This window comes from Canis aureus, chromosome 1 (assembly GCF_053574225.1).
Source record: "Canis aureus isolate CA01 chromosome 1, VMU_Caureus_v.1.0, whole genome shotgun sequence".
NCBI classification, from domain to species: Eukaryota; Metazoa; Chordata; class Mammalia; order Carnivora; family Canidae; genus Canis; species Canis aureus.
Genome location: NC_135611.1, coordinates 65,595,373 through 65,732,368, shown reverse-complemented (window position 1 = coordinate 65,732,368; position 136,996 = coordinate 65,595,373). Strand labels below are relative to the sequence as shown.

The following is a 136,996-nucleotide window of genomic DNA, read 5'->3' as shown; positions in this document are numbered from 1 at the left end:
GAAGATGACGGTCATAAGTGTGTGTGTGTGTGTGTGTGTGTGTGTGTGTAATAATTATATATATAATTTTCATTGCCCTGACAATGTAAACTAGTTTGAGTATGTTGGATGAGGCTGAGTTTCAGAGAGGAAAAAGAAATGTACTCTCCTTTCTGGGGACTTAACTGGAGAGAGTAGCGGCAGACAAGAGAATTCCTAAAAGTGGTTTGGGGAAATCTGTGCCTGTTTCCTAAATGAAGCCTAAGATAAGTAAAAACCTCATGGTAAAGTCCCTCAATTTAAAAAGAGGGAAAAAAAGAATAAGAAAGAAACTACGGCTTCAGTAACATTTTAAAACTTAACCAGCCCCACCTGCATGGATAGATAGCAATTGTCTCCCATACAGTCCCATATCACTGTATCATGGCAGCAGTAGAGATGCCTGGAAATTACCCTGTGTTGGAAGGGAGATGGAGTCAGTATTGGCATCCATCAGTTAAGGAGTGATAGGTAAAATGTGGCCAATGCACACATGAAGAAACAGATCATTTTGAACAAAGAACAACAACTATGGATCTTAAAACAACAGAGCTTAGAGAAAAATTAGGAAACAGAATGAGATCTACAAACTGTTTGTGTTTTAGTTATCCTCTCCTCCCATAATTATCAAATCTACAGAAACTCTTTGAATGTTTGTTCTTCCATCTATTCATTCAACAAATATTTAAGTCTCTAATGTGTACCAGCCCCTGGGCTACATGCAGGCTATTAAGTGTTGAACAAGACATATTTTATACCTTCAAGAAGCTTAAAATCTAGTAGGAAAGACAGGAAAACATATAGGCAATCATAATTAAATTGAATAATTATTAGCATTATTTATTCTTACCCTTTTCATCTTTCTTCTAGGTGATATGTCAGCTTGGTAATTGATACAAAGACACACTTGGGAGGAACATTAGAGCCTAAGAACCCAAATGACTATAATGGCCTCAAGTATGTCAACCAAGTGAGCAATGTCTTATATACATTATCTCTTGGACAGCTGAAACTCATTAAATTTCTTGGGCAGTCCCATGAAATACGTCCTCCACCCAAACATGAACAACAGTAGGTCCTGACCCTAGTCAGAAAACAGACAACCAAATGTCCTGTGTGCTATCCATCTGTGGTATTCACTAGGACAACAAGAACCACTTCAAAAAAACAATATGCAGCATTTGATAAAATAGAAGGTGCTGGAGGGAAGAGGCCATCAGTGCGGTGAAATTAGATCCAGCTGTGAGCCACTCAGGCCAGGACTATCTGTAAATCGTTTTGTTTTTTTTTTTTTTTTTTTTTTTTCCTGCCCTGTACATTATATAGCAATCTACTACAGATCACAAGAGCACAGCCAAAAGCCATATGTCTGGCATCATGTGAACAGCATCTGGTATTTTTTAAGATACAACTAAAAATGTTGAAAATACAATAAAACAACTGTCATTCACTTAATGCTTATGCTTATATCTTAGCTCATGGATGGTTTTATGACAAATAAACAGTTGTATGGAGTCTCAGTTTAGTCACCTTCCTTTATACATTTCTTTCCTTGGTGAATTACATCTTCGTCTCTCCTTTTGGCTTGGTCTGAGTGTAATTTGTATATGTGCGTGTGTGCTACTGTAGATGGTGAAACATTGCTGTATAAGCCGAATGAAACTGTCTTTTAAGGTGGATTCAGCCAAGTAGTCTATAGTCATAAATATTATTTACACTCAATTCTGTTTACTAAAAGTCAGTAGGGGGTCTGGCTAACATGTTTCATAACGTCTAGAATTCAGGCTTATATTAAAGTAGTGAGGGGAAAATACATGTGGTTGGCACGTAGGAAAATGGACTCGGGAAGTTTTGCTGGCCCTTCTGAATTATATATGAACCATCATTCCAGATCAAATCTACTCATCTAGGCCTTTCGACAAGTCTATCTATTAATAACTGATAGCCCCAAAGCAGTTTATGTAAACCTTAGAGTAGTTGTAAATCTCTTAATTATTGGTTTAGGAAGATTCTTAACCCCTTGCTAAAACAAATTAATGATACTGACTTATTCACATCTTCGTTGCAGCTGTCCATACAATAGTGCGGTTAGCCTTAAAATTCTCAGGTAGGGAGATGTTTGCTTTTTCGATACTTATTTAAAGAAGGATAAGTACATTAATTGTCTTTAAAAACACTTATTATTTTATCTGGAGATAAAAAAATTATGATAGGTTTTTTAGGTAGAAAACCAAGGTAAAAAAATATAGTAACACTCTTTTGTAGAACTTACATATAATTTCCAAAACCCAAGTACACTGGATATAAAATGCCAAATTTATATTTATATGATTCCTGCAATAACTTTTTCATACTTCAGAGTTCACTTTTTTTTTTCACTGTGATTTATTTGGAGTGGCTAGGATATGGTCTGGTCTGGGGATACAGAGATTTCATGTCTAAAAAAGACTGTAGTACAGTTCACTGGGAGCTAGTACAAAAAGAATAGATAGGTTCTCAATGGAAAGTAGAAAGAATTTATTTGTAAAGGAGAAAACCTAGAAAATCATTTTCTTAGTTATCTAACTCATAACTAAGATTAAGAATTCATAGTCTGGACTTACTCTTTCACCAGATACTAAATTCCTTAACTTAGTTCATTTCTAAATAAATCACTTAGTCATTTAAAAGGTTATAATTTATCTGTAAATTGTAATTATTTTAAAATAATGATTACATTTAATACTATTACTAAATAGACTAAATCCCAAAAACTCTGCTCCATTCAATTGGAGAATGTAATTTTTAATCTTACTGCTTCCCACTTTTGTGCTCCCACAATTTATTTATATACAACCATAATACTTATCAATATAAAAGACAATTATTTCTGGACTATGAGTTCTTCTAGTATCAAGGCCATCTTCTAGTATCAAGGCCATGTTTTATTCATCTTTGTACCCCTAGTGTCTACTTAGAAGTAGCTAAGTGGGAAAAAGAAATGTGTTGAATAAAAAGAAAAAAAATATTTTAAAACAAAAGGAAAAGCCAATTTGGAGACTTTTCTCTAATGTACACTAACTATTCAAGCAATTTAAAAACATAAACACTAATCTTTTTAAAGATCTTGCCTATCTGTGACTCACAGGCCCAGGAGTGTGCATACACTGATACAGCATTTTTACAATGTGCAGGAATGGATCCAAAAAACAGTGGAAATTGACTAATGGAATTGATGACATTATGTTCTGAAGACAGAGTCAAAATGGTCAAATAGTAAGGGCCTATGCTGCGTTAGCTCAAACAGCCACTGATAGTTTGAGGAGAGGATGGGGCACTGCAGTAGATTGACAACACTGACATCATTCACTTCATGGGGATTTTCTCCCTCCGATGGTATGCATGGGATGTTTATTTTATGCCTGGGAGACAGTGAAACAGTGATTGAAGAAGATACCACAAGTAGGAAAGAAGAAAACCTTTGTTTCCTTTCTGACCACACAGACTGGATTTGAGCTCTTATTAGTAAAGGGTGTAATTAAGACCAAACAAAAATTAATTGAACTTAATGTAATCATGTATGTAGGAAAAAAAATCAAATTGTACAGAATGGTTTAAAATGATAAATTCTAACACTGAATCACACTCCCCAGGTACAATCACTTTTATATCTAATAAAACCCGATATTTCAAAAAACATGCACTTACAATGCAATTCCTTGACTTATGGATTTTAGGCATTACCAACTGAATTTTGGTTATAGGAAAGGTTAGCTTATCTACAAAACTATCTATTCTCCTCAATATGGAAAATAGGTGGAAGGGTCATTGGGGAGCTAGGAAGAATGGACTGGGAAGGTGTATGAGTGGAGGATATGAGGGAGATGGTAGCAAATGCAACGTTTTGAGGTGATGCCAAATTAAAAACTTGGCCAACGGCCTAAAGACAGCATCGATACAAAGGGTAAATCAGAGGAAAACCTCTTGGAGCAAAATCAACAGAATAGAGGCAGTCAAGAGAAAAGTTTAGACGCAGTGGTGGAGGAGGGGCAGAGAAGGACACAGTTTCTGCACTAGTGGTAACCCCGGGGCAACTCTTACAGAGCTCCTGCCACACAAATAGCCTGCAGAGACAGTCCCCTAAGTGGTGGCCATCGGAATTGGCAATTATGAAGCCAGCTAAAAAACTAAAGTAAGCCCTTAAAAGAGATTTGTTTAAATCATTTCAGTTTTGCAATAATTTGTAAAAAATAAAGTGTGGGAACATTGAAGTTCTATGATGAAGTCTATACCCATTAACAAGCCATCCTGGTAACCCCTAACATTTGAGAATCTGGAGACAAGAATACAAATAGAGGCCAACATACTATATTCTATATACTCAAAAGCTATAAATCAAGGCAACTTTTAAATAAAATATATTTTATCCTCCTACTCTGACAAATAATAGCTTCATTACAGAAAGATAAATGTATAAATCTATGCTTTTTTCATATAACAGAATCAAATTCAATAAGTATTATTGTTGTATAAGTGGTTTGTGAGTGGACTGAGTAATAAAATGATGTAACGCATAAACTTTTCTAGAAATTGTTTTTCTTACCTTCATTTCAGCAAAATACATTACTCTAAGATTTTTACAATCTGTGCTATTTTAAAAGTAATAACTTCATTAAGAACAAAATACAATCATAGGGACTCCTGGGTGGCTCAGAGGTTGAGCATCTGCCGTTGGCTCAGGGCCTGACCCCAGGGTCCTGGGATCCAGTCCCACGTCAGGCTCCCTGCAGGGAGGCTGCTTCTCCCTCTGCCTATGTCTCTGCCTCTCTCTCTCTCTGTGTCTCTCATGAATAAATAAATAAAATCTTTAAAAAAATACAGTCATAAAAGTACACAAAATATGGATTTTATAAAGATGTTAAGGTAATTGTAAACATCAAAACATTATCTTGCATGTATATTTTCAAAAAATATTCCTCTAGAGTATTCAACATCTACTGAAAATGAAGGACAAAGTACAAATTATAATTCATATCAAATTTTTAAATATATTTAAAGAGTGCCAAAAATTCATTGTTTGGAATAATTAAATGTACTCAATATTTTTATTAAATATTTTAACAAAAATGAAATGATTAGCAATTCTAACACTCAGCATCAATCTAATTCTATCTGATATCATGCTTTAGGCATATTACACATATACATATATGGAAATTTAAGTGTAATATAAATCATAAAATATTGCATAACATTCTTCAGCTGCCTCATGCACATGTTGTAAATACCATGCTAATAAGTGAGTATGCCCGGATTCAAAGTGGAACCCAAAAGCAGCCAAAACAATGGGTATGTTTTATACTCCTGGTAAATCTATGTATGTTATGTACTACTTACTGGTTAACAATAGCTGATTTCATCCATGCTAAGAAAGATTTAACAAGGGATCCCTGGGTGGCTCAGTGGTTGAGTGCCTGCCTTTGACCTAGGGCATGATCCTAGAGTCCCAGGATCAAGTTCCACATCGGACTCCCTGTATGGAGCCTGCTTTTTCCTCTGCCTGTGTCTCTGCCTCTCTCTGTCTCTCATGAATAAATAAATAAAATGTTTTAAAAAAGAAAGATTTAACAAGTTCACTTATCTAATTGCCTAAGTGCTTCTTCCACTTGAATGTGTGACAGAGGTATTATTACCTGACACTACAGTGATAACCCTAAGGGATAATCCTAATGCAATACTTAAGTTCGCCAAATCAATATGGTGTATACCTTGTACAATGTTATGTGTCAACTATATCTCAATAAAGCTGGGGAGAAAAAAAAATCTTTCCCACACACTGAAGCTTTATCCATCTCCAAAGGACAGCAATTCAATCCCCAAACCCACCACAAGTAGGTACAGTCACCTTTTGTTTCAAGAAGGGGGGGCGGGTGCGGGGAATAAGTAGGAAGGCATTTCCCTGGGCCCTGAAAGATGTTACTCTTGATTGTGGATGTTCAGGACGTTTAAGTGTCCTAAGGTTTCAGGTTCAGGGAAGTTTAAGCTCTATCGGGGCTGGACACTGGATCATGAGCGACGGAGAGGCTCACATGTGCTTTAGTAAACTGCACCGTGTGTTTGGGATGTCGTCAACTAGATCTCTACAGTGTGAGACCCCTCTGAAGGGTGGTTCTGCTAGCAATAGAAGTGACTTGGATGCCACTGAAACATTCTAAGATAATAGAGAGTTAATATCTCTACAAACAGTGACTCTTCAAGGTTTCCATGCTATTGATATCGTTATGTCAAAACAAACTAAAAAAAAAAAAATAGGTTTAGGAAATTAATAAATACAGCAAGCCCACACTTGAAATTCATGATACAGGTAGCACATCTGTGGAGGCTGCTATGATACACACCCGGTATTCCAGGTACACCAGTCTTGGTGTCTAACAGGAGCTTAATACTTATTAATGACATATTTGGTGCCTACTATGCATTATGTGAACAGGTAGGTTGAGGACCCGCCAAGGTCCTCAAGGAGACACCTGAGAAAAGAGTCACATGTCACAGGAGAATTTACCACCTTTTGCATCAGTTCTCTCCATGACTTTTGTGACAGTTGAGCCTAAAACAGAGGGAGTCCCTTCTGCCACCATTAGAGACAAACACAGTGGGGCCATTGCTCATCACCACGCTCACAGGTATGTTTCAGAATTAAATCAGCACCAGACCTGAGGTCTCATTACCTTCAATCCAATACACAACGTGAAAACAGCCTAGTGAATTGGGGAGGATGTGTTTCAATCCTATGACAGCCTTATTCCAGCTTCAGCTTGGACGTGGGCGCCTTCTCTGCCTCTGTTCCCAACTGCCAGTCTCTTTTTCCAGATTGGACTAGTGCCACAAGCATTTCCCCTGGCAAATGAGTCACTACACCCATGACTTTAGGGGTTGGTGGCATAACCCATGAACTCAGCCTAAAGGGTGGGTCACTTGGAACTGGTAATAAAACGAGGTTCAGTTCATCAGCTGCCAAGCTTTGATTGAAATATTTAAATACATCCATCCAAACTTTGGACAATTTATAGAGACTTTATAAAAAGAAACTGAAAAAAATTTAAAAGCTACAATAAAATGAAACATTTTTGAAAAAGTCTGCTTTTATAACTGTCAAAGATTATAGTTTCACGGAATTATACTTTAATTCTTTTGATTTTTCTTTCTCCAGAATAATCACACTTAACCATATTTCCAGCCTAGGTAATTACATGAATATGTCGACCCATTTAATGACAGCATAGAGTTTTTACCAGTTATGAGTAAATAATGTATTTGTACAACTGGAAGTGATTTGCAACAAATTTGACTTATCAAGCAATACTGAGTTTAGCACTGATAAATATTAACAAAATGTTGGATGGAATTCAGACCACATTGGTTGGAATAAACCAGTGTAGGTTTCAGGGGAAGCAGAGCAGCATAATAAAAATCAAGAGCACTAAATTCACCTAACAGGCTAACCTGACAGCACTGGAGGCCAGTATCTTTATTTCCAAGACATGTATTATGTAGACCTCAGGTTCAAGTATTAGTAAAATCTCCTCAAGCATTATTCCAATAAACTTACCCATTTCTATGAAGGACCACCTTTATAAGAGAAAGGTAAAGTCTCCATCTTACAGTTTAAGATTTAATCTTAAAATTTTCCAACAAAAAACGGTCTCCTGGAATTATGGGAACCTGCACTGTTTCATGTACTTGGGGCTCCTTGGAGATGGGACAGACTGTCTCTTACTTGGATAATCCATGTTCTGCACAGAGGGGACTGGGTACAAAGCTGGTGCTCCATCTATGTTTGTTGAGGGAATTAATTACTGTAACTGATTCATTTTTCAGCATTAACTTTTATTTTTCAATCTCAATAAGAGGTTTTGTAAAAAATATTTCATATATTTATTCATGAGAGACCCAGAGAGAGGCAGAGATACAGGCAGAGGGAGAAGCAGGCTCCCTCCAGGAAGCCTGATGCGGGACTTGATCCCAGGACCCCGGGGTCACGCTCTGAACTGAAGGCAGACACTCAACTGCTGAGCCCCCCAGGCGTCCCTCAATAAGAATTAACACAGGATGTATAACCAGCATAAAAGAGTCAAGCACTAAAATGTCCATTATTTACCAAAAAAAAAAAAAAAAAATCACTGATATAACAAAGTAATGCAAAATATTTATTTCTTCTATATTTAATACAAAGTCAATTCTTTAAGTTTCTATATACAATGTATTTCCATTTACAGTGCTAGTAGCTAACCTTGCCTGCTTCTTTATTCAGACATATACCTGACCTTTTTCCATCAAGAATATGAAATGGCTTTCCTTGTCCTCTGAGTAACTGAGAATCAGGAATAACACTTCCAAATTGTCACATACATACATCTCACATTCCACGTTTTATGGATCTTGTGTACACACGGCTCTGATCTTCTCCTGGATTTTAGGTTCATATTTTCAATAATTGAGATTAATTACTATTCCCTGTTTTATGCATCCAATGTGCACTGGGCAATATATCGCAGCAAGAAGGAGTCCATAAACATTAAGATAAAATAGTTCATCATTATAGTTTTACTTTTTCCAGGCATAGTGTTGAAGACCAGTATGTCTTTTTGTTTTGTTTCCATCTGTAGTGACTGAAATAAACTTAATGTTAGAAAGAAACTCAAGGGACATTTCAACTTTAATGACCCTTGTATGTGGGATAATAGCTAAGTGTAAAACTACTAAAACGAAGTCAGTGTACCATGATTTTATGGCACTATAATGATGACTGTGAATCGCATCCATGCTAGAACGCTCCACAAGTGACTGATCATTGTGTGCTCTTCGGCAGGAAAGTACTAAAGGAATATATAAATAGTTGTATGTAGGCATGGAGTCACCAGCAGCCAGAGGACAAATGCTTACAAACCAAGCACAAAAGAAGCAGAAACACCACCACCTATCATCATTGCATACCTGTTCCAACCTTCATTCCAGTAGGTTAACGGTTAGATGCATTTTGGTGGAAAAGTTAAGTTTCTGTTTTCTTTGAACCAGAAGATGATATAATTCACAGTGCTCAGACCCTAAGGGTGCTGGGTACAGCCAACACTGTCGTTAATTTGGGGTTTCAAAGATGGGAGAGCGTCCCCTGGTTTCCATACCACTTCCCCTTTGAAAGGTTCTTAAGCAAATGTTTACCTTGTCATCATGTATAACTTGGGCAATATGTTCTGAGTATTATGGGGTTGTGTGCTCCCCGCTGTGGGCTATTCACAAAATTTCCTGAAGTGATTGTACAAAGCATGTTACTGTGAAGGTTCTCCAAGGTTCTGGTTGACTTATGTTTGGAATAAGTCTTTTGTTGTTATTTGCTTTCTGACAGAGGGACTGGAAATTGTCTAGACTTTGGAACTGACTTTGTGATGTTTGGATAGTGCTCTTAAAGTGAGTGGTGTGTTAGCATGTGGTTTGCTTATGCAAAAACAATTCAAAACTTAAAATACATCTCTTAAAAGTATAAGTGTTTTTGAGCAAAGTTCCTAGCAGTCCCAATTTTGTGGTACAACAGACTCACACAGGCTAAAGTATCTGGCAAGGTCCTTACCTGTCATCTTCAACCTGAATTTGGCAATGCTGCAGAAGCTATTACCAGGTCTGTTTCCTCTACCTTCCCCATCTCCACATGTTACGAAAGAATAGTTTATTAAGAGCCACATCTTAAAAATTAAGTAGACAGTGATAACACGTGCCCACCACTATGTTTTACCAAGGTTTAAAACAAGTTTTTTTTTTTTTTTTTTTTTTTTTTTTTTTTTTTAAGCAGCAATTCATAACTAGCTCAATACTGTAGGAACTAATGCTGGACTTTCTCCTTTACGATAGGAGGATAGGGATAAGATTAACTGATGAATATGTAAAGTAGTAAACAATTCATTGGGAATACATGGTCCCATAAAAGAACACCTGCTTTTCCTTAAATTGTATCTCTGTAACCATCTATAAAATTTTAGTTGAAAAGTAGCAGTATAGGGATCCCTGGGTGGCTCAGTGGTTTAGCACCTGCCTTTGGCCCAGGGCGCAATCCTGGAGACCCGGGATTGAGTCCCACATGGGGCTCCCTGCATGGAGCCTGCTTCTCCCTCTGCCTGTGTCTCTGCCTCTCTCTCTCTCTCTCTCTCTCTCTGTGTGTGTGTCTCTCATGAATAAATAAATAAAATCTTAAAAAAAAAAGAAACGTAGCAGTATAAATGTATAAATGTTCTCTTTATGAACAGAAGTCTGGGTCAAAGGCTCTCCTACTCTCCCCAATTCACATAACCCCCTTTCTGCACATCCCTGGGGAAAAGACCCTGCGGCTTTTTTTCTTTTTTCGGCTTTTATCTTAGTTCTCTCTTCAAATCCTAGAATCTAATGAGAAAATAAAATTTAAATAATTTAAATTTAAATGCAGAGTTCCTTCACCAACAAACATAGATCAGCCTCACCTTACCTATGTGTACACATAGGCTGAACTGTAAATATAGAATAATCAATTTAATGTGGGCTTTGTCAAGAGGAGAATGAGTGCACCAACCTGCAGCCCCATCCTAGACACAGAGGCACCAGGGTGCTCCCCTCAGGACAAGGCACTCTGTACTCCTCTCTTTTTCTCTGGCAGTGGCACTTCACTCACCATGTAAACACTCCCTGCTGCCAACTCCTATGATTAAGCAAAAGTATTACATGTCTTTCAGTTTGCCTTGAAAAATATTTAAGTATTTTAATAAAGCTAAAAAACATGATGTGTGTGATAGAATCAGCCACAGAAATTCTAACAGTAGACATTCCTAAGAAATGCCCAGTTCCAGGACTTGAGCTGCAGTATCTGCTGGTCTGCTTTCTTAGCTCTCACCAACCCCTGTGGTCAGCTCTATTATTATTAGTGGGAGATCTGACTGGCTCCTGAGTCGCTACCTCTGAACATCGATGACAGGAACAAGAGGGGCCTACGATTACCAACATAGAAATAATACAAACATATAGATAATTGGAATCCCAAGTCCAGAATATGCTGACACTGAAAGAGGCTCATTTTGTCTCAGGAGCAAGGTGGGCTGCCTAGCACACTTGTCCGCCTAGGATGTAAAAGCCACTAAAAAGGTATAAATTTTTGTAGCTGTTATGTAGGGATAGATGGTTATCAGCTTGTATGAACCAGTAAAACTTTTCCTCTTCTGCACCAAGTTTTTATTTCCATTCATTCATTCATTCATTCACTAATTTACTCACTCATTCCCTCTGCTGAGCCAGACAATTAAGCACAGACAAATCAAAACTAAGATCTCATCCAGTTCCAGGACATACATGTGTTTGTAGCTTCCTTTGATGAGTTACTACAGTGAGACCTTTCCAGTGCCAGTCAAGGATACAATGAGACCGGGTTCTACAGGCTCCTGTATAAGAAAGATAGACCAGATCAGAATATTTTAAATTTCCTACGCTGAGTAAATCAGGAAAAACAGGCCCCTACATATGTCTCCTCAAAGGAGTAGAGGATTAATTTATCAATGAATGGGACTAAGATGGCCTTTAAAAAGCCCATATATAGCAAAATGAAGAGTGAGAGAGAAAAGGGAAAAATCAGAAAGGAATGGTATGGGGGAAAAAAACAACTAGAGGAAAATAGCAAGAAACAAAAGAGGAAGTAAAGTAGGAAAGAAAAGAGAGCTTGAGGCAGAAGTGAAGAGCTGTGAGGCCCCAGAGAGGCACTCACCACCTGTTACACTGAAATGAGAAGAGAGGAGCAATATGTGGAGAACAAAGACAGGATGGACAAAACAGGTTTTGAGGTACAGAGAGGCACTCGACTTCTCGGCAATTTCACCCCTTTACCTAGTCCAGATCACCATCATCATCATGGGCTATTTCAATAGCTCTCTGGCCTCTTCCTGACACTTGTTCCTGTTTCTTCTCTACCCAGAATCAGAAATGATCCTCATAAAAGGTAAATTGTGGTCACATCACTTTCCTACTCAGAATGTTCCAATGTCCTCCCTTCTCACTCAGAATAAGTTTCAAAATCCTTACTATAGCTTCCAAGACTGCACATTATGTGACCTAACTCACATCTTCTTCAGCAATGCTCTAAGGCTGACTTACTTTTCTTTTCCTTGAATGCATTAGGTTTATTTCCTCTACAAGGCCTTTGTGCTTTATGCTGAAACTCTTACCAGATCTCCTCTAGGTTGACTCCTTTTCATATTATAGTTCAAAAGTCATTTTGGCTATGTCTAACTCATAGATAAAACTCAATAAATATCTGCTAAATGAATTAATGAAAGAATGAATTAAGATAATGAAAACTTCAGTGAAACATTAATAATCAAAGAATCTGGGGAGCAAAAAGACGTGGTCAGTGGGAATGCTTGTAGGATGCATGTAGGGGATGCTTGTGGGGATGATGTAGGAATATATTTAAAAAAATTTTTTTTTATTTATTTATGAGAGACACAGAGAGAGAGGGGGAGAGAGAATGAGAGAGAGGCAGAAACACAGGCAGAGGGAGAAGCAGGCTCCATGCTGGAAGCCCGACGTGGGACTCGATCGCAGGACTCCGAGATCACGCCCTGAGCCAAAGGCAGATGCTCAACCACTGAGCCACCAAGACGTCCCTGGATGATGTAGGAATATCTTACAGAAGACATTAGTATATATATTCATTTAGAACACAGAAATAGTGCCAATGCATGGGAGTAACAGGGATATAGGTTCCAGACTAATAAAAAACTTTCTAGAAATTAGGACACCGTTGAATTAAGCTAGTCACACAGCAGTGAATCCACAAAAGTGTTAAAGAAATGAATGATTATATACGTGGAGTTGATTTTTGTTATTTAAATTTCCAAGTGGGGTCAGCTGCAATGATTTGCTTTATTAAGAATTTATGCTCTCTTATTTCACAACATAACTATCTTAAGGTCAAGACTTATTTGTTCTCAGGAGATTCATACTATTTGCTCCCTGAGCTATCAGCTTTCACCTCAATGCTGATGGATATGATGAGCTCAGTTGCTATGAACCTGCATTCTATCAATCCGGATCATCCAGAAGCAAAACTCCCAAGCCATGTCCATATCTGCCTTTTCTTAGTTATCCTGTATTCAGGTAGCAATGCTTTATTAGTCTGGCATTGTCCAGCTACCTGAATAAAATCTCACATATGATGGAAACCAATGAAAAATTCTTCTTTTTTTTTTTTAATTTTTATTTATTTATGATAGTCACAGAGAGAGAGAGAGAGAGAGGCAGAGACTCAGGCAGAGGGAGAAGCAGGCTCCATGCACCGGGAGCCCGATGTGGGATTCGATCCCGGGTCTCCAGGATCGCGCCCTGGGCCAAAGGCAGGCGCCAAACCGCTGTGCCACCCAGGGATCCCTGAAAAATTCTTCTAAATCAAATTTTACCAACTTATTTTTAAGCCCATTACTGGCTCAATTTTAAAGTCACTGGCCTTGCTGTTGTTCAGTGATATGCTCCCTATTTAGAATTGCATCAGCCTTTTAAAAACATCTACTTTCCATGCATTTTTACCAGTCCTTTCTACATTAATTGAAAGAGGCAAAGCTAGCTCTGATGACTATTACTTTGGGTCATATTCTTTTTGATTTACCTCTTATTAACCTAATCTCTTTGTTTTCCCACCAGTGTACTTTTGCATATGCTATTCTTCCTAGAGGATCCCATAATCTACTCCACTGCTTGCCATCCTACCCCAACCATCTCCTCTGTGCTCAGCCTTTTTGACTCAGGGAAAAGCTTTAGTAAATCTTTGAAAATGCTTCAGTCACCCAAACCCAGAGAGTCCTCTATTTCTTATAACTCCCACAGCAGTTATGGCCTAGACCACTAATCAGCCAATAAGGTAGCTTACCTCCAAAGATGACCTCCAAAAATGCCTCCACTACCTATCTGCTCTTCCTCACATCAAGCTTATTCTTCTGACTCTATCCTACCAGCACAAGCCGGTCTTGTGGCTGCCTTGACCAATAGAAAGGGTGAAAATGTATATTATGGTACTTCTGATCACAGGACATAAAAGTACTAGACATGTCTACTTCCTGACTCTTGGAGACCTAATGCATGATATAAGGAGACAACACTGGAAAAAGATACCACATGAAGATGTTCTGGAGGATGAGACATTATGGGAACATCCCGGCCCAGCTATCATCTGACTGTAAGAGTTTGAGAGACTTCAAATGAAACCAAAAGAACTGCCCAGCTGAGCCCCAGCCAATCCATAGAATCATGAAAAATAATCAAATTAATGGCTGCTGTCTTAAGCCATTACGTTTTAGAATGATTTGTTATGCAGCAGTAACCAAAATAGGCAGTCGTGTTAGCAGCATAGATTTTTATGACTAGACTGGCTTTAAATATTAATAAACTATCCTGTGTCATGAGTATTTCTGTTATTTGCTCAAATGATAATCTTCTTAAGGGCAAGAAATGTGTGTTTAATGGTTTTTATGTCCCTCACTCTCTAGCACAGTGTCCCAAAAATTATAGGTACTGATTATTATCTTGTCCACAGTCTAAGTACTTTAGAGGCCCATCTAATTTCTTTTGGCTCTTGGAAGTTTTAGAATAAAGTTAATTGTATTTCAAAATCATTTCCTAATATGTAAAAAACCTTTGAGAACTGTCTTAACAAGTTTTCAGAATCTAAAACATTATTTTGATATTATTTGTATCTTATACTTCTATCATTTTTCATATGTGAAGAAGCATTTTTACATAATTGTTCAACTATAAGAAGGAGGAAATATATATTGAGGCCTCCCTTAGAAACCGAAAAAAAATTACTCAGCTGCATCTAGAAATAGAGTAATGTTTAAAATTCTAAATAACTAAGAGTAACATTTTACTTTATTACCCAAGGGCATAGAATCTATATTACCCATGATGTCCCAAAGCACTTTAGAAGACTTTTGTGAGTAACAATGAAATGATTGCATTTCCAGAAAAGACACGTAACAAGCTTGTTGCTGGTTCTTTCTGTACTTCACTGATTCAATCTTTTGGCTATATGTTTGAACTTCTTTTGCATCTCTGGAGTCTTGTCCAAAATATATTTTAAACAACCATGTAGCTTCAGAACCGCATTCTTAAAACGTTCAAGAATATTTGGCCAAATCAGTGATCTCATTGGCTAAATATCTTTAGTTATACAATTTGCACATAAGTCATATATTATTTGGGGAACAAGTACTATGTATACCTAATAATCTGGCTACATTTATTTCATATTATAAAACTGTTATAAGTATACTGGTCACTTAACTTAAAGGCTTACCTTGACCTGGGACCACAGGTATTAGAAAGAGCATAAAATACACAATTTTGAAAATATAATTTAAGATGTTAAGCTTTAAAACTATAAACATAGAATATAAATGAAAATGAAAGATGTTTAAAACCACATATTAATGTAATATTCTTCATATTTATTTGTCCTTAGAATACCTGAATTTTCTACATTTTTCTCCCAGGTATAATCTGAGTTTCTTCTGGCCACACAGTCTGAGAAAGCGATAGGATCAAAAACAGTACCAAATGTCCTGAGTCAGTCAGTATTCAGATAACTGAAAGAACTACAGAACAATATGTTAAGGTTTTTAACTTTATGGCTTAATATAATTTTTTGTAGAATCAGTGGGCTATACAAAACGACTCTTCTGACACCTACATAGTATGTGCTTCTCCTTCTTTTAATGACAACCTTGACTGTGCTCAGAGAGATTAAGTGCCAAGAACAATAAAATACTTAGGAATAAAATTAATCAAGGAAGTGAAAAACCTGAACATTGAAAACTATAAAACACTGAAAGCCACTGAAGATACAAATAAAAAGGTATCCCATGTTCTTGGATTAGCAGAATATTATCAAATTGTCCATACCATCCAATGTGATCTATAGATTCAATGCAATCCCTATCAAGATCCCAATGGCATTTTTCACAGAAATACAATAAACTATCCTAAAATTTGCATGGAACCACAAGAGAGCCCAAATACCCAAAGCAACCTTAAGAAAGAAGAACAAAGCCGGAGGCATCATACTTCCTGATTTCAAGCTATATTAAACAAAACAGTACAGTACTGGCATAAAAACAGGCACACAAACCAGTGAAACAGAGAGAGAGCCCAGATATATGGTCAACTAATTTTTGACATGAGTGCCAAGAACACACAATAGGGAAAGAACAGTCTCTTCAATAAATGGTGCTAGGAAAACTGGATACCCACATGCAAAAGAATGAAACTGAATCTCTATCTTACATCATATAAAAATTAACTCAAAATGGATAAAAGACATAAATTTAAGACCTAAAGCCATAAAACTCCTGGAAGAAAACATAGGAAAAAAGATCATTGGCGTTGGTGGTCTTGGCAATGATTTCTTAGATAAGACACCAAAAAGCTAAAATAAACAGGTAGCACTACACCAAACTAAAGGGCTGCTGCACAGCAATAAAAACCATAATAAACTGAAGAAACAACCTATAGAATGGGAAAAAATATTTGCAAATCGTGTCTGATATCCAAAATATACTTAAAGAACTCATACAAAAAAAAAAAAAAGTCATACAACTCAATAGCAAAAAAAAGCAAACAAACCAGTTTAAAAATGGGCAAAGGTCTTGAATAGACACTTTTTCCAAAGACGACATGCAAATGACCAATAGGTATATGAAAAGGTGCTTAATATCATTAGTCATCAGGAAAACACAAAACAAAACCACAATGAGATAGCACCTCACACCTGTTAGGATGGCTATTATCAACAAGACAAGAGATAACAAATGTCAGAGGAACATGTGGAAAAAAGGGAACCTTTATACACTGTAGGTGGAAACATAATTTGGTGCAGCCATTAAAGAAACAGTATGGTGGACCTTCCAAAAATTGAACTACCATATGACCCAGAATTTCTACTCCTAGGTATATATCTAAGGGAATTAAAATCAGTATCTCAAACAGATTATCTACACACACATGCTCCTTGCAGCATTATTTACAATACCCAAAATATGGAATCAGCCTAAATGTCCTTCAATGAATGAATGGATAAAATGTGTATGTGTACACCACAAATATTGTATGGTAACACTTATATATGGAATCTTAAAAAAAAAAAAAAAAAAAAACCTAAGCCGATTTATAGAAACAGAGAATATAATGGTGGTTACCAGGGAAGGGAGGGGGACAGGAGGAAATAGGGTGATACAGATCAAAGGGTACAGCTCTGATGATCCAGTGTACAGCACAGTGACTATGGTTAATAATACAGTATTATATCCTTGAAAGTTGCCTAAAGTAAATATTAAGCATTCTCACCCAAAGGGAAAAAAGAAGTTAACCTTGTGAGGTGATGGATGTTTTATCTTGATATTGGTAATCATCCCACAATATATATGTATCAAATGATATTCAAGTATATACAATTATTTTTGTCAATTATTTTTCAATAAAGTTAAAAAATCATTTCCTCCAGACTCCCCTGCAACAAGTAGTAGTTGTATGACATGTTTAAGTCAATAGAATGAAAAGCTTCTTCTCTTCAGATACAGGTACCAGACTTTCTGTCTCTTCCTTGTTCTCTGGTACAGAACACGAAAGTGATACACGGAGATGCAGTATCTATTTTGAAACAATGGCAATATAAAGGCCTTCACCCCGAAGACTGAGAGGAGGGAGATAGAGAGTCCAAGACCCTGATGAAATATTTAAGCCTTTGCAGTAGTCCTAAATTGCCACTCCCCCTTTTTGCCTAGGCTGCTATATTTGGGATTTCTGTAACCAATCTTAACTTCCCCAAAAGTCCTTTAGGTCATGGTTTAAATCACAATTATACTTTATCAGTATCTTGAGAACTAGTTAAAATTAAAGATTGAAATGACTTAGACACTAACTAGAGGATTTTATATAATATTTTTTTCTTTTTGTGAGTTCTCCCAAATCTAGTATCTCCAATATATTTCAAAACTTTGAACCTTTTATGTAATTACTTCATATTTGAACATTGCAACAGCTTTCAAAGTAGTTTCACTGTTTCTATTATCTCTTAACCCACTCGTGGTTACTGGAATAATCCTTAAAAAAAAAAAACAGAAACTTTACCTATAACCCCACTCAAAGAATCTCACCACTACCTCCTGTCCTCTGCACTAACTCTAAATTCCTGGTGGCTCACTTCTCCAACGATTTGGAAGTCTTCCATACAATCTCTTTAATCTCAACATATATGCCCCTGCACTCTAATCTTGAATTCTTATGGTTTCTTCCTTCCTCGTCTGTACCATTTCCTATGTGTTTTCTGCCAAATTTCAACCCTCCATTATCCTTTTCTACCAAGTATGAATTTGGTGTCCCCTCTCAAAAAAAAACAAAGCAAAAACTTTTCTGATTCAGATCTTTACATTAATTTCTGTGATTACTATGATCTTGACTTACAAACATATATATACACATATACATACATACAAATATTTAAGCAAACTCTATAGTAAAAACCCTCACATAGTTACATGGTTGTTTTTTTTTTTTAATTTATTTGAGAGAGAAATACAAGCGAGGGGGAGAAGCAGGCTCCCCACTGAGTGGGGAGCCCCCCTCCCCCATCAATGGCAGGATTCCAGGACCCCGGGGTCATGACCTGAGCGGAAGGCAGATGCTCAACCCAGTGAGTCACTCAGGTACCCCTAATTAAATGGTATTTTTAAATGCAGGGATATTGTTCTTTCACTCTACATGAGTACTTAGCACATAGCAAGTACTAAATTAAATGAATATGCCCAACATGATTATTTGAGTGTATGGTATACATTTACAAATGATGTTTATAGGTATAGGATACTGAAATACTATATGGCAATTTTAAAAATAGAAACTTTAATTGTTTAAGTTATAGCTAAAACTTCAATAAGTTTTCTAAAATAATTGAAAATGTTGCATAGTCTTGACAACTGCATTTTATTAGCGAAACTGTTTATGCAAGGAAATTACTGGAAGATATGTATTCTTTTTATATCATGGGCTTCATAACATAAAGAATAAATAATTTTTTGAAAATAACTGTGGAATAAAACTTTTATAAAAGAAAAAATTATTTTCAAGGCTCTAACTTCATCTTATAATACAAATCAAATGTAACTATACATTAGACTGCCTTTTTTCCCCTTCATAGTAAATAATAGCACATAAAATAATAGCACACTCAATCCCAACTTTATTTTCAAATTTGAATTTTTAGTATTTGTTTTATAACTGCAAAGTCTTAAAATTTAATGTCAGTTGGGATCAAAATGAATGTTTTCCTTATTTAAATCTTGGCAGGCTTAACTCTCAAAGTCCAGAGATAAAATTTGATTTACAAAGCCTACTAAGAACAATTGCTTAATCAGAAATCTGGACTTCACAATTAAGGAATTTCATCACCCACAAAATATGATGGTGGGGGGGGACTCTTACGGCCACAAAACATAAAAATGCTCATTTTCACTTAACGCTTTGTGGATCAGAGTGAGGGAGAAATAAAAATAGGGATTTTTTTTTCTTGCTTTACTAATTATTGAAATCCCTAAATGGTAGTTTTAGATCTTCATCATAAACATCTATTTTTATACACAGAGAATATTATTTTTCTTTACACTGTGATATCCTACTTGTAGTTTAATTCCAACTCACAAATTTCTGAAAATACTTAATTAGGTCACAATTCCATGTCTTTATGGACATTATGGAGATAAGCATAATCATCATTGACCCCTACATTTACTTTATAGGAGTAGGCCAGTTGATCTGAATTCATCATAATACTATTTTCCCCAGCAGTCTGTGGTTCTACTTGAAAATTAAGAAATATAAAAATTCTAGTCATTTCACAACCAGGTCTCAAGACTCATCAGGATCTTTTCCTTCAGCCTTTTTGTCTACATGAAAATTGCCTGCCACAGGCAATTTTGAGTATTGTGAGCATCAAGTTACTTCTCTCTGAATCTTAGTTTCCTGATTTGTAATTAAAGTGAATAATTGTAAATAACATCTATTTTACAGGCTTCTAGTAAAAACTAAATACCTTCGCTGTCATGCAGATGGGGTGTCTTCTGACTTGGTTTTATTCAGTCCTGGGTATTAAATTTACCTTATATATTCCATACTATTTCAGCAGTTCTCCTCCTTCATGTCTCTCAATCCTGAGTCAGTGGGTGAAAAAGACTTGGAGGGGAACAAGAAACAAAGTTCCTTCATTCAAGCTTTCTTTGACATACAATAAGGTGAACAATTTTATTCACCCATTCACAAGAGCGGATTTTGAAGAAAAAAGAAACCTTGATTGGAAAATTACATTTAGAATGGATGGGGTGGGGACAGCACCACACACAGAGGGTCAAATGGTCACAAGAATTAGGATGTCTGCAAGTTCCGTGCAGGAAAAGAAGAGCTAGTAAACACTAAGGGGAAAAATGGTGGTGACACTACTCTGGAGGGTGAAAGCAGTAGAAATTTTTAGCAGATTTCAAAAATAGGAGAAGGAAAATGCATCTCAAGAAAAATTTTAGAAGCTTTCTGGGTGAAATGCTATAGAAAAACCTGCACTATGCCTTTAAGAAAGACTAAAGTTACCATCTGCATTATCCTTTAAAACCTTTGAAAACAAAAAAATAAAAATAAAAATAAAAAAAATAAAACCTTTGAAAACAGATTTCTGTTTTTTAATGTGACACAACAAAGACCAGGCTAAGTGGTCAATTTTAAGTAACTTCCGTTACTCATCCATTCAACAAATGTAAAACTGAGTGCCCAACTGATGCAGCGACAGTAGTACATTTTTCAGGACTATCTCTAGAATTCAAATTTACTCTATCAGATGACTCTAAGAGGCACCTCAGAATTAAGTCTACAAAGTGCATTTTCACCATGCCTATCAAATTCTTAGGAGTCAGGATACAGTGGCTTAAATACAGGACAAATAACTGTGTGCCATTAGGGTTCCTGGTACAGCATTACAAAGGAAAGAGACATTATAGAGATGAGCACAATTTGAGAAATTTCCTTTTGGTGCTGAATATACAAAGAGGCAAATACTGTATAGCACTATTACCTGTGCAACATATATAGGAAGTCTAAGAAACTCCCTTAGGAAATTGTAAATTGGACATGAATTTCAATCCAACTTACACAGATACAAGAAATCTGAAACTTGAGTTACTTTTAGATGGGTGAGATATGGTTGATGGGGGAGATATGCTTGGATGAGTTTAAACACTTTGCCCTAATCTATTGCCAGAGACCAGATTCTTTAAGGACCTGGCTGCTACTCTTGGACTCAGAACAAGCTTTGGAGCCAATGATACAAGCTAATTGCTACCAGAAGCTTGAGAAAATTTTGGAAAATACCATGCTGAGAAAGAGAACATAACTGAGTCATGGCTAGGGCATGCCACTAAAATTGGCCAGCAATGTCAAGAAAAATACCAGTTTTTAAGTTTTCAAATAGGTTGTGAACTCAAATGCTTACAGAGGTTCAGAGTTAACATAAATAAGTAAAGCAGGTCTGATTCAGCGGGGTGACAAAAGAATGTTGTCATCTAAAGAAGTCACTATTTAGACCCAATTGATTATGGATGTATTATGGCCATATTGTCCAATTTAAAAAAAAAAAAAAACAGAGTTAAATCTGCAGGTGAGATTTAATTTTAAAATGTAATTAATTAAATTAAAAACACCAAAACTACGTATGTCAAACAAAACTCTGCAGTCCAAATATAGCACTTGAACCACCTAGTTCATGGTCTCTGGTTATTACACCCCATTATAGATGGACAGCTGATGAAATCCCTCCAATATGAACATTAACACCTCCCTCAGCTGGTCTAGTTGTTATGAAGTCAACATACAAATCCCAAATACTCTTTACTTGGCAGTATACAGTTTGCAAGTAGTACTGCATTAAAGAAAGAGATCTCAGTGCCTGTGAGTCCACAAAGAATGCTAAGTTGAGACTTAACAGACATAAGCCATTTTTCTTTTAAAATATATTTCTATGTTAACTACAAAGGTTTTTATAATGAAATTTAAGTATACAGGCCAAAACCGGCCCAATCTCACTTTTAAGATATAACCTTGAAACAACATCTATCTTCTAACGATTTTCCTCTCCTCATTATATGTAGCTTTAGATAAATCAAGAAGAATGTGAATCTTAACTCTGAAAAGCTTGTTTTCAGTACAATTACTAAAGAAAATCACACGGGAAAAATTAGTAATGAGAACATAGGAAAAACAACTAAACGCAACAGATTTAAGAAAAGTTATCAATAAAAAAGTTTCCCTCTTTTGAGCTTTTATGCAAATGAAATTAAAGAGATTAGGGAGCTCAGAAATGTTATAATTGTGGTGGTTCACGGATTTCAGACAACACGAGTTAAGGCTCTGATATATCCAAATAGAATATTCTCCACATTGGCTTTCTCAGAAGAAACCAGTCTGTCTGTCTATCTATCTATCTATCTATCTATCTATCTATCTATCTATATTTTTTAAAGAGTTAGAAGGAATGTTAGAAACTATTGAAGTCCTTAATTTTATAGAGGAAGAAACTTTCCTTAAGTGTAGTTAATGGCGGAATTGAGATAGTTATTTAGATTTCTTAAAACAAGGCAACCTGGGTGGCTCAGTGGTTTAGTGCCTGCCTTTGGCCCAGGGTGCGATCCTGGAGTCCCAGGATCGAGTCCCATGTTGGGCTCCCTGCATGGAGCCTGCTTCTCCCTCTGCCTCTCTCTGTGTGTCTCTCATGAATAAATTAAAAAAAAAAAATCTTTAGATTTCTTAAAACAAGCAGCAAAGTTCTATCCTTTGGATTAGTTTTGGGGTTCGGTAAGGTCACGGTATATATAAAGATGTGTATCTGGCCATATGTAATTGAAGCTACATCTCTATCAAGTCCTGCCCATTGAAAATTCAGTCCTTTTAGAAATTAAATAAAAATCTGTATATGGGCTTTGAGGAACTAAATAATTAGAAGCTCTTGCTCTAGAAGAACTTATATTCTATTTGGCAAAATCATAAATGAATATAAAATGACAATTAAAAATATAAACTGAAGTACACCTTTGGACAGCATGAGAACTATCAAAGGTAGGTATTTAATTGCCCAAAATTGTATCACATATGGGATATTCAATCAACCCTTTTAAAAAATTATACCTCCATTAATAAAAAACATCTGCCTCTGCAGCATTATTTAGTGGACAAATTTTAATTTTTAAAACTGTAAATATCAGTAAAACAAGATAGTGTCTACATGAAACAAGTTATTTCTTGAGGTTAGTAATAGAACTTTTTTGTCTCCAAGAGCACAGTGTTCTCACTTTTCTATGGTGCTTACTAGCTATGAAGCCCTCAGAGCACTGAGTTCAGTGCCTTAACACAGGATATACCATCCATATACCATGATTAGATGGTCTTTTATAGATTTCTAATAATTTCTAAACAATAATTATTTGCATTTTTCTAGAATACTCTTATGCATGAAAATACTGGCTATAACAATTTTTTTAAAGATTTTATTTATTTATTCATGAGAGACAGAGAGAGAGAGAGGCAGAGACACAGGCAGAGGGAGAAGCAGGCTCCATGCCAGGAGCCTGATGTGGGACTTGATCCCGGGTCTCCAGGATCATGCCCTGGGCTGAAGGTGGCGCTAAACCGCTGAGCTACTGGGGCTGCCCCACAATTTTGAGGTAAATAACATACAACCTCAGTGTGAAAAGTAGTCTTTCTTGCTTGAGTTTTATTAAAAGTACCTTCCTATATATTAGTTTCATGCTAAATTAATTTTATTAACTTCTGTTTCTAGATGGCTTGGAATTAGGATGACCAACTGTCTCAGTTTGCCTTCAAATGAAGAGTTTCCTGGGATGGATGATCTACAGTGCTAAACTGGAACAGCTGGTCACCCTCACCGAAGTAACTTATGGCCAACCAGTGTTCCTTCTGAGAACAAAATAAACTACATAACATATAGAAACCATTTATATGAAGACAAATGAGATCTGATAAGGCAACAAGAAATATAAGGACTAAGACTCCAGAGGGCAGAACATGAAAAAAGGAAGCTAATATCTTTAGCAAATTTTACCTGGGAGGCATCTGACAGTTCTAACAAAGGAAGAAGTTTGAGACCCCAGGCAGCTATAGTGGAGCTCTTAATGGAGACCTAGAATGTTGGATTACTAGGTCAGTTTTTTCTTTAGGGCATTTACAGACTTCTTAGGCCTATGTGGGAAAGACTGAAAAGTAAAGTAGAGTTTTTGGAATTCTCATGTGTCAAAGACTAGCCTTCAGGATATGCCAGAAGCAGAGCTACTAAAAAACATAATCAAGCTCTCAGTTAAAACACCTGAAAGGCCAAGCACACACAAGAGGTGAACTGAATCTCTTATAAACTACAACTTAGCCATGAGTTAGCAGTCACTGATTAAGGTGACCAGCCATCACTGTCTGCATAGTGTAGGAGAGAATGACCCTCGGTGGAGAATAACTTTTTTTAAAGAAAATATCCAGCATCTGAGCAAAATTTATTAGGCATGCCATGAGGCAAAACTACATGAAGAAACACCAAGAGAAAAAACAAAAAGGATATAAAAAAAAAGACTCAGAAAAAAAAACCCTCAGACCTCAGATAACCCAAATATTGGAATTCACTGACAATTACCTTAAAATACAACTAATATGTCCAAAGACGTATTTAAAAAAAAAAAAAGATCTGTAACTTAGAACTTACCAAATGTGTTTGTGAGCAGATGAAACAGAGCAGAAGTCAAAATTAGGAAACTCAAAGACAAGTGAACAGAAATATCCAAACTAAAGGACAAAGAAAGAAATTAATGTAAAAAACCTAAGAGTGTAAGAGATACCTTCAGAAGTCTTATATTAAGAGTGTAAAGGGGGGCGTATGGATATCTCAGTCGGTTAAGCCTCTGACCAGCTCAGGTCATATCAGGGTCCTGGGATCAAGCCCCATGGAACTCTGCACTCAGCAGGGAGTCTGCTTGTCCCTCTGCCCCTCCCTCTGCTTGTGTTCTCTTTCTCTCTCAAATAAATAAAATCTTTAGGAAAAAAAAAAAAGAATGTGAGAGATATCTACAGAGTTTAATAATACATAATTGGAATACCAGAAGAGGAAAAAGAAAATGGGCAGAATCGATATTTGAAACAGTAATGACTAAGAACCTTCCAAAACTGATGAAAGGTACCACCCTATTTTCAGAAAATTCAGGAACTTCAAGCAAAATAAAAAGGAAAACAAACAAAACAATCCTAGGGCAATTAATCACAGTAACACTGCTGAAAACCAGAAAGGAAAACCTTTGCTAACAAGAGGGGTTGGGGTGGGGACACATATTGCTGTAAGCCTTATGAACTTCTCAGAAAATGATGGACGCTTGAAAATAGGGAATAACATTTTTAAAGTGTTTTAACGGCCAATCTAGAATTCTACACCTAATGAAAATATCTTTCAAATTTAAAGGTGAAATTTTTTTCACAGACAAAAACAGGGAACTTATTACCAAGATCTAGTCACTAATATTGAAGGGAGTTCTTCAGGTAATTTCAAAAAAACTCCAAAGAAAAAAAATGGAATTGTAGAAATGATCAAAGGGTAGATAGGAAGATAGATATAAATAAACACTGAAAACTGGCAGTATCAAATAATAATAATTCTAGTGTGGTTTAACATATATAAAATAATAATCCTTATGTGGTTTAACATTTAAAATTAGTAATTCTTATGTGCTTTAACAATGTAAAATCAAAATAATCAAAGACAAGGTAAATGGAATTACAATGTTCTAAAGTTCTACAACTAGTCACAGATACATGTTACAATCTCTAATAAAAGAGTGCATAAATAGATTAACAAATAGCGTAATAAATCAATGAATACACACTATAATCTTTAGTGTAACAATGTAAAACTAGAGTAATAAAAAGTAAAATGAACCATGAAATTCAAAAAAAACAAAAAACAAAAAAGAAAAAGTAATTTTAAAGTGCTGGATCACATAGAACACAATTAGTAAAATAGTAAATATGAACCCAAAAGTAGCAGGGTTGTATTAAATGTAAATAGATTACAAACTCCAATTACTAATATTATCATACTGGATAAAAGAATAAAAAGAATAAAAGCCAAGTATATGCTAATTGCCAGAGACACATTTTAAAGAATACAGAATGTTTGCAAAGTATGATGGAAAATACCTATCATACAAAAACTTACCAAAGAAAACTCATAGATGATCAGACATAGGGAACTCCAAGACTCAAAAAGGAAAATTGCACACAGATGACAGTATCTTAAGAAAACAAGGCAAATGGTTTTACATGGGATAATAAGAGTATCTCAAAACTCTATCCCTAATTGGTGAAGTAAATTCAATGTAGCTGATATAAATAAGGAGGAAACTAACTGCAGCATGTCAATGGGCCCATCAAGTTTTATTGATAATATTTAGAAAAATTAGTTGGATGCAAGATTTTGACTACATGCCTCAAGTAAGAGGAACGATTTAATTGACAAAGTAAGAAATATCTATCTCTAGAGCCGGGCAATTCATTTATCTACTTAATGGAAGTTCTAACAACCATTTCTTATGGTCTGGATTTTGCTTAAATATCCAGTCTAGCATATTGCCATGTGTTTGTTAAATGAACAAGGTGGGTAGATTTGAACTTTATGTATTTGGGCGACCGTAGAAGCACAGCTAGCAAGAAAAATAGCCTCTGGAGTAATCTGCCATTTGGCAACTTGTGTTTAAGCAATATAGCCAGATGAGGAAAAGAGTGATCTACAACAGGGGTCAAACTTTCTGTAAGGAGCCAGATAGTAAATATTTTAGGCTTGTAGAACATATAATATTTGTGGCAACTAATCTACTATACCATAATTTGTAGCATAAAAGCAGTCACAGATAATAGACACATGTGCATCTATATTCCAATAGAGCTTTATTTACAGAACTTGTGATCTAGAGCAATTTTTTCTCAAAAGTATAGTCCCTAGATGAGCAAAATTAACATCTCCTGGGGAATAGAAAAATTCTCAGCTCTATCCCAGATCTACTGAATTAGAAATTGGATGGGATTAGACCCAGCAATCTATACTTCAAGCCCTCAGGTGATTCTGAAGCTTAGTAAAGCTTGAAAATCTAGAGATTTTCTAGGAAATAGAGATAGCATCATGAAACTCATCTCCAGCCACCTCGATATTGAATGTCAAGATTCAATTACCAAGGAGAAGGTGAACTAAGCACCCATCCTTAGGTACTATATCCACTTCATGTTCAGCAATCAAGGCCTAAAAGTGTTCAAGAGAGAGAGTGAGAAGGAGAGTACAGGGCCAAAAACAAGTTACTATATTAGAGATGAGGAAATTGAGCCTCCATTTAAAGTACTTGTTCAAGGTCTCACAGGCCCTCCTCAACATACAGAACACTTGGTTTTTTCCCCCACCTCTGCTGGAACTCATATTCTAGATTCTCTTCATCTTTTCTAATTCAGGTGTAATGGGTGGCATACAACTACTCCAACATACAGAAGACAAGCCAGTGTCTCCTACTATTCTAACTTCATTGTGTCTTGCTTCTGGCTTTCTTCATCTCTAACTCTTGTGAACATGTTGGAGTTATAACTCCTTACCAACATAGTAAAATTTCTACCTATAACAAAAAACTTCCCAGAAGAGATACCAAGCCTACATTGACACTATGATTGCCTCTACTCTTAACTCTACCAATGCCCCCATCCCACCCCACCTCCCAGGCTGCACACATACTCCTCTTTTGGTCTGGTATTTTCCTGTTGGTTAGCGAAAGTATGTTCTGCAATGATGGGGGCAAAAACCTCCAAGCTTTTCCAAACATCCAAGTAGAATCCTATTTTGCCCTTCGATTGGAGAAGCTTAATCTTAGCCCCACTCTCCGAGTTTTCATACTTCAAGGTTAGGGTGAGGTAGGATAATTGCATATAGAAGCTGAATATGGAGAGAAGAATAAGTCCAGATTATCTGAAAGTCTTTTCAGGAAATGGTAGTGGGTCCAACTGCATTATGATGGTCATTAGTCACTACATAGGAAATAGAAAAGGTGGGAAAATCTCATTTTTTTAAATATGGAATGATTCATGAATTTGCATGTCACCCTTGAGTAGGGCATGGTAACCTCTGTATTGTGCCAATCTTAGTATATGTACTCCCAAAGCAAGCACAAGGGAAAACCTCATTTTAAAAATAACAAAAAAAATAATTCTGAATATATTATAGTTGTCCTGCATCCAAAATGCCCTAATCTAGCTCTTAAGGTGAAGTGAAAAGTTAAGATTTTGCTATTATGTGTATTTACAGAACCCTTCAGCATGAATTACATATTCTAGTATGTCTTTTCAAACTTACACATTCTAATGAAAAATCTTAATATTTGTCTAATTATCTTTATATTAAACATGATCTTATGTTAAAAATGTGTATTTATATTGCAAATAAGATGCTGAAATATTGGCACATTAATGCTTTGGAAGTATTAACTTACTTTTATTTATGTTGAACTAAGAATTCATGAGGCTTTCTGCTCAAGACTGACCCCCCACCCCCCTACCCCCACCCCCCCCACACACACACATACTCTCTCTCTCTTTCCCTCCTTGGACTCCACTAAAATAATAAAGTATAAAAAAGTATAAACCAAAATTGAAGAGATAAGATATAGCCATTCAAGAGAGTTCAGGAAACTTCTTAGATGCAGAGTGACAAAGTAGAGCCAAAGAAATCATAGGTAACAATAGAAGATGCTGCAGCAGAAGCAGCTACCTGCCCAGGCAGCACTCTGGGGCCTCTCCTGAGTCCAGCCATGTACAATGGAAGAAGAGAGTAATAGGGCAATAACAAAATGATTAACTGATGATCTGTGTGTGGGACAGATCACACACAGTCCGTTCCCTAAAACCTTATCCCAGGAAAAAAAAAAAAATTGTGGGGGTAGAGATTTGTCTCTAAAGAAATTAATTACACAGAGAATTAGGCCACTAAGATGGATGTGCATAGCTCATGATAAAGTCCACCCACGTGGAAAAATATATATATATATACACACACATATATATGACTCTGAAAAGTAGAGAGAAAATAGCAGACTAGCTAGAAACTTGGGACCAAAAAAACAACCCCAAAAACCGGTGATGAGTACCCTGGGTTTTCTTTTTTCCCTTTCTATCCTAGATTGGATATTAGAGAAGGTGGCAACACAGAAACTCCAATAAGCACAGACAGGAGGCAGGAAACTGAACCCCCCCCCCCAAAAAAAAACCTACTTTCTCTAATCAAAAGACAAGAAAAGGGATATCCTAGCAAAACAGAATTTTAGACAAGAACAATCTATTTCAGCCAAATACCACAGATAAAAACTGCAGTTTCCATTCCTCCTCCCCTATCCCTTCAGTAGACAGCCTCGACTTTTATTTTTACTCTTGCCAGTATATTATGTAGCATTCTAAATATTGCCACCAGTGTGGTGTCGGAGATCAAGTGAGAAGCTAATAATTTCGTCCTGTGCCCAGAAATTCATCCATAACTAGCAGTAACAAGGAATCCCATCCTTTCCTTGTAGGTATCAGAAACCTCCGGGAGAGGCAGGTAAAGACTCAGCACTCAGCAGTAAAGACAGCACACCTTCACAATAGGTGAAGACCCCATAAATCTGATATTTTACCCTCATGCTATGGTAACCCAAAACTCTATCCCCTCCCCATTAGATGGTATCAGAGACTAGTCCAGTTGGGACTTCTCACCACTGGGTAACATGACTACCTTCCCAAAACATCAGTGGAATACAGACGGATAGTAGTAATAAGGAGTTTCTTCTTCTCCCAACCAAGATGTATCAGTAAAGGCCTAGTTGGGAACCTAAACTCCCACCTCAACCCAGGAGTAACGAGAGACAGCTCCTTCTTCACCACCACTGGCCATCTATAGAGGCTGAGAGGAGAACTTTGACTTCTATCCTCACCAGCAGTAACAAGGCAGTACCATGTTTTATCCACTAGAATAGTGCCAGCAAAGTCCTGTGATAGCATAAGATTTACATAAGATCCAGTCTTGTAACATAATACCCACAATGTCCAAGTTTCAATATAAAAAAAAATCACAAATACTAAAAATTAAGATTGCAAACTGAATAAAAAAACAAATGTCAACACCAAGATGGCACAAATGTTACAATTATCAAACAAGGATTTTGAAGCAGCCATCATAAAAGCTCTTGAATAATTACAAACATACTTAATAAAAAAAAAGTAGGAAGTCTCAGCAAAAATATATAAGATATAAAGAAAAAAAAACAAATGGAACTTTAACAACTAAAAAAATTAATAACTGGGGAAAAAAAAAACCACAACAGTAGAATGGAGAAACAGAAGAAATAATCACTGAATTAGAAGACAGAACACAGAAATTACCCAATCTATGAGAAAACAGATACCTCCCCCAAAAGAAAGGCCTCAGAAATTTATGGAACTTAAAATAAAATCTTGCTTTTGTGTCATTAGAGATCCAGAAGAGAAGATAGATGGGGCTAAAAAGTATTCCAAAAAACAATGGTTGAAAATTTCCCAAGTTTGGCAAACAAACAAAAAAACCCCCACAGATTGACAAAGTACCTCCAAATAGGATATATGCGAAGACATCCATGCCAAAGTACATCTTATCAATCTTCTAAACTAAGACAAGAGAAAAAACTTGAAAGTAGCCAGAGAAACAATGCACTAATTACAGTTTTTTTTTTTTTTTTTTAATCAAAGACCATGGAAGCCAAAAGGAAAAGATACAATATTTTCCAAGTACAAAAGAACAGTCAAATCAGATTTCACATCCAGTGAAAAATGCATCGGGAATAATGGTGAAATCAAGACATTCTCAGATGAAGGAAATAAAATTTGTCGCCAGAAGCCCTACCCTAAAAGAATCAAAAAAGGAAGTTCTCTAAACAGAAAGGAAATAGATAAAAAGTACTCTACAAGACAATGATGAAGAAATCAAAGATGTAAATAAACAGACATTCCATATCCAGAGATTGGAAAACTCAATAGGATAAAGATGTCAATTCTCCCCAAATTGATACAGGTTTAATGAAATTCCTATCAAAATCCTGGCAAGATTATTAATTTTTTTAATAAATACAAACAAAATCATTCTAAAATTTATATGGAAAGGCAAAGGAACTATTAGAGCCAAAACAATTTTTTGTTGTTGTTTTTACCAGTTTTCAACAAGTATTCAAGTCTATCTCCAATAGCCATTTAAAAATACGGAATGCTTCATGAATCTGCTTGTCATCCTTGCAGAGGGGTCATGCTAATCTCTGTATCACTCCAATTTTTAAATTTAAATTAGCCAACATATAGTACATCATTAGTTTCATATGTAGTGTTCATCAGTTGCATATAACATCCGGTGCCCAACACCCAATTACCCCATCCTCCTACTCCCCTCCAGCAACCTTCAGTTTGTTTTCTATAGTTTCTCATGGTTTTCCGCTGATACTTCCCAGTTTTCCCTCCCTTCCCCTATGATCTTCTGCACTGTTTCTTATATTCTACATGAGCGAAACCATGTAACTGTCTTTCTCTAATGGACTTAATTTGCTCAGCAGAACACCCTCCAGTTCCATCCACATCAATGTAAATGGCATTTATCCTTTTGGATGGCTGTATACACACACACACACACACACACACACACTTAACTTTCTCTCTATATATATATCCTTATCCATTCATCTGTTGGACATCGGGGACAGTCTGGCTATCGTGGACATTGCTGCTATAAAATTGGGGTGCAGGTGCTCCCTCAGATCATCACATTTGTATCTTTGGGGTAAATACCTAGTAGTGCAATTGCTGGGTTGTACGGTAGCTATATTTTTAACTTCTTGAGGACTCTCCATATTGTTTTCCATATATTGTTCCAATTTTAGGATATATGCTGCCGAAGCGAGCACAAGCCAAAACGATTCTGAACAAGAATCACGTGAGAGGAATCACTCTACCTGATTTCAAAACTGATTATGTAGGCACAGAACTAAAGACTATGTTTTATTGGTGGAGGGACTGAGACAATTAATGGGGCAAAGAACTCAGAAGACCCCATACAAGTATGACTAACAGATTTGTTACAAAAGTGCAAAAGATATTCAATGGAGGAAATGCAGTCTTTACAAACTAATGGTGCTAAAATAATATCGACAGTCAAAAAAATAAATCTTGACCTAAACCTCACACCTCATACAAAAATTAACTCAAAATAGACCAGAGACTTAAACGTAAAACAAATTATAAAACTTGTAAAAAATAGTAATTATAATATAGGAGAAAATCTTCAGGATCAAGGGCTTGGTTAAGAGTCCATGAACATTACACCAATACCATGAAAAGGATGGGAGGAAACCCAATTAAGATGGACTTCATCAAAATGAAACACTGTTGATTTCCACAAGATTCTGTTAAGAGCATAAAAGGCAACAGAAAAGAAAATATTGCAAACCACGTATCTGACAAATAACCCATACCTAAAATAAACTACTCTTAGAATTCAACATTGTAAAAACAATCCAAATAGAAAATAACCAAAAGAAATGAAGAAATATTTTACCAAAGAGGAAATATGGATGAGAAATAAACATGAAAATATGTGCAACATCATTAGCCATTAGGGAAACGGAAAGAACCATGAGACACACTCCCATCAGAGCAGCTTAAAATAAAAATTAACACTACCATATGTTTATGAGGATGAAGAAACTGGATTTCTCATAAATTGCTGATGAGAATATAAAATGGTACAGCCATTCTGGAAAACAGTTTGGCCATTTCTTTTTTAAAAACTAAAGATAAACTTACCACTCAACACTCCCAGTCGTTTATCCCAGAGAAATGAAAACTCATCCGTGTAAAAACTTATACACATTGGTTCATAGCAGCTTTATTTATAATAGCCAAAAACTGGAAATAATCAAAATGCACTACAATGGGTAAATAGCTACACAAACCGTGGTACATAAATACCATGGAATATGACACAGTAATAAAAAGGAATTCCTACATGCAAAAACTTGAATGCATCTCAAGGAAGTTATGCAGGGATGGTGGGGGAGGGGGATAAATCCCCCAAAGTAATAACCTGTATGATTCCATTTAAAAAATGATAAAATTATAGAGATGGAGAAAAGATTAGTGATTGCCACGGTATAGGGATGGGGGGAGGTGAGGGTCAGTGTCCATAGAAGGCTAAGCGTTAATTTTAAAAGAACAGCACGATGGAGAACTTACTGGTGATGAAATAATTCTGTTATCTTGACTATAGTTGTGTTTACACAAATCTATACATAATAAAATTACACCCACACTATGCTAATATCAAATTCCTGGTTTGGGTATTATACTATAACTACTCAAAATGTAACCATCGGGGAATAAAAATAACTATCAGATACGAAATAAACTTCTTAAGGATTCCTTAGGGGGAAATGAAACACCCATCTATTAAACTTACTTAGAGATCAAGGTTTTGAAAGCACCTTGCGGATGTTTCTAGTTGAGAAATTTCATTTATTGCGTAAAGTAAAAATTGCATTGCTAATGTGAAGGCAATAATTAAAATCAGTATTAAAATGTACCTAGATTGCACATAGTCTTTCTTCAGAAATTAAATTGTCTGTAGTTAATTGTAACTAAATCTAAATCCTTTATAAACAATTCTAACACATCTCTTCAAACTACTTCCTATACCAAATGTCATTTGTTATGTAAAACATTTGTAATACCAACAAAATGGAAGTAAAAGGAGACCGCTGAAAGTGAATGAAACAATTCCTCAAAAAAAAAAAAAAAAAAAGTTATATAGTCCTATGTATGTGCTTGAGACATTCCAGTATCAGTAAAAAAATATACAAATACACACATCCCTCAAATAGTCAATATTTTAATACAAAATATTAAGTGATAAGTAAAAAGTGCCTTCACAGTCTGTTACCACCTAATATATAATTTTCAAAAATGTGTTCTTTGACTTCTAACCTCTGCTCTTCTTTAGAATTACCTGTGAGGGGGAAAAAAATGAAGATTCATATTATATCCAAGGCAAATAAAACAAAACTCAACAAAAAGTTAAATCATCTTATGTACATAATATGCAAGCCTGAGTTTATAAAACTCAATTTGGAAGGTGATTATGAATCATTTGCCTTATAAAAGATCCTAGACTTCCCTAAAATAATCCGCTTCTCTGAAAACATGGGATACATACAATTCTGAAAATCTGGCTTTATAGTCACTTCTGAATGTCAATTTCTTCAAATGTAAGCCCAAAGTACCCAGACTAATGGTTCCCAACTTGAGGTTCATAGACAATTCAGTAATCTAGGGAGTTAAAGAATGTTCCAAGCATCAAAAATCCTATTATAAATCAAACATTAACAACTATAAAGCAATACAAATCCAATGCAACACACCAAATTTCTTATATTTGAGCTGTAATTATATGAATTTAGAGACCAAGACCTGTCAGCTTATGCTAAAAAAACTCATTAGGTTGACAATTTTCAAAACATTTGGCCCATGAGAAAATAAAATCAGATTTTTGGCTATAAAAGACTGGAAGCATTAGATCAGAATATATCCAGAAAATTTTTTAAAGAACTTACCTATTTCTAGGTTAAGTACATCTATGATGAAAACAAACCCTAAATTTAAAATATACACATACACTCTTCAAGCTCTTAAGCTTTACTTTTACCTGCAGGAAAATAAATGCCTATATTGCTTTTAGTCTAGAAACCTATTAGAATATAAGCAAATTTAAAGCCCCTAAAAAAACTACCAGGGCATGCACACTTCTAGGCTTCCACAGAGATCATCGAATCAGTCTATATCCCAGTCCAATACTTGTAGTTCTCTGGTTTTACAAGGTACACGGGAGGGATGCCTGCATGGCTCAGCAGTTGAGCATCTGCCTTCGGCTCAGGGCGTGATCCCAGGGTCCTGGGATGGAGTCCCACATCAGGCTCCCTGCAGGAGAGGAAGGGACATTCTCCCTCCACCTGTGTCTCCACCTCTCTCTCTGCATTTCTCATGAATAAATAAAATCTTTAAATAAAAGGTACACGGGAACTCTATTATTTTTGCATCTTCTGTGAGCCTACAATTATTTCAAAATAAAAAAAAAATATTAAAAGTCTACAGTGACTGTCAAAAATAAGTCTCTTCCCCACATCATTCCCCCAGTCAACCACAGTTGCCAATTTCTTGAGTAACTAGAAATAACCTCTCTATATAACATTGTGACTATTCAAAGAAATACAGTATATCATCTAAATTTAACTGACTCCCAAAGCTTTTTATAGTACAGCATCTATTAAAATCAAACGAAAATAATGATCTTGGACACATATTTGCAAAGAACTATCCTATCATACTCTTAACACTATACAGAGACACCAGTAAGAAGCAATTTTCTCTGCTTATGTAAGTGAGCAAATCGCAAAGTTAGAAAAACAAATAAGTAATCAGAAAAACTCAAAATGATCAAGAAGTTTTCATAAATTTCAAGGTGATAAACTTTCTCAAATATATACAGCCTACTATAAATCATACGGATTAGGAGCCATTCATTTCCCTTAAGTAATGATAAAGCATGGCCATGAATACTTCATAGAAATATTCAGAAATCCGTAATATGGACATATTAAAAAAAAATCTCCCCAATTAAATTCATTAACATAGAAAGCCAAGCATCCCCCAACTGTCGACAGCTACCTCGGTTGCTGTGTAACTAGGCAAGTGTTACACTGCTAGAACAGCAGCCGATAACTGGTTGGCATTCTGGGCCTAATTCATCCCGAATCTGTTAACTATACACCAGGATGCCTGCATAATTGGGGGAGGGGGGGCAAACATCAGTCAATAACCTGAATAAGGAATCCAAAACAGAAGTGATAAACTAGATATTTTTTAAGTTAATTCCTGCTCAAGAGAAGAAAGTCAGATTTTACCTTTGCTGCAGCCAGTACATGCTCTTTTTTAATGACTCCATCCTTATTCTCAAAAGCATTCATTCTGGACTCTTCTGCTAACCGATGAACAAACAGTAAACAATTCAGATGCACCTTTAAAAAGAAAATCAAAAGAATTTTTAAATTCAAACACTTATACTCTGAAATATTGATTTTTAAAAATAAGATTCCAAGATTTATTATAATATTTACTGGTGTGCTTAAGTGAATTTACTTTCTAAAGAATTCGATTTAATTTTTTTTATAAATTTATTTTTTATTGGTGTTCAATTTGCCAACATACAGAATAACACCCAGTGCTCATCCCGTCAAGTGCCCACCTCAGTGTCCGTCACCCAGTCACTCCCACCCCCCACCCACCTCCCCTTCCACCACCCCTAGTTCGTTTCCCAGAGTTAGATAAATTCAACTTAAATTCCATACAAGAGACTTAGTTACTGCAATACATGAACCAAGGATATAATAAGGCTGACCAAAGGCCCTAGATGATAACATCATCTTAAAGAATAATTATAAAGCTTACGTAAGATTCTATTAAGTAGCAAATATTCTTGCTCCCAAGTCCAAATAAATTTAAATTTATAATGTAATTTCCCCAAAACTTAAAATCAACTTAACAACTATGTTTAAGGTTAATCATCTCTCATTCTACAATCCATGGATTTAACATTTTTTAACCCGATATTTAATTCAAAGTATCTATTCAAAAACATGTTAACTGAAATGTTAAGTTTACTGATGTAAAAAATACATGTATAAAGGTCAAGTTTACTTATCATCCAACATATCAAAATAATATCTACTATTTATAATCTTTATTCAACTTTTTGAGAAATTAAACATTATTTAGGTACAATTAGACAATATCTTTAATATATTAGTCTTTTACATATTACTCTTTGCAGTCAAAACAATACTTGTCTAATATTCACTATGTGTGCTACATACAACCACTCCCTCACAGTTCACTAAATATTAAATAACTAGGTAATGTGGTGTTTTAAATTCAAATATTATGCAAAAATCTTTAGTCGATGGTTACAGATGTTTAAGAAAGTTTTAGTGATATGTGGAAAAAAATAGTTTGGAAATTTAAATTTAATAAGATAACCTATGGACGGAGACCTTCCTTTGGTACTTTTTTCATGCATGGTCTTCTTTAATTGTCACAAGAACTCTAGGGGAAAGCACTTAATTCTGATTATGTAATACCATGTTATTCAATTCTTTGTTAAACTTCTAATGACATCCCATTTCTATTGCAGCAAAAAACAATCTATAATATGGTACAATTTCCTGTTAATCTAGATTTCCTACTTCTAAGAGACATAGCTTCCAGATATGCCCAAAATAAATTCCTTAATACTAAATGACTAGGCTTTCCCAGTTTCCTCGTTCAACTTACAGCTCTACAGTAAGTCTTTTGAACTTCTTTCCGTATTCAAATAAAACCTTGCCTACAGGCATCCTAGTAGTTCCTAAACTTCTCTGAAAAGTCCAAATAAGGTTATGCACCCTGAACTTCCTACCACTGTACACACTATATACACCATGCAGCAATTTCTATCTTCCTCAATGAAATATAAAGATAAGAACTATGTCTATCTTCCCCAACATTGTATCCTCAGTGATTTTAGTCCATAGCACAATATACAGTGGGTGGTCAATAATTATCACTGCAAGAAAAAAAATCCCTCCATATCTCCCCAAATTACACACACAAAAGTTTTAGTCACTCCCCAATAAACCACACTGTTTTAGAGAACTGACATGTGTCACAGAAGAGAGGGGGGAATGGGCAAAATGGGTTTAGAAGTGTAGAAGATATAGGCTTCTAGTCATGGAATGAATAAGTCATGGGTATAAAAGGTACAGCTTAGGGAACACAGTCAATGTATTGCAATAGCACTGCACGGTAGTGGCAGCTACACTTGTGGTGAGCATAGAACACAAACTTGTTGAATCACTAAGTTGTACATAAACTATACTTCAAATTTGAAAAAATGAAAAGCAAAAATGCAAAGGGGGAAAAAAACCCACACTGTTTTGAGAGTTGGTTCACCCTATTAACCTACAAGGAAACTCTTTTCCTCTTCATAAACATGAGCCATAGGTCCTGAGACAATATTGCTTTCTCGATTGTCACAGAATTTTTTTAAGCAAACTAATCCTAATCCTCTCTCATAAAATAGTTAATTGAGTGGTGCCACTCAAATGCACGAAGATTTTTTTTAAGACATTTGTTTTAGAGAGAAAGCTCATGCAAGGGAGAAGTAAAAGCAAAGGGAGAATCTCAAGCAGACTCCCTCCTGACCACGGAGCCCCATGCAGAGCTCGATTTCAGGACCCTGAAATTGATTTCAGAACCTGAGCGGAAGTCAAGAGATGGATGCTCAACCAACTGAGCCACCAGGTACCTCTGTACTACAGTTTAAATTAAAATAGTCAAAACAAGGGACGCCTGGGTGGCTCAGTAGTTGAGCATCTCCTCTGCCTGCAGCCCAGGGCGTGATCCTGGAGACCCTGGATTGAGTCCCACGTCAGGATCTCTGCATGGAGCCTGCTTCTCCCTCTGCCTGTGTCTCTGCCTCTGTGTCTCTCATGAATAAATAAATATTTTTTTAAAAAGTTCTGGGATCCCTGGGTGGCGCAGCGGTTTGGCGCCTGCCTTTGGCCCAGGGCGCGATCCTGGAGACCCGGGATCGAATCCCACATCGGGCTCCCGGTGCATGGAGCCTGCTTCTCCCTCTGCCTATGTCTCTGCCTCTCTCTCTCCCTCTCTGTGACTATCATAAATAAATAAAAATTAAAAAAAAAAAATTAAAAAAAGTTCTTGTGACAAATGCGAGGAGGTACCGCTCACGGTTTAAACCCTAGGGAAGGAGGGGACCCCTGGGTGGCTCAGCAGTTTAGCGCCTCCCTTTGGCCCAGGGTGTGATCCTGGGGTCTCAGGATGGAGTCCCAGTCAGGCTCCCTGCATGGAGCCTGCTTCTCCTTCCTCCTGTGTCTCTGCCTCTCTATGTCTATAATACATAAATAAAATAAATCTTTAAAAAAAAATAAAAATAAAAAATAAACCCTAGGGAAGGAGCGTTTGTCCTGCTGGAGAAACATATGCTCCGGGCGTTCGACATAGAAACTGCACATTTATCTCAAGACAGAAAATACAACGCGGTGGTTTGGTTCATCCGGCACTGCTGGCGGTGGGAGCCAGGAGTCGGTGGTTTGCCTTCAGTCGCCAACTAGCAGGTGCTCCGCTTTGTCCGGGGGAAGGAATTCACAGCTGAAAGCACACGACGTACAGGTGAGCCGGAGCCGGGGTTCCGCGGGGAGGAAGCTCGGGGACGGGACCGGGTGGCGGGGGCGGGGGTAAGATACAGGCTTGGTGGACAACGGAGGAAGCAGGAAAGGCAGGCAAGGAGGGACGCGCCTAAAAGGGCAGGTCAGCAATGCCCTTTACAGCAGTTGACGGAACCCGGGCAGAATTCCCAAATTAATTCTTTTCTTTTTAAAAGATTTTATTTATTCATCAGAAACAGAGCGAGAGAGAGAGAGAGAGAGAGAGAGAGAGAGAGGGGCAGACACACAGGCAGAGGGAGAAGCAGGCTCCCTGCGGGGACTCGATCCGGGGTCACGCCCCGGGCCCAAAGCAGGTGCTAAACCGCTGAACCACCTAGGGATCCCCCCCAAAGTTAATTTTCTTTAAGATTTTATTTATTCATTTATTCATAAGACACACAGGCAGAGAGAGAAGCAGGCTCCATGCAGGGAGGCCCACGCGGGACTCGATCCCGGGACCCCGGGGTCACGCCCGGGCAGAAGGCAGGCGCTGAACCGCCGAGCCCCCAGGGGTACCCCCCCCGAATCAACTTCTTACCCCGTAGCCTTCCCGCCCTTCGCGGCGGCGGCCGGCCACGCCCCGGGGAAAGCGACCGCTCGGAGGCCGAGAGCAGGGGCCGAACGCCGGCTCCCCCCGGACGCGGCCCCGACACCCACCCGTCGGCGGCACTAACGGCCGGAAGCGCCCTGCGCGGCGGCGGGGTAGGGTAGGGGTGAGGGGGGTAAGGTAGGGGGGTGATGGGGTAGGGGGCGGGGTGCGGGGGAGATGCGGGGGAGGTGAGGGGGGAGGGGGGTGATGGGGGAGGGCGGGGTGCGGGGCGCCCGCCGGCGTTTACTCCCCACCCCCCCGCCCCGGGGCCATCGGCTCACCAGGAGGTCGCCACCCGTCTCCAGACGTAGCCGCGGCTTCTGTCGCCGGAAGAGGCGCCTGAGGAAGGTCCGGGGCGCCTTCCGCCTTACGTGCGTCCTCTGGGACAGCACGCCCGAGACCGCCATGGCTCCCCGCCGCCACGACACCCCGCCCGCAGCGTTTGAATCCCGCGCCGCAGGAGCGCGCCCGGCGCTCGGCAGTGACGTCAGCCCGGCGCCAGCCCCGCCCCCGGAGCCCGCGGCAGGTCGGGGGCGCGCTGAAGGACTCGGGCGGGATGCTCTGCCGGAAGCGGGAGCCCGCAAGTCCCGCCTTTACATGCTCGCGCTTGGTCTTGCTTGAGACCTTTTCGTGACCCTGACTTGCGGTTTTTTTTGTTTTTTTTTTTTTTTTAATACTACTGCGCATTTTCATGGTAGGGCCCCTGCCCTTTACCTTTGCAATCACTTTACATGGCAGTTTTTTTTTTTAAGATTTTATTTATTTATTCATGAGAGACCCAGGCAGAGGGAGGAGCAGGCCCCCTGCAGGGAGCCCGACGCGGGACTCGATCCCGTGACCCGGGGTCACGTCCTGGTGACCTCCCCCCCCCCCCCCCGCCCCCGGCTGCCCCCTAGATGCAATTTAAATGCCACGCCGTTCAAACCCTCGCTGCGTCTCCCAACAATTTTTGCATCCCATGTTCTGTCTCCCTGATATTTCCCACTCATTTTTTCTCTTTCCCCTTTAGTCCCTTTCACTATGTTTTATATTCCCCAAATGAATGAGACCATATAATGTTTGTCCTTCTCCGATTGACTTATTTCACTCAGCATAATACCCTCCAGTTTGATCTATGCTGAAGCAAATGGTGGGTATTTGTCATTTCTAATGGCTGAGGAATATTCCATTGTATACATAGACCACATAACTCCGGGAAACGAACTAGGGGTGGTGGAAGGGGAGGGGGTGGGGGTGACTGGGTGACAGGCACTGAGGGGGGCACTTGACGGGATGAGCACTGGGTGTTATTCTATATGTTGGCAAATTGAACACCCATAAAAAATAAATTTATAAATAAATAAATAAATAAATAAATAAATAAATAAATAAATAAATTTTTGCATCCTCTGTGCTGCCAGTGCAAGTAGTTCCTAGACTTCATCGTGCTCCACATGGAGCATGTGGGTGGGGGGGAGGTTCTGATTCCACGGACAGGGAGGGGCGTGAGCAAGTGGTCAGGTCACGTTGACCCTGTTAGTGTGCGCACACACGCAGGGTGTAATACCCATGATCATTATCCCTAACAACTGGCAATTGGCGTGATAGCCACGTCCCCGCGTGGTCCCTCCCGCCTCCGCCCCCCACCCCCGTGTCGGCGACCCCCTCTCTGCCCGTGATAGCACCTTTCACCCTGTGGGCCGCTCTCCCTCGCAGTCACACCAGGGCTTGTCACCACCAAGTCCCACACCCTCCCATACCCTCAGTCTTCTCACTCTGCACCCTCCTCGGTGGGTTCAGCTCACTCCTCCTCCCAGTGTTCCCAATCCAGCGATGCTCACGTGCCACCTGGATGGGCTAGCAGGCTCTTCCTTTCTTTGCCCACCAGGCCACCAACCCTTCTCTTCTGCTTATCCTCCCTCCTGCGGCCTGTTGGGCATTATTATAATATTTCCTTGTAGTTCTCAGCTCTCTAGCCATTCTCTTTCCTTCCCCTTATAGTCGCCTGACCAACCGCCGACCCGGCTTAAATTAACATCTCGGTCTGTTGGGTGCTTTCAACTGAGCCTTGATATTTTGTCTTAAGAAAATCACACAGACCGGCCTGGGTCTGGTCTCAGCTTAAATTTACGAGCATTCGAGTGGGCTTTACAGATTACCTGCAATCTTTTGCTATCTGCTAAGTTCTTCCATCCACCCATCCTTTTCCACAAACCTCCCTCCTTCACTCCTATCCCTTCCTCACTGACCTCAGTTGATGTCATTGCCTCCCTAACAAACTAGAAGCACCTCATAAAGACTTTCCGGATACTCCCACCACCACCTCTACCCATCAGGCTCCACTTGCTCCCATGAATGAACCATCTAAGATGTCCACTCCGCGTGTGCCCTAGATCCCAGTCCCCTCCCTTTCTTAAGGACCTTTAATTCTCTCTTCTTCTACTTTATGAATTTTCCTTTCTTGCTGTTTTTTTTTTTCCCCTCTGTACACATGTTGTAATGTCTACCCTTTTAAAGACTTTTTGGGAGACACCTGGGTGGCTCAGTCAGTTAAGCGTCTGCCTTCAGCTCAGGTCGTGATCCCAGGGTGCTGGGATCGAGCCCCACATCGGGTTCCCTGCCCCATGAGGGGGCCTGCTTCTCCCTCTCCCTGCTGCTCCCCCTGTTTGTGCTCTCTCCCTCCCCCACCCCGGTAAAATAAATAAATTTAAAATTTTTTTAAAAAATAACCTCTTTCTTGATCCCATCTTTGGTTACTGCCCTTTGACAAAAAAACTAGAAAGCATTGGCTAAGTTTGATGTCTCCAGTTCCTTTACTTCCATTTTCCCCTGAAGCTACTGCAATCAGACTTTTGTTCTTATCTCTCAAAATTGTTGTATGTCAACATAAGTAAGAATACTTTTAACTCCAGTGGCCAATTCTCAGACTTCAGTTTATTTGACTAACAAGGAGTATCTGTTGGGTTTTATAATTCTTCCTTCCAGGAAACATTTTCTTTAATTTGATGCTATTCTCTTTTGGTTTTCTCCTACTTGACAACCATTCATTCTCCATTTCTGGTTTCTCCTTGTGTCCTTTATCTCTAGATACTGAAGTACCCCGGAGCTCAGTCATCAGATTTCTTCTCTATCTACACACTTCCTATGTGATCTCATCCATGACTTTAAGTACCAATTTTACATCTCCTGCTAATTCTCTTCCCTAATCAGACCTTTATATCCAATTCTCCACTAGGCTGGAATTTTAAGTCACCTAAATTTAACACATCCAAAATTAGGTCTTGATAATACCCTATATCCCAAACCTGCTCCTAACATCAACTTCTCTACCACAGCTGACGGCACTTCCATTTTTCCAATTACTCAAGCCAAAATCTTGGAATCATCCTTGGCTCCTCTCTTTCTCTCACCCCACACTCAATCTTTCAACACATTTTGTGAGCTCTGTTTGTAGTATCTGATCCCTTTTGGCCAAGTCACCTTCATCTCTCACTTGGATTATTGCAACACCCTCCTGACTGTGTCTCAGACTGTTTCTATTTATCCTGGACAGAAGAGCCAGGTTTAACTCAGATTATGTAACTCTTCTCCTCAAACCCCTTCCATTTCCATCAAAATAAAAGTTCCTACAATGACTTTTCAGGTTTACCTGCCTGCCAAGTACAAACACACATACAAATGCAGAATGAACTCTTTGACCTTATCTCCCACAATTAAGCAACTCACTCTCCTCCAGCCGTATTAGCATCCCCGATAGCCTTCAGACACACCTGAAATCCATTATATACACCAACTACTCCCCCATCAGGTGTTTGCACTTATTATTCCCTCTGCCAAGAATGCTTTTTCCTCATTTACTCGCAGAAGTGTCTCCATCACTTCCTTCAAGTCTCTGCTCTGACAAGGATCAGAGAGACCTATTTAAATTAGAAACTCCACACATGGATACACATATACACCTAGACGCACACATGTGCACATGCACAGACACAGGTCTGACAGTGTGCAAAAGCTGACTTATCTTCTTAGCACTGTGTTCAGTGACGTTATGTTGGTAGCCAAAAGTATTTACACCACTGGAATTGGAAAATGCACAAATCAGGGATTTTTTATTGTGTCTTTTGGAAAAGAAATTCTTAAACGTTTACCAACATAACACTGCACATATCCCCGCTGATATAAATATCCTGTCTCTGTGGTTTACTTTTCTCTATAGCACTTTTCACCATCTAATATGGCTTCTGCATATAGAAAACTGTTATTGTAGTTTTATTTATGATATAAATAATTGGAGACAGTTATTATTCATTAAGAGGGGAGTGGAAATACCTATTGTTGTACATCTTAGTTTCCTAGGATTACTGTAACAAATTACCACCCATGTAATGGATTCAAACAGTGCAAACTTACCATCTTTCAGTATTGCAGGTCAGAAATCCTAAAATCAGTGTCAGCAGTCTGCCTTCCTTCTGGAGGCTCTGGGAGAGTGTCTGTTTGCTTGCCTTTTCTAACTTCTAGAGGCCATTTCCATTCTTTGGCTCAAAGCCCTTCCTCCACTTTCAAAACACATCACTTTACTTTCTGTTTTGATCACATCTTTTTCAGACTTTGATCTGCTCGACATCTTCTAAGAGCCCTTGCTATCGCTTTGGGCCTATCCAGATAATCCAGGATTATCTGGTCATCTCCAGATCCTTAACTTCATCACATCTGCAAAGTCTCTTTTGCCAAGCAAGGTAACATTTTCAGATTCTGGAGATTAGGACATAGATATCTTTAGGGGGAAGGGGAGCTTTGTTCTGCCTACTACATGCTCTCTTCCGGGGCTTCAGTGGTGGATATGGTTTATATCTGCTCTGTCCCATACAGTAGCAATATGTGGCCATTGAGTATTTGAAATATGGCTAGCATGATTAACGATATTAACTTTATTTAAATGTCATTTCCATTTACCAGCCACATGTCATTAGTAGCTACCATATTGGACGGTGCAGTTAGAGAAAACCAACAAGTAATTCCAACAAGTAATTCCCTCTTACACTTTTGTAGGTAGGTGGAACCCAAGGAATAGGATTCAAAGAGAACTTTCAATTTATCTGCATTTTTCATACTTTCTATAATGTGAGTACTTTTTTCTAATTTTTACACATTTAAAACAATATTTATGTAGGGTATAACAGTAATAATTGTATTTATCCCTCTAGTGAAGCATGTCCCTACATATTATAGTATTCAATCTAAACAAAAGTATGGTATTGGTATGGCTGTTATGGGTGTTACTATTTCTATTGTATGTGAAATTAAATGATCACAGAGCTTGAATGGCCCAGGTAAAAAAGTTTATGTGGAAAATTTAAGGCATTAACTCTGATGTTTTCATTTTCCAATATGTTACACTATCTTAAAATATAAGAGAAGTGTTCAAATTCTGCTCAATTGCTTTCCTTTAAAAAAAAAAAACTTCTTATTATTATTTTTTTTTTACAGACTTTCACCTTCAACAGAGTAAAACATTGGAAAATTTCATCACAACCTGGATTTCCAAACATTCTTCTTTTCTTTTATGCTTTTTAGTAATTAAATTCCGTTGATTCAAAGGATGAAAAATAATAGAACAGCTATTGGAACCCTAGCCCACAAAACTAGAATTTTCCCCCAAAACTGAAAGTGTCTAGGGTGATGACAACCCTAAGTCCAAATCCAGGTAAAGTAAAAGGGAATCCAGGTAGAAAAAACGAGGTATGGACAGGAGTAGCATTGACACCAGAAGGATAAATACATCTCCCTTTTTTATCCCAACCAGGAGTCTTCTAATGTAAATTTGCCCTGATTTGAAAAGCACAAGGCCCCTTTGATGCTGTTGTTTACTCTGCTGTTTACAAAAATAAAATTTGTTCAAAGAAAATTACTGAGAGATTTTTCACCCCTTTAATGCTATTCTAAGGCATTGGTATATATGAAAAACAATATAAATTTTGAGAATTTTTGCCATTTTTGTTAGTGATATCTATTGATGTCTGCTAAGATTCTTTTAAAATAGGGATGAATTTTTTTTTCAGAATCTATCCTAAGAAAATAATCCTAATATAAAATCAGTCTTACGCACAGAGATTTTTTAAATATTTTAAAAACATATCTAATATGGAAATTGGGATACATACATTCAATTAACTATTATTGTGGTCATATTAAAAATGACATTTATGAAAGACTTAAGCCTAGAAGACAGTGATGTTAATCCCAAGTGGGAGAAAAATGCGTGTGTACCAAGTTAAATAGAATATGACCCCAAAAATATTGAAAAACATGATATGCATGCACATACACACAACACTGAGAAGAAATATACCATAATATGGACTTAATTTTTAGATAATGGGTATGTGGATGACATTTTTATTATTTTAAATGTCCAGTTTTCTACAATAAACATCCTTTAAAGAAGAAACGATGAGATATTTCATATTTTGCCTGATATTGTATATAGTTTAAAATGTTTACTAAATAAATTTCATTAATGTACTTCTAAGAAAGCTACATTAGAAAAACCTTAAAAAAATAATGGATAATGTTTTTTGGTATTTGACACAATCTTGGAAAATAATTTGATCTTGCTTTTTGTATAGTGTACTAATGCATACATATGGAATATGTTACTAGATAATGAATTCATGAGAATTAACATTTTTGGATCACTTTTTTTTTTTTTTTTTTTTTTTTTTTTAATGTATTTATTTATTTATTTTTTTTAATTTATTTTTTATTGGTGTTCAATTTACTAACATACAGAATAACACCCAGTGCCCGTCACCCATTCACTCCCACCCCCCGCCCTCCTCCCCTTCTACCACCCCTAGTTTGTTTCCCAGAGTTAGCAGTCTTTACGTTCTGTCTCCCTTTCTGATATTTCCCACACATTTCTTCTCCCTTCCCTTATTTTCCCTTTCACTATTATTTATATTCCCCAAATGAATGAGAACATATAATGTTTGTCCTTCTCCGACTGACTTACTTCACTCAGCATAATACCCTCCAGTTCCATCCACGTTGAAGCAAATGGTGGGTATTTGTCATTTCTAATAGCTGAGTAATATTCCATTGTATACATAAACCACATCTTCTTTATCCATTCATCTTTCGTTGGACACCGAGGCTCCTTCCACAGTTTGGCTATCGTGGCCATTGCTGCTAGAAACATCGGGGTGCAGGTGTCCCGGCGTTTCATTGCATTTGTATCTTTGGGGTAAATCCCCAACAGTGCAATTGCTGGGTCGTAGGGCAGGTATATTTTTAACTGTTTGAGGAACCTCCACACAGTTTTCCAGAGTGGCTGCACCAGTTCACATTCCCACCAACAGTGTAGGAGGGTTCCCTTTTCTCCGCATCCTCTCCAACATTTGTGGTTTCCTGCCTTGTTAATTTTCCCCATTCTCACTGGTGTGAGGTGGTATCTCATTGTAGTTTTGATTTGTATTTCCCTGATGGCAAGTGATGCAGAGCATTTTCTCATATGCATGTTGGCCATGTCTATGTCTTCCTCTGTGAGGTTTCTGTTCATGTCTTTTGCCCATTTCATGATTGGATTGTTTGTTTCTTTGGTGTTGAGTTTAATAAGTTCTTTATAGATCTTGGAAACTAGCCCTTTATCTGATATGTCATTTGCAAATATCTTCTCCCATTCTGTAGGTTGTCTTTGAGTTTTGTTGACTGTATCCTTTGCTGTGCAAAAGCTTCTTATCTTGATGAAGTCCCAATAGTTCATTTTTGCTTTTGTTTCTTTTGCCTTCGTGGATGTATCTTGCAAGAAGTTACTATGGCCGAGTTCAAAAAGGGTGTTGCCTGTGTTCTTCTCTAGGATTTTGATGGAATCTTGTCTCACATTTAGATCTTTCATCCATTTTGAGTTTATCTTTGTGTATGGTGAAAGAGAGTGGTCTAGTTTCATTCTTCTGCATGTGGATGTCCAATTTTCCCAGCACCATTTATTGAAGAGACTGTCTTTCTTCCAATGGATAGTCTTTCCTCCTTTATCGAATATTAGTTGCCCATAAAGTTCAGGGTCCACTTCTGGATTCTCTATTCTGTTCCACTGATCTATGTGTCTGTTTTTGTGCCAGTACCACACTGTCTTGATGACCACAGCTTTGTAGTACAACCTGAAATCTGGCATTGTGATGCCCCCAGATATGGTTTTCTTTTTTAAAATTCCCCTGGCTATTCGGGGTCTTTTCTGATTCCACACAAATCTTAAAATAATTTGTTCTAACTCTCTGAAGAAAGTCCATGGTATTTTGATAGGGATTGCATTAAACGTGTATATTGCCCTGGGTAACATTGACATTTTCACAATATTAATTCTGCCAATCCATGAGCATGGAATATTTTTCCATCTCTTTGTGTCTTCCTCAATTTCTTTCAGAAGTGTTCTATAGTTTTGAGGGTATAGATCCTTTACATCTTTGGTGAGGTTTATTCCTAGGTATCTTATGCTTTTGGGTGCAATTGTAAATGGGATTGACTCCTTAATTTCTCTTTCTTCAGTCTCATTGTTAGTGTATAGAAATGCCACTGACTTCTGGGCATTGATTTTGTATCCTGCCACGCTACCGAATTGCTGTATGAGTTCTAGCAATCTTGGGGTGGAGACTTTTGGGTTTTCTATGTAGAGTATCATGTCATCGGCGAAGAGGGAGAGTTTGACTTCTTCTTTGCCAATTTGAATGCCTTTAATGTCTTTTTGTTGTCTGATTGCTGAGGCTAGGACTTCCAGTACTATGTTGAACAGCAGTGGTGAGAGTGGACATCCCTGTCTTGTTCCTGATCTTAGGGGAAAGGCTCCCAGTGCTTCCCCATTGAGAATGATATTTGCTGTGGGCTTTTCATAGATGGCTTTTAAGATGTCGAGGAATGTTCCCTCTATCCCTACACTCTGAAGAGTTTTGATCAGGAATGGATGCTGTATTTTGTCAAATGCTTTCTCTGCATCCAATGAGAGGATCATATGGTTCTTGGTTTTTCTCTTGCTGATATGATGAATCACATTGATTGTTTTACGGGTGTTGAACCAGCCTTGTGTCCCAGGGATAAATCCTACTTGGTCATGGTGAATAATTTTCTTAATGTACTGTTGGATCCTATTGGCCAGTATCTTGTTGAGAATTTTTGCATCCATGTTCATCAGGGATATTGGTCTGTAATTCTCCTTTTTGGCGGGGTCTTTGTCTGGCTTTGGAATTAAGGTGATGCTGGCCTCATAGAACGAATTTGGAAGTACTCCATCTCTTTCTATCTTTCCAAACAGCTTTAGGAGAATAGGTATGATTTCTTCTTTAAACGTTTGATAAAATTCTCCTGGGAAGCCATCTGGCCCTGGACTCTTGTGTCTTGGGAGGTTTTTGATGACTGCTTCAATTTCCTCCCTGGTTATTGGCCTGTTCAGGTTTTCTATTTCTTCCTGTTCCAGTTTTGGTAGTTTGTGGCTTTCCAGGAATGCGTCCATTTCTTCTAGATTGCCTAATTTATTGGCGTATAGCTGTTCATAATATGTTTTTAAAATCGTTTGTATTTCCTTGGTGTTGGTAGTGATCTCTCCTTTCTCATTCATGATTTTATTAATTTGAGTCTTCTCTCTCTTCTTTTTAATAAGGCTGGCTAATGGTTTATCTATCTTATTAATTCTTTCAAAGAACCAACTCCTGGTTTTGTTGATCTGTTCCACAGTTCTTCTGGTCTCGATTTCGTTGAGTTCTGCTCGAATCTTTATTAGCTCCCTTCTTCTCTTGGGTGTAGGATCTATTTGCTGTTTTTTCTCTAGCTCCTTTATGTGTAAGGTTAGCTTTTGTATTTGAGTTCTTTCCAGTTTTTGAATGGATGCTTGTATTGCGATGTATTTCCCCCTTAGGACTGCTTTCGCTGCATCCCAAAGATTTTGAACGGTTGTATCTTCATTCTCATTAGTTTCCATGAATCTTTTTAATTCTTCCTTAATTTCCTGGTTGACCCTTTTATCTTTTAGCAGGATGGTCCTTAACCTCCATGTGTTTGAGGTCCTTCCAAACTTCTTGTTGTGATTTAGTTCTAATTTCAAGGCATTATGGTCCGAGAATATGCAGGGGACAATCCCAATCTTTTGGTATCGGTTCAGACCCGATTTGTGACCCAATATGTGGTCTATTCTGGAGAAAGTTCCATGTGCGCTTGAGAAGAATGTGTATTCAGTTGAGTTTGGATGTAAAGTTCTGTAGATATCTGTGAAATCCATCTGGTCCAGTGTATCATTTAAAGCTCTCGTTTCTTTGGAGATGTTTTGCTTAGAAGACCTATCGAGTATAGAAAGAGCTAGATTGAAGTCACCAAGTATAAGTGTATTATTATCTAAGTATTTCTTCATTTTGGTTAATAATTGATTTATATATTTGGCAGCTCCCACATTCGGAGCATATATATTGAGGATTGTTAAGTCCTCTTGTTGAATAGATCCTTTAAGTATGATATAGTGTCCCTCTTCATCTCTCACTACAGTCTTTGGGGTAAATTTTAGTTTATCTGATATAAGGATGGCTACCCCTGCTTTCTTTTGAGGACCATTCGAATGGTAAATGGTTCTCCAACCTTTTATTTTCAGGCTGTAGGTGTCCTTCTGTCTAAAATGAGTCTCTTGTAGACAGCAAATAGATGGGTCCTGCTTTTTTATCCAGTCTGAAACCCTGCGCCTTTTGATGGGGTCATTAAGCCCGTTCACATTCAGAGTTACTATTGAGAGATATGAGTTTAGTGTCATCATGATATCTATTCAGTCTTTGTTTTTGTGGACTGTTCCACTGAACTTCTTCTTAAAGGGGAATTTTAAGAGGCCCCCTTAAAATTTCTTGCAGAGCTGGTTTGGAGGTCACATATTCTTTTAGTTGCTGCCTGTCTTGGAAGCTCTTTATCTCTCCTTCCATTTTGAATGAGAGCCTTGCTGGATAAAGTATTCTTGGTTGCATGTTCTTCTCATTTAGGACCCTGAATATATCCTGCCAGCCCTTTCTGGCCTGCCAGGTCTCTGTGGAGAGGTCTGCTGTTACCCTAATACTCCTCCCCATAAAAGTCAGGGATTTCTTGTCTCTTGCTGCTTTAAGGATCTTCTCTTTATCTTTGGAATTTGCAAGCTTCACAATTAAATGTCGAGGTGTTGAACGGTTTTTATTGATTTTAGGGGGGGATCTCTCTATTTCCTGGATCTGAATGCCTGTTTCCCTTCCCAGATTAGGAAAGTTTTCAGCTAGAATTTGTTCAAATACATATTCTGGCCCTCTGTCCCTTTCGGCGCCCTCGGGAACCCCAATTAAACGTAGGTTTTTCTTCCTCAGGCTGTCGTTTATTTCCCTTAATCTATCTTCATGGTCTTTTAATTGTTTGTCTCTTTTTTCCTCAGTTTCCCTCTTTGCTATCAACTTGTCTTCTAGGTCACTCACTCGTTCTTCCACCTCGTTAACCCTCGTCGTTAGGACTTCTAGTTTGGATTGCATCTCATTCAATTGATTTTTAATTTCTGCCTGATTAGCTCTAAATTCTGCAGTCATGAAGTCTCTTGAGTCCTTTATACTTTTTTCTAGAGCCACCAGTAGCTGTATAATAGTGCTTCTGAATTGGCTTTCTGACATTGAATTGTAATCCAGATTTTGTAACTCTGTGGGAGAGAGGACTGTTTCTGATTCTTTCTTTTGAGGTGAGGTTTTCCTTCTAGTCATTTTGCTCAGTGCAGAGTGGCCAAAAGCAAGTTGTATTGGGAAAAAGAGAAAAAGAGAGGAGAGAAAGAAGGAAAGAAAAGAGAAAGAGAAAAAAAAAAGGGAAGAAAAAGAAAAAAAAAGAAAAAAAAAGAAGAAAAAGAGAAAGAAAAAGAAAGGAGAAAAAAAAGGGGGTGGGGGAAGGAAACAAATCAAAAAGCAAAACAAAACAAAAACAAAAACAAACAAACAAAAAAAGAACCACCGGGGAGTATCTTCTGATTCTGTGTTCTTTAAGTCCCTTGGCTTCTCCTGGAAGTTGTCAGTCTAGCTGGTGTTCTGGGGGAGGGGCCTGCTGTGCTGATTTTCAGGTGTTAGCAGTTGGGGGAGCTGCTGTGCCCCTGCCTGGTGCAGGGCTCAGTGGGGGTTGTTTACCCCGTGAGGCCGCAGGAGGAACAGCCCCAGTGGCGGGGCAGCTCTGGAAACCTGGATTCAGCACCGGCAGGAACTCAGTCTGCAGGGCCTGGATGCTCCGGGATGGGGCCGCTGATGTGCTCAGCTGGGGCAGGAGCGTCCTCGCTGTCCTGGGCCCTCCCGGCCTCTGCCTGTCCCGGGGGAGGCGGGATCCTGGGCTGTGTCCCGGCGCCTGCGCTGGTGGATTTGCGCTCCCGGGCCGCGCAGCCCCCTCCGCGGAGCCGCCGCCCAAGTCCCTCCGAGCTGCTCCTGGAACCGCGCAGCCCCCTCCGCACGGAGCCTCTTCTTCTGCCCGAGCCCCTCCGAGCTGCTCCCGGGGCCGCGCAGCCCCCTCCGCGGAGCCGCCGCCCGAGCCCCTTCAGCTGCTCCGGGTCCCGCCGCGTCCCGCCGTGCGCGCTGCAGCCCTTAGGGAGCTCGGCGCACTCTCCTGGGCGCGCAGTTGCGGTTACTGTCCCCCGGAGCCCGAGGGCATCCCCGCCCTCCTGGGTCCTGCTCCAACTCCCCACGAGCCCCTTTCCCCCGGGGAGGTCGGTGCAGCTCCTGCGTCTCCGGGACGGGGCTCTCCTGTCCTGGGGACACTCGCCCCGGCCTCAGCCCGGCTCCTCGCGGGGCCCCTCCCCCTTGGAGGCCTTTTGTTCCTTTATTTCTTTTTCCCCGTCTTCCTACCTTGATAGATGCGCGAACTCTTCTCACTGTAGCATTCCAGCTGGTCTCTCTTTAAATCTCAGGCCGAATTCATAGATTTTTAGGATAATTTGAAGGTTTTCTAGGTAGTTTGGTGGAGACAGGTGATTTGGAGACCCTGCTCTTCCGCCATCTTGCTCCTCCCCCTCCATTTTTGGATCACTTTAAATGAAATGAATGACTTAGAAGATTGTTTCTGACTTGTGCTTTTGTGCTTGTTAGCAAAGCATTACAAAAAGTGTTAATAATAAACACTGTCTGATAGAATCTTATAGTTTGCAAAAAGTTTTGACATATTATTTTATTAGAACATTAAGAAAATTAGGTTAATTATAATAAGGACTAATCTTCAACAAAGCAGGAAAAAATATCCAATGGAAAAAAAGACAATGTCTTCAACAAATGGTGTTGGAAAAACTGGACCATTTTCATATACCATACACAAAAATAATTCAAAATGGATGGAAGACCTAAATATAAGACAGAAAACCATCAAAATTCTAGAGGAGAACACAGGCAGCAACCTCTTTGACCTCAGCTGTAGCAACTTCTTACTAGACACAATGCCAGAGGCAAGGGAAACAAAAGCAAAAATGAACTATTGGGACCTCATCAAGATAAAATGCTTCTGCACAGCAAAGGAAAGAGTTGACAAAACCAAAAGACAACAAAATGGGAGAAGATATTTGCAAATGACATATCAGATAAAGAATCTATAAAGAATTCATCAAACTCAACACCCACAAAATAAATAATCCAGTTAAGAAATTGGCAGAAGACATGAGCAGATATTTTTCCAAAGAAGACATACAGATGGCCAACAGACACATGAAAAGATGCTCAACATCACTCATCATCAGGTAAATGCAAATTAAAACCACAATAATATACCACCTCACACCAGTCAGAATGGCTAAAATTAACAACACAGGATACAACACATCTTGGCGAGGATGTGGAGAAAGAAGAACCCTCTTATACTGTTGGTGGGAATGCAAGCTGGTGTGGTCACTCTGGAAAACAGTGTGGAGCTTCCTAGGAATGTTAAAAATAGAACTGCCCTATGACCTAGCAATTGCACTACTAGGTATTTACCCAAGAGAAACAAAAATGCAGATTCAAAGGAGCACATGCACCCCAATGTTTATCACAGCATTATCAACAATAGCTTAAATGTCCATCAACAGATGAATGAATAAAGAAGATATGGTGTGTGTGTGTGTATGTATATGTATATATATAATGAAATATTACTCAGCCAACAAAAAGAATGAAATCTATTTGCAATGACATGGATAGAGCTAAACTGTATTATGCTAAGCAAAATAAGTCTGTCAAAGAAAGACAAATACTATATGATTTCACTCATATGTGGAATTTAACAAAACAGATGAACATATGGGAAGGAAAAAAAGGGCAGTGGGAAGCAAACCAGAAGAGACTCTTAACAATGGGAAACAGAGGGTTGATGGAGGAAGTTGAGTGGGGAATGTGCTAGATGGGTGATGGACATTAAGGAGGGCATTTGTGACAAGCACTGGGTGTTATATGTAAATGATGAATCACTAAATTATACGCCTGAAACCAATTTTACTGTGTATGTTAACTAACTAGAATTTAAATAACTTGAATAAAAAAAATAAAATTTTAATCTGCCAGATATACCACTGTTGCCAAAAATTTTTATAACTTTAAAATACCTCTGTCGTAGCTCTTTCATCATTTGTGAAATACAAACATTTATAAAATTTTGGAACCTGCCATATTTCAGTTTTTCATCAACACAGTGGTTTGTAAGAAATTATTCCAGAAACTGGAAAATTTCACCTACTTGTGCATCTCTTAATATTCATATTTCAAAAGTTTAGCTCAGCTAAGAGCATCTTTTCTAATCCTCTTCCCCTCACTGATTATCCCATGTTTCAGGTTGAATATGGAGTGGTTATAGGGACACAAATCTGTGTTTCAGTGTTGATGATAGATATGGGCTTTGAAATAAGTCCTTGTTAGGAGTCCCAAAAACTTTGGGCTTTTTGATGTGTTTTCCATGATTAAAAGATTGCTTTGAAATAGGACATAGTATTCCAAAACAAATGGACTTTGCTAAGAAATATTAAGTGGGACTAAAAATCGTAAGTTGGAGCAAAAGCTACATTGTTAACAATAATTCTTTCGTAACTTTTTTATGCTATAAAGAACAATTGCTACTAGAACATTATTTGGAACAGAACAGGGCAAAAGAGAAATACTGTAATTTTAAAATTTTACTCAGCTGGTAATAGGCCCACATAAAATCATCAGTATTTTTTTCTCTTAATTTAGGGACTCCAGGGAGTTTTCAAATTGGCATCGCTTTCCATAGATAAATTATTAAGGATTCTGTGAGAAATAAAATGACATCAATTGGCCAGTTGTCAAGAAAAAAGAATAAACTATTTCTTTCCAGGTAAAACTTCTTCTCTTCTGTCTCTAAAATAGCCACATTTTTCTGGGGGAGGGGAGATTTTTTTAAGCAAATGGAGAAAATTCCAAAATAATTTATTATTTAGCAACTTTTATTAGACAACAAGGAGAAGGGAGAGCTAGGATAAAGTGGAAAAAAAAATACACCTCCCTTCCTTCCTCTTCAGGCACAAGGACTGGGAGAGAAAAGCTTTAAACTGGGTAAATGTTTAAAGTTTTTATTTATTTCCCTGGACTGAATTGTAATGATGGATAATTATGAGACTTGATTAAACTTTTTTTCTCATCAGAATAGAGGGTTTTTGAGTTTATTACCAAGAGACAGTAAAATCCTGATATTTGCACCTAAAAAAAAGAAGGAGGGAGGAAGGGAGGGAGAAAGAATAAAGTTAATTTCCACCTATATTTCATCGTCTGGCTTCAATAATCTTAAGCCATTACAAAAAATATGATAAAAGTAACTATACTTTTGTGTTCAATAATCTTAAGCCATTACAAAAAATATGATAAAAGTAACTATACTTTTGTGAGTGTTTACCATGTGTGCCCAGACTACTCTAGATATCAAGTACATGGGCACATCTAATCTTCTCTAGAACTCTAGAGGTACATACTATTACTATCCTCATTTACAGAGAAGGTAAGGGAGATCCAGAAGTAACTTCTCAAAATTTACATCTTTAGTGGAGATGAGATGAGTTTTATCACAGCAAAACCTGGGAATAACATAAAATGTCTAGTTAAATAAACATAGTCTGTCCTTGCACTACCAGGCACTCACTTAAAGCAATGATTTTAACCACCAAGTGGAACTATGTAAAAATATAGCTTACTAATGGTAAATGAAAAAAAATCAAAATATTCTATCATTGGTGTTTTGGCTTATATGTCTTTTGTTAAAAATAAAGTTTATAAAAAACAGCTTGAAGAAAAATCACAAAATGTGAGTGAAAGGGTATAAATTTAATGGGTGTTTTCTTTTCTCTGTAATTTTCTGTTTATTTAATGTGGTAACATTGGACCTCTATTGGAAGAATAAATTAATACAGTGTAAAAAGTAATTCACTTGAACTTTTTTTATCAAAACCAGTCAAAGGGTTTACATTTTAAAAATTGACTTCAGCTAGGTTTTTAGTATTATGAGACTAGCAATGATGAAAACAAAACTGTCTTACTCCTTATTGAAAATTAATTTTCTAACATGGCCATATCCTTAAAATCAATCTTTTTTGAGCACATCTGGGTCCCAGGTAAACAAAGGAGGAATCAGAAGTTAAGTACATGCCCTTTTCTTTAAGGTCAGTTTCTGAAAACTACACATAGCACATCACTTCTATTTCTTTGAAAAGAACTCTCCTATATCATGAACCAAAATGTAAATCAGGGTAGAAAATGCTATTTGTATTTGGGCTACCATGTGCCCAGCTAAAAATCAAGGAATGTATAGTAAATGGGAGACTTTCATGCATGAGGTTTTACTGAGAGTCAATATAAATAGAGATTAGAAAGGATTTTGAAGTCAAATAAACTAGAATCTGAGAACAGGTCTATCACTTAGCTTTAAGACCTTACACAAGTGGCTAATCTCTCTAACCATGAATTACATGATCTGAAAAGGGGGAAATCCTAATATTATGACTAGAGTATACATTTGCCTATCTAGTATGTAACTATACAGTATAGTTTGACTGCCTTACTATTTTGGCAGGAAATAATTATTGTGTGACTCCTGTAAAGCTGTCATCACACTACATGACATATAACAATTTTCTATTTTCATCAAGCACCCCTATTATAATTTGTTATTATGTTCTGTAAGATAGAATTTTTCAACCAAAAATTAATCATCAAATTCTACGATTAGTTCGATTATCATAATCACACACCAAACATAAAGATATGGGGTTTTTCATTTGCTCCACACCCAATTAAATGCTTGAACTCATGACACTGAATTCAAGAGTTGCATGCTCTACTGATCGAGCCAGCCAGGCACACCTATAAAGATGTATTTCAAAAGACAAATTTTGCATTTGACTACAGAGCAGGTGACAAAAACAATATTGTTGTAATATCCTCAAAAATCCAAGCTACTATTCTCTCTACCCATTTACCTCTGTACATACATTTCAAATGCAAAATTAGGGAGCATGTGAAAAAACCAACCAGCAGCAGCAAGCACAAGAGAAGTAATAGTCATCTAAAGTAGACCCTCAGAAACATCTGATAAAAAAAGATAGATTATAGTATATAAAAAAGTTTTAAAATTTTTTAAATTAGAAAGTAACTCATTATAAAAAATGAAGCCAGACATATTTTTAAAAAATAAAATGAATATTAATAAATTTTAACAGAATATTATTTAAAATTAAATAAGGCATGGAAGCAGCAAAATAGGAAAGTAGTGACTTGTAAACTGAGGAAACTACAAAGTGATGGAAAATATGAAATATAATTTTTTTAAATATGGAGGAAACAGGAATTCAGGAGGAGAGAATAGAGAGAATGGGAAAAAAAAAGAGAGAGAAATATTCCAAACATAATGGCTAGGATTTTCCAGAACAGAATTTTTACTTTTGAGCAACATTATACATCTCAAGCAGGATAAATAAAACAAAATCTGCACCTAGAAACATGTTAGGAAAACTACCAGATACCATAGACAAAGGAAATATGGTAAATACCTCTCAAGATTAACCACAGCCTTAAAAAGAAGAAAAATAAACTGAGAGTATAATTTGCTATAGTATCAATAGAAGCCAAAAGATTGTGGAATAACAACTCTAAACTACTGCAGCTAATAAGATTCAACATAGAATTTTATAATCAATCTATCATTCCAAATTGAGGGCAATATAAAAGACATTTTTGGAAAAACAAAAAATGATCATTATGATCAATAGCTTCTATAGAGATATTGTCCAAAGAATGGAATAAAGAAATTAAATGAATAAACAATTAAATAATTAATAAAGAAATTAGGAATGAAGAAATTTAAACCAGAAAGAAGAATTTGGATGAATATACAAATGAGTAAATCTAAACAAACCGCGATCCTAAAGAGTAATAATAATATTCAATTTGGGAGAATTTAGTGGAAATTAAACCCTAGACAACAATGACATATGAGGTAGGAGGAAGAATAATCAGAGTGAAAATAGTGTGATATTTTCTTTGGGAGAAGAAAAGTAGAAATATTGTATAACTTTGCATTTTATTGGGATCCCTGGGTGGCACAGCGGCTTGGCGCCTGCCTTTGGCCCAGGGTGCGATCCTGGAGACCCAGGATCGAATCCCACGTCGGGCTCCCAGTGCATGGAGCCTGCTTCTCCCTCTGCCTATGTCTCTGCCTCTCTCTCTCTCTCTGTGTGTGACTATCATAAATAAATTAAAAAAAAAAAAACTTTGCATTTTATTAAGTATGTATATTAAAATACTAAATGATTAAAAAATAGAAGATGTAGCTTCCACCCATACAAAAAAAAAAAGACAATTAGTCAAAGCCAAAAAGTATAAACAGCAGCATTATTATCCACAAGTATATGACATTAAAGAACAAAACTTTAAAGAAGAACCAGTATTCTTAAAGTGATTGAACACATAAAAACTAAAGAGAGGATTGGGCCTCCTGGGTGGTTCAGCGGTTGAGCCTCTGCTTTCAGCTCAGGATGTGATCCTGGGGTCCCGGGATCGAGCTCCACGTCAGGTTCCCTGCATGGAGCCTGCTTCTCCCTCTGCCTGTGTCTCTGCCTCTCTCTCTCTCTGTCTCTCATGAATAAGTAAATTAAATCTTTATAAAAAAAACTAAATAGAATATTACTAAACTCAAAAATAAGTCTAAGAAATTATCTACAAACTGGAACCAAGATATCAGAGAAATTACTAAAGAGAAGTTAAGAGATGTTGACGATAGAATGTGGATATCCAACATAAAAATGAATCCAGACAGAGGGAACAGAGGATAAAAGAGAGGCAATAGTTTTTGGAATGGCTTGGAATTTTCCAAAGTTGACAGAAGATACAAAATCTCAGATCCCTCAAGTACAAGCAGGAAAAAAAGAATTAATAGACAACAAATGCACTGTAGGGAAATTGCTGAAAACTTGAGAAATAGGTAAGATCCTAAGAGGAGCAAGATGAAAGGGAAGGTTCTTCCAATTTTTTGTGAAGAGAGTATAATTTTAACATAAAGACTATATAAAGACAATGAAAGAAAGAAAAATGAGGGGCTTATGAACTGGATGGAAAATTCTAAATAAAAAATCTTAGCCAAAAAAAAAAAAAAATTAGCAACCTATTAAGAAATAGATTGAACCCAGGAATGTAAGGTGATTAACTCTGTAACAGCTCCTGTCATGAGTGCACTATGATGGCCACACAGGAGTTGTGTCTTTCCACGGTGTCAGCTTTACTCGGTGATAGAGCAAGGCTAACATAATTAAAAGCAAGTTCAGGAATCCAAACCCAGTGACATTTCACCACGTGATTAGTTTGACTTCTTACAAGGCACACAAAGCAGAGCACAAGACAAGTCACAACCCAAACAAGATAACACAGGGAGTAGTAAGCGAAAGAACCCATGCAAAGTCAGTCTGGTGGGCGCACGGCTGAGATAAGGCCTGGGTCCAGTCCAGGTCAGCTCTGGGCACTTATGCTTGTTATGATCAAGCAACGAAGGACCTCAGTTCTGTTCAGAGATCAATCAGGCAAAGCCTCTGGCGGCAGCTGCCCTTTTGAAGTGGTCAGACATAGAGGGGTCAGTGTCTGAGGAGCCATAGTTTGCTGCGAAAATCCTCTTTTTAAAGGGATTTAATCAGTCTTGGGCTCCTGCAGACCTCCTCTGCTTCTACTTGTTATCAGCTCTGGGGTATGGTCAGCTGGTGCTGGTCTCCACAATATCTGGTAGCTGTGGTGCCCTTAACTGCTGGCGTCATTGCTTGACACAGGTCCCTGCTTGACATGAGTGACTCCATCTTGTTCTCTACAGCGACTAATGTAAATTCACCACAGTGACTTTAAAGGAAAAAAAAACATATAGATATTTCAACAAAAGTAAACAATTTTGATAAAATTCATCACATATGTGGAACTTAATAAAACTACTAGCAAACTAGGAACAGAAGGAAACTTCTCTCCCTAATGAGCGCTATCTACCAAAACCCACTGCAGATAACAAACTCAATTTCAAAACATGATAAGCAATCTAAACATGATAGACAATCCCTTATAATTCAGAAACATTTTAGTCAGCATTGCATTGGAAGATCTTGCCAGTTAAATAAGGTAAAGGAGTTATTAAAAAAAATAGGAAATAGAAGAAGCATTTGGAAATGAAAGAATACTGTCACTATTTCTTAAAAAAAAAGAAAAAGAAAAAGAAAACATTATTGTGAAAACCTACAGATAATTTCAGTGAATAAAAGACATTAGCAAGTTTTTTTTACATAAGCTCAGTATATAAAATCAGTAGTGGTCAATATACTTGAGTGACAAACAAAAAATGTATTTTAAAAAAGATATCATCTACAATAGTAACAAAACCCATAAATTTCCTGAGGATAAATCTGATAAATGAGGTATAATATTTACAGAAAATACAGTAAAGTATTATTCAGAGGCACGTAAAAGTCTTAATTAAGGGCTATAACATGTTTATGAATAGCAATCATGAATAATAAAAATATGACAGTTTCTCCCAAAATTAATCTATAAAATTAATGCAGTTTCAATCCACAGGACTTTTATGGAACCTAACAAGTAAATCCAAAAATGTATATGAAAAAGCAAAGGAACACGATAGAAACTGGAATTGAGAATATGCTTAAAATCATGGGAATATAAATGTAAGTAACGATAAAATACAATTTTAGAATCATCAGATTGACATAAACTACTAGATTAGATAAGATCAAAGTTTTATGAGACGTGAGGAAATGCAAATCATTTATACATTCCTGGCGAGATTGTAAAAAAGCAAGACAATATGCATATACTCTAAACAGTAATTTTTTTTAATGATTTTTATTTATTTACTTGAGAGAGAGCGAGAGAGCACAGACGGAGAGGGAGAAGCAGACTCCTTGCTTAGCAGGGAGCCTGGCTTGGGGTTGGAGCTCAGTCCCAGGACCCCAAGATCATGACCTGAGTCGGAGGCAAACACTTAACCCACTGAGCCACCCAGGCGCCACTACAAAACAAATTATTTCTGGGTTTCTACCCTTGACAACTTCCACATACACATGCAAAGAAATGTGTACAGGATGGTCACTGAGCACTGTGCAACAACAAAACTTTGGAAAAATACAACCACCTCCAATAACTGGTTTACTTATGCAGTGGAATGATGTAGATAGTCGTTAAAAAGTTATTGAAGTAAATCTACAGGCATCAATATGGCTAAATCTCAAAAACATAATGTTGGGTAAAAATAGAAGCTGCAGAAACTTCCGTGAGTATAACACTGATCTAAAAATGTTCAAATGTAAAGCAAGCAGTATAGGTTTATGCATATAGTAGCTATGTATAGCACATACTGGAATTGCAATTGCACAGAGCAATTTCAGGGTAGTGGTTGCCTCTGGAAATGGAGGCACGGATAAAAGATGGGGCTGCAGCTGTTGCTGTTTCTTCAAACAAACAAACAAAATACTGATGAAGATTGAAACAAGTACGATAAGATATGAAAAGCTATCTTAGCTCAGTGGTGAGGACATATTTTTGTATGTTCAGAATTTTAAAAATACCCATACCTGTGGATAGAGCTGTGTGTACCTAGATTTTTATTGCAACATGGATTGTAATTACAAAAAAAAAAAAAAAAGGATCAATTGAATATCCTTAGATAGAAAAATAAGTAAATTACAATATATCATACCCAGGAATGCTGTTAATTGTAAACCTATAGGAATGTGTGTTTGATTGATTGATTGATGGCTCCAGTTCTTTATGCTTCCCATTCGAAGTCAGGGCATTCTTCCCCCACTCCTTGATGCCAGGCTCACCTACAGCACTTGCGCTGGCCAAAGGAACGTTATCAAACATGGCATAACCAGAGGTGAGAAAAAATTCTTATGCACTGTGACTTGCTCTCTTGCTCCTTACCAGAACCATGAGAACATGCCAGAGCCAGCTTGCTGAGGAAATGTGAGGAATACCAGGAGGACAGCTGAGTCAGCACTACGTTGACCATCCTGCACCAACCAGCCCCCTCAGAGCCTACAAATGACTAGAGAGAGATGTCTGAGAGAGTCCTGCTGAGATCAGGTAAGCTAACCCCAGATCAATAAAAATACCCAGGCAATCATAGAGCTGTGGGACAAAAATTACTTTTCACTCCCTTCACCAAAGAGGTAAGTGACAAGGAAAATTATGATTGGAAAGCGACGAAGATAGAATGTTTACAACATCATTTTTGTAATCAGAGTTTTCCCTGATAATTTATCGTTCGGGTAAAAGGATAGAAACAGCATTCTTCACCATTACTTCCCCTTAAATGTCTTCTTCCTTAACTGACTCTAAAGAGAAGTGATTGTGCATTCAGCACTCCAACTACAGCTGGTATCTACGAGTTTACATTTGTCGGTAGTTTACAGTTAGACAGCCTCAGTTTGCATCAGAAACAAATTTATGCAAGGACCAGTTGTTTCCAAAATATAATATTTTAACAAGCAGTTAAAGAGAATTACTAACAGGGTTTTAAAGCAAGTCTAAATGCAGTCTCTTCACATTAAAAATGTAAATGGATTTTACAATTGTAGAATTATAAAATTGGAAGGATCCATAAGAGATTGCTTGGTTCTGACACCTGGCAAATAAGTTAAAGTTTTAAATTAGCATTCATTTTAGGATATACATGAATATGTGCACCTTTATCTCTGCCCTTTATTTTATTAAAATACTATGCTATCCAGAGCAGAGTCGTGATTTGCTTGCCAAACTTTTGCAAAGCAGGTACTTTTTTTAGCAAACAAATAGCAGACATGTTTTTCTGTTTAGGTAAATGTTAATAATAACAGCTGGTTTGGTAATTCAGTTATTCGGCAAAGACACTGTAAACTACTTGAAAAGAAACCATCTGGTTTGCAGTTGTAAAACTGAAACCAATTAAAACATTTAAATGGCATTTTGTTTTTCATTTTAATCTGTAAAAATATATTTTCCAAGCTCTAATTAGTGGGTGATTTTTCTCTATTGCTTTTGTAATATGAATCTGACTCTCAAATAATTTCTAAGTTCAACAAAGGTGTTCCTATAATTGATATTGTACTGGGACATCAGACGAATTAAATGATAAAGAACACAAAAGGTACATGCACACAGACACAAATAATGCAGAAAACAGAATTTCTATATATCAAAGATGATAAAACAAAACGTCCACCACTTCACAAGAATTATTCGGCTAGGTATAGCCTAAGAACCTGATAATTCAGCTAAAGCACTTATATCTGCTTAAAAATGAAAAAGAAAAATTTAGCAAGCAAGCAAGAAAAAAAATAACTCAAAGATTATAATCAGAAATGCACTTTTCTTCCCCCATTTGTTCTCCTTTCAAAATTTATTCGGCGATAGGAACTCTTCACTTTGACTCTGGAATAAAACCCAAGTAGCCCCGTCACTGTTCTTCTCACTTACTTACGGATAATAAAAAGTACTATGATGACTCCAGGTTTCAAAGCTCAGAGTTGGTCTCAGAATGTCCAGGCCCATGTAATAGTCAAAGTATCCAACTTCACTGAAAATTAGAGCTACACCCCATCCTGACGTGGAGCATACAGGCCTGTTCTAAGAAGCCAATAAAGTGGTGAGAGGTACTCATTTGGTATCTCTTTCCCTCTTAACTCTTCTCCTTGGGCCGTCATTCCTACACCACTCTCTCACCAACTGTGGTTATTAAAGCTTCCCTCTAGAGAAGACATGAGAGGAAGGACAAGGGATGAGCTGGAGCAAGAACATTCTTATTTGACCACCATTGTCTTAGGTTGCCATCTATCTCTCAGGCACCGGCGGATGTTTAAAGCTAATACTTTCTCTTCTGGGGAACTTTTATATTTGTTTGGGATGCCCTACCCTCCAAACCTCCCTTTTGAGGCTTCTTTGCCTTCTTGCGGACCTTCCTGTATGCTATCTAATAAACATCTATGAAAAGTCTCTTTCTCAACCATATATGATGAGCACAAAGTGCTGAGGCATCCTTTTCCCCCTACTTGGAGTATAGCAGGACAATCTCAACAGAGGAGCTACATTTCCACTCCCATTGTAGCTAGCCGCTCCCTTGCCCTCCACATTTCTGTGACTCCCTAAGGGCAGGGCCATTGCCCAGTCTCTGAATCATCCTGTTAGAAATCCTCTCTTCACTGTAGATGAAGTGGGAATCCTAATTCTGTTCGAAAAATCCTTTTCACTAATCTCCACACCCTCTGCTTTTTGTTATTTATATTCCCAATGAGAGTAAGAGATTTTGAGCATCAAGAAGCCCTTGTACAGACATTTCCTTTGAAAATGTTCATCTTGGTTTGGCATCTCACTCTAGAATTTCATAGCCCATTACATTCTAATATTTCAATTAAAATTTCACTTTAACATCTGGCCTCAATAGTGGGTTTTTTTTGTTTTGTTTTAATAACCCTTAGCTAGAATAAAAAAGTAATAATCCCTACTTAGACAAATATTTAAATGCTATACAGATGAAATATTTCCACCTTCAAATTAATAGAACCATTACAGATATTTGACACCTACTGTAAATCTATTTTTCCATAATCTTGATGATGTTACAGAATAAGTCATAAAAAGTTAATGAAATAAAAATAATTGGGTTCTTTTTGTAGTTGCTATTGCCATTGTTGGCCTGGCATCCCCATCACCCTCCTTTAAAAACAAACAAACAAACAAACAAACAAACAAACAAAACAATCCTATATCTTGACCAGAGAGCCCATCATGAGACCTAGACTGGATAACTCATAATTTGCTTTAATTTTGGCTACATGGATAGGTCCAGGGATGGCTATATGTGTTCAAGTAAGGCAGTCAGAGGTCTCCTCTAGGATTTTTCTGCTAGAGATGATGAGAATCTGTTTCCTTTCTGATCTTGATACTCCAATATAAAGACAACATCAGAATTTCCGGCAGCCATGTCCCTAACACCTAGAAAGCACTGATTAGAGGCAGAGAGTTTCTGACATTTGGGGCTGTCTTAGTTCCTGTTACCTTCCTTTAGTGGTCCACCCTGGCATCTTTCCTATAAATCTCCTTTTTAATTTAAGCTGATTTGAGAGCTGCTTCTACCACTTTTAGCCAAACATGGGTAAGATTTTGATGGTTCATTTCTTAAAGTGAATATCATGTGTGGGACCTTAAAATTTTTAAACCCAAATTAAGAGAAGTAAGTGCATTGTAGGGGCAACTATAATACCATTGATATTAAAGTAACTCCAATGGCTGTAAAGCCATAAACAAAGACTAAAAGAAGATAATTTAACATTCAAGGGAATGAGTTGACAGTAGCAATAGAAAATGACAAGCATATCTTTTCAATTTCGGGATCTTGTGATGCCTAAGTGGTTTATACTCCTCTTTTTTTTAGGTCCTTTGTGGAGACTAAAGCTAGGTATAGCAAGTTCGAACAGACTAATTAATGGTTAATAAGAGCATTGCTTTCAATTACAAAATATATATAATAGGAAGATAAATATATAAATTTCCCTATCCAACAAAAACAAAAGAGAACATATAGAACATTAATTGCCTAAATCCAAACATTTCTAAATGCATGTATTCGCTTTCCCCTGTTTATTACTCTCCTTATTAAAAAAAAAAAAAAAAAAAGACTTGAAGTAACAAGAGACCACTTGGATTCCAAAATTCTAATGACTTGAACACCCCATTCCAAGTGTTTCCAAAATATTTAAGATACCTTGTGTTTATAGAATCTTCTTATGAATGATTTTTATTATTATTTGCTTCTGGCTTCACATACTTTTCATAGAAATTCATTTAATTCCCTCAGAATTTGGAAACACAATATAAGTAATATTGTTTCATTCTACTATTCAACACATTTTAGGTTATGGGCCTGGAAACAGGTTCATGTAGACTGAAGAAAGAGTGTATCAAATCAGTAACTTATCTGCAATCCAGGATTTCAAATTAAATTTTCTAAGTACTTTGAATTAATTAGTTACTCATCACATATTACTTGGGTATCTTAACTATCCCAGGTGATTGTCAAACCCAAGTGTACAATAAAAAGACATTTTCCATATCTTACAAAAGAGGTGCTCAGCCAAACTCATGGCATACATTAAAGTGTGATTGTGTCTCTAATGGAAGTGTGCATGTGTATCTACATAAGTAATAGGATTATAGAAGGAGGAAGACTTAAATTTAGAGTTGAGAAATTGAAGAGAATTTCATAGGGCAGGTACCATTTGACTTGAGAATTGAATTCAATTTTCAGTTTAGGCCTGAAAAATATATACTGGTGTAGAAGTGGCTTTGGTCACCATCCCCCTTTTCAGGGGTCAATATATGAATATTTACACAGTGGGACATAGATACTGGATCCACATTGGACAGGGAGAGTTGAATGCAGAAGGTATGAAACACAGACTGGGCATAAGGCAATTGCCTTTGGAACCAGCTAAAGTCTATCTGGACTTTACAAAACACATGGGGCTTCTTAGTGGGAACCTGAAGGCATTGCTTATTTTTTTAATTATATTTTTATGTTAATTGTAAATGGGTATTCTTAAAGTGCCAATCTTTCTAAATCTCCTTCTTAAAAAGAAGACAATAGTTTACCAGAATCTTATCATCATAGTTTTGTTGTTAAATGGAAACAAGTCCACAAATCAATATAATAATTTATCTTTTTGGTTTATATTTTCTCTTTGTAGAGTAGAACATTCAGAACAGAAGAAACTTCGAACTCTATTGTCAAAAAAAAAAATATCTATTACCTTTCACGTGTTTCTCATAATCCTTTTAACTATCCAGATGATTGTCAAAGCTATTTATACTTAATCAGGGTTTTTCCTTCCTCCCAGCTTGAGTTCTCCTGCTATTGGACCCTAAAGTGAAATGTAAATTTATGGCATCAAAATCCAATCTAGGGCAACCGACTTTTACTGTGGTGGGTCGTGACTTTATGGTGTCACTGTAGCAAATGAGAAAAATTGCAGCAAAAGGGAATATTTGTCCAAATTATTCAAACAGTAGTAAAAATGATCCTCACAGCAATAGAAAAATAAAAGCTAACATAGCTCCTCCTTTATTACACTCCTCGGCTTCTACATTTATAGAAGTATAAAGAAACCTCTTTTAAAAATTAGTACCATGACTTTTTTAAAGACCATGTTCTTAAATGCACACAAATATACACAGCTAGTATGAAAATCACCATGCAATGTCCCCGTTTGATCAGATTAAATATTAAAGTTTGTGAGGAACAGTGAGAGGCCAGAGAGGAGGTGAGTTGATCACATCTTCCAGGGCTTTGAAGCACATTTTTGGCATCTAAAACAAAGACAAACATATTATCCATTGCTGCAGTACTTTGGCACAAATGTGCTTTATGCACAAGGGTCATGTATTTGTATTTTTCTCTATTGTAATGGATTAAGGTTGAATCCCGTAGCGCTATAATATTTGTATTTACAAATAGAAACCATATTTATGCTGAATGCATTTGTAACTAAGTGTACAATTCACAGCTTTATCGCTTGTTTTATGAGTCCATTTGGCTTGGCACAGAAAAAAAATAATCAAGTCTGTAGATTTCAGGGCCTGGTCTTTATTTATGCAGAAACTGCTTATTTATTAACATTAACCATCTCCCATTTGGTCTCAAAGAGACGTATGGTTACATGGAAACAGAATAGCTTTCAGTAGATGATTGCACAACTACAGATGCTTTTTTCCGACACTGTCACAGCTGAGGAGGTCCAACCAAATGAAAAACAGCTCTGATGAAGTGAGAAACAGAGAAGCGGTACCATGCAAACGTTATGACATAATAAAATGCAGGCCAGCACACGTTTTTTTTTTTTTTACTCTCTTTATTAAATTTATGTGAATCAAGAGGAATGGGTGAAAAGCATATTTACTGATGATAAAAATGATTCTCTGGATAATTTCAGTCATCTCATTTAAAACTTCTTCTTAAAAAAAAAAAAAAAAAACTTCTTCTTTATAAGTTTCTAGTTTTCCCCATTTCCTTTTAGCTCTCTGTCATCTACTCTAAAGTTAGACTTTTTGGATTTAATAAAGAAATAGAATTTGCAGGTGGTATGTGCCTGAACAGACAGCCTAATATCAAGTGATATTACAAAACACTTAAATGAAAATTAGTAGGCTGTCCTCACTAATCCTATTCTGTAAAATATTTTCAGATGATTCATCTTAACTTGTTTCGACAGCCATGTTGGTGTGTGTCTTTCTTGCCCCACTGGGAACAATGCCAGGCAGATAATGCATGAAGTCACGGGACGTGTTATGACGCTATCCCTGAAAGATTTCCAGCCTAAGTTATACTCAACAGCATTATCCTACAGGGAGCCTAGAACCCCAGTGGATTCTTAAAGTACATGCAGATGTATTTTCTGAATAAGCAGTGCTAGAAATATTGCTTACTCTTCTGGAATGTGCTAATATAGAAACAGATACAAATATTAGAATAAGGAATTGTAAAACATACATAGATGGATTAATCATATTCATTTCTTGCTACCTAAAGTGCTTTTCCCCCATTACTTTGTACATATGCATATATGTATCTGGGTTTGTGTGTCTATGTGTGCGCACGTGTACATATACACAATATATGTATGTCTATATAAAGTTTTGCTGCATGTTGAGTTGTTTTACTTAAAGTAATAATCTCGAAGCATATTTCCTCATATTTAATTAGTGTACCTATCCTGGAATGGAAAATGATTTTTGTTCTTTTCATTTTTGCTATCATTTATTGAACAATTATTTGCCAGGAATCTACGTTAAATGTCTAACACATATCATCTCATTTAATCCTTACAATGACCTTAAAAAATAAGTATTTTTCTGTCTGTTTTACCAAGGAGGAAATTATGCCTCTGAGGAATCAGGGCTTATGTGAGACAATTAGTTAATAAATGGGGAAACCAAAATTCAAATTTGGGCTCAACTCCAGAGCCACTGCTCTTAACCAGTATTTCTTTCAAGTCAGCAAACCAATAACTAACTCAATATATTAGTACAAAAGGGATATAAAAGTGATTCCAATTAAATATGCTTAATTGAAAGATCATAATAAATGAATAAAATATATTCATTCTAACTAAAAGCAGTAGGAGGGAATTTATTGCTCTGCTGTCTCTAGCCTTAAATGTCTCCTTGCTCCCTCACACCAACATCCAAAACTATTTGAGAAAAAAAAAACAAAAAACAAAACAAAACAAAACTATTTGAGAGGAATATAAATCTAACATTGGGTCTGAAATATTTTGACACTTTACATTTCTACACCATTTCTTAAAATACTGTTAATTATTTAAATTCTATCACATTGTCATTTGCTCAAGGTAAAGTCACACAAGAACGTTTTGCATACTGTTCTGTTCCTTCAAGAGATTTCATCACCCTTTTAGTTTCTGTACAGTGAGTTCTATTCTCCTGGCATATATCTCCCCTTCTGCCTTTTTTACTCTCTTCAGAGGTGCTTCCAAAGATAGAAATAATAGGAATAATAGAAATAATAGGAAAGAGCCTATCATCATAAATTTCAGAGACAGCAGGATAATATATTAACAAAGTGTGTTATTTTATTTGGATTTACTGGCCATCTAAATTGTTATTTCCAGCATACATAACCATTTCTAGTTCTTTTACACAAGGAGTACAAGCTGGCATTTATTTTAATGTAATGAATAAATCCAGAGTCAGCCCTACATATAGGCAAGTAATATTTGAGGCCCCATCTACTGGATTTGTGAAAGTTCCTATCATACCGTTTCATGAGATAACAAAAGTAGGGATGGTATCCACCCAGGGTACATAAACAGTTCAGTAAAACATGCTTAGATGCCAACGCAATTGTTTTTGATAGAAGATAGAGCCAATCTCTTTTTCAAAATGTGGGAAATCAGTACTGAATTTTTCAGTCTTTTTCCTCCTTCTACTCCAAGTGAACTGTATAACCCTCTTCTCAGGGACAGAGAGAAATAGTGCAAAGAAGGAGTGTGGTGCAAAGAAAGATAGGAAGCTTAATTTTATAGCAGGTATTTTCTAGCCTAACTGGAGAGTAAAAATCTTTTTATGCTGTAATTCTGCATGTATGTTTTCTATAGTAATCTAGCAACACCAGCAGCATTAGTCACAAAAATACAACTGAATGTAACTGATATTGAGCTGAAGCAAGAGCAAAACAAAGGATTATGAATTCTTTACAGTCACTATAAAATCATGATAAATAGTGTAATCATTCTGACACAGCCTATTCTGAGATACATTGTTGACAACTAAAAGAGAAAAAGCACATGACTTGGAGTCAGAACAATAAATGAAGAACAGGATCTAGACAAGAGCAGGACAGAGTATTCCCATAACACATCTCAGCAAGAGTCTCATCCTTTCATAGTAGTGACAAATAACAAGTTAATACAAATTTGTACTAACAAAATTACAAATGCATGTACCCTTTGAACTGGTTACTAATTATGGGATTTGACATCCATACATGAGTTATCCACTGCAGTGTTACTACAACAGCAAAAAATTGGAAACAACCCAGATTTTAATCAAAGGGCACTAGTTTTCTAAATGATGCTATATCCTTGCAATAGAATACTATGTAGCTGTAACAGATAATAAGGTATCTCTCCACACATTGTCTTAGTCCACCCGGGCTGCTGTACCAAATTGCCATAGACTAAGCAGCTTAAATAACATAATTTATTTCTCACAGTTCTGGAGGCTGGGAAGGCCAAGACCAAGGTACCAGCAGGGATCCAGTTCTTGGCAAAGGTCCTCTTTGCCAATTCTGGCTTGTAGATAGTCACTTTTTAGCCAAATTCTTACATGATGGAAAGACAGAGAGCTCTGGTCTCATCCTCTTCTTGTAAGGACACAACCCATTATGGAGGCTCCACCCTCATGACCTCATCTAAACATAATTACAACCCAAAAGTCCCACCTTCAAATATCATCACATGGGATTTTAGGGGAAGTGGAGGGGAGACATAACATTCAGTCCATAACAGCACTAGACAAGAAAAGCTTTCTAATGTCCATTAAGTAAAAAAAAGCACTTTGCAAAACCATTTCATAGAATGCTATGTGTTTAAAAGATGGAGCAAATTAGAATATATATTGATATTTTCTGTAAGTTATATTTTAAAAATTCAGAAATCTTATTATATTGGAAATTGATAAAAGTGTTCATCTGTGGGCAAAGAATGGAAACTCGGAAGATGAATGGAAGTAACTAGCACTTTTTAATATCTGAATAATATGACTGTATTAAGTAAATGCTTTAATTAAAGATCAAAGGGAAAGCCAGTATTGAAATTGGGCCTATGCTTTTGTCAAAAAAATTCAACACTCACTAATGACAAAACTCTAATAAACTGGAACTAAAATTAAAATTCCTTCACCAGATAAAGAACATCTAAAAAACCTTATAGTTATTATACACTTCATGGTGAAAAACAGAATTCTCCTCCCCCACTCCAAGATCAAGAGCAAACCAAGGATATCTTCTCTCATCCCTTCTATTAAACATTATACTGAAAGTCCTATCAAGGAAATCAGGCCAGAGAAAGAAATAAAAGATATACAGATGTAAATGGAAGAGGCAAACTATCTTCATTCACAAATAAGATTATTGAGTACATATAAATTTATAATGAATCAGCAAAGAAAACTAGGAGAACTAATAAATGAATTTTGGAAGGCTGTAGGATACAATTCATGAAAATATATAAGAATATACAAAATCAACTATATGAAGATATGCTATCAAAAAACAATTGGAAATTTAAAATCATAAAATACCATTTACAATAGTAGCATAACCATAAAATACCCAGGGATAAGGTTATCAAAAGATAGAAACTACCTGTACTTGAAAATGACAAAATACTGTTAAGAGAAATTAAAGAAGTGTGAAATAAATGGACCAGTATATCCCATTTATTGATAGGAAAGCTTACTATTGTTAAAACGTCAGTTCTGCCCAATTGGTCCATAGATTCCATGTTATTTCAACCAAAATATGGCAAGCTTTTTGTGAAAATTGACATACTGATTTTAAAATTCTCATGTAAGTATAAAGGAACAAGTAGAGCCAAAATAATTTTTAAAAGATGAACAAAGTTAGAAGATTTATACTACCTGATTTCTGTACTTCCTATAAAACTGCAATAATACAGTTAGTGTGGTATTAATGTAAGAGCAGACATGTAGATCAAAGAAACAAAAGAATCTAGAAATAAACCCACATATATATGGTCAACTGATTTTTTACAAAAATGCCAAGGCAACACAATGCAGAAAGGGTAATCTTTTCAACAAACAGTAGTGAACAATAGAAGAGCCATATTTTTTTTAAAAAAAAACAACTTAGTTCTTGACTCATTTAATATATGAAATTAATCTGCAATGTGTCACAAGCCTAACATAAGAGCTGAAAGTATAAAACATTTAGCAGAAAATAGAAGAAAATCTGCTGTAACAGGATAGGCAAAGATTTCTTAGATTGCACACAAAAAGCAGAACTGTATGACTAAAAAATTGAAAATCAGACTTCATCAAAATTCTAAGTGACATTGCTAAAGGTAAATAAAAATGCAAACCACAGAATAGGAAAAATTCATAATACGTACATCTGATGAAGGGCGTATAACCGCAACACATAAAGACGTCTTCTAACTCAATAACAAGAAAACATATGGAAGTAAAACTGGACAATATGCTTGAACAAAAATTTCACAAAATAAGAAAAATAGCCAAAGTGCATATAAAACAATGCTAAGCATCTTTATTGATCACTGATTGCCTGAAGGCATGGTTGGGGGTATTGAATACAAAGAGGTAAGAGAGAACTGGGGGGAGAACTGGATACGATTTGTGACTTCCACTGGTCACAATTGAGGTGGTGGTTAAACAGGTGTATAAGTATTTGTCAGAACCACCCAACTGTACACTTAAAATCAGTACATTTATGTGAATTGTATCACAAAATTTGATTTTAAGAAACAGCATTACGAAGCAAGGAGGCCCGATGTGAGCAGAGGGAGAAAAAGCAGCCAAGGAGATAAGAAAAACTCCAAGAGAATGTATTAGATACCTCTTGAACACTACTTAAAATACTCTTGGCCACACGTCCAACCATAGCCACACAGCAGTGACCAGACCTGTGTGGTCTATGACCAGCTTTGCACACTTGCAGCCTGACAGCTTGTCCTGTCACCTCAGCCTGTGCTCTGGTTCCATCAGCTCTTGGCTCCTCTGGCATGCTGAACCAGCTCAATACTACGTTTCTCAACCTGAAAATACAGGGAAGTTAATGTTCATGTAGCTCTCCTGACCAACAGGGTAGCAGAGACAGTGAACAAATGTAGTCAGTTTCCAAATGCCTTACGTAAACTCCCATAGATAGGACCTCATCTTGGCTTTTTCTCCTTCCTTGTTTCATTCTTCTAGTTCCTTACTGCTTCCTGGGATCATTTCACAATAAACCACTTTCATGCTAGCTTTATTTCAGGCTCTGCTTTCATGGGAACACAGAGTAGGGCATGGTAAGAAGGCAAATAATAATAAAATAATAGCGAAAAAGTATTATGTGTTTACTATGTGCTAGACACTACTTTAAGATTTCTGCCTATATTATGTTACTTAACATAATATACATTGTACTTAACAGCAACCCAATTTATGTAAGAGAAGACAGAGGCAGGAAAAAAGGTAAGTGGTAGGCAGCAAAGTGGTCAACAATGACAAAGAGTACTAAAAAAATTATGAAATTCAATGAAATTTACAAGTAGGCTATTTATTACTGATGACTTTCATACAAGTGACTTCAGCAAAGTAATGGGAGAAGCTAAATTTGAGGATACCTTTTTAAACCTTAACTGAACATCAATAGCTAATTGTGCAGAAATGTAAACAACACTTGGAGAAACAGTGAGGAATACTGTGCTGGATAAACTTAACAAAGCCTTTATACCCACTCAGATTCTAAATGTTTCTACATTTCTTCGACAGGGTGAATTTGATATCAACTTGAGGATATGAAGTCAAGGAATTTTTTCTGAGATTCTCAAATGTGTGGGTAACACACTGTAAAACAATAATGAACCACGTTGTTGATGTAAGAGAAGAAGTAGGATTGGATACAATAATGGTAAGAGGAAACCCAAATATATTCAAGGCCAACTCTGATGGCCTTTACCTATTTATCATGATGGAACTTTTATACCCCAGAGTGAATTCACCAAAATAATATATTTCATATTTTAGTTTTCTTTGTGCCAATACTGGATTGTATGCTATTATTTCTCCAGAAATGCTAAATAAAAAAGAAGACGAAAACCATGAACATGAAGTCCAACCAAGGACTATTGATTTGAAAGTCTAGCATTTGCCATACTTTTGCTATTCATAGGCCGTATTGTTGGTCATAAGTAAATTAAGACTTCAAATTTGGGGTAAATGAATGTGCATCATGTTTCTAATGAACTTTCAAGGTCATGAATGTTAATCACCTTTTCTCTGCTATGTTATTCAATACAGTGATAAGCCACCCAGTTCAATATGCAAGTTCTAAAAACCCAGCCTCAAAATCCTGGCCCCCTGTTTTGACTCTAATCAATGCAAAGTTCAGATTTGAAAGTTAGCCAGTATGTTCAAATATAAATCCCAATAAGTAAGGCAGTAGTTGATATTCTTAGTAGGCTCATGGCAATTGGTATCCATCTGCCGTCTCTGTTGGCATATCATCCCAGCTTAGTATTCTCAGTGCTGCATCAAGTGCTGTCATTTATCAGGTGTTCAGCACATTAAAGTGAAACTAAACTTGAAAAAATTGAAAGCAAAACTTCATAGGATGTCTGTGCACTCCAGCAATAAAAAGATGTGTTGCAGGAATAAATATGTGCTGGCAACACATCTCTTCTCATATTTCAAGGACAAAATTGGAACCATATTTCCAGGGGGTGCAAACATTGATTGCTCTGTGTTCTTATAAACAGAGAACTACAAACAGTACTGTAGTATTCTCTTGATCCTCCTTCACTTTTATGTGAAGTCCAAAAATGTATCAGTTAAAGGAGCTTCTGAATTCAGTTCTGAAAAGAGGGATTCATATGTTAAGAATAGAGGCAGAGCATCCTCCAGGTAAGAGTAAAAACAAACAAAACCACAGTTGTAAAAAACAAAAACAAAACAAAACAAAACAAAAAAACCAAACAGTTGTGTTCAATTTGAAAGATTTAAAACTATTATTCACTAATGGTTATAAAATAAGTGAGCACAAATCAAGAATTATCTCAAAGCTTCATTTAATTGTAGGTTTTGTACTTTCATTTCTCTTCCTCCCTACACTAATGGTTAGCCATGGTCATTTATGTCCCATGCAAGCAAAACACTCAATCCCTCTCCACCTCATTCCATTCAGGAGATTTATCATCACTCACAAGGCATTGCATTATTTAGCTCCTACTATCCTTTGGAGCCTCATCTTTGCCTACTCTCTTTCTTTCTCTAATAAGCCCCAGTTACACTAAATTTCTTTCAGTTCCTCAAATCCACACACACCCCCCCCCCCATATACACGTCTTTCTGCCTAAGACATTAGCACATGTTACTCTCTCTGCCTGAAAAACCACTTCCCATCAGGGTTCACATGACTAATTTGCATGCATTCCTCAGATTTCAAAGTTAGTGTTTACTCCAGGAAGATGACTGCACACCCCCATCCCATCAACATTGTCCCAAGACTCTAATCAAGTTCTTTCATTGCATCCTTGCTTCTTCTTAGCACTTACAATTAGAGCCAAATATTTAATTTTGAATCTATTTATTTAGTGTTTGGGAGTAGCTTCCTTTTATTTATTTATTTTTTGGGGGGGAGTAGCTTTCTTAAACACTGATCTTGTCTGTCTTGTGGGTCATCAGGTCCTAAATACTAAAATTAGTGCTCTAAATACTTAAGTATATGAATAGTTATTTGGGAGGGAAAGAAGGCAGGCAGACAAGGAGGGAGGGAGGAATAAAGAAATCAGGAAGGGGGAAGGAGAGAAATAGAAAGAGATAAAAAAAGGAAGGGAGGAAGAGAGGGAGAAAGAAATGGAGGAAAGACTAAGTACCTAATGGCTAAGTCCTGTTGTGTAAAACCAGAGGGCAACTCTCCAGTGCTATGTATAGGGATCCAATGGCCAAGTAGAAAATTATGTTTGAAACCTGTCTCAAGAAAGTGTCAAGTTTCAAAAAAAAAAAAAAAGAAAAGAAAAGAAAAAGAAAAAGAAAAGAAAGAAAGTGTCAAGATTCAAGGGAAAAAAAAACAGAGAAGTGAACTCAAATAGCAGCAAGTGGAAGCATAGAGTGTGATGATGAATTTTATATGACAAATTGGCCAGGGAGATCTAGATTAAACATTATTTCTAGGTGTGTCTGTGAGAGTATTTCAGGATGAGATTGGCATTTAAATTGGTGGACTCAGTAAAGTAGATAGACCTTCCTAATGTGGATGGACATACCCAATCTGTTCAAGGGCCTGAATAGAAAAGGCATAGAAAAGAGGAACCTGCCCTTTTATTTCTCACTGCCTGCTTGCTTGAGTTTTGACATCTCATTTCATCTTGTCTGGCTTCAGACTGGGATATAAACCATTGGCTCCCCTGGTTCTCAAGCCTTTTAACTCAGACTAAATTACACCATTGACTTTCCTGGGTCTTTAGCTTGCAGACAGAAGACTCTGGCGCTTCTCAGGATCTGTGATCACATAAGGCAATTCTTCAGAGTAAGTGAATGAATGAACAAATTAATGAATGAATACACACACACACACACACACACACAGTCATCTTATTGGTTTTGTTTCCCTGGAGAACCTTGACTAATGCATATAGGTATAATCCAGAGATGAGGAGATCAGGGACCAGGGACTGCAAAGAAGTTTTCATATACTGTGTCGGATTTTGTTTGTGTGATAAGCCTGGTCCCCATAAAGGGACCTGCATAAAGTAACTTGAGACCATTTGTTTCTACCAGGATTTTGATTCTGGCCAATACTGACAATTTGCTCAACATATACTTCTGTCGGATTGTCAAATATTAGGAATATGAAGTTTAACTTCTAGTAAAGAAAATAAGTTTTTAAATTAAATCCTATAGACCCAGCCTTAGGTTCAATGAGATCTTATTCCCTTAATTAACTAGGTGTTAAAAAAAAAAAAAATTAACTAGGTGTTATACAGAGAATACTTGTGCTTGATTTTTTTTTAAAGTGAATTTAATTGAAATGTTATATTATTTCTGGCTACTTTGTATCGAATTAATACATATATTTAACATATATCCACCACTGTCTTCAAACCATTTCCTCCCAATCACCTAGTAGGATTTGAAAAATTCAAATATGAATATTCGAGATGGAAGAGTCAAAATAAACATTTTGACTTACTGGAAGTTAGTCACTATTATTACTAAAGAATATACTGAGAAAGCTCACAATCTTAGACCCCAAGCCAGGTTACATAAACAAACAGAAAGCCTTCTGAAGGCATTTGCTTTCCTTAATTTGTCTACTCTGGTTGCCAGAGAACTATCTGTGTTAAATCAGAAAGTCTACACAATCTCTCTGATCTATAAAACCTGAATATGTTTTGAAGTCATAGTTTTATGAAAACAAAGGATTTTCGAGGATGATTGCTCTCCATAGTTTCCAGTCTCCAAAGATACCTGCCATCAATTCTTTCCTTCCCTGTTTGTACATGCCACTAAGGGGAGACAGAGTTTATTTCCCCTTCATTTGAATGTGGGCTGGCTATTTACTCCTCTGACCAACAGAATGCAATAGGGGTGATATTCTGGGACTCCTGACCTAAGGCTTTAAGAAGACTGGCAGCTTCTGCTTCCTTACTCTTGAAATTCTTGCTCCTGAGAAACACTCATCCCCCACCCCATTGACCCGAACACATGTGATGTGAAACCAACGACAGAAGGAAAAGCCATATTGAGGAGAATGGAGGTCCTCAGGTCAATAGTCCTAGATGAGTCTCCTCCTGACAGTCAACCTCCACAGCCAACCATTGAGTGAGCGTCCCGTATGTCCTAGCTCAGCTGAACTCTAAAATAACTACAACATCACTTAGAGCAGAACTGAGCCCAGTCAATCTACACAACAATGGAAGATAATAAAACGTTATTTTGAACAAGTTCGGGGATCATTGGTTCCACAGTAGTAGATAACCAAAGGCACACAACCGTGACATTTGTTTTACTCCACATAACCATCACAGAAATATATGCTACTAACTTTGACTATTGTATGAAAAGTTCTGACTTGCACTTGTAGTTCCTCTTAGTAACTTATAAATATCTTCAAAGATTGTGTTTGGGTTTATTGTGGATTTTACCTCATATATTCTTCAGGTTTTGCATTTCCTCTTCAATGTGGGCCATGCTTTTTTTCATACTAAAATGTCCACCCTAGGCTTTTTTAGTTACTTGGTCATACTATTTATAGGGTGTTTTTTTAGTATTTTCATAAGCCAAAGCTCAAAATTTGCCTTAAGTTCCAAATATTTTTCCAGGTAATGCACAAAAAAAAAAAAAAAAAAAAAAAAAAAAAAGGCAGGGGATGGCTTCCTTTAATACGTTCTCAAATTGATGTACTTAGTGAACACACTGTACTCAGTAGAAGACAAGCAAAAAGCAACTACATTTTTTCTTCAAACTTCCTGTTAAACTCACTTTGACAGATAGTTCTTCCCCTGCCCTTGAGTGAAATCTTGGAGGAATGCCTATGGTTTTAATAACAACTCATAAATAATTTATGGACATTCCCCTTTTCAAAGTAATTTAAAGTCCAGTCCAGTGTGATATTAGAACTCCAATCTAGCTTAAAACTTCTCCTTTCCTGCAGCTTGGAACTGCACTGGGCTTGGCAGAGTCACAGAAGTAAGGGAAGAAGGGAGTGGAGGGCAGGGTCAAAGTATTGTCATAGCATCCTGGCTCCATCCCCCACCCTCCTCACATGACTGGGGCATTTGAAATCTGGTGTTGGTGCATGCTAGGTACAGAGGTCCACATCCTCTCTCTTAGGAGGGACAATTGTGGGTTCGTGCATGGTCTGCCTGCTGGAGAACTCTGGCTTTATTTCCCTGATATAGGAAATGTCTCCTCTGGAGATCACGACTGAGTCTTCTCTCAGTGCTTGGTTTACAGTAATTCATTCTTTTATTAGAATACCTTCTCCCTTTATGCCCTATCCAGTAGGGTCCCTAGAACGACTCCAAACCAGCTGTTTTGTGAGATCCACATTGGTTCTGGGAACATCCAATTTCCCTCGCCTTTGTTGTAAATGCACCTCACTCACAATATGGCCATCGCTTTGCTCTGCTGTCAGGCTGTTTGATCCAGCCCGTAAGCTTAATAGGCAAGAGTCACATATCAGTCATTACGTCCCTCTGACCACCTAATAGGGACATATGCTCTCCAATGATATTCCTGAAGTATCCCTTGGTTGGTTTGAACTGAAAAGAATATTCCCCATCATGTCCCCACCGCCAGGATAGGAGGAATACATAATAAACTACTAATATGCCCTCAAGAAATAAATTGATAACCACATCTTCATTCTCTAATGAACACTTGTACGCGGGCTAGGGTCAGATGATGAGTCGGTGGAAACTCACACCCTCCTCTAATGTTTGAAGGGCCAGCTCAGGATACAAATGGAGGCCCACCTAACATTCATATAAATATTTAGAAGTTCAAATCAAGCTAATAAACAGTTATATAAAATGCATCTTACCCTCCAACCTTGACAAATATACCTTTCTAAAAACAAAACTGAAAACCATGTGTGTAGCTCTGGTTTCCATGTGAATTAAAATGGATAGAAACAACTGAATTTAATTATTACTGGGTACTTCTGAGTATGCTATTTGCCAAGCTAGCAATATCTGGGTAAGTAATAAAATAAAGAAAATATTGCTTATGTATTTATGCCATAAAATGTACATTCAATTTAACAAAATCCTAATTATGCTGTTAGAATCAATTATTTTACACAATTGATGTCTTAATGAAAGTGATGTTAAATTAAGCAATTCTTCTTGAGCCAATGTAGTTCTTCATTATGATTTTATATAAATTGTAGTTTGTAGAAACTTTTTCCTCCTGAAGTAGTAGCAATAAAATTAATAAAATTATTTAAGAAATTCAAGGAATTGAAAATAAACCATAAATCTTACCTATTTTATTCAAACACTAAAATGGGATCAGAGATACCTGTAATCAAAAAAATGTGACAAAATATTTTAATTTCATTCAATAAATTACTGCTGCTTCACCAATCTTCCCATATCTTTTAAAGAAATAACTGGATGCACACAATAATGTAAACTCACTATCATACTTCACTCATGTCTATCATTATACATGGATTTAGGCATAATATAAATTATTTTATATTGCTGTTGTCATATTGCTAAATGTTCCTCAGTCACCAGGTACAATTATTACAAATAACTATTCAAATTTATGATTACTTTCAAAAACATAAACGGAGTTTATAAAGGAGGAAATAGACACTAAACATTAACATGACGCCATACTTCATTCTGTAAGACTCTTATGTTAGTGCTAAGACGAAAGATTTGACAAGCTAATTTGCCTTTTCTCTTACCCCCTAAGCCTTCTTGCTTCTCAACCCCTCCCTCTACTTAAAGGTTGAGTCCATCACCAATATTGGCAGTTGCATAACTGACAAATTTTCAAGATATTCAGAGGAGTTGCCTTTAGGTTCACAGAGGCAAGTCAAGAGATATGAAGAAGCATTTCCTTGGGGCTGAACAGTTTTAATCACAAGGGTGGACATTTAAGATTTTGGGGCTTTGGGGCTTTGGGGCTTACTGTGCCAGTGCTGAATGTTGGTCCCTTAAGTAAGAAAAACATCTAGTTGGCTTTTTAAAAATATTTACTTTTTGATTTATTTTTAAATGAAAATAAATACACTCCTTGTTAGCATAAACAACATTTTTTTAAGAAAAGTAACTTCATTTTCTTCTAAACAAAAAAATGTTACTGAGACAAATGGGGGTGTTTTATATTTTTGTAAATCTCATTTATGTCTGACTTAATGGAAGCCAAGTGAATATTTAAAGAAAACCCAGCCATATGCATATATGTAATGAGAAAACAAAGGGTTATTTTAATAACCTTTTCAGAAAATTCTGGAAATTCTTCTTTCATAGCACACCAAAACTCAACATATGGTAGTTTCTCAAAGGTTAGCCGGAACATCAATGACTTTTATGTACTCTGTGACATTACAGTCTATCAATCCCTCTGGTACTTTAAGTGAATCATTTATTCATATCCCATTTTGTTGCATTCTTATCAATTATTCAGAAAATACTGGTTCACTGAGTTTTACAGATCTTCTAAATGTTGATCTATTTTACTATATAATCTTTAAAAAATTATATTCAGTTTTAGAAATCATTTGGTTTATTTTGATAACATGTCCATCGAACACCTAAGTCTAAACAACCACCATTTGTATGTCAGCCATTCTTTCAAGTGCAGATGGTGTTCCATGAAAAAAAGTGGCCATTTCAGCTTACAACTGACACTCTCACATGACTGAAACTCTTATTGACAAACATACTTCTGTTTGCAGAAGATGTGTATTATGCAATATTAAAATTGAAAGAATATTAAAGGACATTTACTCAGTTAAGATTTAATTTAAAAATATTTTTTATTGCTCTTTCAAGGACATTCTCTTTTTTAAGAGATTTTATTCATTTATTTGAGAGAGAGAGAAAGAGAAAGAGAGAGAATGAGTGGGAGGGTGGGAGGCAGAGGTAGAGGGAGAAGCAGACTCCCCACTGAGCAGGGAGCCCAATGAGGGCTAGATCCCAGGACCCTCGGATCACGACCTGAGCCAAAGGCAGATGCATAACCGACTGAGCCACCCAGGGGCCCCTCAAGGACATTCTTAAATAAAACTGGTGCCTTCTTTTTTCTGCAAATGTGTAGTGGTGAAGAAATTGACAACTACTAATATGGTTTGGGGTCACAGCTTTGACTTGTGTTAACAGTTTTACTCACCAACTGCCCTTGCACCATCGGAACAAATGTCAACAGTTTTTTCAAAGAAAACCATATAGGTCAAAAGAAGATATTCAATCCTTTGAATATTTCAGCAGCATTTCTGTTGCTGCCAAGCATTCACATAAAGGACCTCTGATTATTCATTTGTGCTGATACTCAACAGCTGATGCTGGAATATAAGCAAAATGGCAAACCCAGCCATATCTGTAAGTATTTTCATTTTTAAGGAAAACGTACAGTTTTATAGAGAAAATATTGACTCGATCTTAATATTTTGTAGCTCAGTTTTTAATTTGATGAATTACTGTAGTTTTGGAAAGTGGCAGTTCCATGGTTTCTTTTACCAATTGTTTTTCATCCGGCAGGCATTCAGCAATGTCAACTGTAGAAGGCATACAGTGTGTGCTTCTCCAGGCAATGCAATATAACTTACCCTGCATGAGGATTCTGTGATAACTTTTTAGTTTTTAAGTTTCTAGTTTGAAAAACTGAAACAAATGAATTGTTTTAAAGAGTTCATCATTTCTACATTTAAAAAACAAATTACTTATTTAAAAAAATCAATGATTAATCTAAAAATGTCTTTGTAATATAACTGGCACCATGTTGCTATTCAAAATGTCCTATTGAATAAGAAACACTAAAGTAAATTATTAACATCTCCAACGCATTAAAAAAAACAGCTTTCACAATCTATGTGCTTTTTATTTATGGTTTCACACATTTTTTTTTCTTTTTATTAGCTTCCTCCTTTCCCCGAATCAAACTCTATGATATGTCATTTCTTCTTTTTTTTGGTAGCATCAGACGTAGGTGGAAGTAGTTGTGAACTGAGAAAGCAAGGCCTCTAATCTCTCTTTTAAAAGTCAAAGTTTAAGGGCATCTAGGTGGCTTAGTCAGTTGAGTGTCCAGCTTTTGGTTTCAGTTCAGGTCATGATCTCATGGTTGTGAGGTTGGACTCCCATCAGGCTTCACTTAGCATGAAGTCTGCTTGGGATTCTCTCTCTCTCCCTCTTTGCCCCTCATGCTTGTGTGTGTTTGCTCTCTTGCTCTCTCAAATATGAATGAATGAATAAGTAAATAAAATCTTTAAAAAAAATAAAGAGCCAAACTTTATCTTTCCAATATAGCGACTCAAAGATGCTACAAATGGGGAGCTGGAGTCCTGGTGCCACATCTGGCCACAGGCACATCACCAGGAACAGAGGAAAGGTCCTCATTTGTCAATATTTTTTTTCACTGGGGATAAGTGGAATACACTAGAGTGTGGAACTTTGGGTCTAAGGCGAGGACACTCCTAGCAGGCCACCATAGATTGTCTAAAACGTTTTAAAAAATATTTATTTATATATTTCAGAGAGAGAGCACAAATGGAGGGGCAGAGGGAAAGGGAGAGAGTCTCAAACAGACTCCTTGCTGAGTGCAGAGTCCAGCCAGGGTTTAATCCCATAACTATGGGATCACGACCTGAGCCGAAACCAGGAGTCAGACACTATACCACCCAGGTACCCCCAGATAGTCTAAAACACTCTATATAACCCTTTCTGACAATCTGCTTGGCCAAGAATGCTGTCAGGGTTGATGGTGAACTGGGTTCATTATCATATAAACTTGAACCAAATTTATTTTTCTGAAGGAATTCAATTTATCAATCTCCCAATATATGGAGCTCTTATGGTCTTTTTATGCAATCAAGTCTTCAAGACGCCTATTAAAAACTGTCATTTTACTTAAAAAAAAAAGATAACAAAAAACAAAAATTCTTAAAACTCTGGGATGGGAATGCCTTAATTAGAAACCAAATATTTTTCCATTACAGTGAATTTCTATCTAGACCAATATCTCATTTGAACTTTATAATAACATCTATGTTCTGACTTAAGGAGGTTCCTATTCAGGTCTTTCCCAGGTTACAAGTCAATGCCAAATCAGGGTATGTATGGATGAACCATTCAACTCCCAAGTTCACAGATTCTTGGCCTTTGCAACATCAGTGAATCACCCTCTACTCCCCGCCAATAAACATCATTTCAACCATCCATACCCATAGCTACTCCTTGGACCCTGTGACCATTCAGAACTGCTCCATTCCTTAATTTTAAATTCCCATGTTTGTCTTTATTTTGTCTAGAGTTTAATTAGTGAGTGTAAGGTCTATGTCTATCTTCCTTACTATTATATCCTACACAATTTATCTTTCAGAGCCTTATTTCTTGATAATGTATTCTATATTCTATACTTATTTGTTTATCATTTCTCATTCTGCTTATACTATAAAATCCACGAGGGACTGAACTTTATTGTAATCACTGTTGTGTCCCCAGCACCTAGTATAAAACCCAACTCATCATATATGCTCAGTAAATATTGAATGAATAAATAAATGAGCACTATGTCAACACAGCACCCTGAACATGACACGTGGTTAACAAATATGCATTGCATAAGTGAATAATTAATAATAATAGCCAATACCTATTGAGTGTTTAAACTGTGCTGGGTAATTCTAATTGCTGTAAATAGATCAATCTCATTTTTCTTTTCAAAAGGCCCTGTGGACTATGTAGCATTATAATGCCATTTTACAGATGAATGGATTTAAACATGCAAATATACAAATAAGCCAAACTGTGTGTTAAATACTGTGTAATTTCATCTAAGCTATAAAGAAAAAATGGGAGAAGACCTGAAAATTCCCACAGTTTTCCACAACGTAGATTAAGGACTACATTGGACTATGTCTATGGAGGACAACGGGACTATGTGGGTATAGTGGACTATGTCTACCGAGGACAATGGGATATGGGTACCTTAATTCCATTCACAGCAAAATACTTCTGTGCCCCTATCTTTTAAAAATAATCTCATTGTAGTGTATCCAAGTTTTGTATGAGAAGCAGTTAAGACAAATGCAGTCTGTTGCCATGGCCAGATATCTTTAGCATGGTTGGATGCCACTCACAAAGCAGAAAGGAAAAAGATTTGCAATTCTGAGATGTCTATTCCCAAGTATTCTCTCCTCTAACCCATTCTCTTTCTCCAAAGCAGAAGTGCATATAATGCTTCAGGCCACCAGAACTAGTGAATTAGAACTAATGTCAACTAGTGAAACTTCTAAGCAGTGAACTATTTCTAAGATGATCAAGCCCTCTCCATCTAGTTCTGATAAGATTACATTTAACACTTTCTTTTTAAAGCATCTCATACTTCTTGAGAACAGAATCTTTGCCATCTACAGTAGTGCAGTTTTGATTCATATCGAGGATTTTTCCTAGGGCTTTCACTTTAGTATTTTGGTTGGGGATAGTTTACGCTAACGATAAAAGAGATGAAAAGTTCTGTTTGGCTTTTGTCTTCACTCCCACTGGAAAAGTAATCACTGACACTCAATAGCTTAGAGTAAAGTTAACCTTACTACTGAATTAAAGTTTATGATCTGTAAATTTTAATTAGGTGAGTTTTTCAATTGCTCCTATAACAAGCTAAGTTGTCAAATAAAAATTAACTGAATTGTGGAGAAAAGAATTGATGTCTAAGGTCTAATTAAAAAAAAAACAACAAAGTAAAACATGCTGTAGCTGGAATGATTAGGACTTCAGTGATCAACAGCACAAAAGTGGTAATGTATTTTGAAATTTTTATAGTTTAACTCATAAGAGTCATATAGACTTCAGTTTGTACAGGAAGAAGTTCAGGGAGAATAAAATGTCACTGCAGCGTGTAGTCAAATTTTATCTCTCTAAGACCACCCACCAAGAAGGAAATAAATCAGTTATAAGCCATACAAAAGTCAAAAACAAAATTTATTTAGGCATTTTGGAGATAAAACACACAGAAATGTCTCATTAACTTTTTAACTTCATAGAAAACATAAAGTTCTATTCAATAAGAAATAAAGTATATGCATCAACCCCATGCTATTGATTGGTGGGTGACAAGGACAAATTTATTTTTTTAATAATAAATTTATTTTTTATTGGTGTTCAATTTGCCAACATACAGAATAACACCCAGTGCTCATCCCGTCAAGTGCCCCCCTCAGTGCCCGTCATCCAGTCACCCCCACTGCCCACCCACCTCCCCTTCCACCACCCCTAGTTCACTTCCCAGAGTTAGGAGTCTTTATATTCTGTCTCCCTTTCTGATATTTGACAAGGACAAATTTAAAGAGATGCATTACCTTATTTGACGAAGGCTCCTCCTTCCCTCACCATCTACTATCCTATTCTCCTATTTTGCTATTTGTTAGTAGATGCATTCGTTGACAGGTGTCTGCATAATTCATGGCTCCTTCTCTTCTAATTGCAAAAACAACAAAATCTAAAACAAAACCTTCCTTTGACAGTATGGCTCCCACTAGACAACATTCTAGCTCTGTCGTTTCCTTTTCAATCAAGCTTCTTGAAAATAAAACTCTCATTCTATCCTCAAAACACCATTATCCACCTCTATCCCTACAATCTCTCCCCAACTACTCTCCAAATACCACTCATGACTTCTGTCTGTAAACCCAAAGAACAAGTTTTAGTTCCCATCTCTTTGATTTCTTTTGCAACATTTGCTGTCATCTCCTACTCACCTCCCTAGGGGTTTCTGATAGACTGGTTTTCCATTCATATTTCTATCCCCTTCTCCTCCATCTCTTCCACTGACTCCTTTTCTTCCTCTATATACTGAAAAAGTCTGCAATTAAGGATTCCATCCTTTGGACTTTGAACCCTCTCTTATTGTCAAATCTTTACACCATAGGTCCCAGAAATCTATATCCAGCAGCCTGGTGAACATGACTCATGATTTTTCCATAGACTTTTAAACTTAGCATGTGTCAGAAGGAACTTATTGACACCCCCACAAATCTTTCCTCCTCCTACAACTCTACCTAAGTGAATGATCCTGCAGTGCACTCAGGTACCAGAGTCAGAAGTCTGGGAGGAGCCTGCTCCCTTATTGTGTATCTTCCATTGTCATGCCAGTTCAGCATGGCTTTTTTTTTTTTCTATATCTCATAAATATTCTTCAATATATTCCCTCATCTCAATACCTTCTACCTTAGTTTTGACTTCTATAACTTCCCTCTGGATTGTATCAATAGACTCTATATATGTCTTCCTGTCACCAGCTGTCTTTCTCCTGTCTATCATCTCTCTTCTTCCACATTGCTGTTTCTCACAAAGTAGATTTAAGCATTTCTTCCCCCATTTGAATTTCAGTAACATTTAAATATTTTTTCTTTAAGACCCAAAGATTTTACCAGTCTTGTAGACCGAGGTAAACAATTGGACTGTATTTTATGTGCAATGAGAGTCATTGAAAAGTTTCATGTAGGAAGGTGTAATAATTTGATTGACATCTTGATAAAATTACTCAAGCTGCAGGAGTGAATTGTAAGGTGGAAAGATAAGTGGGGATATCATTTAAGGAGGATAGCAGTCCAGGTGATGGTGGCATGCACTGATGTAACTGTAGACGTGGAGGGGTGAAAAATTCAAGGAATTATATAGGGAAAAAGGCACAGTCTTGCTTTGGGGTTTGATATACAGAATAAGAAAATTAGAAGACTCAGGAATGAATGGCTCCAAGTTTTATGCTAAAGCAAGTAGTCAGATAATTGTGCTGATTACTAAATCTGAGAAAAAAGACTGTAATGGGAAGTTTTGGTGGATGAGAATGTGGGGATTTGAGGAGGGAAGGTGATCTGTTTTAAGACATGTTAAAACTTGAAATTCCTATTAGACAAATCTATGGACTTCCACCCCATCCATATGGTGAAGGCTTAACTCCCTACATGACTATAGTAGAGATAGGGCCTTTAAGATGATAGGATTAAATGAAGTCATAAAAGTGGAGTGGCCTATAAAACTGGTGTCCTTTTACATTTTCTCTCTCTCCCTCCCTCCCTTATTCTCTCCTCCTCTCTCTCCCTTATTTTCTCCCTCATTCTGACAGCAAGGCCTCCTAAGGACAGCAAGCCAGAAAAAAAGTTCTCACCCGAAACTGAATCTTGACTTTGGACTTTCCAGCTTCCAGAACTGTAAGAAAATACATTTCTGTTGTTTACGCTACCTAGCCCATGGTATCTTGTTATAGCAGCCTGAGCTGACTCAAGAGACATCTTGGTGAGATAACAGTTTGATATATTTTCTGATGTTTACTTTCTCCCTTCCCAAGCTCTATTCAAACAGCCATGTTATTCTGTACTCAATTGAATTAAGGTAAGGATCTGGCTGTAGAATCCAGAGAAAAGAGGGAGACTTCCTGGCTTTGGATCCTTTTAAAACATGACAGGATTAAATGGATGAAATGATTGAGAGAGACTTAAGGCTGATCAGACCTTTGCTCTACCATGCCCTCACCCACCCCTGCAATCCTATTCCCTTTCCCATTAGCCAGAAAAGAAGAGATTCCCTGAGATGAAAAGGAACAATGAGATGGCAGTGATGGGAGTAGAGAGGTTGGTGGTACGGGTCAAGAGGGCTAGACCAAATGGGCCATGTGGACAGGAAAGGGCCATACTGAGGAGCATTGCTAAAACACCTAGGAACCATGTGGAAGTCATCATCTGATGAGTACCCTGGCCTATTTTTTATATAATCACTGTCCATCCCCTGTGCCCAGAGGTTATGCAAGCTGTTCTTTTCATCAATGTCTAATAAAGGCATCTCTTCAATAGCTTCTGGCATTTCTCCCAGCCACTGCTCAGCAGGAGTGACACCTGTTGGCGCTTCAGATTTTGCTTGACTCTTCTCTGACTTACCTCATATGGACAAGTACACAAATCATTTTTCAATATCCCAGCAACTCATAATATTGAGAAAGCCCTGGATAGTTAGTGGGGAGATGGTGGTCTGGAAGGGAGACTTCCCACACCTGTAGCGAGTGGAATAGAATGCCAAATGAGGCCACCTCATGATACTTCCCAAACTGAGTCAGTGATGAAATATTTTCAAGTGGGTAGTTGGATATGATTCTGAAGCTCAAAGGAGTCACAACACAACAGAGAAATATAAAACCATGGAAATGGATGAGATCACATAATGAGAAAGTTCAGCCAAATAAAAAGGGAGAGCCAAGTCCTGAAAAATAATAATCATTAGAAAGAGCACCAAAGAAGAATGAAAGAAGGAATGGCCCATGTGATAGGAAAATAATCAGGAGAACAGATAGAGAAGCCAAGGCCAGAGAGGGCTCGATAAGGACCTACATGTCATATTATAGGTTGCTGACAGGTCTAGTAAAATGAGGACAGAAAAAGACTTTATTGGTTTTAATGGCATAAAGATCAGCATCAATGAAGATATGAAAACAGAGCCAGATTGGAGGAGATTGAAAAGTAAAGAAGAGTGAGGAGGGACAGGCAGAGTGTGTAGAGAGTTGTTTCAATAAATTTGGATGTGAGATGGGGCAAAGAAATGGGTTAGAAGTTAGAGTGCTTAAAAAACAAGTTTCCCTTCTTTTCTCCACCATCTTTTGATTTTTTTCAACATGGGAGATATTGGAAGATGTTCAACTGGTGGAAATGCCCCAGCAGAGATAGAGAGATTAACTGAGTAGAAGAGAGAAACACTAGTAGAGATATAAGGCAAAAGAGGGAGACACTGACCTTTGATTAAAGGAGGGACACTTCTTCCAATGTAGCAGGAAGAAGGAGGGCAAGGAGTACAGAGGCAGGTAGCCTGTCAGTTTGGTTGGTGGGAAGGTGAGGAAGTTACTAACAGATCTTCTGTTTATTAAAAAAAAAAAAGAATAAGATTAGCAACTAAGAGTGTATATTTAAAAGGTTTCCAAAGAAGGAGGTCTAAGGGAAGAAGATAAATTGGTAAGAATGGTCTTAAAGAATTCCAAACTGAGCCTTAAAAAAAAAAAAAAAAAAGGCATAACAGAATTACTGAGTGTTGTTGAGACCTTATTTGGAGTACATAGTCACAAATTTTAAAGGGATCCATTAGCCTAGTTGTGTGATCCACTACCTTCAATAGTGGTTTGGGTCCAGAAGAGATAAGAAAGGTGGACTTTTTTTTTCAGTTGTACAGTGGAGGAAGAAAGACAAAGAATCTGAGGGTATTTGACTATTCCTCTTCCAGGAGATAACACTGCTTCCTGTGCATACTATGATCATATTTATTATCACTCGGAACTGTGATTGTTGGTTATGTGCATGCTTTGTAATTAGACCAGGAGAACATTTTGAATAATCTATATCTCACCTCTATAGTTTCAAAAGTCAGTCAGCACTAAAATGTTTGCTGAAGGAGTTCATAGAAAAACCTTGGGATGGGAAATATCAGAAAGGGAGACAGAACATGAAAGACTCCTAACTCTGGGAAACGAAGTAGGGGTGGTGGAAGGGGAGGTGGGCAGGGTGTGGGGGTGACTGGGTGATGGGCACTGAGGTGGGCACTGATGGGATGAGCACTGGGTGTTATTCTATATGTTGGCAAATTGAACACAAATAAAAAATAAATTTATTTTAAAAAATAGAAGCCATTTAAGTTTATGCAAATGAAAAAAAGGAAAAGAAAAACCTTGGGAGATAGAAAAGCCATTATATTCTTCTAAATTTCAGGAAATACAGAGTGGACTTCAGCACATGGCTTCCCATGGATTTGGGAACCCCAAATCCTGAACCTGGAATGATCAAACCCTACATGAAGAAATGTCATCAGAGTAGAGAATGCTGAGAAAGTGTGAGGCCCGAGAAGAGCAGTGAGCCCTGAAGACTAGTACCTTCTTCAACAGGGGCGGAGATAATGTAGCATTGAGAAAACAATCCTCTGATGCTTCATGGCTGCATGATCTATTCCAGCATGCTAGGGTTTCAGGGCGAAGGAGAGTTTTACAACCATCAAAAGAAGCTCCTTGCTGTAACACAAGTTAAAATATGCTGAGCACAGGGTTTTCATTACAAGGGGTCTTAATAACTCACTTGGCTTGACTGACCACAGGTAAAAGTAGCTTCAGGGAGTGTTATAGGAAATTGGCCATTGGAGCGGGGGTGGGGAGAGTGAATGACTACACGATAAAAGAAGGTCACTCCAGTAGATATTTGTTTAATACCTACTGTGTTCCAGGCGCTGTATTCAATTATAAAACTTCAAAGTACACAGCTTATGTCAAGACAGCCTGCTCTACTTCATCAGGGGCAATGTGTTGTGTTTATTGGGTGCACCTCTGTGTATATAATAAATTATATTTACTTATATTCTATGTCAACTTTTCCCAGAAAATGTTCCTTAGAATACTAGAGTCCCATGAGATATTAATAAATGTTCTAGGGAGAGGAAAGTTTCCCAACACAAATAAGTTTTGGAAGTATTAGGTTAAACAATGGGTTTCTTTACGGGAGAAAATCTAGAAGACTTTAAAGAACTAATAAGTGTTAATGTTTTCTAGGAAAGGGGGAGTAACATAATAATTCGGCATTGCCAGACTTACTTGATTATGGTCTTTTTTCATGAAACAACTTTTAATGTCTCGGAGGATTTGTGTTTCATTTGCCTGTGGAATTCTAAATTGTCTAATGTATGTTTTATATTAAATATATAGAGAGTGTATCATATATTCACATGTGTTAATTATCTTCTTTCCCTATTCTAGGCCCAACTTTGAACAAGTTGTGCAGATATTTTATTCATCAACATGAACTATCAATTAATTTTAAAAAGATGTTTTCATCCTAATTAAATTTAGATACTCTAATCAGCAGTCAAGAGTTATAATTATACATATTCTTAAGAAGTTCATAAAAAGGGCAATGGACTAAGAAGATACGAAACATTTTATCTCAAACTAGAGCACCAAGGAAACCTTCAAGTCCCAGGAAAGATAAATTTCGAAATATCAATTAATCCAAGTATTTTACAATATGCAAGAATGTTAAGATTATTTCAAAGCCTTGGACATTCAGTAAAATAATACTAGATGCCTTACTCAGAGACTTTTATCCAAAAATGTCATAGTATTCTAAAAATATATAAGTCCCTTTTACAAATAACTATCAAAATTCATTATGCCCACAGAAACTCAGTTTGACCAACTGGACCTGTCCACATTTCTTTTTTTTTTTTTGTCCACATTTCTTAATTTTAAGTTTTTATACTCCTAGGTAGTTCCATGTTTTGTGTGACTATTAACCATCTTCAGCTGTGTAGAGCCAGATGCAGTGACTGAAGGCCAAGTATGGAAATTACACAGTTAATATAAATGCATGACCCTCATACCGAATGATTCAGGAATATACATTACATTTCATGAGTGAGTTCTCTTCAGGGATTACATTAACCGTATCTTCGCTTTGGCACAATTGGCATGGACTTAAAGGCAGTTTATAATAGAAGTAATTTAGAGTCAGGAAAGGGTCAATGAGGCCCTGAAGAGTATAAAAATAGTGATACTCTGAGGACTCCAATAACAAGCCATTTAAACAAAATTAAGGAAGGATATAAAAGAGATTATGTAGCATACATTTTAAATGCAGAGAGTTTTTAAAAATCATCACAGCGCTTAAATACCTTTAGTGATTCCTCATTATCTTCAGGATCAAGTCCAGACTTTCTCATGTGGCTAACAAAATCTTTCACCGTGTGTTTTTTTTCTTTTTTTTAAGATTTATTTATTTATTTTATAGAGAAAGAAAGGGAGAGAGAGTATGTGAGTAGAGGGAGGAGTAGAGGAAGAGGAAGAGGGAGAGGGAGAGAATCTCAAGAAGGCTCCCTGCTGAGCATGGAGCCTGTCGCAGGGCTTGATCCCACCACCCTAAGATCATGAGCTGAGCTGAAATCAAGAGTCCGAGCCTCAAGTGACTAAGTAACCCAGCACCCGACCATGTATTTCTTTCATTTTTTTCCCTTACCATGCGATCCCACTCCTCACTTTTCCTATCCCCAGATGGCCAACTTTCTCGCTGCTCTTCAAAAACACTCATTCTTCCCATACTTTTGCCTGCCGTTCCTTTCTTCTGGGACTCTGAAGATTCAGGGCAGATCCTGCCTCTTCTCTGAAGATTTCCCTGACTTTCTTAAGCAGTTTCTTTCTTCTTTTTCACCCACGAAACTTCAAACATTTCTCATCTGAGGGACTATTTTTATTCCTACTAGACTGAATTTCTTCTTGGAAACTGGGACAAATGACTTACTCATCTTTGTACCTCTACCACCTGGCCCATAGAGGAAACTCGACAAATGTTTAACAAGCAAATATTAAATAAATGTTTAAATGAACAACTTGAACTAAAAAACAGTCCTGATACTTTGTATTATTTATCATTAATACTATGTAAATTGAGATATAAAAAAATATAAATTACCTGAGATCACATCACTTATTATTGATATGATTTTGTCAGGAGTATAAATATTTTCCTCTCCCCTCCCAAAAATTTCCTTTCCCTGCTTTAACTCTGTCTAAAATTTTATTTAATCAAAAGCCATAGAAAAGAATTTCAGCCAATTTTAGCTTTAAAGTTTCTACAATGTGTTGACCTATAAAAATTTCCAAATTCTGCATTAGCTCTCTGTAACGCAAAGAATATACAGATTTAAATTTTAGAGACTATAGTCAGCTTGAGCTGCTGCAACAAATATTCCATAGAATGGGTATTTTATAAATGACAAAAATTTATTTCTCACAATTCTGGAGGCTGTAAGTCCAAGATCAGGGTGCTAGCATAGTTGCCTTCTGGTAGGAGCCCTCTTATGGGTTACAAATTGCAGACTTCTCCTCATATCTGGACATAGCAGACAGAAGGCAAGCTACCTCCCTGGACTCTTCTTTAGAACACTAGTCCCACTGATGAGCTCCATCCTCATGACCTAATTACCTCCCAAAGGCCCTGCCTCCAAATACCATCATTTGGAGATTAAATTTCAACATATGCATTTTGAGAAGACACACACATTCAGTTCATAACAGAGACCACTGTCATTGATTTTGTTTAAATGATTCCTAACAATGGCAATGGCTAGGGGAGTCTTGCCCATCAGGGTTTCCTCAAATCAGAAATGTAAAGTCTAGAAGTACCTAGACAACTTACCTCCAGACCTTAATGTGAGTTTCCCTAATTCTAACTCTAAAGTTTTCTGATTCTTCACTTGGAACTTCAAAAGCCATCACATTAACTCTGAATTTTCCTGAAAGTTCACAGGACTTTTTATTTTAGAGGATGGTCACCACATTTTCAGTCCTACCCCATTAGTTACATAAGGTTACAGTGTACTTCCCCTAGTTTCAGTTCTGAAAAGCCTAAATAGTCTCAAACATTTATCTAGAATATTTAGTGAATACTTACTCTGGTAATGGCCTAATTTAAGAATTTAATATATTATTTAGAGTAATAAGCGGGAACAATACAATGGAACAGTTACGGCTATTGGCTATGGAGTCGGTATGTAAAACCCATAGTCTTAACTGCGATACTGCACAGATACTGTAAACCAAACTCACACTATATGACCAGTTCTACTATGAGTCTGACATATGAATATATAAGAAGCATAGAAATAATGAGCCCAGAGGCAACAATGTTGTTGAAAACAATGATGATAAAGACAATCCTCTGAACAGAGAACTAAAATTCCATCACTAAAATTGCAAGTGCTTTCTCCATGGTGGGTATTTAATAAATTGTTGCTTTATTTAGACTTTCTTAGACACACACTTCAATTGGGGGAAAACACAAATATTTGTGGAACATCCTGGAAGACATTTTATTATAAAGATTTTGAGAGGCAAATGAACTTTTCTACCTTATTTCAAACCGCAAAAGGTCAATGATGGTTCTGGACATACAGTCGTTGCGCAAGGACTAACGTTCATCAAATGTTGAGTAGTAAATACATGCCAAAATATTTTGCCCTAGTCCGAGCTACAAGAATAGTACATTTTGTCTTACATTTTCTTATATAATAGTCTTATATATTTGTGGAATTAACATTTTTTGATTTTCACAATTTGCCAGCAACTATATAATAATTTGATATTGGCTTAGGTACAAATACAACTGAATATACCATGGTTCACTAGATGTAAACTAACCTGCTAGGAACCACCCACACATTTTGATCATAAATAGGGACACTTCTGAAATCATGATATTTGTTTCTTGAGAAAATATCCTTGTCAATAAATACAACTATGGGTTGAAGTTATTGCCCAAGCATGATATTGAGTAAAGCAGGTAGTTCTGAGGAAAATATCCTAGAAAGACAGGAAGGAGTTCAGAATAGTGCTAGCAAGTTTTCTTCTACACACACACACACACACACACACACACACACTTCACTGATTCCCTTTTGTTGCAGTATACTGTTAGTGATTAGGAAGGAAGTATACATTTTAGATAAATTACAAGAGCAAATAGCAAATTTGCTGATGACTCTATGATGTGAATGATCCTACCATATTTTCTATTAGAAATAAAAAATAATTTGTAAAATTATTTCAATAAGTGCTTTAGCCTGTGTAAAATGGTGAGTGAAAAAATGGTAAATATTGTAAAGATTTTAGAGTATAAGAATATGCCCCCAAAATGTGTGACTCTCAAATTTTATTTGGGAAAAGTCAAGAGCCTGTAGAAACATATCTCTAAAACTATAGTTGGCAAATTACTAGTTTAGATACAGAAATAAGCTTTTATCATGCAGCAATTTTTTTTAATTTGAAGGACCCTGTAACTTTACATAATGTGAAGCATACTGGAAAAGCAGCATCCTTAGACCATAACCTCATACATATGTTATCCTCCCAAGCTAAAGAAACACATAAAGAGGGTTAAGATAACATTCAGCCCCAAAGGAAACTGGTTGGAAGAAATTGCCTTGGTGAGAATACCCAATGGAGAGAAAGCACAAGTTTTCAGGTGGCCTAAACCAAAGTGACCTCAACTTTAGGGCCATGCAGTTGACAGGGTATTTAAGCTAGGCTTATCTACCATTCTACAAAATGTAGGGTACCGAGACGCCATATTTCCTTGGCAGACATATACGAATGTTTGGATCATGGTAGATCTCTTTTGAGACTGCTTTAATAAATGTTTTAGCTAAAAATATAAATATATATTGCTTCCCATAACTGTGAATTTAAAATCCTGCCAATAATATTCCAAATATGCACAAGCTCTTCCATTTTTATGATAAAGTGTCAGTTAATATGGTTTTCCTTTCCCCTAATATCATGACTCTCTCCCTGCCTTCCAAACCAAGGTATGATGACATAAATACCATGAAAAAAAATCCAAGCACCGATGTCAATGTTTGGAAGAAAGAAAATAGTTTTTTATTACCACATTGCCTGATGATTGATGAACATTAAGTCATTAGTGGGTGAGGTGAAATCTAAAAAGAGAATTTTTAAAAAAGCTATGTGGTTGGAGGTGGGGTTCCAGCCACAAATGATAGTGTGATGCCCATTATGAGAGTTGTATGGAAAGAGAGCAGGGAAAATTTTTGGACACCAATGTAGGTCATGAAGAGCTGGTTAAAAGGTGCAGAAAACCAGGGAACTGATTTCAGAATGGCAACTATTACAATAGTAAAGCAAACTGTTTGGGATCTTTGAAAATATACACTGAAGCTTTCTAATATGCAAACCCAAAGTGGCTAACACATAAGTTTATTAGTCATAATTAATAAGTATGTCCGCCACCTCCCAGGGAACACAAAAATAATTGCAAATGGCAAAATGATAATTGTCATTCATAATATTCCTTAATAACCTATCATTTCACAAGCTACCTACATCCTGGTGTTCTTCCATAAAGTGCTTTGCCATTTTCTACCTCCTACTCTCTATCACCTACTTCTCCTTAGGTACATGCTCCATTTGTATTTGGTTTGCTTTTTGAGATCCCTGCTGATGGTGGGTCACTGCACAGGGGGTGGAGTTTTTGGCAAGAGTGTGTGTTCGCTTCTCCTACCTGTCTCAGAGTGTGGTCCTTCGATCCTCTGTTGTGGATCAGCTGTCCAGCTGGTTCTCAGGTTCTCATCAAGAGGGACTTGCTCCAGATGTAGCTGTGTATTTATTGGGTCTGTGGATCTCCCTACACCACCATCTTGAACCACCTCTCCTAGGAAGTATTTTAACACCGGGCATCAATATAACTACAGCACCCTTAACTAAAATGTACATTTATCTACAGCATATTTATTCTGAATACTGATTAATCAGCATTGAAATTAAGACATTCAAAAATGTAATTCTCATTTGGAACGATGATCCGCTCCCATTTACATCCACAGTTGTTGGTCAGTTGTGTACATGAACTAAAGAACAGACAATGGCCTCATAAGTTTCTAAATACTTTGAGCTTCCAAAGGATTTTCCTTGAAGAATAAATTGTGTTGACATAAAATTATACAAAAAGTTTAAACTCTCAGTTTGATAGATATAAAAGCTTAATTTAGAAGAGTAGCTATTTTTGAGAACTTACCTTATGCCAGCCACAGATCTAAGTGCTATATATATATTATCTTCATTTAACCCCCTCAACAACCCATTTTGATCCTATTTTACAGATGAGAAAATGGGTACATAGAAGTGAAAAACCTTGACCAGGTCACAGTCAGTAGGAACAGAACCAGGAATGAAGGCTGTTTGACTGCTGAATCAGTACTACCTCACATGAATGTTGATTTCCAAGAATTGTTTAAAATAAAATCTGCTCCTGTAAATCGATCTATGGTACTATGTAATTACGTCCATGTCAAAACAGTATTTGACATGGCTACAGCCAATATTAAAATATAACATAGTCATTTTTAAAGAATCTGATACTGAGCCAGTTATTAATACCTCTCTACTCTAGATTCACTCTTTTTGCTTGCTCTGTGAAAATGGATCTGGACCCTCTAGATATTTTTTTTTTTCTTTGCCAGCTGACACTGAAGCTCTCCCAGTAGAGGAAGAGGAGAGGCATAGAAGGGAAAAAGTTCAATTTCCTGGTTTACACATTCTCAGTAGGCAGGCTCCCGTGGCAAGGGCAGCTCCTCAGTGCTAGGCTCCTGCAGTGCAGAGTGGTCAGCAGCCACCAGTTTTCCCCTGCACACCCCTCAGGTGACACTTCAGAGTATTTCTGATGAGAAAATTTCCTGTGAACAGCTTTCCCCAGCACACCACAGGGCAGATTTCTAGCACACTGCACCAGTGTGGCAATCATGGTGACTTTTTATTTTACCATCCAGTGAGCCATGTCTGTGCTCTAAGACCTGGATCTCAGCCTTAGGAGAATGGGGACTCTTCACTGGGTGTCCATCTCACACTTAGGAGTAGTGACTACTTCTCATGTCTGTTATTCATGTATTCATTAGAGTTCTCTTCACTTAACTAGCCAATCCCATACTTCACCACCAATGTTACATGGCTATGTTACATTAAACCTTCTCTGTTCAAATTACTGTGTAGTTTTTCTCTCCTAATGGAGCTCTGATGGCAACAGATACTTATCTCTAATGAGAAATTTTATTGAAAGTAATCTTGTGAGAAGTAATTACATGCATTTTATTAAACTAAAAAAATCAACTTACTAGGAAATACATGATATTGTTTACAAATAAAGGTACATTTTATTTAAAATTATTAATTTACTTGAAAAGTTAAATGCAGTCATCAATTAATTCAAGTTAAAATCTGTTATACCTTCTGAAAAGGAAGTATTTTTGTCTACTGTTTTATTTCCTATTTGTTACAATATTTAATGGAGAGTGATCATGACTAAATATCATAAAGCATTTAAATACATAGTTATTTAAACTTATTCAAATAAAAACCCAAATTCACAAAATTTAGTAGACAGACGCTATAATCATCATCAGACTCTGCAGTCTAATATGTATTTAAATATATTTTTTAAATTTTGATCATTAAACATAGCCTGAGCCCATATTTCACAAATCCTTGGGAATGTGCAAGCCAAAAAAGAAAAAAAATATATATATATTAATTGAATTTAATTCTTTTCAGCCAGTTATGCCTAGGGAAATACATATTGGAATGTAGAAAGTCAGTTCTCATGTGTTTGAAGTGAAAAATTAATCAGAAAGTAGCAAGTTTGTGGAGCTTGGTAACATAGCTATTGGTAACTTCTTAAATCCATAAAAGTTAAATCTAAGGGAAAAATTGGCAGAGAGCAACTGACTTTCAAACACGATGAGTTCATCACAGGTCGAACCTCCTCAGTTACCATGACTGAAAGGCAAATGACCAGGAATGCTTACTGAGAGTTCACTGCCCATTGAAAACATATGACTCTTAAAACTTTTGTTTATGCATAGAAGTGTGATTTTAAGGATTGGAAAAATCTATTTTAACAAAAGCTAAAGTTTTCTGAAACTTAAGACCACCCTGTGCTGTGACTTTCTCAGTTCTCATAAAATAAACTAGGTCTTACTTGTCATTACTTAAAAGGAAGACCACCAAAGAAAATCCAAGGTGCGACTCCATGCAGTGACTCAATAAATAGCCCTTTCTGCGGAATCAACATTTAATATTGCCTTCAAAATGGTGTTCAAAGCTGTTGCAGCCACACACGTAGTCTACATGGATTGCTCTGGGTCCCTGATGTCCAATTCAGATACTGACCCCTTGGACGTTGTGGAGAAGTCAAGGATTAAAAGTGGAAATGCCGTAAGACTGATTCAACTTGAAGGTGCTGAAAAAGTAGTAGGCTTTGGCATACAATAACATATGTATTCAGATCAGAAATATATTCAGATCATTTTGGGGTGGAATCTGGGCTCCCTCCCTTGGTACTGTTAGCCTTAGACAATTCACTTAACATTTATGTTCCTTGGTTTCTTCATCTATAAAGTAGAAATAATAACTCCAACCTCATTGAGTCCCTCTATGGAATAAATAATTTATATAGTGTGTCCTGCGTACAGTAGATGTTAGCTTCCTTTCATCCCTGTTCCTAGGAACCTGTTTTTGCCAAACACCAGTTCAAATGGTCTGGCAAGAGTTAGGTAATGACAAAAAGGAGGAGGAAAGGAAGATATGGAAGTCACAAAAATTAGGACTAAAAAATGGAGAGGCAAGGTGAGAAAGTAGAGGGCAGTAGAGATAGTAAAACGAACTTGTTGCTGTTCTGCACAGATTATTTTTTTCCTTTTTCTGCTTTAAGCTTCCTGTCACTGAATCACTTGATATTCAATAACTTTCAAGGAAAAGCAAACAGAATGTACTTCACAACGCAATCAAAGCACAGTTTACCCAAGAAACCACAGGCTCCAGGTGTTGTATTTTATTTATAAATATGGGCACCTTCTAGGTTAATAGGCAAAGAAATTCCCATGTGATGTGAAAGATTCTAATTACTACAATGCCTTTATTCTGTTTTAAATTATATGCCATAAAACCAGTCACACTAACTTTCTGGCAACACACACACACACACATACTTTTCAACCTTAGTATTATCATTTGTATTGTTTCATTTATTCCTTTTTTTTAATGAAGCATTTAACCTTGAAAAGATTTCACTAGTCCATCATCAATAGATCATTTTAAGACAATAGACAATACCAAAAAAAAAAAAACTTTTAAAGTCAAGTCTTATGAAAACTATACTCAAAGAACAAGATACAGTATATAGAAAATGAAAGCAAGAAAGAAGGAAGGAAGGAAGGAAGGAAGGAAGGAAGGAAGGAAGGAAGGAAGGAAAAGAAAAGAGAAAAAAAGAAAGAAAGAAAGGAAAGAAAGAAAGAAAGAGAAAGAAAGAAAGAAAGAAAGAAAGAAAGAAAGAAAGAAAGAAAGAAAGAAAGAAAGAAAAAAGAAAGAAAGAAAGAAAGAAAGAAAGAAAGAAAGAAAGAAAGAAAGAAGAAAGAAAAAATCCCTTTGAATATGGGATTCTGAGAAGGGGTCATTTACTTGGTTTGAGTTACTTTGGACACCAGAATTTTGTCTATAAACTGTGCTGTGCCCAGTCCAAGTATCTATATATAATATTTACATGGGCTTTTAAGTAGAAACTTTATGAGAATGACTAAAGGATTTATTTATTCATGACTAAACCCATATTCTATGATAAGAGTTATGTTTCTCTTTGGCAATTCCATATAAACTAACTATATAATAGTCAGCATTCTGATATTTATCTTTAGTTTTTCCTCAATAATGAACTGGTGATAACCCATATCCAGTGGTGGATCTGGAGATAGTCTTTGTCCCCTCCAGACCACCTTTTGTATACCTTGTGTTCCTGTCCAACTGAGTCTGGCCTTTCCTGATATTTCTCCTTTTTGGTTCTGGGTACCTAGCAGTGTTCACAGACAGACTTATTAATCCAGTCCTGTTTTTCTTTGCCTATCAGACAGCTGCCCTGAGATTGCATTCTCTCAGAGATCAGCATTCTACAGCTCTGCTCCTTATAACCTCTTGGGGATGTTTTCTTTGCTCCTTTTTTTAAGTTGCAAGACTTTGGTTGGAGAATTTTAAGCCCCTTTTGCTAGGTAAAATAAAATTATGACCTTCCTAGAGTCATAATTGAAAAGGGTCCTTCCATTACTCAAATCCTTGACATTTCATGTGCAATCCATTCTACACAACATTCTTTGACAACAGTGTCAGTCCCTAAAGGCCCAATGTTGTAATGAATGACATATGTAAGATCTTAAGCCCAATATTTTGGTAAATGCCTATAAATTTTATTTTAGGAAGATTTTAATATGACATATTTTTACCATATTTATCAAAAATATATTTTTGGGGATCCCTGGGTGGCTCAGTGGTTAAGTGTCTGCCTTTGACTCAGGGCGTGATCCCGGAGCCCCGGGATCGAGTCCCACATCAGGCTCACTAGAGGGAGCCTGCTTCTCCCTCTACCTGTGTCTCTGCCTCTCTCTGTGTCTCTCATGAATAAATAAATAAATCTTTTTAAAAAGATAAAAAGCTTTAAAAATATTTTTTTTGCCTGCGATTCCTTTTGATGTATATTTTTTTTTTTAATTTTTGTTTATTTATGATAGTCACAGAGAGACAGAGAGAGAGAGGCAGAGACATAGGCAGAGGGAGAAGCAGGCTCCATGCACCGGGAGCCTGATGTGGGATTCGATCCCGGGTCTCCAGGATCGCGCCCTGGGCCAAAGGCAGGCGCCAAACCGCTGCGCCACCCAGGGATCCCTCCTTTTGATGTATATTTTTAATGGCCATTAACATTCTATAAGAAGTTTCAAACATGGGTTATTTATATGTAAACCATTTGAGAAATAAGAAAACAAAATGATGGGAAGTAGAAATTATTAAAATAACATGTAGGTCAAGCTTTGCCTTCAAATTTCACTAAAAATGGCTGAAATCATGTCTCAGATCCAATCCATGTGATTTACTTTCTATCAACAAGAACTTACTCTATCTCTTGAAATATACGTCTGATGAAAGCAGGTTTGGAGCCAATTAAGAGACTACTTCTGAAACACTTGATTGATATGTATACAAAATTAAATAAACAAATATTTGAAAAATGCAACCATAAGAATCATAAGATGATAAGCACTGAAAAGTAAGAACATGTGACTACTTTACAAGTATTCACAAAATCATAGAGGGGTTAAAGGTTAGGAAACATGGGAGAAGAACATAGTTATATAATAATATATGGATGCATTTTATTTTTATTAGCAAATAAGATACCAAGGAATAGATTCAGAATGTTATAAATGACCTTTTCTTTGGTTTATTATTTTGAAATAATTCCAAACATACAAAGATGTTTAAAGTTAATTTGACAATACATCCTTTACCAATGCTTTAGTGTTTCACAAAATTTGTTTTATCATTTTCTCTCTGAGAATGTTTTTCCTAAGAACAAGAATATTTGCTTATGTAAGCACAGTACAATAATCAAATTCAGTAAGGGTAACATTGATAAAAATACTTTTATCTAATTCGATTTCATCTATAGTCCATATGCCAATTGTTCCAACATACTTTGTAATATTTCTTTTCCCTTCAATCCATTATCCAGTCTAGGATCAAGTATTGCATTTAGAAGTCATGTTCCTTTAGTCTTTTTTAATCTGGAAACATAGCCCTGCCTCTCTTTGTCATTCATGACGTTGACATTTTTGGAAAAGACATATGTTAAAAACCACAAGGTCATTCTGATACTACCCATTGCCATCCAACCTCACAAGGGTCTTTCTTGACATCTCTGCTCCATATTTGTATCTCCCTTTCCCCACAGTGAAAACTGTGGCTCCCGCTGAGAACACACTTGCCCATTTGCCTGATCCTGTAATAACAACAGCTTTCAAATTCCTATATTCATACAGCTAGAAGGAAGAAAACTAAAGGAGTTTAAGTATAGAGTCAAGTGCTATATTTGAAACATTTGGATTCATTCTTTTTATTCCTTCAATGTGGTTATGTTATTTATTTGAAATACAACTACAGTTGACCCATAAATAACACAGGGGTTAGGGTAACAACCCCCGGTGTAGTAAAAAATCTGCATATAATTTCTGAGTCCCCAAAGCTTAACTACTAGACACTTACTGTTGACCAGAAGCTTTACTGGTAACATAGTCTATTAACACATATTTTATAAATTATGTATTACATACTGCAACCTTACAATAAAGTAAGATAAATAAAATATTATTAAGAAAATCATAGAAAAAATGCATTTACAGTACTGTGCTGTATTTATCAAAAAAAGTCCATGTATATAATTGGACCTGTGCAGTTCACACCCAGACTGTTCAAGGGTCAACTGTACCAGAAATACTGTTTGCAATCGGTTTGGTGGGGTTTTTCTTCTCTTTTTGATTTAATTTTTAAATATGTAGAATATTAATATGCTTTCAAATGCCAACACTGTACATAAAGTTCTACTCAGATACCTGTCTTCCCTCCTACGTCGCTTTTATCCCATTCCTTCCTTACAGGCAACCACTTTCAGTGTTTCCTGATTTATTCTTTTATGTTTTTTTTGAAAAGGTAAGTAGATATGTTTTTGTTTCTTCATACCCCCTATTTCTTATATAATAGTTAACATACAGATTTTTTTCATATTTTGCTTTTTTATCACTTAATAATGTATCCTAGAAATACTTCCTATCAGTTCATAGAGCTCCTCCTCTTCTGTTTTTTAACAGCTGGATAGTATTCCATTGTATGCATGCAGTTTTTTCAACCAATCCCCTATACTCTAGCATTTATAATAATCTGCAAGACAAGTAATGCAGTAATAAATAGCTTGTACTTATGTAATTGTGTACAGTTGGAAGTCCTCCTTCAGACTAAATTCCTAGAAGCAGAATTTCTGGGCCAAAAGGTCAGAGCATATATAGTTTTGATCAATTCCACTTTATCTGACATGAAGATCTAATCTTCCGATTTTTTTAAGCTGTTTTTATGTGCCTGCTGTATCTTTTCCCATATGTTTACTTCTAGCCTTTTTGACTCTCTTGTGTATTTGGCATGTGTCCTATAAATGTACAGAGCTGGGTTTTGCTTTTTTAACCAATTTGAAAATCTTTTTCTTTTAATAGATGATTTAGACCCATTCACAATTCACAATGACTTGTATGTCTCGTGCCAACTCTATCATATTATGTAATGTTAGAATTACTTGGTTTACTGTGGTATATTTGCCATTCTTCTTTCTCCTTGTGGGATGATTCCTTGCTATCTTCAGAATTTTTGTTTGGCTTAGGAAGGTTTGTATCTTGATCCTATACATTGCAACTTTGGGTTTCAAAATAAAAAGTTGATGGCTATAAATAACAAATAATTTGATTTAAGTAAAAATGTTCCAAACACTAACACTTTTATCACACATCACAAACTCCATTCACAGGGCTTGGGGGTATAGACCACTGCAGCAGAGTAGCTTAGCTGAGAAAGAAGGAGGCTCAAGTCTTGCCCAGAAGATTTAAACCATGACACACATGGAGCACATTCTTCTTGATTCTACCGAGCTCAGTTTGCAAATAAATGATCTTGAAGGATAAGGGTTCAAGACACTTGGCATAACCTGTTTGTCTAGGTAGGGTGGTGATGGCTACACTTCCTTATCCCAGCCTCTTCTTTGCTCCCACACTGTTATTTTGATACAGCTAAAAGTTCAACTCCCCAGCCCAGCTCCAGCCCCTCCTAATGAGGGAAGCGTAACACTATCCAGGCGTCTCCCAGCACGGTGATCCAAATGTCCTTGCTCCACACAGTCTGATTTATATCAGCTTGGTTAAAAATCACCCACATGTTGGAAACCCCCTGTGGAGAGGTGTGTACTGGCCCCAGGCCATACCTTGCTGCTTCTTATTTTCTTCTCCCTGCCCGAAATCTGTGGTTGGAGGGACCTGCTGTGTATTTGTGAAATTATCCTCTTAGGGACTCAGAGAAGAACTCTGGCCTCCTTGAAATAATTTACACCTAATTTAGTTAAAGGAGCATAAATGATGGGCCTGCTTTCTACCATCAATAAGAAGCATCACTTGCAAGATTTTTCATGCGAGGTTTGAGCACATGCAGCAAACACTTTCTATCGTCTGGGGCTAGAAAAATCTCTCAGAGTAAGAGATTATTTTTGACAATATGGTTCTAAATCCTTGGGAGGAAAAAAAAAAAGTCAGGGCAGATGGCCTGGGGCCAGTCAGGAAACCCTTAATCACCCAGAAAAACAAGGAACGGGAGAGGTCATTATTCTTAGTGGGCCAGACTGTAAAACAATGTTTTTAAGTCTTCAGATTTATAGCAAAGCACCTTGAAATATCTCAGGCAATTATGAAGAACAAGACTGCTCCAAAAGGCATTATGCAAAATTTTCTTGCTCATTTTCCTTAAGCAAACACAACTGCCCTAACCATCTTCTAACCTTACTCCAGAGCTTTCGCTATTGTATCTATCACTGAATTTTTTCACCATGGTAGATTTAGCACAATGGCTAAATTAACCCTAAACACCATCATAATTTAATGGACTGAGAAGTTAATTGGGGGCAGGATGCACACACTTATTCCTTTTCAAGCATATAATCCGGATGTAATATCTTCCACCTGCAAAAAGACTATAAGAGATTGACTAGACGGCCTTCAGGTGGGTGGGCTATACTGGACCAGAGTCATAAATCCTGAAATGAAAGGCAGAAGTAGAGACTAAGAAGAAAATGAAATTAATGGTTGTTGAGCCTGCCATGTGCCAAGTTTTCTCCTAAAACCTTTTGTTATAATCATTATATTATATATGCTGTAAATAATTTAATATTTAGAACAAACAGCAAAACAAAAACTTATTATCAGTGTTTTTATAAATAAAGTAATTGTGACACCCACTGATTAAGAGACTTGCCCAACTTCACGCAGCAGGCATAGGGCAGAGTTAAAACCCATTCCCAAAATCCATGGTCATTCTAGATCCAAACTAGCAATGGGTAGGCCCATGTGGAAATGGGGCCTAAGACATGATATAACAAACTAAGCAATAGAAGTTTACCATACCAAAAATTAATAATAGTGACTATCCCCAAGTCACTCTTATTCCAGGACATTTTCACCAACACACTCATAATACTGTTTTGTCTGTGTAAAGGAAGGAGAGTGAAAAAAGAAAATCTATAATCTTAAACTGTCATCCTATGCTATCATGAATCTCAGGCTATCATGGATCTATCTCAGACTATAAAGAAACATGAAGGGAAGTCATTGTAGAACAGTTCCCTTCTCAAAATAGGTTGAAGCCAGGAAAAATTGTTGAAATTTCTAGAAATAGTTGACTACTATTGCAATAAAAATAAAATTTGATTCTGTTTGAGCTGATATTAACATGCACTTTAGAACAATTATAGAACACAATAGGAAGAAACCCTGCACCTTATTTTTATTACCACCTAGAAGATAAAAAGGAAAAGATGGATTTATAAAATCCATCCATATGGTTTTATAAAAAGTAAACCACACACAACGAATAGTCCTACAGTAAAAAAAAATGATACCTAAAATAAGAACGGGATATAGGAGTTTTGCATCTAGCATAAAAATAGAGAATCCAAATTCATAATATCTTAAAATGCTTAAAACTACAAGAAAAGTGGCTACTAGCTGTTAAATTAGCTACTAAAGTAGCTGTTCAACACAATCCTTACAGTGAGCGCACCCAAGCACCTATGTTAGGAAGCTCTGACACTGAATAGGAACATAGCAACCGTTTATTATTCACATTCTAAGTGATCCAATTAGTCTTTCTGATTTTGGAATTTCTTCAGGCTTTTCTTTTTATATGAAAGGCAACATACTTCCTTGAAGAAATATAATGCACTTAGAAGTCAGGCAAACTGTGTGTTAGTCCAGTTGAGTCATCTAAGTGCGTCATTAACCTACCTGGGCCACAGTTTCTTCATCTATAAAATATAAAGAAATACTAACTAGATTATTATTTATACCAGATTATTATTATTATTAAATAAAAATTAGATTTGCGGTCATTTCAGATCATTTTCAAAGGTAAAATTCTGATTTTGAACTATATTATGTCAATAAAGAATTTTTAAGAGTGGCTTATAATCCTAAATTCCTTAAACTCTTCTCCCTGAAAGGAAATCAGGCTAAGGGTTTATGGGAACATGGATGGGAGATCACATTTAGAGACAATCCCTACAAATTATAGACATATGTTCCTTTTGACCTTAATATTTACTAAGTTATGTCCTGTTGAAATGACTTAAAAAAGAATGATATATAGTGTGTCTAGAGCATATTTTTTTTCACAACTAACATACAAAGGTGAATATTATTGATGCTAAGATCAAGTTTCCTGGTTCTCAGCAAGAATCATTCCATTTGTGTTAATTAACCATTGGAAACCTGGTAAATGTTTGTCCAAATGAGTAAGTAGCTGCTGTTAAAAAGAAATAGGAGATTAAATGTATTAGGTAAAGTTACACATGAAAGTTAAAAGCTATAAATTATAAAACTATAGAGTGATATGGTAATTAAGATTACATGAGGAATTTAAATATAAAGCTTATAAATTTTTTGAAGAAACACACCAATCAATATGAAGAAGTATGCCTACAGATAAAATAGTGAAGATTTTTTAATGGAAATAATAAAAAGATAGAAACTACAACCTAAATTATGCTGAAAGAATTAAGACCACATGTCTATGGATCAATAAATCAATCAATAGGGGATCAATTCCTATTTTAGAGGAAAAGCCTCTCATTTGAATCACAAAGTAAATCACTACTAAACATTATTTACAATACATATTTTAAAAGTTGATTCAGAAAGGTTAATAAAAATAGTCATATATGCAACATAAAAATGTACACAGATGGAGTGGTATGGTCACCAGAATTCCAGGATACCTCCCAAGATTTCATGCTCCCTGGTGTGCATGCCTTTAGATGAGGAATATGATGGATTTTACTCCCATGATTAAATTATGTTATATGACACAGTTGGTCCTAAGGAGGGAAATTATCTATCTAGGCAGTCCTAAAAATAATCATATGAGCTCTTTCAAAGCAAACAGTTTTCTCCAGCTGGTAGAAGAGAAATTCAGAGATCCAAAGCACTGAAAAGATTTAATGTACCGTTTATGGCTTAAAAATGTAGGGGGCCACTTGGCAGCCTGTATGTGCTGTGAGCAGCCCCCAGCTGACACCTCAACAGGAAAAAAGGACCTCGGACCTCGGTCTTAGAAACACAAGGAACAGCATCATGCCAACAAGAATAAACTTGAAAGCAGCTTCTTCTCCAGAGCCTCCAGACAAGAACTAACCCATATCTTGATTTCAGCCTCAAGAACCCAGCAACACTGTTTACATGACTGACATACAGACTGGTGAGTTAAAAAAAAAAAAAAAAAATGAGTGGTTTTAAGCTGCTAAGCTTGTGATACTCATTAAGCAGCAACAGAAAACAAATACACAGAGAATAGTATTTTAAGATCTATTTAAGACTGAATTGGAGCCATAAGATATTAAACAAGACAAAAAAGCCATCTTATTAAACAAATGAAGCAATTCACAGTGAATGTATAAAGCAAGTATGAACAGATAACCATAAAATAACCTGGCTCAACACTCACAGTGAGAAAACTATAGTAAATACAAAGATAAGTATTTACAAACACATTAGTGGAAGTAAACTTTAATTCACTTATTTCAGTCCATATTGGATCAAGTGAACAAAAATTAAATAATTTCAGGAGATAATCAGGAGACCTAATAACATAATTAGTGGAGTAGTCCTAATAGAAATATTTGAATTCAGGGCACCTGGGTGGTACAGTCAATTAAGTGCCAACTCTTGGTTTTGGCTCAAGTTGTGATCTCAGGGTAATGAGATCAAGCCCCCAGTCAGGCTTCATGCTCAGCACTTATCTTTTCTTGAGATTCTCTCTCCTTTACCTCTGCTGCTCATGCTTGTGCTCTTTCTTTGTACATGCTCTCTTTCTCTCAAATTAATAAATCATTTTTTTTAAAAAAAGAAATATTTAAACTCAATTTCCTAAAAAACATCAATATGACTTGCTTTTAAGTGATAGTAAATGTGGCTTCATTTTAATCTTTAGTTTTAACAAAGTGTTACCAAAAAATTTTATCTGTGGTTGAATAATATATGGCCAACTTTTTATCACAGTTCAAGAATATTCCGCCCTTTGTAAGTGTACAAATGTTAATTAAAGTTAACAGTAGAGATAATCTACAAGGAATAGAAAATGAGAAAAGGATCTAGAGAGGTCTGTGAGGAGTCCCAGTATTTGAACAGAGGAAAAAAATGAGTGGGTAAGAAGGAATTTCCAGAGAGATAGAAGGAAAATTAAGAACTTAAATTTCTTACACATAGGAAAGTTTTCAGGAAGGAGATCACATGGACAATGTCAAGTGCTGCTTAAAGTTCAAAAAGGATAAGGAACAAAACAAGCTCTATTGGATTTGTTGACAAGGTTATTGATGACCTTGGCAGGGAACATTTCCATTTAGAATGCAAGGAAATGGATAAAGCATTTTTTCCCTAGAAATTTGATAATGAAGGATTGAAAGTAGCTGGAGGGGAGAGTGGTATTGATGAATTATTTTTAAATAGATGGAGAAGATCTGAGTATATTCAATGCTTTATGAGAAGGATCTGGCAACCAGAGAGAGAAAGAGAGACATGGAGAAGGAGAGGGAGATTCATGAGAGGGAAGGGCTAATGGTAGGATTTCTGGAGGTGGAACCAGGTTCACTCAAAGTTCCCTCAGTGTCTAGATGTGAAAGAAATAAATAAGGCAGAAGATTAGAACTAGTACTTATGGACAAAAAAAAAAAAAATCTTTGAAAGTGGTAGGTTCAGTTTATTTCAAAGGCCATTTGGGAACATATGAGCAGAGGGGTTTTTTTGTGGCATATTTTTCAGTGGTATCCCTATCCTTACCATGGTATAATTAGAAAACCCTAGATGTTAGTGATAAAGCTAACCAATAATAATAATACCATAGGGGGAAATATTACAATTATGCAGTGATAAGTATGGTGAAGTGAGTCTATCTTCATAAGATTAATTACATGTTGAGGACAAGATTCACCATTTTATTTTGTTTTTTGTTTTTTGTTTTTTTTTTCATCATTCTCTTTAAGGATTTCCATAGCAAAAACTAAAACTTTGTAGCTTATATAAACAAGACCACATAACAGACATTCAATAACTATATACTGACACACATGCAGGTTATACATGTGTATATATGAATGTAAATGTGATCAGCCACTATCTTGTATAATTTGTGTTCATTGCCCTAATTATCTAATCACAGATAGAAATTACCATCCACATTTTAGTTTTACTTATTTGTTTTTAAAGATATTGTTTTAAAGATTTTGTGTTAAGTAATCTCTATACCCAATGTAGGGCTCAAACTCACAACTCTGAGATCGAGAATCACACACTCTACCAACTGAGCCAGCCAGGTGCTCCTACCATCCACATTTTAAAGATGAGAATCCTGAGGTTCAGAAAGGCTCGTCCCTATTTTAAACCCTATTTTATTCCTAATTCTAAATTCTAAAATTCAGTTTTCTAATTAATCTTCTGCCTTACATATAGTTAGCATATAGTGGGCAATTAACAAATATTAGTATTCACCTATGTATTATATATGTTTAGCATCCCTCAATTGTAAAGAAATAAATGAATAAAACTAAAAATGGAACCAAAAATAATAGTGTTTTGAATATGTAAACCTCACAGAGTTTATAGAGCACAATGCAATAGAAAATATTTTATTCTTGTTTACTCTCTGTGCTTACAGAGGACTATATTTTATGGTGTTCCTACAACTTGATTTAAGGTTCCATTTGATGAGGTGCCCCAAACCACACCTAGGTATGTGTTAATGATCACTGGTCTGCTCTTTGCTATCCTGGAGCAATTCAAATTGCTGTCAAATTCTTGTGTCAGCAGAATTTCACTATTTTAAAAAATGTTTCAGTATATTTCCCAACCCAAAACAAAGAAATATTAATGACCTTTCATTGGGAAGATTAAAATAGAATTTTTAAAGGATGGCTGAATGTAGCCAGTTAAAATAGAAACTGTTCATAATCCTTGACCTTTACTCCAAATTTTACCAAAGTCTTTTTCTGAGGTTTGAGGAAGTTCAACATTTTCCCCCAATTATTCTTCATTTTTGCCTCTTTCTGCAGTTTTGTGTTCCAGCTGGAATCAAACATACCCAAATGCCCCAGATGAGCCTGTTCTCATAAGAGGTCCAGCCCAGTGTTTAAGACTTAAGAAGTTCAGATAGTGCAGATAAGGTTTGGGATTAGTAGCCAAGCATTTGGATACTTAACCAAACTGAATCTTCTAAGTTTTGCCCAACATTAACTCCTATAACTGGAGATAAATATTACTTCTAATAAGCTCTCCATGTCTTGGACACATCTGGATCTCACAGATCGTTAAGGTGTTACACGCTTGACATTTTGCATGTTTTTGTGGAGATTTTTGTTTTGTAATATTTTAATAAATTACAGTCAGCAGAGGAAATAAGCAAGCATTTGCTGAGTCATTTATATTTTTGCCAACTACAAATATTATTTAATACTTAAAGGTGTAGAAGTTTCAAGCTTAGACATAGGATCACCTAATTCTTTTTTTATTATGTATTTTATTTTATTTTATTATTTTATTTTGTTTTATTTTATTATTTTATTCAGAGAAGGGGATCACCTAATTCTATGACAGATGGGGCATACGGTACACAACTATGATTCGCTATGTTAGCCCCAACATAACCAGCATGAATAATAGGCAAATAGTTCAGAATCTAGATAGAAAACCAAGCACAGCAGATTCATTTTTATTTAAAGGAGAAAAAAAAAAAAAGAAAAAACAGGGATAATGGCTCAAGATGGCTACTAAGCTGAATACAACTCTCCCCTCCTACTGGAGACCCCAATAAAGTGATAGTAAAGAATAAACCTTTGACAGTGAAGAGAACAGAAAAGGGATAATAGCAGGTAGGAGACTGTAAGAGATCCATGCAAATCAGAAATAAGATATAAGGTTGTCAATATGGCTAAAGAAGAGCAAGAAAGGGGCAGTCCACAATGCACAAGAGGGAATTACAGTAGAAGAAAGCCGATCTTTCACCCAAATACAAAATGGCTGTAAGTATGGATGAGCTAAGCCAGTGGTAAGAGTGAGAAGGAAGGCCAAAGATATGGGCCGAGTGAGTGTCATGATCTGCAGCAATTGTTGATTACATTATCAATTACCTCATTTCCTTTCAATGCATAACACACCCTAGATTATCCCTGTGAGTGTCCTTCCTCCAACTAATGTGTCTTATTCAACATTCAACATCTAGGCATGATTCTCCATTTGTGAGGAAAATCTCTGCCCCCTATTGTAGGAGGAGGGAATGGAAATGCAGTAGACCAAAATAAAGGCAGGAATGTAAATCTTGAGGAACATTTCATAGTTCAAGAGATGAGGAGCATTATCAAATGACTGAAGAAGAGATATAATCTTGTTTCTGGTAATGTCACTCTAATAGTTTTTGTAATTTATGAGGCTTTCCTGAGAAACCTCCTGTCTCTTGAAGTTCTAAATGACCTAGAGTGGTGTGACTCAGTGAGGGACACAGGAGATAGTTTCTTGTTCTGAAGAAGTCAACTAACTAATTAATCTCATGCAGATGTCTCTGGGCCTGGCTGTCTTCATCTTTAAAATGGGGAAGAGGGATTGATAGGTGAGTTATGTCTCTAAGCATTCCATAGCTTTAACAATCAATTGTCCTGAGAACAATGAAAAACTAACATGTTTCTAAAATGAAGAGAAAAAAAATATTAGAAATTTAAGGCTATTGAGCTATTAAAGGTTACTGAGCATGATTGTAAGACTGTTTCAGGAATCTGGCTCAAAAATCTGGCAAGACTAAAAGAGGGCTTGGAGGGGGAAAACATTCCACAGAGGCATATATAACCAAATAACTTAAATATAATACTTATTAAGTACCCAACATGTACATGTATTTTGTTAAGATTGGAAATACAGCAAAATCAAGGTATGTTCCCTACATTTACAATGTGTGCTAATAAATGTTTTTTTTAAAAAAGGAAGACAAGACAAGACACAGATGTTATGTGATCAGGGCTGTGACAGGTTAGTGTGGGGTGCTTTGGAAGCATACAGGGAGAGTATCTAATCCAGGCTTAACGTGTCAGGAGAGCCTTCCCAGAGAAAATTCTGTGGAACATGAAACAATAGAGGTTGGCTCATCAAATAGAAAACACTACTGGAAAAAAATGTTAAGACTGAGCAATTTCTTGTATGTTATCTCTGTACGACAGCCATCAGATATTACTTCACCTTTATTACAGAGAAGTATTAACCTGTAGCAACTCAAAATCGCTTTACTGCATGCTATAGACTAAAAGTTTGCTTCCCCAACAAAATTCATATGTTGAAAACTAACCCACAAGTGAAGTTATTTGGAAGTGAGTCTTTAGGGGGTAATTAGGAGTCTTTAGGGGGTGAAAGAGGAGACCTCATGAAGGGGATCAGTGCCCTTATAAATTATGAGACCCCAGAGAGCCCCCTTGCCCTTTCCGCCATGTGCAGAAACAGTGGGAAGGGGGCCATCTATGAACCAGGAAGTGAGGTTTCACCAGACACGGGATCTGCTAGCCTTCATCTTCCCAGCCTTCAGAACTATAAGAAATATAATAAATTTCTATTTCTTAGAAGCCACTCAGTCTATAATGTTTTGTTATAGCAGCTCACACTGACTAAGCCACACTGTAATATTACGGATGGTACTTTTTTACAAGTGAGTAAAACAACAATAGAGTGGAGAAGTGAAGGGGCAGAAAGAAATAGGTCAGAAATCAAATTCTTCTTGCTCTGTTAAAAATCAGATGAGTTTTCCAATAAGACAAAATATTTGATTACAAGCAATAGCAATACCTAAAAAGATCTGTTGAAGAAGAGACAAACTAAATTTAAAAAGGCCAAAATCTGAAAGCCAGGATTACATTCTGTCTATATATATATATATATATATATATATAAATCTTGATATTTATAAAGCAAAAATTAGACCAATATAAAAATACCTAAGCCTTACAAAAAAATCTTTTAAAAGCAGTCAGAGACCACACCTGATCTCTGCCACAGCAAGAGGCTTTGAAGGTGGAAGAAAATCAAACAGAAAAGAGTGCAAAAGCTGCAAACAGGCTTGCAGAGGGGGGTTACTCAATAGAAGGGAGAAATAGATGAAACAAGAAACACTGGCTAGGATTTAAAGACTATTAAGGACTTAATAGCCATGGAAGATTTCCCAGAGACATATCAAAAAAGCATTGACAAAAGAAAGATCAAAAGGGGTAAAGCGAGCTAGAAAACTCAAGAGTTAATTCAGGGCATGGGGAAAAATTAATACTGCGTTTAGAAGAAACTTCTGGAAATCTTTTCACTTCTTTGATGGTAAGAGAGGAATTGTCAATAAATGAACATAGGCAATATATGAAAAAGCCACATTGTATAAATAAGATATTTCAGAAGATAAACGGAGTAATAAATGTGAAAACATTTGGCAGTATATTAAGTATAACGCAGATGTAGAAGGCTATCATTCGAATACAGGCTGTTGGATTCTTGGGTATTTATAATCTATAAGTAAAAACTTAACCATGTGCTGTGTGACAGCTCATGGTGGATAGAAATGAAAAAGAAGAAAAGAAAAAATATTGTAGCTTGTAAACCTCAATACAATGATCAATTATCAAATTACAGTCAAACAACACAGCACATCTGCAATCACTCAGAAAGCCAAGCTTCATCAGATTAACAGCTGTAAGATACTGCTGCTGGTAGTAAGACACTGACTCGTTTATTAAAATAAACCTTCCTTTCAAGGACTTTTTTTTTTTTTTGGTAGCATAAAATCGTATTTAAGTTAAAGTCTAACCATTAGAAACTGTGTTAGTGTAAAGCATAGTTATGGCATCTTTGTCTTTCTTCCCCATTCTACTTTTCCTAGCCTCCCCATATCAGACTATTTCCCTCCTACCCGAGAATAAAGACAGAGAGAGGGGATGGGGGAGTCATGCCATTTGATTCATTCAACTCTAATTAAGTTGCTAATTATGCCAAGCACTAGTCCTAGCTCAGGAGAAAGCAGTGACCATAAAAGGCAAGTCCCCTCTGTAGTGTATCACAGTCCTTCGTGGGAGAAATAATAAACGACGATGGGAAGATAGGTAGGTAGGTAGATAGATAGATATAAATGAGAAGGATATTAGGGTAAATGCTCTGCAAAGAAAACAACCTGGTGACTATTTCAAACAGGGTAGTCGAGGAAAATCTGTGGAAAAGAGGCCACATCTAATGTGTAAGAAGGAGAAAATCTGGGAGAAATCAATTGAGGTAGAAAGAAAGGAGTTAGTGCACAGGCCCTAAGGTGGGAGCAAATGTAGCACTTTTGAGAAGTCCACAGGAGGACCGGGGCATTCCTAGAAGAATAACGGATGAGGAGGAAGATGGGATGTTTTGTAGGCATGTGGTTGCAGAAAGATCTTGAAGGATTTTGCAAGCCAGAGAAAGACATTTGGATTTTATTCTAAGAGTGATAGAAAGAATTGCTGAGTTTTTACCAAGTTTGATTTAAGTTTGAAAAAAATGAGCCGAGCTGCTCTGTGGGACAGAAGAGGAGTTTAGAAGACAAAGAAGGAGCCACTATGAGCATTCAGGTGAGAGACGGTAAGAGAGTTGGCTGTTGGTAGAGCAGAAGGAGAAAGGGGACAGATTGAGTTCTAAAAAAAAGTATTTATTTGAAAATATATCATTTAGTGTAATACATCAAATTGAGATACTCCAGAAAGGAAATAGTCTAGAACATGTTCCTATATCCTTTGCCCTTAGAGTTTACGGACACAGAGTATCTTGCAGCATTAGGGTTCAGCAGGGAACTAATAAAAAACCAGAGAAACTATTCCTTACCATCTAACTGACGTGTGGAACAACAGACCACATTTCCAATATTCGCACAATGTCAAGAATGATCTGATTTTGAAGATGTAATGTTTTAGATTGTCCTCCTGCATCCAATTTGGTTGCTCCAGGATCAGATACGTTAAATCATCCAAATCAGCACGTATAATGAAAGGAGGACTGATGTACATTTATGAGACCTGTCTTTGGCAGAGACTGTGTTCCGTTGTTTTTCCATGTGTTCCTAACAACAACTTTGGGAGGTATCTTGCCCCCCTCTAATAAGTGAGGCATAGGGAAGTTACCCAGATTGAGTCATCACTACTAACAGAGCCAAGATTTTAAGTTCTGTCTAAATCCAGAGGCCATCCTTTCCAACTGGGTTACCCTTTTTCTTCTTTTACCAGAAAGTATGCAACTTATATTAAACATTCCTAATAGTTTATGTCCACGATTCCAAAGTACTCAGTCCAAAGCAATAGGAATAATCTAGTACATTGTTTTTAAGTGTCAACGTCTTAACAATAAAAGCATATCAACCTAGTTCATATATTGTCAACCCATATTTTAATTACTATTTTTTTAATTTTCAAAGGTTTCAGTCTGATTAGTTAGCCAGTGCCTTAAGAATTGTCAGGATAAATGTTGGCCCAGTTGTTTTTCCCTCCTTTTCAGTCATAAAACCAATAGCCCATAAAATCCTCGCCTTTTCTCCCATATCCTCATCACCTTCCTTCCTTCATGAGCTCCCAAGCTGTGAAGCTAGAGGAAGCAGGATTTAAAGTCCCTTCCAGAGACAAGCCTATAGAAGTGGCCTTCTATGAGACATCCAGATGGCCAACAGACACATGAAAAGATTCTCAACACCACTGATCATCAGGGAAATACAAATCAAAACTACGATGAGATATTACCTTACACTTGCCAGAATGGCTAAAATCAATAATCCAAGAAACAATGAGTGTTGGCGAGGATGTGGAGAAGGGGGAACCCTCTTGCCCTGTTGATGGGGATGCAAACTGGTGCAGCCACTATGGGAGACAGTGTGGAGGTTCCTCAGAAAGTTAAAAATAGAACTACCCTACCCAGAAATTGTACTACTAGGTATTTACCCAAAGGATATAGAAACACTGGTTCCATAGGGTACATGCACCCTGATGTTTATAGCAGCATTACCAACAATAGCCAGATTATGGAAAGAGCCCAAATGTCCATTGACTAATAAATGGATAAAGAAGATGTGATATGGGCAGCCCAGGTGGCTCAGCGGTTTAGCGCCACCTTCAGCCCAGGGTGTGATCCTGGGGGCTTGGGATCGAGTCCCACGTTAGGCTCCCTGCATGGAGCCTGTTTCTCCCTCTGCCTCTCTCTCTCTCTCTCTCTCTCTCTCTCTCTGTCTCTCATGAATAAATAAATAAAATATTTTTTAAAAAAGGAAGATGTGATATATATATAATACATATATAATATATATAATGGAATATTACTGAGCCATAAAAAAGAAAGAAATCTTGCCATTTGCAGTGATATGGATGGAGCTAGAGAGTATTATACTAAGCAAAATAGAGAAAGACAAATACCATATTTTTTCACTCATATGTGGAATTAAAAAAAAACAAAACAAACAAAGGGGTGAGGAGAGACAAGGAGGTAACCCAAGAAATAGACTCTTAACTATGGAGAACAAACTGATGGTTACCAGGGGGAGGTGGGGAAGGGATGGATAAAACAGATGACAGATTCAACAGTTTCATACATCACCTGGTCCTCATCACAAGGAAGGCACTTGTGCCTTGTGCCAGGTGATGTATGAAACTGTTGAATCACTCTATTGCACACCTGAAACTACTATTACACTGTATGTTAACTGAAATTTAAATAAAAACTTTAAAAAGAAAAAAAAAAGAAGTGGCCTTCTATGAACCTAAAATATTTGCTCCTCAAATGGTTGCTCTGTCCTCCTTTAATATGATATCATGCCCACTTCAGCTAGGACTTCTAACCTTTGACAAATTAGGTACAGAGTAAAGATTCTCACTCAGGGCAAACATTGCTGTGGCTCTTGCCTGCATAAAGAACATAAAGTAATAAACAGCAGATAGTGAGAGGTAACTGCCTTTTTTTTTTTTTTTTTTTTTTTTTACTTTTCGTATTTGAAAGAGCCAACAGAGCTCCTGTGTACAAGAGACACTATGCAAATATTTACTTTTAAGAAAAAGCTGATGGAATCTTGTTAAAAATGTTTGTTCAAATTCAAATGTCTTGTTATGCTTCATTTTCTTAATCTATAAATATTTGAACCACATTTGTCTTCACTACTTGAATCATTTCCAAAACTTTTGCCTCTACATTTCTTTTTTACAAAATTTCTACCCGGTCAGACTGGGAGGCCAAAGGTTGAAGCTAACTATTTTTTCAAAGAAAAGGTTTAAAAAATAAACTCTTGATTTTATGCCCTCCCCTTTTCCAAACAAAAAGAAACAAAGAAAAATGACTGTTGCTCCTGGATTTTAAAAAACTACAAAAGAGGGCAGCCCCAGTGGCTCAGTGGTTTAGTGCTGCCTTCAGCCCAGGGCCTGATCCTGGAGACCTGGGATCGAGTCCCATGTTGGGCTCCCTGCAGGGAGCCTGCTTCTCCCTCTGCTGTGTCTCTGTGTCTCTCATGAATGAATAAATAAATAAATAAATAAATAAATAAATAAATAAAATCTTTTAAAAAAAATAATAAAAAATAAAATAAAAAATAGAAAACCACAAAAGATACTTGATAAGATTTGAATATAGACGGGATATTAGATATCAGCCAAGTACTGCTAATTTTATCAGGTATTATAATGGTATTAAGATTAGGGGAAAAAATGCCTTTATTCTTCGAAGTATGATAAAATATTGTTAGATAAAGTTTTACTATGTCCCTAAATTACTTTTAAATAATTCAAGGGGGGAAAAACGTCTTACATAAAGTTAAAGAAAACATGGCAAAGGTTTTTACTATTGTACCTAGAGAGCCAGAACACCGTCTTAATTGGAAGTAGTTGTTGGCTAGAGCAAGAGGCAATAGCAAGGTGACTGCGTAGAACTATCTGTACTCCCTAAAATCAGTAGCAATAGCAGGAAAATCAGCATACTATTTTACAGTTGTTTAAACTTTTCTGTATGCTTGAAATATTTTTATTAAGTGCTTGAAAAAATAAACTAAAATGCGTAATTTCAAATAATCACCTTTAGGAAGAATGTCTAGGGTGAATGGCTCATTATGAAAGTGGAAGGCAACATCTCCTAACATTAATTATTTGTTTGCCTACCTGGTTAATGTCTTGTCTTTATGATAGAGATATAAAAAGAAAGTGAAAAATGGTTTGGTCAAAAAACACTGGAGAATTAGAGAACTTTTGCTTCCTGTGGGCAAGTGGTAGATCCAAAGTCAGTAATATGTAAAACACACAGGAAACCTGCCTCATCAAATCATGGTAAGGTCACTCCATAAGTCAATTTGCATGTCCATCTTGAACTGTGAACGCATTCATGTTTAAAAAAAATTGTCTCGGTGCTTCTCGGTATACTTATGAATCAGCATGAGGTCTTGTGAAAACGTAGATTATGGTCAGCGGGTCCAGTGGGATCTGAGGTCTTCATTTCTAAAAAAACTCCATTGATGCCATTGCTGCTGGTCCACAGACCACACTTTAGATCATAAGGTCCCACAATACAGACCAAATGTAGGTCCAAATAACCAGGGAAAGTCAAAATGCCAAAAAGATCTGTCTCCCACCATGATGCATATGTATGAGATGGTCTTTCCCATGCACCCAGAGTACGGATACTCTGCACATCTATATATTTAGAATCTTGGAACCAACATGCAAAAATAGCTGAGATTTCACTTTTTATGCAAATATCCATCAAAATAGAGTTGTATTCCATTTGGTCCTCTTTTTCGATTAACTATATGGTAAGAAAATAAAAGTCTAAAATAAAAATCAACTTTAATATAACTTTATATAATGTTCTAAATGGAAGATAAAGAAATAGCTATTATTCTGATTATGTGGTGAAATTCTTCTTAAAGACCCAGTACTTTCAAGGCAAGTCTTTAACACTCTTACACTTTGGAATTCTATCAAATTAAATTTTGTCATTGATTATAATAGTAAATGATATTTATATTTTTATTAAGTCACCTTCAGTTATTTGTTAATATTGTATTCATGATTTATTTTTTTTCAGTAAAATCAGTAGAATTTCAGATGTCACCTTTAAAATAAGGTTTAAGTAATTAAATATATGTATATAGTAAGTATACATACATCTATATCATATACAATATTGTGAGTAAATTGGAAGCAAATGACATATGGATTGATGTGCATGAGAGTGGTTTCATTCTTCACACGACTTAAAGCGTTGGTGGCTATGGTAGATTGTAGTTTCCAAAAGTAGAAACACTCATACAAACATCTGTATGTTATCCCATCTACATGTTCTTTTTGTAATATGGCTGATACTCCTTCCGGCAAAAGGTGATACCTATATTACCTCCCCTGAAATCTGCATGGGAGCTAGTGACTGGCCAAACAAAAATAATACAGCAGAAGTGATGCTATGTGACTTCCAGGGCTAGGTCTCTAGAATCCAGCCACCATGTTACAGCGAAATAAAGGCCATGTGGAGAATGAATGAATGAATCAATCAATCAATAAATAAAATTTTATTTATATATATAAAATACATATATAGCTGTGAAAACCAACCAGCTAGGCTTCCAGCCAAGATTGGTATGAACCACTGGGCATGCCAATGAACAGGTTTTTAGTGCTTTTAAAACTTCCAACCTGAGTCCAGCTGAGACCCCAAACATCATGGGACAAAGAAAAACTATCGATCCCCTCTGTGCCCTCTCTGAATTCCTCATCCACAGAATCTGTGTAAAATAATACATGATTATTTTGTTTTAACCCACTAAGTTCTTGGGTAATGTATCACAGAGCAATAGGGGATTAACACACGGTTTGGTACCCAGAAGTGGGTCCTGCCATAAGGAAAACCTAAAAATGCAGGAGTGGCTTAGAGGTTGCCCAAAAAGCAAACACGCCACGGATTTTGAGAAGCCCATCTGTGAAAATCTAAAGGGTCCTGAACAGACTGAACAGAAGTCTTGTAAGAATTCTGTAGTCTTCTACAAGTGATGTGGGAAATAAAGGCAGAAGGAAAGGTAGATAAAATTAAATGTGCTTATAACCTGCAGCCCTTTTACAAATACTGGAGATAGGCAGATTATAACATTCCTCCAGGATGGTGAGTCTCCTTTAGCATATGAAAGTCCCCTTGGGACTTCCCTTATCTTTACTTTTCCCAGCCCCAAAGTATATAATCAGTTGCTCTTCCCAATCCCCAGGGCAGCAAGCAGCAGCCAGTAGCAGCTCTTCCTGCCCTAGGGTCCTGTCCCTGTGCCTTTAATAAAACCACCTTTTTTGCATCAAGATGTCTCTTGAATTCTTTCTTGGCTCATTAACATTCAAAAAAACCACATCACAAGGTTGTTGGTAAGGGGAAAGAAAGGAAAGAGAAAGAAAGGGAAGGAAGGAAGGAAGGAAGGAAGGAAGGAAGGAAGGAAGGAAGGAAGGAAGGAAGGAAGGAAGGGAGGGAGGGAAAGAAAGAAAAAGAAAAAGAAAGAAAGAAAGAAAGAAAGAAAGAAAGAAAGAAAGAAAGAAAGAAAGAAAGAAAGAAAGAAAGAAAAGAAAAGAAAGGCAAATACTATTGGAAAAAAAGAAAAGGGATCTTGGTTATACTGTGGCAAGAGATTTAGCAACATTTTTGACTGTGGTCAGGTGAGAACCTAAAAATTATAGCTAACGAACTGGGTGATAGAGCCAAGGAGATTTCCAGGCAATACTCAAAGTGCCACATGGATGCTTCCTCCGCTTACAGTAAAATGCAACCAGAGAGAGAGGCGAAAGGAAGGACTGTTAGAAAGCCAAGAATTGGGGCCTCCCCAGACTATACACGACGCTGAAATCAAGTTGACTCTAAGCAGACCCAATTCCAGGTCCAATCAGGAAACATAAACATAAAGATAAGATAAAACTAAAATAAAATCAAGATAAAACTAAAGGTGTGGCTGTAAAATTCTTTGCTGAGACCTCAGGAGGGAGTAAGGCAGTGCCTCAGAGAAGTGTTGCCAGTGAAAATGCCCTCCGGGGGTTTGAGGGGTATCATTTCATTTAAATAACTGGGCCTGGGTGGTTGTGCCTTGAGCATCCAACTCTTGGTTTCAGCTCAGGTCGTGATCTGAGGGCCATAGGATGGAGATGGCTCCTGGCTCAGCTTGTTGTCAGCTTGAGATGCTTTTCCCCTTCCCTCTCCCTCTGCTCCGTCTCCCCAAGCCCCGAGCCGCAAGCCTCCCACCTCACCCATTGCTCCCTCCCAGGTGCACATTCTCTCTCTCTGAAATAAATAAATAAACTCTTCTTTAAAAGAAAGTTGGGGGGCGCCTGGGTGGCTCAGTGGTTGAGCATCTGCCTTTGGCTCAGGTCGTGATCCCAGGTTCCTGGGATCAAGTCCCACATCAGGCTCCCTGCAGGGAGCCTGCTTCTCCCTCTGCCTGTGTCTCTGCCTCTCTCTCCGTGTCTCTCATGAATAAATAAATAAAATCTTAAAAAAAAAAAAAGAAAGGGGCAGCCCTGGTGGCGCAGCGGTTTAGCGCCGCCTGCAGCCCAGGGCGTGATCCTGGAGACCCTGGATCGAGTCCCACGTCAGGCTCTCTGCATGGAGCCTGCTTCTCCCTCTGCCTGTGTCTCTGCCTCTCTCTCTCTCTGTGTGTGTGTGTCTCTATGAATAAATAAATAAATTAAAAAAAAAAAAAGAAAGAAAGTTGGGCTCCTGCGGTGCTGTCCCTCTGCAATTTCAGCAGAGGCCCCAGTGGAGCAGGGCCTCTCCTAAAGGCTTTGTACCTAGCATGAGCCCCAGTGAACATTCAAGAAGGACTCACAAAGCTTTAAGAGAGAACCGTGTTTGTGTAAATGCCTCCAGATTGGACTGAAATGGGCAGGGACAATACAAATTGCAAAGAGCCTATAGAACCAAAAATGTGAAGCAGGCCAAGAAAACGACTCCACGTGGAAACACAAGCTACTTTCTAGGGCAGGTGGGAGAGAAGGAGGCCTTCCAGGCTGGAGTGGATGGGCACAAGAGCCATGGAGGATCAATGCCAGGAACCAGCAGGGAAGGGAGCTTACCAGGGGTGCCAGCACGTGCCCCACTGGCTTTCAGGATTGCTAGGGACTAAGCTTTGCGGGCGCCTCCCATTGCCCCCTTTTCTGAATGGAAAGCAGTTATTTTATTCCTGTCGCACTACGCATATTGCTGGAGGAGGGGGACAGAGAGCGTGTTCCTAGTTCACAGGTCTTCAGGCTGGTAGGGACTAGAGGAGCCTTACTTGAGGAAGTCTATACAGAAAGCTTCCTGGGGGCACCTGGGTGGCTCAGTGGTTGAGCATCTGCCTTGGGCTCAGGGCATGATCCCAGGGTCCCAGAATCGAGTCCCACATCTGGCTCCCTGCAGGGAGCCTGCTTCTCCCTCTGCCTGTGTCTCTGCCTCGCTCTGTGTCTCTCATGAATAAATAAACGCAAGCTTTAAAAAAAAAATAAGTAAATAAAAAGCTTCCTCTGTACCCAGGCCTGAGTTATAGTATGAGATCCTGGTTCTTAAGCTGATGCTGGGATAAGAAGAAACTTTGGGGGCTTTGGGGAGGTCCTAAGTATATTTTTTATCTGGGAGAGATATCAACCGTTGGACACCAGAGAACAGACGACGAACCCTACTGGTCCTCACCTCCTGGTGGTCTCATCTTCCCACACTGAATCAAAGTTGACCTGTGTGACTAAAACAATACATCAAGAAAACACTGTGGAGGTTCCTCAAGAAGTTAAAAATAGATCTGCCCTACGACCCAGCAATTGCACTGCTGGGATTCACCCCAAAGATACAGATGCAGTGAAACGCCAGGACACCTGCACCCCGATGTTCACAGCAACGATGTCCACAGTAGCCACACTGTGGAAGGAGCCTCGGTGTCCATCGACAGAAGAATGGAGAGAGAAGCTGTGGTCTATGTAGACAGTGGGATATTCCTCAGCCCACAGAAAGGATGAATACCCACCATTTGTTTCAACGTGGATGGAACTGGAGGGTATGATGCTGAATGAAGTCAGTCAGTCGGAGAAGGACAAACATTATATGGTCTCACTCATACAGGGAATATAAGAAACAGTGAAAGGGACTATAAGGGAAAGGAGGGGAACTGGGTGGGAAAAATCAGAGAGGGAGACAAACCATGAGAGACTCCTGACTCTGGGAAATGAACAAAGGTTTGCAGAAGGGGAGCTGGGTGGGGGGTTGGGGCAACTGGGTGATGGGCACTGAGGGGGCACATGATGGGATGAGCACTGGGTGTTATACTGTACGTCAGGAACTCGAACTTCAATAAAAACAAATGAAAAAATGTAAAAAAAATAAAATAATACATCAAAAGTGTGGAGCGCCTGAGGGGCTCAGTCAGGTGTCTGCCTTCAGCTCCCTACGCGGGGCTCCCTGCTCAGCGAGGAGTCTGCTTTTCCCTCTGCCCCTCACTCTGCTCGTGCTCTCTCTCCCACTGACTCCTTCTCTCTAATAAATAAATAAAATCTTTAAAAAAAATACAGCAGAAGCAACTGTGTGTGATTTCCAAGGCAAAGTTATAAAACACACTGTGGCGTCAGCCTTAGGCTCTTGGATTGATCCAGGGGAACACAGTCATCATATCTTAAAGGTGCTCAAGCAGCCCTGTGGAAACACCCACATGGAGGGAAACTGAGGCTTCTGGCCAACAGCTACACCAATTTGCAAGTCACATGAGGGAATCATGTTAGAAGTGGATCCTCCAGGAGATCCCTGGGTGGCTCAGCAGTTTGAAGCCTGCCTTTGGCCCAGGGCGCGATCCTGGAGTCCTGGGATCGAGTCCCACCTAGGGCTCCCAGCATGGAGCCTGCTTCTCCCTCTGCCTGTGTCTCTGCCTCTCTCTCTCTCTCTCTCTCTCTCTATCATGAATGAATGAAGAAAGAAAGAAAGAAAGAAAGAAAGAAAGAAAGAAAGAAAGAAAGAAAGAAAGAAGTGGATCCTCCAGCATCAGCCAAGCCTTTCAATTAACTTCGCTCCTAGCTGACAGATGACAACCACCTCCCGAGACACCACTACAGCTCTTCTCAGGATAAAGGTGTACGTGGTATTAGTGAGATAAAATCATTTACCCTTATTATTTTGAGCCAGAACTGTCCAGCCATGCTACTCCCAAATTTCTGACCCACAGAAACCATAAAAGAGAAATACTGTTAAATTTCTTTAGCCTCTGAGTTTGGGGCTGATTTGTTACACACCATTACATGACTAATCTAGCGGACTCATGATCCCTTTATATAAAATAACATTATGTCCCATTTTCTATACCAGTGTTACAGGGCATGGGTTTATGTGGCAGTATGTTATTTTGAAATATCATCTCATTATTTTTTTCTCATTTTTTTAACCTTCCTTTCCCTCTAACTCTCCACCATTAAAATCAGTCCAAGAGCCTGAGGCTCACTGCATCACGGAAGGAAAGGTCAGATATCATGCAGAACTTAAAGATCATTGCTGACATTTCTTGGCTGGGTCTCAAAATAGTTTTAACTTAAGTCCGTAACAAGTCAATGATCTGAAGGCAAGAACATTTGACTCGCAAGAGACAAAATTTGTTACTAGAGAAATAGATTATTTTTTCCTGGAAGTCTCCAGATTGGGATTTACTTATGGAACACCAAGCCAGAGCCACTAGAAGTTAGAGTTCTTCTCTGAATGATAGGAGGGTATGGCATAACAGTAGTTCCTGCTAGATGGGCTCTGAGAAGGAGGAAAGGGAGATAAAGAGGGAATAAGATACAAATGAGATATTTTTTTTATCATTTAAAGTCTAAGGTGCTGAAGTGGCTGGTGATGTTTGCTTTCAATCCTAGTTACAAGTCTTCTCAGGAAAACGGTACACATGGTATGAGTGAGATAAAATCATTTGCCCTTGGGATGCCTGGGTGGCTTAGTGGTTGAGCTTCTGCTTCAGCTCAGGGCGTGATTCCAGTTCTGGAATCGAGTCCCTCATTGGGCTCCCTGCATGGAGCCTGCTTCTCCCTCTGCCTGTGTCTCTGTCTCTCCCTCTGTGGTTCTCATGAATAAATAAATAAAATCTTAAAAAAAAATCATTTGCCACTAATCATTTTTAGTTTTTTCCATTATATAAAATCAGCCCATTACATAAAGAATTCTGAACAAAAATACAATTGGATATATTAGTGGCTATTTAAGAAGCAACCAACTAATCTAGAGAAAAATATTAAAGCTATATACAGAGAAAGCAAATATAAACCAGAAGCTTCCACCATTGACACAGCATAATTATGGTAACTAGTCCTCAAAAGTTTTTTCTATTTCTCAAAATATTTGATTATCATCATATAAGCACATCCCCAGATTGAGGCCACTCTGCCCTATGCCAAGTTCACAGTTGCTAGGGAACTAGGAGGCAAACACAAAAGTTATTTTGAGACACCTGGGTGGCTCAGCCATTGAGCGTCTGCCTTCCACCCAGGGCATGACCCTGGGGTCCTGGGATCGAGTCTCACATCAAGCTCCCTGCATGGAGCCTGCTTCTCCCTCTGCCTGTGTCTCTGCCTCTCTCAGTGTGTCTATCATGAGTAAATAAATAAAACCTTTTTTAAAAAATGTTCTTTTTCTTTCTTTTTCTTTTTTTTTTAGAATTATGTATTTATTTTAGTGGAGTAGGGGCAAAGGGAGAGAGAGAGAGAGAGAGACTCTTCAAGCAGTCTCCCTGCTAAAAGTGGAGCCCAATACAGGGCTCGATCCTAGGACCCTGAAATCATGACCTGAGATGAAACCAAGAGTCAGACACTTAACTGACTGACCCCCCCAGGCACACCTCACAAAGGACGTTTAGAAAGGATATTCTTGGTTTTCTGGATTTCAAATCCATCCTTATTTTGCATTCTTAGAAATGTGCAGTGTTGGGGCACCTGGGTGGCTTAGTTGGTTAGGCATCTGACTTCAGCTCAGGTCATGATCTAAGGGTCCTGGGATGGAGCCCCTTGTTGAGCTCCCCACATAGCATGGAGTCCGCTTGTCCCTCTCCCTCTCCCCCTCCCCCTACTTGTACTTTCTTGCTCTCCCAAATAAATTAAAAAAAAAGAAAGAAAGAAAATGTGCAATGTTGACTCAGCATTTTTTATGCCATCACTAGTACTTCATACCCATCCAATAGATCTCGAAGTCACTGTCCTAACCAAAGCATTCCTTTAACCCAGGGGGTGAGGGACACCAGCACCCTGAAGAGCTGTGTGGCAGCCATCTTCTCGATACTAAAGATGGTTGTGAAGGGGACTGCAGTGGAGTTGGTATCTCTGATCTCATGGGAATGATGGGATCCCAACATGAAAGAGACCAGGGATGGAGCATTCAAATCAGAGATCAGGTGAAAGCAATCACCACAATAAATCAAAGTGTTCAAATGGGAATAAGTGTTTGACCTGAAGAAACCAAGCTAATCACTTAGTCTCTTGAAATGAAATGGATGAACAGTCTATGAAGGTGCTGCTTCACATATATTGATGAAAAAAATTTTAGGTCTGCTGGGAAGACATCTAGCTTCAATTTCCCAGCTGAAGATTCATGGCTTTTCCTCATTCCCAGACTTAGGATGGGACTAAGTCTGGGAGTAAGAGGATTTAGACCTCTAGTCCCCGGACAGAAGGATAAGCTAAGTCAGAGTGAGAAAGGACCTTGCAATGTGACTACAGGTATATACACCAAGAGTTTTCTACAAAGCCTTCCCCATAGCTACCTGTGTCCATTTACCAGGTTGACTCTGTAATGCCTTCAAAACAAAAGAATATTCTTCTGACTAGTGAATGAGATCACACAAGTGCTTTTTTTTCACGATTTACGGTTTTTCAGTAGTAGTTGAACTCTTTTAGTTGCCATTGGCATTGTAAAGAATTCTGTATTTCATTGTTAATTTTTTATTTTTAAGACCATTTTATCCCAAAGTAGTGTTCTCATGATAAAAACAGACTGTGTTTTTTTATGGACTGGAAACTCACATTTGGTCTAATCTTATGTATTTTTCAGATATGTTTAGTAGTGTTTATATGTTATTTTGGTCCCATTTTCAAATTTTTAAGGTATGACCATAATAATTACTATTACAGGTAGAAACAGTTTTATCATTAAACTTAATATAAAAAATATAACTTATATTGCAAATGTGAAACTGTGTAGTCCCTAGTTTCCCTGGGACTGGGAAAAAAATTTCACTGGGAAAAAAAATTTATGTTTGTAAGATAATGTCTGGTAGTACAAATATTCTGAGGAACCCAACTATCATATTATAAACAATATACTAAAAAAATCTTCCAAGCCAGATGAATTAGCAGGCATATGCTATACAACTAAGAAGATATATACCTACCTATGCAGCATTCCTATGCCTATTTTAGATTTATTTCATTTAATCTAAAGACATTGAAACTTTCTCAATCCTATAAAGGTATTTGATGACTGTAAACTTATTCTCATGCATTCTCATTTGGGTTCTGTGTTGAGTTGATGTCAGCTTTGACCATCACACACAGAAATTGCAATTGCAGAATTGCACAGTCCCTGAGATCGTAAAACACAGAAGGAATTCAATTAATGTTAGTTTCTTTCTCCTTTCTCCACCTACTTCATAAATAAATGTTTGAAAAATACATAAAGAAGCTTAGAAATTGGTATATTGGTGTATTTCAGTAGTCCAAAGAAGTTCAATAAAGTCCTTCTAAACTCCCAAAAAGAGGATTCTTGAAATCGTTTTCAGTCATTTATGTATCAGTCATTTATGTATTATGGGTGGTTCCTATCTTAAAAATATCTTTTCCACCTGCTCACTGATACTTTTATGTTTTATATCCACTATTTGGCTTTTTCATTTCTTTTCCTCTGTAAAGAGGGAAATCATCTTAGTACTTAATTAGCACTGTGCCTATTTTAACCATAGCCACAAATTTGCTGATACTTCCCCTGTTGAGAGGTGGCCTCAGCCCCTTCTTCTCAAGTTCTGGTGGGATCTTTAATTGCTTTCATCAATTAAGTGTATTGGACATGATGCTATGTGAGACCCAAGGCTAGTTCACAAGAGACCCTGCAACGTCCACCCTTGGACTCATGAAACGCTCATTCTTAGACCACTGAACTGCTTTCTTGTAGAAATCCCATTACCCTGAGACCATCATGCTCAAGAACCCTCCTGTAGGCACTCTCCTGTAGACACTCTTGTTGACAACCTCAGATGAGCCTGATCCTCAGTCATCCCAGGTCAAACACCAGACAGGTGACCAAAGCCATCTTGAATGGGATACTCTCAGTCCCAGCTGTCCAACTCTGCCATTTGAGGGAACCCCCACTATTTGAGTCATTCTAGTTGAGGTCCCAAACATAGGAGCAGAGCAGAGCTGTCCTTTCTGTGGCTTTGTGACTTCTTGATCCTCAGGATTGGTGGGCAGTTTGTGGTAGTTTGTTACACAACCCTCACCAGCCAGAAGAAACTATCGGTCATTTACATCTTATTCATGCATTTAACACTCATCAAGGGCTTAATGAGGCAAGCAAGACATTGTATTAGCTTTATTTCAGGTTGGATGAATTTCTCGGATTCCTTCTGAAAATCAGGTTTTGCTAAAAGTTGGGCTGTGGAGGCCCTGGGCAAGATGTTAAGTACTTTAGGGGCTGGACAGAAATACGCAGAAGGGCAGTGCAAAGGGCAGAGGAAGAAAATGAGAACAAGAGTGAAGAGAGGGGAAAACATGACTTCAGATTTTTTTCCTTGACCCAAGCTGACTGCACAGATTGGCTTCTGGCCCAGAAAGCCAACATGAAATGGCAGAGGCACCTTAACTTCACCCAAGGAGTCATTTAGTTACTAAGGACAATCAAGTTTCATTCACGAGTCATTTCTGGATAGGAAAAATGGATGCTTTATCAATCTAGCACATTTGCCAGAATGACTAAGGACTGGACTTTAGGTAGCATAACCTTCTGAAATAAAATTTTTAAAATACTGATATTTCGCTACCATACATTTCTATTTCTATATTTGTATTTCTAAAAAGAGAAATATGGTAAATGGTCAGGTATAGTCAAAGATTCTTCAAACGTGCCATTTAGAGACATAGTTATTTCCCAATAGCTTTAGCAACTGCTGTAGGAAATGGCTATGAAAGGCACTTCTGGAAAAAAATGGGCTAAACAAAGGAAGATGGGAAAGGTTTAAAACTGTAAAAGTAAGTTTCCATAAAAATGTTTTGTGTGCTGGCCTTGTCCAAAACAATATGACCATTCAATGCTCTTTATATAACATGAGCCTTTCATTTTTAACTTAAGCTATTAGATACAGCACTCTATTTTATATCTAAGTGATCCTTAAATAACCAGGTTCTTTAAATGTTAGCAACTTAACTTTTACACAATCTCTCCCTTCCCCTGCGCATTCCAACTTCTAGAAAATAATTGTACACTCGTATATTCTGCCTCCATTGCTTTTCACTCTTTCTTGGGAAGGAGGCTTCCTTTGCAATTTTACCTCCATCCCTACTCTCCATGGAAATTGTACTCATCCCATCTCTTCCCAATTGCCAAATCCCATGAACTTTGAGTCCTCATCTGATTTAGCATGTAATTCTGTTGCCAATTCATCTTCTTATTCTATAAGGTTATATACATATCATATTATATGTAATTTTTATTCAATGACAAAACAATATATGCTAATTGGAAACTAAACCGAAGAGTAGAACCAAACCCTCCCCTCACTATCCCACCTGGGAGAACCAATGATCCCAGCTGAGGTTCATAGGACCTGAAATTTTTCTGTGCACATTTAGTATATAATTTCAAAGTTTAAATCCAAAATGAAAGAGAGAATTTGACATGAAAAAAAAAACAATCTTTTACTCTCAATCCTCACTTTTGATAGCCACTTATAAAAACGTGTCTTTCTTTTTGCGATTATATCCATTATGTTTATATTCATTTATCAGTTTAAACTGCAACTGCTCCCTCCATCATTAAAAATGAGGAATTGTGCAAACATCTAAAGCTTTCTCACTTCTCTATTCCCACATGTCCCACACTTCAAACTCTGAAAGGCATGTTTTTATGTAGACAGCTTTTCTATTTGTTAATCCATGTCTTCAAATAAAATATGACCTATTTCTGGACTCATTCATTTTAGGCTTTGTGTCATACTCTATAACATCCAATTTTATGGCACTTGTCTTCTCTAATAACAAAAAAATAATTATTTCCTTTGTCTATAGGTAAATTTTAAAAACCAGCATTTACACTAATTATTTAAATGTAGCTTCCTGCAGAATCAACTGGGGTGATTGGACAATGAGTAGAGATGGATCCCATGTCATTAAACTTGAGCAGCTGGAAGAAGCACGTAGCTAATATACAGGGGAGGTGGGGAGCACATTGCTTTTTATTTGTTTGTTTATTTTTATGATGCTATACTTTCTCCTTATCATTAAGGTCACTTAACTTTTTAATCGCATGTTTTATTACAGGAAATTCTTTCTCATCTAGGACATATTTTCCTGGAGCTGTCTTATTCCCTGTTCTAATTTGTACTCTAGATACATAACCATCACTCTGGGATTATTTTCCTTTTTTAAAAAAGTCTTCTGCTATTTATTTTAGTATTTTATTATACTTTGTTCTTAAAAAAAAATAATAATAATGTAGCAAACCATCTTCTCCATCCTCTGAGGAGAGGAAATTAGCATTTAAAATTTTCCGCCCTCAGACTGACTTGCAGAAGACGTCTCATTTTCAAGAAAATCCAAGGGGACAAAAATCTTACAAGCAGCGTTTGAGTATACTTCTTTTCATGTAAAAATTGGTAATCTCAAGTAACAGGCATTATTGAGTAAATGCAATTTTAGTATTTGGGAAGGATAAATACTTTATGAAGACTGACCTTTATACTTGTAATAACAAGATTTTTAGTTCATTGAATAAATATTTATACAGAACTCAGTATGTTCTTAGCATTGTTTTGTGCTCAAGGGATATAGTAGTTTCTCATGAAGAGTTTATTCTAGATGATGAGGTGGAGATGAAAAACAAGGAACATATAAAAATTAAATATAGAATGTAAAGTCAATTGTTGCTGCTACTGGGAAGGTGCAATACGAGAGTGCTAGGAGATGGAGAACGGGACAGAATTTAAGGAGGGCATACTCTGGGGTGGGGGCAGTCTCTCTGAAAAGGTAATCCTTTTTTTTTTTTTAAACCATTTACAGTTTTTTCTCTTCATTTTATTCTTTTAAAATTGTCTTATTTCCAAATAATCACAAAGCTACAGAAAAGTTGGAGATATAGTACAAAACATTTTTTTTTTCTGAACCGTTTAAAAGTAAGTTGCTGGCTTGTTCCATCATTTCTGAATATTGTGGTCTTTATTTCCTAAAGGCAAGGATATTCTACTACATAAACATAATACCCAATACTTTAAGTATTTTGTTTCATGGCTTCACTTTTTCCCATTCTCGAGTTCCTCTGTTGTTTCATTGGATAAATAGTAAGCAAGTCTTGCAAAGAGGATTGTCTATGAGTGGTAAAATTTTCTAAGTCTTGCAGAGCTAAAAATGTCCTTAGTTTACCTGAATTCTTGATTGCTAGTTTGGCTGGGCATTTAATTTTAGGTTCCAAATCATATATTTTCTGACCTCAGTCTTCAAGCGTACAATGTCTCTGGTGAGAAATGGGACTCCCATTTATTGGAAGCAATAAGTAGAGACTTTCGAGAGCCTCTCTTTACCCTTCAGAAAACTCTGTCTAGATGAGGTCTTTCTTCTTCATTCATATGCTCCCCACTCTATATGCCCTCTGAAGCTGAGAATATATGTGTTTATGTCTAAAAAATAATATTTCGAAGATATTTCATTCTCTTTCTGAAACTCCTTGAAGTATCCTAACTCCCCTGGATGGATCTTCTAAGACTAAAATTTTCTCCTTTTCCTATAAGACTGATTTCTAGATTTCCTCATATTTCCCAAAACTTCTTTTTAATTTTTTTTCAATTTCAGACCTTATATTTAAAATTTCTAATAAGTCTTTATTGTCCTTTAGTATCTATGAAGATATGTATATATATATATAATTATAATTATATTCTATGTTCAAAATTACCTGTTTCAGAGTTGATTCATTGGTTCATATTGACACTCTGCGTGTTTGTGTGTGTGTGCATGCCATGTGATTAGTTTTCCTCTGATATGTCTATTTAAAAGTCATGAACTGAAGGCTGGTTCATTTGGGATGCTCTCTGGCCTGGGTTCCTTCTGCCAGCATATAATCCTGTTCCTCACCAGGCCTCTCTTCACTGAGAGGTGTGGACTGTGAGCTCTGAGCCCATAGACAACTTTCTCTTAACTGCATGAGTAGAGAGCAGAGAGCTTATTCTTGGAACCCCAAACCAATTTCTTTTGGCAAGTAGTACTAGAAGAGGTGGTAACTTGCACAGCTGTCCAAACAGCAAGCACCGACCCTGATCTCTAACCCTTACCCATTCCTGAAACTGGACCTTTTATGTCCAGGTTGGGAGCATTTCAGAGGCCCCACCATCACGGAGGAGGGTTTCCATCTCCATGGCAGCTCCTGTGCCTGCACAATTGGATGGTGCTCTTGCTCCTGTATTTCAATATATCCCATATTCTCCATCTTTTCACAAAATTCATCAAGATTAATAGCTTGTATCTGAGAACTGCTATAAATTTATTACCCTTAGTACTTGTAGATTTTATTTCAATGGCATTTGTGGAAGAAGAGATATATGTACGTCCAACCTGTCACCTTGAACCAGAAGCCCCACTTTCTCAATCTCAAAGCCCTCTCCCTCTGCTCTCTGCCACTTCTTCAACATTTACTTGTCCCATTAGTACTGTCTTCTCTCCTTCTTTCCTTTTTACCTTTCCCTGAATGTTGCTATTCCATCCTTGTCTATCTCCTCTCTTTCTCTTTCAACTTCCACTTTAAGCCAGTGAACCAATATGTATGACTAGCTCTCATCTCTCTTCTGGGCTCCAGTCTTGTAGTCTCTACTCACTATTGTCATTCACACCATATATAATTTTTCCATACAATGTCAAGAATTGGTAGATACTTTAGATACTTAATAATTCTTATTAACTAATAAACTAATTACTGTTCAAGTGATCTAGACTGGTTCTAAGGTAATCTTTCTACTGTAACACACTATTACCTAATTATTTTCACAAGTACCTGGGAATAATTAATGAATATTAGTGAACAATTAATTAATGATTTGCTCATCTTAGTGTGAGTTCAACCCTGGTCTTCCTCCTTACCAAAACTTTTATATAACTTATTTGTTAATAACAAAGTGTATTCAAATTTCACTTATCCTACTCACAAAAAAAAAAAAAAAAAAAAAAAGGAAACCAAAAAACTTGAGAGGAACAAAGAACCACACCAGTTTCCAATGACAACATAGCAATATACTTCTATTTCTAATTTCAGTTACCATAATCAAACTTCTGTTATATCAAGTTTTTGAAGCTAAAATACTCAAAGCAGAAGTTTTCACTTACCTAATTGGCTACCAATGCAAGTGCAGATTCAATCCATCTGTCCCTAAGTGGATATGTGTATCTCTGCCAGTCTACTCTTTGTTTTCTCTTTAAATTACCCTTTTAAAGACTGATTTCCCATGGAAGAAAAGCTAATAACACTCTTCTAGTCTGAGCATTTCAACTGTAACTTTTGATGTTGGACATAGAATCTATCCAGTTCTGCCAGAATGAAGAAAAGTTTCAAATTAGCTTAGGTTTCCTACCACTATGGATTCTTTACATACTTAAAAACAAAAGAAAATAAAACAAGGTTCTTTGTCTACACAGTACAATTATCCAGCACCTAATAAAGTGGTGCAGTATAGACAATGATATCTTTCTTTCCAGTTCCAATCATTAACTGGTCCAGCCCATCTGCCCTCACTCTCAATGATTCCAAGAATGGTTACTCACATAATCTTCCAAAGAAACCATAAAACTTTTTTTTTAATTTAAGAAACTGTAGGCAAAGGAGATTTTTACAAATTTGGAATCATAGGTCAACCTTTCTCTGGATATTCCAAATAAAAACATTTCATATGAATAATAATAGTAATAACAACAAAAAAAGCTAACATGTATTAAGTGCTAGGCAAAACTCTAAACATAAAATATTTCATTTAATTTTTGCAGTAACTTTTTGGGTAGGTCTTATTTTTAGCCCATAAAGAACTGAGGCTTGAAAAGTTAAACATCTTGGCCGAGTCATTTCTTTAGTTCATAGGTGGTAGCGCTGGGATCTGAACCCAGGGAATCTGGTATCAGAGCATACATTTTTAACCACTAGGCAAGGTTATCAAATGGATTTCATCTTGCATGTCAGCTTTGATTGATAGTGAGACTATGGAGCAGGATGCTGAAACAAGTCAGTCACCAGACTCAGTTGACAAGAGTACCAACGCTGACCAATGATGTCAACCATGAGAACACTAGAGATGGAGACCATATTTTTTCTAGATCCTTGCCCTCTAAAGGAAAGTGAAAGAAAAGGGGAAGGAGTTGGGAGTAGGGGGAGACAGACAGACAATTTACCTGTGCATCTATAAACAACTCTCAGGAAAAGCACAATTTTGGTTAGAGAAATTCACAAAATGTA

General features: G+C 37.1%; 1 protein-coding gene, 2 long non-coding RNA genes, 1 other non-coding gene and 1 pseudogene across 4 annotated transcripts; 2 read left to right on the top strand and 3 right to left on the bottom strand.

Annotated features, from left to right (window-relative positions):
- Nucleotides 1-28,230: 28,230 nt before the first annotated feature.
- Nucleotides 28,231-28,332, bottom strand: LOC144289411 (U6 spliceosomal RNA). Its single transcript, XR_013357296.1, has one exon. It is a non-coding gene; the product is annotated as a U6 spliceosomal RNA (small nuclear RNA).
- Nucleotides 28,333-31,415: 3,083 nt separating this feature from the next.
- On the bottom strand, nt 31,416-31,516 carry LOC144289346 (U6 spliceosomal RNA; annotated as a pseudogene).
- A 2,561-nt stretch (nt 31,517-34,077) lies between these two features.
- On the bottom strand, nt 34,078-40,568 carry CENPW (centromere protein W). Its single transcript, XM_077902478.1, has 3 exons — nt 40,392-40,568; nt 36,162-36,275; nt 34,078-34,210 (listed from the first exon to the last, which is right to left on the bottom strand). Exons 1-3 carry the CDS (start codon nt 40,515-40,517, stop codon nt 34,184-34,186), a joined length of 267 nt encoding a protein of 88 aa, XP_077758604.1. The 5' UTR covers nt 40,518-40,568; the 3' UTR covers nt 34,078-34,183.
- LOC144316513 (uncharacterized) lies at nt 40,045-46,782 on the top strand. The gene is made up of 3 exons (XR_013382477.1): nt 40,045-40,223; nt 45,139-45,210; nt 45,577-46,782. It is a non-coding gene; the product is annotated as an uncharacterized LOC144316513 (long non-coding RNA).
- A 7,912-nt stretch (nt 46,783-54,694) lies between these two features.
- LOC144316503 (uncharacterized) lies at nt 54,695-93,975 on the top strand. The gene is made up of 6 exons (XR_013382476.1): nt 54,695-55,401; nt 61,155-61,261; nt 62,523-62,681; nt 74,661-74,799; nt 88,689-88,773; nt 91,306-93,975. It is a non-coding gene; the product is annotated as an uncharacterized LOC144316503 (long non-coding RNA).
- The last annotated feature ends 43,021 nt before the right edge of the window (nt 93,976-136,996 follow it).

What these genes read in the sequence shown, in the direction of transcription:
- CENPW (XM_077902478.1), bottom strand. Translation starts at nt 40,517, where the DNA reads ATGGCGGTCTCGGGCGTGCTGTCCCAGAGGACGCACGTAAGGCGGAAG. An exon ending in AGACGGGTGGCGACCTCCTG is followed by an intron (nt 36,276 to 40,391) that starts GTGAGCCGATGG and finishes TTCTTTTTAAAG; the next exon opens with GTGCATCTGAATTGTTTACT. An exon ending in ATGTACTGGCTGCAGCAAAG is followed by an intron (nt 34,211 to 36,161) that starts GTAAAATCTGAC and finishes TCCCCCTCACAG; the next exon opens with GTAATTCTAAAGAAGAGCAG.